This window comes from Neolamprologus brichardi, chromosome 18 (assembly GCF_056152115.1).
Source record: "Neolamprologus brichardi isolate AB-2024 chromosome 18, ASM5615211v1, whole genome shotgun sequence".
Classification (NCBI taxonomy): domain Eukaryota; kingdom Metazoa; phylum Chordata; class Actinopteri; order Cichliformes; family Cichlidae; genus Neolamprologus; species Neolamprologus brichardi.
The window spans coordinates 26,477,486-26,621,664 of record NC_142121.1 but is presented as its reverse complement, the minus strand read 5'-3'; the positions used below and the strand labels follow the sequence as shown (position 1 = coordinate 26,621,664).

General features: G+C 40.9%; 7 protein-coding genes across 14 annotated transcripts; 3 read left to right on the top strand and 4 right to left on the bottom strand.

Annotated features, from left to right (window-relative positions):
- The first annotated feature begins 3,085 nt into the window (after window positions 1-3,085).
- Window positions 3,086-10,687, top strand: dmbx1a (diencephalon/mesencephalon homeobox 1a). The gene is made up of 5 exons (XM_006786780.3): window positions 3,086-3,362; window positions 6,560-6,729; window positions 7,280-7,458; window positions 8,031-8,439; window positions 8,553-10,687. The coding sequence occupies exons 2-5, from the start codon at window positions 6,576-6,578 to the stop codon at window positions 8,990-8,992; spliced, it is 1,182 nt and encodes a 393-aa protein (XP_006786843.1). The 5' UTR covers window positions 3,086-3,362; window positions 6,560-6,575; the 3' UTR covers window positions 8,993-10,687.
- A 3,376-nt stretch (window positions 10,688-14,063) lies between these two features.
- On the bottom strand, window positions 14,064-19,934 carry nsun4 (NOP2/Sun RNA methyltransferase 4). The gene is made up of 8 exons (XM_006786779.3): window positions 19,798-19,934; window positions 18,345-18,564; window positions 17,948-18,095; window positions 17,706-17,860; window positions 17,427-17,587; window positions 17,178-17,302; window positions 16,890-17,022; window positions 14,064-16,759 (listed from the first exon to the last, which is right to left on the bottom strand). The coding sequence occupies exons 1-8, from the start codon at window positions 19,888-19,890 to the stop codon at window positions 16,616-16,618; spliced, it is 1,179 nt and encodes a 392-aa protein (XP_006786842.2). The 5' UTR covers window positions 19,891-19,934; the 3' UTR covers window positions 14,064-16,615.
- A 136-nt stretch (window positions 19,935-20,070) lies between these two features.
- Window positions 20,071-22,907, top strand: LOC102778385 (ubiquinol-cytochrome c reductase hinge protein). The gene is made up of 4 exons (XM_006786778.2): window positions 20,071-20,222; window positions 20,593-20,646; window positions 22,299-22,460; window positions 22,536-22,907. The coding sequence occupies exons 1-4, from the start codon at window positions 20,175-20,177 to the stop codon at window positions 22,566-22,568; spliced, it is 297 nt and encodes a 98-aa protein (XP_006786841.2). The 5' UTR covers window positions 20,071-20,174; the 3' UTR covers window positions 22,569-22,907.
- Window positions 22,908-23,366: 459 nt separating this feature from the next.
- pif1 (PIF1 5'-to-3' DNA helicase homolog (S. cerevisiae)) lies at window positions 23,367-32,739 on the bottom strand. 2 transcript variants are annotated; one of them, XM_006786777.3, is made up of 13 exons: window positions 32,685-32,739; window positions 31,896-32,457; window positions 31,606-31,729; window positions 31,315-31,440; window positions 30,375-30,528; window positions 29,763-29,877; window positions 28,616-28,722; window positions 28,257-28,396; window positions 27,566-27,672; window positions 27,388-27,475; window positions 27,099-27,244; window positions 23,927-24,118; window positions 23,367-23,606 (listed from the first exon to the last, which is right to left on the bottom strand). In XM_006786777.3, the coding sequence occupies exons 2-13, from the start codon at window positions 32,445-32,447 to the stop codon at window positions 23,559-23,561; spliced, it is 1,899 nt and encodes a 632-aa protein (XP_006786840.2). In that variant the 5' UTR covers window positions 32,448-32,457; window positions 32,685-32,739; the 3' UTR covers window positions 23,367-23,558. The 2 variants fall into 2 exon arrangements, with proteins under 2 accessions (XP_006786840.2, XP_087687814.1); XM_087831688.1 differs by lacking the exon at window positions 23,367-23,606 and having other exon boundaries at window positions 23,798-24,118.
- Window positions 32,740-63,542: 30,803 nt separating this feature from the next.
- ptger4c (prostaglandin E receptor 4 (subtype EP4) c) lies at window positions 63,543-65,286 on the top strand. The gene is made up of 2 exons (XM_006786776.3): window positions 63,543-64,397; window positions 64,526-65,286. Exons 1-2 carry the CDS (start codon window positions 63,543-63,545, stop codon window positions 65,117-65,119), a joined length of 1,449 nt encoding a protein of 482 aa, XP_006786839.2. The 3' UTR covers window positions 65,120-65,286.
- Window positions 65,287-66,360: 1,074 nt separating this feature from the next.
- On the bottom strand, window positions 66,361-87,602 carry artnb (artemin b). Its single transcript, XM_006786775.3, has 5 exons — window positions 87,531-87,602; window positions 86,596-86,926; window positions 74,893-74,954; window positions 68,710-68,920; window positions 66,361-68,387 (listed from the first exon to the last, which is right to left on the bottom strand). The coding sequence occupies exons 2-5, from the start codon at window positions 86,720-86,722 to the stop codon at window positions 67,888-67,890; spliced, it is 900 nt and encodes a 299-aa protein (XP_006786838.2). The 5' UTR covers window positions 86,723-86,926; window positions 87,531-87,602; the 3' UTR covers window positions 66,361-67,887.
- A 4,642-nt stretch (window positions 87,603-92,244) lies between these two features.
- On the bottom strand, window positions 92,245-140,545 carry st3gal3b (ST3 beta-galactoside alpha-2,3-sialyltransferase 3b). 7 transcript variants are annotated; one of them, XM_035906086.2, is made up of 13 exons: window positions 140,483-140,545; window positions 128,223-128,370; window positions 122,845-122,931; window positions 122,330-122,371; window positions 121,086-121,128; window positions 119,746-119,838; window positions 115,816-115,910; window positions 111,050-111,113; window positions 110,858-110,953; window positions 109,949-110,135; window positions 99,792-99,938; window positions 97,849-97,995; window positions 92,245-95,050 (listed from the first exon to the last, which is right to left on the bottom strand). In XM_035906086.2, the coding sequence occupies exons 2-13, from the start codon at window positions 128,329-128,331 to the stop codon at window positions 94,961-94,963; spliced, it is 1,200 nt and encodes a 399-aa protein (XP_035761979.1). In that variant the 5' UTR covers window positions 128,332-128,370; window positions 140,483-140,545; the 3' UTR covers window positions 92,245-94,960. The 7 variants fall into 7 exon arrangements, with proteins under 7 accessions (XP_035761979.1, XP_006786834.1, XP_006786833.1 ...); XM_006786771.3 differs by lacking the exon at window positions 140,483-140,545 and adding an exon at window positions 130,882-131,406; XM_006786770.3 differs by lacking the exon at window positions 140,483-140,545 and adding an exon at window positions 130,617-130,852.
- Window positions 140,546-144,179: the final 3,634 nt, after the last annotated feature.

Genomic DNA, 144,179 nt, shown 5'->3' with positions numbered 1-144,179 from the left:
TTCCTGAAAACTTCTACCTCCTCCGTGTGATCTCCTGTTCAACCCGAGAGCGCGTGAGATTTTTTTTCTCTCTCTCTCTCCAACATCTCTTGTTTTCTCTCTTTTTTTCTCCCCCTCTCCCATTCTCTGCCACTCTCCAGTTTCTTCCTCTCTTTCTTTTCAACACATAGGTGGATTAAGGCAGAGGGGCTTTTGTTTAGATAAAGCAAAGGATTAGGGAGAGATTTGCCCCCATAAAGTTGTGGGCTTGATGGGCCTTTTATCCCTGCATGTCCCTAAAGCTGTGTTGCCTCTGGATTAGGACTATACAATGGGGCCCCTTGTGCAGAGGGATCCGAGCCAGAGAGAGACAGAGAGAGGGAGAGAGCAGAGAAGGCAAGGAAAATAAATGAGACAGAGGGATTGAGACAAGGGAGGAAAAGAGGGCAATAAGAAAGAGAGATGGGGATGGACAGAGGAAAAAAGAGGGGGAATTATCCAGCTTTTAGAGGAAACTGACAGGTTGAAAACTTTTAGAGGAGGGATTTGCCGAGGAGATCCTGAGATCTTGTCACAAATAAAAGGGATTTCAGGAGGATTCAGAGGTGTGGTGCTGACAATAAACCGCAAAATTGTTGCTGTCTCTTTAAATTCATATATATCAATTTTTTTTAAAGATATATATTTATATATATATGGAAAGCAGCTCTTACTGTGGAAGTGCTCCTAATATTGTGTGTAAGAGGTGGCTCCTGGCAAATTGCTTTGTTATTCTTGTCAAAAAAAAAGGTCTCCCGCAAGAAGTCGGTTTTAAACTACACATCAAAATGATTAATTGCTCTGGGATGAACAGATGCTGAAATACCCTTGAATGGTGCAGGAGAGGCTGAGGCTTGCTGGATTGCACACCTAATGTATTCATGAAGTTGCAGAAACATCATTAAGAGTATTAATTAGCTGGCAGAAGTGAGCGCATTAAACATAGTTTTGTTCTTTGTCAAATAAAAAGCTCGATTTGTTAGTTATGCAAATAGGCTAAATATTATGTGATAAAGGTGGAGGGTAAAACCCGAAAAGAAAATCAATAACTCATCCTGAGCCATCCTGAGTTTTCTTTCTTTTTTTTTTCTCCATCTAAAATGAACATTTTCAAATTTGGCGTCGCTCATCGTGTGGAGGTCATTGTTCGCCCACCTCGCTTTCAGCGGTGCATGGCTGGATGCAGGGGTAAGGGGAGCTGTTTTATGGCGTTTAAGCCCCTCAGATGCGCTGGACAGCTCTAGCCGCTCTAAGGAGCTTTAGGTGGAGAGGCGCTGAGAAGAAACTCTTTCTCGCTTTAATTGCTTTAGAGACGGTCCTCACAAAGAGACAGTGGCCAGATTTACCTCCCGTTTAAGTTCTTATTTCCATTGGTTCACAAGTTAATCCTCTTTCTTTCTCAGACCTCGGAGAAAACCGGAGTGATAGGAGCCTACCAAGGAGACACAACCAGAGAGGCACACGAGCATTTATTTTTTATTTATTATTTTTTTTCAGGCGAGGGGAAAGAAAAAAAAAAAGACTTTGAAGAACACATAAAAAGGTTTTAGGTTGTTATAAAAAAGACTGAAAAAGGAAGATGACATAATAATAATAATAATAATAATAATAATAATAATACTTTTATTATTTGACAGATTTACAATTATTAATTTTATAACTTCTGAAACATACCACTATTTCTTTATTGTTAGGCTTTGTTTATAAACATCTAACGCCATTTTTGCTTTCAAATAAATAAATAAAAATACGCGTGGACCCTCACCTTTACCTTAATCTCTCTCTCTCTCTCTCTCTCTCTCTCTCTCTCTCTCTCACACACACACACACACACACACACACACACACACACACACGCACACACACACACACACGTTTAACTTTCAGATGACCCACGCAAACTTTTTCTGATACAGGCGCGCACACCGCTGGTTGCTCCTGTGAGTGACGCGCTCAGAGGCAAATGTGTTTTCTACGTGCCAGCACGCGTTAACATTAATATTCTTTATTCCGTGAAATCTTTTGTCTACAGTTCAGATTTGTTAGAGTAAAAAACATGGTCAGAGATTTTTTTAAAAAGGAAGAAATAAAAGCGTTATATTTCTTTTCCCAAAGAATCTCCCAACAAAATATGCAAGCTTTACATTAAAAGGATACTTTGCGCTGCCCTTAATTCGCTACCTAAACGGTTTTGCTCCGGGAGAAGAAATCTTCTCTGAAAACCCTTCAAGAAGAGAAGGGCATTATTGCCCTAATCCTCTTACCCGCAGTCATTTTAAGACAGGGGTTTTTGGAGGCTGAGATGGCGTCTTGTCTTTCCTATCCCATCCCAAATCCTTCCAGGCCGGGAGAGAGGCTAAAGGCAGCACCCTGGCATCTATTAGCCATCTCTCTAAAGTCTCTCTCTCCTCCACGGCATGGAGAAAAAGCCGAAAAGCAAACAAACTATGGGTCGGATGCTTGTGCTCTCTAAAACTAACGAAAGACAATCGGATTCGTGAACGAAGTGCAGACAATCTGTCTGAAGACAGATTTGAGGGGAAAAAAAATACTAAATATATTTCTTTTTTTCTCCATAGTTGTGTTTTCTGTATGCCTTATGAATTGTCATGGGAGAATAACTTTACTCACCGATTCAAGGTTTAAGCTTAATAAAATAAAATAAAAAAATAAAAAACAATTACTGTATTAAATTACACCTCAAATATTCGCAGAGTAATGTAATTCATACCACTCCATCACGATGGTAAAACAACATAGCCTACATTCCCGTAAAGTATCCAATATAAACCTTCACTTGTCATGTTTCAGGTTTGTTTATCAACTCCAGAATAAGAGGGGGGAAATGTGTCCACGGTCACGGGTGGATTTCAGCGGGCGTAATGTGCTTAAATTGATCATATTTGAAAAATAACTCCAGACGTCAGTGCACCGACACGCCACTAGACCCTCAGCTGTGTCGCTCCCTTAACTGGCAGCACCGAGAGCCAATAGAAAGCTCGTACGACCCCAGCGAGGCTCTACTTAAAATCCCAGCTCGGGGATCTCGCGCTCCAGCAGATGGCGGCTTCCCACTTGTGCGCGAGACGCAGAGAGAGCGAGAGAGAACGAGAGAGCAAGAGGAGCGCGAGCGGACGGGCTTTGAGCGAAGCAGCACGCGGGGAGGACTTTTTCCATTGAGCTGACTTGTCATCTCACTGGCGGACAAAAAGGACGGTAAAGAGGGCAAAAACTCACCCGACAGAGCCGCTAAAAGATCCGAAAAGAAGAGGAAGAGGAAACGGAGGAGCTTGGGTTCTTTCTGTTTGTGGAGGAGGTGACAACGAAGACTACCGGCGCAGGAGGTAAAAAACAAACAAACCTCAAAACAGAAAAAAGTCTTTAACTTCCTCTTATCTATCTAGTCGTGTCTGTCTATTTAGCTGTATATATATATATAAAGAAAAACAGCAGACTCCTACAGAGCAGCAGCGAGTCATATGAAGTTTATAATGTTTGTAAAGTTTGTATGAAACGAACTGCAGGTTATTAGATGCTGTTGTGCTATTAGCTATTTGCAAATTGCATGTTTATTTTTGCACTTGATGAAAATGAAAGCAGTGCTTTGGATGATTTTTTTTAAATTTTGTTTTAGTTATTTATTTTTGTAATCGTCTGAATGCGAACGAAAATACACCCCATACTATTCACATAAGAAAACAATTAACAGGATAACGTAGAAAAAAAATATGCGTACATATTTATTTGTGCGCAAAATTAATATAACCTCAAAATTAAAGGCCTCCTCATTTTTTTGACAGCGTCTCACTTATTGTCTTCTTTTACTTTTATGAACTCCACTGTAATTTTTCAAAAACAGTTTCTTAAAAAGAACAAAATAACAAAAGTTTCATTTCAGTGTGATTAAAATGGCTTAAAATATTAATTAAATGCTGACAATTAAATATATATAGACAGTGAAACACCTAAATTTAAATCTGGTCTGAACGTAACAAATATCATTCATAACAGCAGCTCAGGGAAAAATTACAGATGTTCCTCGCCCTCTGACAGTTTTACACTAGTGACACAGCAAAGAGCAGATTGTCAGGTCGACTAAGTCCCCGGAGGGCTGTTAGCAAATAACATTTTTCCTAATTTAGTCGGATCAAAGAGTTGCACTGTACATGCCAATTTACATAATGACGGTTTCATTATCGAAGCACTGAGAAAGGGCAGCCAGGAGGGCCCAGCGCCTGGAGCAACGAGAGACTTATGAATGACAATAACACCGCGGACACGGCTCACAGCGACGGGCTATTGTGCAGAATCTGATAGGGACAGGAGATACAGGCTATAACTAGTATTTTAAAGCTGGAAACAACGGGAAGTCGAGTATAAAGTAGAAGTTTACCTGCCCACTAAACACGGGAAAACAGTGAAAGCATGCAGATGAGCTCACGCTACGCTTATTTGCAGCTTTGGTGGATTAAAACCAATGACAGATGTGTTTTATTCTATCTCTGCAGGCATGCAGGTTAAAACAAATACAAACATGTACTTTCTGCTCTCACTCTGCTGGATGGTGATTCATTATTTATTTATTGTTTTTCTTAAATCTTTTGCGACTAGAGGCTTAATTTAATTTAATTTCAGAAGATGCAATGCAGAAAAAGGTAGCTGAGGAGAACCGAAGTCTGCCTGAACGCGCTCGCATGCACGCACGCGCACACGAGGGAGCTCCGCCGCAGAGCTAAGCGCTGGGTCCCACTGTACGTCCGTCCATGTCAGCGGTGATGATAAATGGAGGGCCTCGCAGTCGAAACCTATTTGCACTTCCATTAGACGGGGAGCCAAATGGGGATCAACATGCATATTTTTACCCGCGGAGCAGCCATACATCTCAGCCAAAATGTTGCCCCGGGGCGATGGGATAAGAGGCCGCCAGAGAAGGGAAGGGGAGGTGTGTGTGTGTGTGTGTGTGTGTGTGTGTGTGTGTGTGTGAAAGGGAAGGAGGGGGTACCCATTCAACTCAAATACTTGGGGGAGTAAAGTAAATGTTTAGCGAAGCACCTTCTGTCCCCGCGAATTAAACTATTCCCCACTGCCCTCTGATCACATTCATCAGCCGCCGGAGCCACTTAATAGGCTGGGAACGGGCACTGCGGGCGTCGCGCGCACACGCCAGAGCACGCACGCACACGGCACTAAAAAGCCAAGAGAGGAACAGAAAGAAACGCTTTACAACAACGGCAACCCGTGTGTGCTAAAACTGGCTCAACATCCTAAATTGTTTACATGTTATTATCAATAATAATAATAATGAGGAGAAACAGAAGTTACCTAACTGAAATTAAATGAATCACATGTTTATCATAGTCGCAATCAAATTAACAACAAAGTCATAAATTACTGTTATCCATCACAGCATTGAACAATTTAAACTCTTCACACTAACATGTACTGAGTTACTGGCCCCTTAATATTACTGCATATTCTGATTTGTTACACGAACAAGTCAAATTCATCTAGTTAAACAAAGCAGTTAAGAAATTAAATCACGCCCTTAAAGTTTTAATTGATGATATTATTTGAGTTCTCCGTTTAAGCGCAAGAACTTACAGCCACTTACAAAGCTGTCATCCAGCAGGAAGATTTATATCTTCTCCCTGTGGTCCCTCTGTTATAGTTATAATAACTGTTTGGGCCTCGGAGATAGCCCCTTCTGTCAGCCTCCTTGGTGCTAATACATATCTAATCGTGTCCTCAAGCGGTCTCATCTATGAAAATCTCGGTCGTGAAGGAGAACTACAAAATAGAGTTTTTGAAAATTGCTGCCTGGTGGACGATTTCCCTTCGACTAGTTTCCTGCCTTTAAAGCTGCAAGTGTTCAGGCTTGTAAGACTTATTATTAATAGCATAAGACGACCAGTAAATGACTACATTTGCTTTTAAATATGGGGACAAAAAAGAAAAATATAGCCTTGAAAATTAACATCACCTGACCGGATTATTTATGACTTAATACTACTACTAATAATAATAATCCTGCTATCTGGTTGCACCTTTTGCCACCGACACTCTTAACAAATCAGCTTGTATCATGTCCTAACACATTTCATGAGCGCGTTGATCTGTCAAAGCAACGTTTTCAGTGGGGATTTAGTTTCTCTTGAACACACAAACGCCGGGAATAAATTCATGAATAAGGCATCCGTCACGGTTCATTATGGCGAAGAGTGATAATTACCCCAATTAAAAGTCTTTTGTATAATTAATGGATTGAATAGAGCGGTAATTGGATGTTAATGGATAACACTTTAGTCTGAGTGAGAACATTAAAATCTATTGGCCCCTGAGTGCGTGGGCCTACTGTCACTTACTAATAAATACGCTGTGTGTGTGTGTGTGTCACAGTTCATCTGAACTGGATGTCTCTAAACCATTTGTTCTTCTAATAAAAAAAGGTTTTAGATCACGTGTTCAACAATGTTGCCTGCCAATCAGCAGTCACGCGCCCTCCCCTAACGCCAGATGCCCATCCTTCTCTTCCCTTCCGCAGGTAGCGACCTCTCACCATGCAGCACTACGGGGTGAACGGCTACTCTCTGCACGCCATGAACTCCCTCAGCGCCATGTACAACCTGCACCAGCAGGCCGCACAACAGGCGCAGCACGCGCCCGACTACCGGCCGTCCGTGCACGCGCTTACGTTGGCCGAGAGACTAGCTGGTAATTGAGTGCACGCTCACACACACAAGCAGGAGACAGTGTTTATAGAAACGAGCTTGAATTTGTTTGTTTTTTGTAAAAAGAAAAAAGGAAAAAAAAGTATACATAGAGCCAAAATTCGCGTCTGTGATTGTTCTCATGTTGGCGTGTTGTTTCTAGAATATTTTTAATTAGGTGTCAATATTCGCTTTCACGATTAATCATGTTACACCGTGAAGGGATATAGCTGGGATCAGACTAAATAAACTAAACTAAAAATAAAGTGAAATATGTGCTGTGGTAGGCCACAAAGACATTTAGTGACGTATTAGACTTTTTTTTATAATTAGCAATCACAAAAATATTTTTTTTCCTTTTTGGGAAAAGCAAAAGAAGAGAGTGGATAATATTAAAAACGTGTCTAAGCCCTCAAGCTTTTTTTAAGCAATAAGTAAATTAATTAAATTAACAAATAAGCTGCCCCAAGTATGAAAGTGCCACACAAGCCCACCCTGTTCAGTGAAATAAAACTTGCCGTGTGTTTTCTCTTCCAACGGCTGCACATTTCAAGACATCATCCTGGAGGCTCGCTACGGCTCTCAGCACCGCAAACAGCGCCGGAGCCGCACGGCCTTCACTGCGCAGCAGCTGGAAGCGCTGGAGAAGACTTTCCAGAAGACCCATTACCCGGATGTGGTGATGAGGGAGCGACTTGCCATGTGCACCAATTTGCCCGAGGCCCGCGTGCAGGTAGGCACGTCCGAAGAAGAAGAATAAAAATATAATATAAATGTATATTATTTTATATTAGTGTTGGGTTTATGACGTTAGAGATAGAGATTTTATAAAAGATGGGAGACAGTTTTAAGTAAAACAAACAAAACTTCTGTCTTCATTTCACAAAAACACAGCTTGAAACACTTCAATAAAAAACGTGATTAGCAGTGATAAAAACAGTATCTAAATGATATTTATAAGCAGTGTTATGGCTTTTGTAGATTGTGAAGTTTTGCATTATCATCCACAAAAGATTGTTCATCTGAACAACCTAAAAAAAGTGGTAAAAAACTGCCAGCTAATAAGCATAACATTTTTGAAGCTTGATTGTGAATTTAAAGCTTGGGCACTTGAGCATATTATCTTTTATTTTTCGATTTAACCCCCCCCCCCCCCCCCCCCCCCCCCAACAAGATCAAAATAAAGAACACAACAAATTAATAAAAACAAAAAACTTCTGGAACATAGAGGATCACTTATCACAATGCACTAAAGTCTCTACCCCAGTTTTCTATTAACGGTCTATAATAATCTTTATCCTCCAGGTTTGGTTCAAAAACCGCAGAGCAAAGTTTCGTAAGAAGCAGCGCAGCCTCCAGAAGGAGCAGCTTCAGAAGCAGAAGGAGGTGTCCGGGGAAGGAGGAAGCGAGAAGGAGGACATGCCTCCCTCCACCACTATCCTTTCTGATACCCAGCCTATTATTCCACCTTCATCCTCCTCCTCTTCCTCCTCATCCTCCCCGGAGACAGAGGGTCCTGTGGTTCGTCCTGTTCCGCTGGACATGGAGCTGAACGTCACGTCAGCAGAACATTCAGGCAGCGAGTCGGCAACAGAGGATAATGCCACCGATAAGGAGGACGAGAGCAAATCCCAGAAAGAGGAAATGAAGTGTGAAAGGGCAGTGACACCTGGGGACGACTCTCCAGCTTGTAAAAGACTCAGCCCTAAACCAGGTAAGAATACTAAGTACAAGTCCTTTTTATCCTTGGCAAACTTAATGCATTAAATCAGCTGACTACTAAAGAATATATGTAAAACTTTCTTAACCCTCCTTGTCCCTGTACAGATTCCCCCCTGGTCTCTCCGTCAGTGACACCTTCGTCCTCCAGCAGCAGCCTGGCCAGCACCGGTCCTCTCTCTCAGAGCCACTCTTACTCTTCGTCCCCCCTCAGTCTGTTTCGTCTGCAGGAGCAGTTCCGCCAGCACATGGCTGCCACCAACAACCTGGTGCACTACCCCGCTTTTGACCTCGCTGCCCCGTCTTCACTTCCCTACCTGGGAATGAATGTTAACATGCCCCCTGCGCCACTGGGCTCTCTGCCCTGCCAGTCCTACTATCAGTCCCTGTCCCATCATGCACAGCAGGTGTGGAACAGCCCGCTGCTGCAGGCATCAACTGCAGGCGGCCTCACCAGCCACAACAGCAAGACCACCAGCATTGAGAACCTGCGTCTGAGGGCCAAGCAGCACGCCGCCTCGCTGGGACTGGACACAATGTCTAACTGAGAATCAGAAGGGGTGAAAGATGGTGTAAACTAGGCCAGAGCTTGCACATTACCATACCCTACTGCGTGTCCGTGTGGCTGTGATAGCTCTTTAGGAAGCATACAAGAACTCCTCCAGCAGATGGGAACAGAACATACAGAGATGTTCGTAAATAAAACATGCCAAAATGCTTTGGACCTACAGATCTCCATTTAACATCTCTTCAAAACGCACCACATGTCGACCACCTGCCCGACTTCTCATAGCTTCTGTTGCAGCTCAGCATATCGTTGGAAACAGAAAACCCCCAAGATAATGGACAGCACTGCTGTAAGATGCAACACTCCATAAAATGAAAATACTTCCAACAGTCATGCAATGCTGGACCTTCCTAAATAAATGAAAAAGAATCATGAAAAATGGTGTGAACGGCTGGATGCGCTCACTTAAACAAAGCAAAACAAGAAAAATAACAATGCAAATAATGTTTACAAGAACAATGTGAATAAATGAGGCACTTTGGAAGGAATCACTCGTGCAGCAAAGAGACATTTCAGTGAAGCCGTGTGGTTATGTACATACCACGTAAAACACAACAGCACATAAATAAAAATAAACCCGAGTCATGTTGTCCTCAACACCATAATTAAAAGTGACTAATTCACCAGTTTAATAGCCACTAATATGCCACTTTGTACAGAGGCTGGCTTGATAATGAGAAAATGATTTCAGTGACTAAATTCTCAGAGGTTTTAATTACATTTTGCCCTGGGCTGAGGGAGCTGGGGCGAGCGCAATTACGAACACGCGTAACACTTAATGCAGCATTTTTAGATTCAAAGAGTCCGTATGCCAAAACTGTTGACTGAAGCAGACGCACGACTTTGCAATGACTTGTTCATCTTCTGTGAATACAGAACGATGGTAAACATATTAGGACTCGGTTAAATATCGTCTTGACTTGTATTATTCCCGCCTTAATAGTCTCTCGAGGAAACATGCAGCTTTTCATTGAAAGCCACACCGTCAGCACTTGATGAGAATCACACACGTCTCTGATGTTTTCCGTTAATGTGTTTTGGAAGATAATGTCTTCAAATTAAAAAAAAAAGCACATTATTTTAATATGTAAAATACAAAAAAAGTCTATCTATTAATGTTTACTGGTAAAGTAATTGTAAAGTTCCTATTATGTTGTATAATTAATAATAATGGACTCTGTCTCAGATAAAATTCCTTGTCAGATTGTAAGATTGTATTTACTGAGCCCACCGACAGCCCTGTCCACCCCCTCCTGTCTTGGTTGTCTGTTTAACACTCCTGGATTGAACTGATATTTAAAATTTTACGTTTTTTTTTCCTTCTTCGAGAATTAATTTAAAAGAAGAACCTGAGCACATTTAAATTTTCTGGAAAACTACCAACCTCCGTGTTTTTCAATCAATCCAGGTGTAAAAGCAAAAGAAGGAGAAGACATCTCAGTGAATAATCGACCTGAGTCCTCTGTGTTCTGCTGTCTCAACTCTATTTGAGTTCTGTTGTTGTTTCTAATGCTGTTCCCCGACTGTTTCTGTCAAACTACTTGGTCCGGTGCTAAATAGATATGTAAAGGTGGAGGAGAGCGACCGGACCATCAGCAGTGTTGTTTTCTTTGCTCCTCTCAATAATGTAGACTTGAACTTGTGTTGTTGTAAAATAACTTCAAATAAAAACATTGCCTGAAGATCTTTACAATGAAGACTTCTTGATTTTTGCTGAAGATTTAAACGGGATGGGTGTTCACGGACAAACCTTGACAAAAAAGTCATTAAACAGCACGAAGTTAAAGATACGACGAGCATATGATTGAGCTTTATATTTGTAATATTGTTACACCATTTTTCAGATAAGCAAAACATAAAACCTACTGACTGAGCGAAGGACCTTAAAGTCCTGCAATTAATATAAGCAAGTACATATTTAATATATCAGTTTAGTCTGAAGACATGGATGATGAGAAAAGAGAACGAGCAAAGCAAAGAAAAGACACGGGGACGATGAAAGAGCGGAGGGAAGGTCAAATTTAAAGAACACTAAAAATACAAATACATGAGAATTTGCAACAAGACAAAGGGTACAGGAGCAAAGAAAGAAACACGTAATCTGAAATATCTGGGAAATAAAAAGCAGCGTGGGGACACACGGCATCCCCAATGAATAAGCAGGCCATTATCCTGAAGAATGACAGCCTGGGGCGGTGATTATGCTGCTATTATATCTTTAACAGCATGGTTTGTCAAAACGCAGACCCCCACCCAACCATACTCTCTCTCTCTCTCTCTCTCTCTCTCTCACTCACACACACACACACACACACACACACACACACACACACACACACACACACACACACACACACACACACACACACACACACACACACACACACAGGGCAACTGGGCATCTCTGCCACATCCTCTAAAGCACGCCCTTGCTCCTCTCACAATAAACTTTACATGTGTTGTATGTGACATTGTTCTGCTCTTAAATGAATTGGCCTTGAATATATGTCCCTCTCAGTGTGTGTGTATACGTGTGTGTAAATAACTAATGCACCTCGGCTGCAGTTATGAACGACCGCTTCCCAAAATTTGGACAGATGGGGATAATGATCTCACCAGATTAGCAGCGTTAATGTGGGTGTAACACCTCACCCTAAACCTTGTTGTGTTTTATTACACCACATACACGCGCGTGTCCTCGGCCAAGGGCACGCTGATGTGTGACTGATATGTCTGCATCCAAAGTGAATGTCCTTGTTATCCAGAGGAGGAATCTGTCCAGGTACATGGCAGGATTTCCTCCCATGGGGCTTTGGACCAGAGAACATAACAATAGTCTTGTTCCAAATGTTCACTTTCCCCCCCCTTAACACCCATTCCTCCCCCAACACACACACACCCTGGGGGCTGAACAGGGATTGCTTGATTGTACTGCTGCAGGGTCAAGTGTGTTGAGCCCTTGATGCTGGATCAGGCGCTTCCATCTCTAACACTCAGGGCTTCACTGAGGCCATAGCCACTTATTTGTAGGCAGTTAAAGATGCTCATTTACTTTCCTTAAAGCAAGTGATGGCGATGTGTGTGCTGTGTGTGTATCTGTAAAAAAAATCCATCCAGTCTTGCAAACTTTTAGTTTGTAAAAAGCATGAAAATATGCTTCTGCTTCACACACACACACACACACACACACACACAGAGCCCCTCGGAGCAAGACCCCCACACAAAAATCACAGTGTACCATTCAATCAGTGCTTTTTCTCCCTCCTCTCCATGGTTCTCTCAAAGGTTTAAACCATGGCGAGAATGAAAACTGCCAGTGTTGGAAATCTCGGCCCATTGAGTAGGTGACAGGGTCTGCCAGAATATGATCCTAATCCTGTTTCCAGCATTCTTTTAGCCCAGTGGCATTGCCATTTCGCAGCATATTCTCTGAGCTGTCAGACCCGGGGAAATCCCTCTAATAGTGCATTGCCCAGATACACATCAAAGCGCTCCTGGAAACCACCAGCACGAACTTAAGGGAGAGGGAAGCACAAGTACAATCAGACTCACAGCTGCGCAGGGAAAAAAAGAAAAAAGGCTTCATCATTTAACTCGTACTTTCTGCCGAAAAGTTGAAACAATCGTTGCCACTTTCCCTAACACCTTTCACAGACATAAACAGAGGGAAATGGGTTACGTGGACAGAGAAACAAAGAAGAGAGTGATATCAAGAGGCAGACAACAGGTGGCTAAACTGTGTATCCAGGGCCACCCTCCTTTAGTTCCACTTCATCTTCCATTTTCTTCTTGTCCTTTTTCTCTTAAACACTCTGACTGCCATCTCGCCCCTTCCCGGGTAATCTTCTTAAAGAGAAGAAAACCCCCATTCTCCCTCTTCTTAATCTGGCTGCAGTCTAAACCTTGGGGTGCATTTCCAATGTGGGCGTCACTAAACCAAACGGGAGCTCTCCCAGCCACTTCACGGAGCATCGAGTCTGTCGACGGATGCTTAGATTACACAGTGAAAACACGTCTAGTATATGAACCTCATTTTATGAAAATAACTCACGGCCCAGGGTTAAATGGTACGGTGTCGGTATGGGCCTGTTGGATCAAACTGTAAGGTCCATGTGAAATATTTAAGCCACAGATTAGTGGCTCGTGATATGGATAAAACCTTTGCATGATAAACTCAACAGGTAACACAGTAGTTATAGTCACTGAAAACAGACCCCTGTACGTGTGTAGAAAATCCATCACAAATTCTTTTTATTATTTATTTTAAAAAGTATCTTTATTTACCACGTTGAAAACAAATAAAACAAGTACATTCAGTGTGTATAAAACCTTGTGTCTATTGGTGAGGTTTGCTTCACTGCTGTGGCTGTAGATCTACTGTTCCAGTGTAACCGTTGAGTAAATTAATTATTCAAAGTGGAAAACTCTGAAAATTAAAGAAAAAGGCAGGCCAACTGCTCTCAGTCCTTCTCCACCTCTCTCAAGTTTCTAACATTTCCACACAAGCATCAGAAAACACAACGTGCAAATGATCTTTTGATAAAATGTAAATAGACGACTGGAGGCCTGTAAATATGAGCGAGCTGTGGAGCTGAACAGTAAAGAGACGAGCAGCTGCACTCTGAAAATGAAGAAGAAAAAAACAAAACAAAAAACGCACACACACACACTCTATAGCATTTCTGTGCACTCTGTGGTTGAGAACAGCAGAGAGCACATCCTGCTGGGCTCAAGTCTACATTAATGTATCTGCAACAAAGACCCCGACTGCTGAGATCTTCTGCCCCGCTGCTAGCTGGGACACGAGTCTGAACTTCACCTCTGGGCTGGAATCTCCACAGCAGGAAGAGCAGCTTAACTACTACAACCTGCAACATTCCTCCATGTGCGTCTTTACCAAACAGACACCTTAAAGTTCACTTTGAACCACTGACGGCACAAACACCGATTTAACTATTAAAACAACCTGCTGTAGATGCTCAGTTTTAACATTCATTCCGAGCTCGCGAGGCACAAGGTGAAAACATCAAACCATTAGTGTTTTTGCAGGTTTATTAACAAAAAAATGTACTAGAAAACACAGCAGAAGCATGTGGGTGTGTAGTTAAATCCATAATATTCATCTTTCTAATACACAGCATGTCTCCCTAACACAGGCTTACACATAGGGACACAAACGCACAGCGCTTCATTGGCTAATTCAATAATAAAGCAGGCAGCCAGTTGAGTCCATAGACAGGCAGAATAGAGAGTAACTCATCTCTAACAGTCTGCCGTCTCCTGAGTGTTAAAACATGTAAATTTATGTAGGAGCCCATAGGAAACACATATTTACAATACGTTTAGGTAATCACAAGATATGCGAGGAGGCATTCGAGGCCCTGGGGACGAACGCAGTCAATACAAAAATAGTTTTTATGTGTCATTAATTCCCCCTGCATTCCCCGATACATCCCCCTTTTACCGCAGTAATACAGTAATCACTCACAATCGCACAGAAAATTATCTGCACTCATCTGTGGAATAAAAAAAAGCGGAGGGGCAAAACAGGGCGAGTCGTCCCATTTTAGCTCTCTGCTGCCTCTTTAATGTTCATCTGGGAGCCGCATGGCTGACGTCCATCCCGGCACGGGGATGGGAGTCAGCTCCGGAGCAGCTTAATGACAGTGGGATGTGGATGGTGGACTCGTTAAGAAACACGCACACACAGAGACACACACCTTTTTTCATGCTACATTGCCTGGGCCAGGACAACATAAAGGGTCATCGGCGGTGTGATGGGAAAAAAAAGAAAAAGAGGCACCTCTGCGCTCACATTAGGCTGTGATAAGAGGAAACATTTCACCTCTGAGTGATGCCGATGCAAAAACGGACTCAATCCAGCTATAGTAATGAAAGCTGCGCAGATTCAGATGTGAGAAGCCAAATGGTCAAAGAAGTCATTACCTGCCTTGTCATTATGCCCTCCTCTCACACAGCCATATATCGCATTATTAGGCAAAGCCATCAAACCTGATGAATAAGCAAAGAACAAGACAAGCCCATTTTCATTGCCGAGCTAAAGAGAGCAGGTAATTCTGATGGAAATTTGTGTTTTTTTCCCCCAAACCACAAACATCATCCCTGTGCAGCTGACAAAGTACAGCAAGACAAACACACATAGTGGAATTACAGTAGCATTTCCACATATAAACGCTCAGTGTCCTCTAGTGGACAAGGAAGATACAGGACACTTGTAATCTTGATCTACTGTTGACACCTAGAGGGCAAAAATTAAACAGCAACTCATAAATAGCTATACATGAGTGGAGGAGACCTTTAAAGAAAATGACACATCCTTCCTAATTGTAATCTTAATCCTTTGTCCATTGTTTTCTTGTAGTTATTGCCTGTAACTTACGATCACTATCAGACGAGCACCACTTAAATATTAACATTTTATCACACTCAAAATGTGATAAGAACGTGCAGATGTACAGTACTGACTAACAACTTATTGAATGACTATTTGACTTCTTCTCACACTGCCATATGCATATCCTGGTTGTGTGTCACATCTGCTCCAATGTTGTAATGTGGACATTTATGTGCTTTTTTGTGCAGAGGAGGTTTTTTTTTTTGTTTCCTGTTCTCATGCTGTCCTCCCATAGGTGCCCAGCATGAGTAGAGGTCTATTTTTTTCCTCTTGTACTTTTCCCATTGTTGTGTACTTTTTCAGTGTTTTCTCTGTAATGCTGCCGATCTCCAACTGCATTCCCATGTGATGTCTTTGTTGTGTGTGTAAGTCGGGGGGGTCCTATTCCTCTGCGGGGCAACCTGCATATGGCCAATAAAGCATTCATTCATTCATCTCTTTAATATGTCACAGTAGAAAAGATCTGTACAAAGAACACTCAGGTGCACAGTGTGCCCTCGGGTGAATTCTAGTGATAATGTAACTTTAAGTTACATTAATTTGAATGGTTTACTGATAAAAACCTAAACATCCACATCGTCAATAAGTTCAGTTTAATTATTCGTTTAACAGCAGTTTAGTGCTTCCGCATCAATCACGATGACCAGCATGAATGATGAGGACACTGAAGGGATGGGTCAATGCAGGCCAGACTTTAGGAAGTACTCCTCACGTCCCTTTGAAACTAAAAAGAGGTCATTCATCAGCTCGTGCAGCTAGTTTTAAAGCATAAGGACCCTTCTAGAAAGCTGCAAAAAAAAAGTGTTAGGATATTGTGCGCTCAGAGTCACCTGTCCTCATGTCTGGTGAATTCACTGATCCAAATCTGCACAGAGGAAAAATCTCTTTCCTGTTTGTCTCATGCTTTACCTGCACAATCTAAAACTGATATTATTTACATGTGCTGTGTAGCCTGCAAAGGTGACCCAGTGTTAAGGCTTAGTAATCATATAGGACTGAGAAAACAGAGGAAAAAGGAGAAACGTCTCTGAGAGTCATGGTTGGCTTAGAAGGCTTCAAAAAGCTCCAGAAAACAGTTATGATGAAAGCCCGGGTCCACCAGAAGCAGTTTGCAAATCCAGCTGACTCTGGCAGCAGAGTTGCTCAGTATTTGAAAGTCTCAGGCGAACTTGTGCAAGAGTCCACGTCCTACGTCAGCCTCTTTAGCTTGCACATGTAAATGGGTCCAAAGTTAGCTGCTACGTGCGGGATGACCATCTCGCCCAGGTGGAGGTCCGGAGCGAAGTGAAAGGTGTTCCCGAACATGCGCATCAGGGGCCTCAGATCCACAACCTGAATGTGATCGAGATATGAGAAAAAAAAAACGGGCAGTTATTCGAGGTCTGATTTCAGTTTCTGTGTGTTTTATATCTCCCACAACTTTGATGTGTTTCTTATTGATACAAAAAAGTGTCTCACTAACCTGTAGATGGATGCCATCTTTCTCTCGAGCTTGGTAGATAGCCTGTTCAACCACACTGAGGTTCTGGTTCTGTGAGAGCGTGCAGGTGGAGTAGAGGATCTCCCCACCAGGACAAGCGGCCTGGATTCCCGCTCTGCAGGAAACACAGAGGGTTCGATTTACATAACATCTAAATAAAAGTTCTCACTACAAGCTGTTATTTTGCGTAATTGTGCGCATATTTATATGAAACCATGCAAACTTTAACAGCCTCAAAGCCCATTTTGTTCACATTTCCTCCAAACTTACAGCAGCAGCTCCAGCTGTACCTGCGGGAGCCTGCGTCTCTCCCCAGTCCGACTCTTACTGAATATGTTGTTGTCGTCCTCCATGAGTGAATGTCTGTCTGTGGTGCAGGGAACGTCAACAAGGACCTGAATTTAGAGGGGAAAAAAAAAAGGAAAGGCTGAACAAAACTGAGAGTTTTTGAATAAAAACATAATGACAAAGAGCAAAACATGTGAAAAGGATGACTGTGACAATGTGGCACTGGCTTACTCTGTCAAAAGTGTTGCTTTCAATTTCCCCCCATTTGGTGCCATCGAAAGAGGTGATGCGCAGGTTCTCATTTGTCAAAAAATGCTTAGGAACATAGCTGTGGAGGACCTTCCTCAGTCGTAGTGTTCGAGACACTGAGCTGTCATTTATGCACAAAAACCCTTTGACATAAACACAAACAGGTGGACGGTTAACAGCAGAACAGCAAATAGAGAATATGTGATAAAGATCGGAGATTCAAAAAACTAACTGAAAAAGGGTAAAAGTACTTTGACTTACTGATGGCCTGGGTCTGAAGCAAAGCCAGGGTCTTGCCTCCTGGAGCAGCACAGAGGTCAAGCACGCTGTGACCTTCTTGAACATCCAGTGCAAGACAGGGCAGCAGAGATGCTGCATCCATCAGGTAGTAACCCAACAGGCCGTTCTTGTCTGGCCTGAAGAGGAGAAAAGAGAACTGAGGGTCGGACTGCACGCTGCTAGAAGATGCTGTTGTTAGCAGCAGGATAGGAAATATTGCTCACCTTGCAGGCTTGAATCGCGTTACATCGCCTCTCGGAAACACTAAACACTTGATGTTTGGGCTTAGAGATAGCTGCTCACCATCAACGTCAGAGCTCTTCGTGGAAACATCACTAGGTTCCTTGGATTTTTCCTCCAAGCAAGAAGGAACTGCAAATTATATTCCAGATGATATAAGTGACTTTTTAATAGTGTTAATTACTAAGATATTGACTTTTCCCAGTGAAATGTTTTAGTAAATAGTCTATTGAATGAATTTAAATCAAATCATTCACACTCCAGCGCTAGCTTCATAAAATTTTCTGAACTCTTCAGAGCATCAGAGATTGCCACAGCACAGCATTTCCTGCATCAGTAATAAGCAATAACCATAACTGTGACTGAGGCTAGCACACCTACCGTCTTTCTCTCTTTCACTGATGAAATCTACGCATCCCTGAGCTTTGAGCTCTGTCAGAACAGCGTTATAGGAGAAATTATTGAGCAGGGCTCCATATTTTCTCTCTGACAGCATGGCGAGTCGCACTGAGGGCCACAGCTGCCCCAGAGGGGTGCTATAGGTGGCGTCAAAGTGATGCACGGCCAATCTGGTGGGTGGGAACTTGGGACGTGTAGCAGCCTGTCAGAGAGCAAAGGAGGAGGACATTTAATATAAATGTTAATTCATTTTTATCCATGCTCTCTTTTTGCCAATTTCAATATAAAATTTAAATGCCCAGGAGAGTAGAAAGCTGGCTTTAATACATGTAAAATTAGAGTAGACCTATAATGTACATCTGTGTACAAATATATGTACCTGACCATTTTCAGAGGCAAGTTTTCTTTTTGTAAAGCCACTCAACACTGACCTATGAATCATTTCAGAACAAAAAGAGTCTCCTAACTCAAATGATGAACTAGGGTTGTGTCTATACATAAAAAACAACTTAACAAAGAACCAGTTTTAAATTGTATCTTTAGGCACTTTGTTACTACCAGGCTGTCACAAAACACATCATCTCTTCCAATTTCTTTAATTGAATGTAAAATGAATGTAAAAATGCCAAAGATAAAACAGTTTGATAGACATAAAACATCATTTCTGGACTGATTTGACCAAAGAAACTGGACAAATCGAGAAAAAAAAGGGGCTAAACCCCCCAAATTATCTACAATGTGAACAGTATCTGAAAGTCATGTTGGGTGTTGGGGATTTCGTCAAAATGGATGAAACTATAAACACAGAAATGTATGGTCAAATTTTAATCCACTTTGCAACACATCTAGGAAGTGTCTGACTGGCAACAGGATAATAAAAGTAAACCTGGATACAAAAACACAAAGTGAAACACTATTAGTCATGGATTGGGCCTCCCCAGAGCCCGGATTTCGACATTACTGAAACAGTGTGGGATCATCTTGACAGATAACTAAACAAAAGGCAGCCAACATCCAAAGACGAGCTCTGAATGTCCTTCAAGAAGCCCGAATAACTATTTCTGAAGATTACTTAAAGAAATGACAATAAGCTTGAATAAAGATTAGGATCTCAATCTCACTAATAAGAGAGTTCCTGCTGTGCTGAAGAATAAAGGTGGTCAAGGCAAATATTAACTTTCACGGTCTTTAGACCTGTACAACCTCTGTCTTTACCTTATATCAGAGTGAGAATACTTCATTAATCCCTAAGGAAATTATGTGGGTTACAGTTGCTCCAAGACAGTAACAGTAACAGACGAAACTATTTAAATAATACAATATGTTACAGAGTTTACCATTTTTTTCTTTTCCACTGTGTTTAGCAGCCACACGAGTGCTAAATGCAAATACTGTCTGGTATTATTAACGTCAGTTATTCCCGTTGAGCACGTACCCATTTCTCTTTCACTCGGTGTCGTCTGGGTGTCAAACATCTTAAATCTTTAACTTTTCTTAACAGCAGGCTGGTGTCCCAGAGCAGCGCCATCTTGCCGTGTCCCAGCTTTTTTTTCGTCCGACTTTGCGCTGACAGTTAAACAATGGTTCCGCACGTATTGAATATTTGAATGGGGTAGGGCCTTATATAAAATGGAGATCTGTTATTGGTTCACGTGGACATCAATAATTTCAGTCAACCAATAGGAAACGTTATCCGGTTATCCTTCTAGTAGTTTCCGGCGTGTGACCGACCTCGCGTCCTCGAACAGAAGTAGTGAAACCGAGGAGTTTCAGCTTTCTGAGTTTTATTTTGTAAAATTGTCAGACATAACCATGGTTTTCGAGAAAAAAATGCTCACACACGGGGACCCCGACGATGAGGTACCGAAAAATATCGTATTGTGTCTTTATAGACTGGTCTGTCTGTGTGTTTGACGAAGTTACCCAACTCTGCTGCTCAGTTTAGCGGTGTACCCTGCGAGTTTACTGACAGCTCCTTTTAAAATATAATTCTCGCCATTAAACGAGGCTGGCAGCTGACGGTGTTACCCTGAGAGACTGCTTATTTTAACTGTGACTGATTCAGTGCGTTTCATACGGCACAGTTTTATTAGGTGATTACAATATCTGGACATTCTCTAACGTAATTAATAAAAATGTACACAAAACGTAAAAAAAAGCCCTATAAATCTATAAGCTGTGCTGGGTTGTAACTGGATTTTAAAACATTGATATAAATGTCTCTGAATAGGAGGAAGATGCCCCTGCTGAGGAGGAGGAAGAAGAAGAGGAGGAAGAGTTGGTGGTAATTGTTTATTTATTAATACTTATTATAACAACATGTAGTCTGGTCACAAACAGCTTTTTATGTAGGACAAAAGGTTGAAAAAACCCTCATACGTGGATGGGTTACTATACAAAGTCTGACTGATTTATTGGCGGGCCAGTATTATCAGCCGATATTACCTATGTGTCTGTGTATTGGTATCAGCATTTCTATATAACGAATTATATATTTACAAAAGACAAACAAAAGAAACACCCTTCTTCTATGGTATAAGTGTTGATGAATATTTTGTCCGCCAGAGGGCACTCTGCAGCTTCCCTGCTTGCAAAACTTGTTTGATGCACAACAAACCCAATAACCAGCTGATCTGAACAGTATAAATAAGTTGATTAAAGAAAACAAAATGCCAGTAATGGATATTGGAGAAATCAGTTTGTTTTCTGTGTTTGAAAGGAAAAGAAATGTATCAAAATACCAGATTTTTACATCACTAGATATAGTATAGGTCTTAAAATCTTTACTGTAATGACCAAGGAGACTTGCATGTTTACTGGAAGAGCTAGGAATGGAACTATGGCTGTTGAGATGAGCATAGTGGTGCACAACAAGGTAAGTTTAGCGGCTTAGTGAGGGATCTCAAGCTTAAAATCAGAGTTTTATATTTTAGGAAATCAGCTCTCTGTGTACCTGGTAACTTACGCTGAAAACGTATAATCTAGTCTGGAGGTGATCTTCAGAGTTTTGAGTTAAAATCAGTTGGAAGTATTTTCACTGACTCATGTGCGTGTATTCATTTGGTGATGCAAAACATGTATAAATGTTTTATATTTTGTTTTAATCTGCTATTAAGTCTCTTTTGTACTGCTAGTATTGCACCTACTAGAACACAGAACACACAGCAGAATACCTGTTCAATCAATCAAATTAATTTCACTTTGATCTGCTAAAATAATAATGCAGTTTCCACATTAGGCTGTGGGACAGTAACCTTCAATGTTTAAATGGATCCAGTTTAAAATTTCTGAGCGCAGTCATGATGTTAGAGGTAAACGGCAACACTGAGAGCACCCAAGTGTTAAAATAATTAGCTTAAGAGGTTTGTTTTTATTGCTCTGTAGAGTAAATCACTTGATTAACATTTTTCTACAGAAATAATAAACAGCTTTCCATTGAATTTTTATAGATTTTAATAATGCTTCTGATGTAGGGGAACACTCATAGGGATCATTTTGAGTAATATGATGCTTCCTCAGCATGTCTTTTGTCCTGTCTTCCTTCTCTCACCTCAACCGGTCGCAGCAGATGGCCGCCTCTCCCTGACCTGCCTGAGGTTTCTTCCTGTTAAAAGGGAATTTTTCATTTCCACTGTTGCTAAAGTGCTTGCTCATAGCAGGGTCATATGATTGTTGGGATTTTCTCTGTATGTATTTATTGTAGGTCTACCTTACAATATGAAGCGCCTTGAAGCAACTGTTGTTGTGATTTGGCGCTATATAAATAAAATTGAATTGAATAAAACACCCCATTTTATTTGAGCACACAGGAAGCCTGGCTTATTAAACCTCTAACTTCATTATAAAATCACCTTCATGGTTTGAGAGTTGTGGTTTTCCTACCAGAGTTTTTGCCATCATTTTCCTGATGAATAGCATGGCTTCCTTTCTTTTTAGGACCCTCTAGAAGCGATAAGAGCCAAGTGTGAGGAGACTGAACACTGTGTGCACTACAAGGAGCGTCTGGAGCTCTGTGAAACCCGGGTCAGTTCAAGGTCCAACACTGTTGAAGAGTGTACAGAAGAACTCTTTGACTTCCTGCATGCGCGGGACCATTGTGTAAGTGCGCGCTAGACAAAGGAAAGATTATTCTCCTAGTGAAGATGCTCATTGTGCCACTTTCTGTCTCTACAGGTCGCACACAAGCTGTTCCACAATGTGAAATGACAACCCGTCCAGTAGACCCGATATAATTTCTGATAATGTAAAATAATCTACAAATGAAGCCTGTTGTTGTTCTCCTGAATTCCCTTGGACTACGTTCCTGACACCTGTTTGTATGCAGTGCATACCAATATAGCTGATAGCAGTATCGACATCAAGAGTCACTAATAACATATTGGAGCATACACTCTAAAAATTTGTGTAAAGAAGGGATTGGCTGTAATGAAAATGTGATGAGGTGGAATGTTAGAGCAAATATGCTGCTACAGTAATGGAAACGGCTCAGGTTTGGTCATGACTTCACTCTGCTGACCAGAAAATAAAGGTTGTCTTTGGATTCTACTTAGTCTGAGCTGCTTCTTTTCAGAGCATCTGCGTTCTCAGGAGGGCTCCATGACTGATGGTTTAATTAGTTTTATCCAGCCACCAACGCTAAATGGTCTCACTGATGTTTACGATGACACAAAATTGGTCTCTGGTTGACGGCATTTCTATTTAATGGCGCATGCACTGGAACACTTGTCCCAGGTTTGCAATTTTTGAAAAGCAGTTGAGGTAAAAGTTAATTAGATCAGAGCATTTTTTCTCTCCCCACAGCTTTAACACAGACATGGTTAATTCCCTTACATCATCCCAAACGGGTGGGAGAATGTAAGGAGTAGATGCTGCCACTCGGTGACTAAAGGCAGCTATAGATTTTATTTTCTCCTCGAGACCTCTAAAGCCAAGGAGCGTCATTGTTTTTCCTCCCTTAAATATTAATGACTGATAAAAAAAAATTCACACATAATTTGGCTAAAATTTTATTTGAATACATGTAAAAAAAAAAATAATTTAAAAAATAACCTCTGAAAAAAAGTATAGTGATGAGCAGATGGTGGCAGTGTGACTCCAAGTAGAGATTGAAGTCTCAAGAAAATAAGGTTAAATGGTGAAATAGCTCAATAACTCATGCACATAGTGCATATCATTAGAGTGGATTTAGAGCCAGCCTCACCATGCGTTTTCTTTATTGTTGCTGACAAAATCATCCATGGAGGCCTGCAGAGAAAAATGAGGACAAAGAAGATCATAAGTACAGCTGGTGAATGAGGTTTTTCATCCACAGCACTCCAGTGTAGTTTGATCCATCTCACCAACTAGGGAAAAAAGGAGCTTTCCAAAATATTACCTGAGAGATTTGGTCTCATTTTTTTCTGCTTAACATAAACTTAACATTGAAGTGAAACTGCAGAGCTTAACATTAAACCAATGCCAGGCAGCTACTTTTACTATAAATAAATGAAAATGAGAAACTGAAAAAAGAAAATGTGAGATACGAATAAACATTTTCTACAGGCTGAGGTAATATTTGCCCTCACCTGCATGAGCAACCTTTCCTTCCTCAGTTTTCTGTAGAAGAGGAGGACTTCTGGGTCTGCCCGGACCACGCGGGGGTCAAAATCCATGACCCTTAGACCCTCGAGGCTCCGAGCCCGAGACAGGGCCACGTAAGCCTGGCCACTCTCAAACACACGAGCCAAAGATATTTCCACACAGTCCAGCGTCATTCCCTTCAAAACAAAAGCATAAAACCATAACATGATAACCATCATTGTTACATAAAAACAACATGTACTAATGGAAGTCCAGTGTTTGAAAAACCCAAAAAGCTGACTACTCGATTCTAGGATTCAACTACAAACCCCAATTAGCAAATTGTTATGTTGCTGCTTAAAATGCAAATAAAAACACAATGTACCACTTAAAGAAAACATTAGCTCATTTTGAATCTAATGGCAGCGACAGCTCTTAAAACAAAAAACAAAGTTGGGACAGGGCCATGTTTGCCACGGTGAAGCATAGGGCTGTTCATATAACGATATATATCGGATGATGATATAAAAACATCTATCGTTTCATTTTACGCTATTGTTTGTTTTGTGGTGTCGCAAAATAAACTGTTTAAGGTAATATTTTTTCATCATTTTGATGAAACGACTCAAACGTTAGAACAGGCTTTTCCCCGCAGCACGCCATGTAATAAATACAAAGAAAACGGCGGCCATTACAACTTATGTCTAAAAATGTCTAGTTTAATGCATCGGTTAAAACACTCGACTCCAGCTACATGACACGCAGCTGGAAACACTTCACGCAAGTCGAGCTGCCCGAGATTCACAGAATTTACAGAAAATGTTACATTTTTGTGATTTATATCGTTATCGGACGATAGAATTCTTATATCGGGATATGAGATTTTGGTCATATCGCACAGCCCTAGTGTAGCGTCCACTCTTCTTTTAGCAACAGTCCATAAACATCTAAACACTGAGAAAACAAGCTGCTGGATTTTTGGAGAGAGAAAAGTATTATTATTATTATTATTATTATTATTATTATTATTATTGTATGTTTCTGACCTGATGTTCATCTGGCTGTTTCTTTTTAGTACCACTTTTCCAGCCTTTGTTGCCCCCATTTTTTGAGACATTTGCCGCCCCCATCAAATTCAGCATGAGCTAATATTTTTCACGACATTTAAACATCTGATGTGTATTTTTGTTTTGTTGTGAATAAAATCATTGCATTTTTAAATTTTACAAGATCCCAGCTTTTTGTTAGCTGGAGGGAAACAAACAAAGGATAATTGTTTAGTCTACAGTATAAGATTTGTGACAGGCCAGGAGCATCAACTTTCAGATTCACCTGACCAGCGTATACACCTCCAACCTGAAATTATAATTTATTCAGGTCACACTATGAGGACATTGGTATGGAATCTAATTTTTATATCCTTGTGCCCTGACGTGTCTGCTGTAGATCACCCGTTTGCACTCATTGGTCATTACCAATTAACCCAATTATCAAGAGATAACCCTTTTACCTTTAGATAGATTCTCAGATGGAGGTCAGGATATTGAGTGTGTCGGTGCAGCAGAGCGGAAGATTGGCAATTGTTGAGTTACAGCTTGTGGTTAGATTGGGCTTCTATAGCAATTTCCCCTCAAATAGAATTGTTGCACTTAATTTTCTCAGCCTGTTATACGATCATTATAAGATTTAAAATGGCCAGAGGGACTTTCTATGTGATATTGTTGTTTTTGTGCTTTCTAGGTGGCATTAGAACAGTGAGGAAGGGAGAAAACAAGAGAGAGGAGGAGGACAGATCCTGGTCTGGCCAACTCTTTAACAGAGAGCCAGTCAAGTAAATTTGTGTTAAAATCTCAGAAAATGAAGAGATAATTAAAAATAAATAAATTTAAAAAAAATTTGAAAAAACATCTTACATTTATAAAGATATTATTCTGGTATATTTTAAGATGTGAAAAGAAAAATTAGTGGTGTGTCCAACAAGCCAAAACAACTTGTTACTTTTACAATATGTTTGCTAATGTCAGCTATAGACAATAAAAAGCCTTTGAAATCAAGCTGTACATTCAGAACATGTTAAACAGAGGAACTCTACTTCGCTCATAGTGACAAACAGGAATCTGTGATTAACTGATTTTTAAATTGATCCAAATGTGAATAAATTTTTTTAATTTATTTAAAAAAATAAAAAATAAAGTCAGCAATTGTAGTGATTAGGTTATGTAGTCTTTACTGCATAGCCACTACTGTTCCATTTTTGTAACTGGTCCAAACTAATAAAGATAAAAGCAATAAAGATATTGGATGGAAAATATTTCCATGTAGTGGAACAGAGTAAATTAAATATTCATTGTATTCCATATATTCCTTTTTCTAATTTTTTATCCCACATTTTTAGTTTATCACACTGAACACTGACAAAGTGCAGCTTTTCAAAGTTGGTGACAGAGGGAAAAAGATGTTTAGCAGGTATAATGTTCACCATCGGCAAACCATGTGTCTAGATCAAGTTTAAAATAATATTTTTATAGTTACAAAAGGAGAGAAATATGTTTCCAGTAACAAGTGCAAACATGTCCAAAGAGGTTAAGGCAACTAACAGGCTCTGCTTGAATCCCTTGTACAAAATTTCAATACAATCCATTTTATAGCTGTTGCAAGGCGGTGGACCATTGAACATAATTTGGCATGCAAGATAATCCAAATATAAACATACTCAAACTTTCTTTTTAAAAAGAAAAATACAAAAATGACCATCTGCACCTCTGAAATTGCCTTCTGTCTTCATCTCACTCATGTTAACCAGGAGGCAAAGTGAATAATATGAACTAAGCTGAGCTTCAACAGGGATGCTGGAATTAGACCTAATCATGGCATTTTTTTTTGCTGTTTTTCTTTTACAACAAATGACATGCAAACCCCCGGAAAACATCCAAACTACACACAGAAAGACCCCAAGCAGGGCTGTAGATTAAAATGTTAGTGTGAGGCAACAGTGCACCACCGTGCTTCACAGTTTTGAACTAATTTTTAATTTGAACTTTTTAAATAATCATGTAAACAGTTTATCAAAGACAAACCCACATAAAACACTGGTGTCCCATGACAACACCAAACAACGTGCTCTACAAAGAAAATATAAGGTCATCATCGGGAAGTGAGCACCGAATGTTTACTGACCTGGCTCTTGTGGATGGAGATGGCCCAGGCCAATTTGAGTGGCAGCTGCTGTCGGCTCAGGTGGATCCCACCACCGGACTTAAACACCCAGCGCTCTGGCTTCAGCACCTCTGTGACGCCGCACAGGAAACGCACGCGTGGGAGTCCTGCGGAAACAAACAGCATTGGACAAGATGCCAAGGATGTAGACAAGTGTGTTTCCTACAAAAGTCAAACTAATATAAAATCCTCTCTTGCCATTGCTTACGTAGGATTTTTAACAAATATATTTTCACAATTAGATACGGACCATGTTTTCCAGACTCAAAATCAACCACGACACCTCGTGCTCCATTCACCAGACCTCGAGCAACATCCAAGTTCTTTGTCAGCATGACCTTAAAAATACAAGCAAGCAGTAAAGCAGGTGTTAAAAAGGGTTTGTGTAAAATAAAATAGTTTCTCTGGGAACACACACACACACACACCTGAGCTCCCACTTTGAGTTGGATCAGCCTGCCGACAGGACTGTGAGCATCTATAGTCTTGACCAGCACTGGGTCGCTGTCTAGTGCCTCAAACAGACGCGCTGACCCTAAGGAGCAGTGAGAGATTAATTCAACTGAAAACTAGTGGCACTTCTTAAAGGAATGTGGTAACAGACAGTAAATGTGATGGGGGAAATGAAAGGGAAGACCTTAAACATACATAAAAAAAATCTGGTGCTACTGTCGGCCAAATACACTCCAAAGTTTCCTGAATAGTTGTGTCCTTGAAAATACTGGTACACCACTACAGGAAATGACAAAATCAGCACCCTGTTGAGACTGAAAGCATCTGTTTGGGGTTTATCTTGGGTGAAACTGGGCTTTTGGGGAGGCACAAACATGTAAACACAACTTGCATGTATAGAAACAGCAGGAAAAAGAGTTTGAGCTTTTCACAAAGTTATGGTTTTTTGTTCAGACGATCAGAAATGTCTATGCCAGTTAATGAAACAGTTTGGAAAAATAAATAAATAAAACATTTCTCAAATTGCCAGGCAGGACAGACCACACTCTTGAGAGGAAATGGATTATAACAAAGTTGCCATGTGTTGTCCATTTTCAATTGGATCCAAGCCAAACAAAGTAACATGTGTTTCTTTTTTTTTGTGGGCAGAATCAGAAGAATTCAGACCTGGTAATTGCTGGAGTTTGTTCTCGTTGGTGAGATCAACGTCATCTTTGTGTGTGCACAGCCTGGTCGCTAGGATACCGTCCCTTTCAATCTGATGGTTGGCACTTTTGATCAGCTTGGCTGTGACTTCCTCCGTCACCCTGAATTGTGTTAATTGACAAAAAACAAACAAACCACAACCTTCCTTTAAAGATTTTCCTGCCCAATCAGAGCAATTCAAAAACCTTAACAGCCTCAAGGACATTTATAACATATACACGTACATAAGTGGAAACAACATGGTATACATGATGTAATACAATTTCAGGTGAGATTGCATTAGTTGAACAAAACAAAATGTGATAATGAAACAGGGTTACCTCCCCACCCTCAGTGCCTGCAGGAGGGAGATGAAGCTCTGGTCTGTTTGCCTCCGCACTTCCGTTAACTCCATATTGATCTGGATCACCTTACGCCAACTCCTGGCCTGAAGGGTCAGAAAGTGGAAAAGTTCATCTTCCCCAAAAATGCATTAATGCTCTCGAGGAAATACGCAGAACAGAATCTGGCTCGTGAACAGAATAGACGTGTTGAAAAATGCAACAACTCAGTGCAGTCTCAGCATCAGAAAAGTAAATTGCTCTTAAAAGTAAGCCAGTTTCTTTCCAAACTTCTGTTACTTTAAATAATAGACCTGGAACTAAGGGCCTAATCACTCTTAATTAAATGGATTTTGAATATTTTATTTGAAATTACAATGCAAGTTTATTTACATACAAATACTAGAATAAGCGCGTAAGGGGGTTAGACTTTTACAGCAACCTGTACTCTAAGAAAATTTAAGTCATGGCAATTTTATGATAATTTTGCAGAAAAAAAAACAACAATATTTCCTTATAGTGCATCACAAATACGCTGTACTTTTCAGGACACGGGCGTAGTGTGGAGTGGATTAGTCTTTTTACATCACATATGTGGATGTGCATAATGGATGTTCTATTATTGAAATGTCCTTTTATTTTAGCAAATTAAATGCAATATGGGCCATTTTCCATTAGCAACTTACAAGAAAAAAAAAAAAGTAAATACCATCAAAATTTGCAAGCGTATGTTTCCTTTCACAGTCACTGTTCAAACATAACTTTCAAAACGAGTGTACAGGAAAAGACTGTCTCTTATCCTGTAAAATACCTGGAAGTTAGGCACTATTTAAAATTACTTATGCAGTACTTAAAATGAATAACAGAATAATATGGGTTTCCTTTTCTATAAAACACCCAAAGTTATGCAACACTTCAAAAGTACTTGCACATTACATCCAATTATTTACACACACTTAAATTTAATAATGCTTTTTCCTGACTTGTTACCGTCGTATTCTAATGTGCCTACGTCTTTGCTTTATTTGTAGGTAAATATTTTTACATTGTCATTTAAAATAAAATACAGGGGGAAGTTAGACCCTTAGTTATAAGCTGTATTATAAAGCGTTACCTCAACTTCTAAGAGGCTCCACTATGATCTGACCTGAAAACAGAAGCTGGCTTTTTCTTTTCCCTTAGAAACTGGAGGCAGCTGAAGAAAGTCACCACAAACGATCAGCTGGATCCCTCCAAATGGCTCGGTAGACCTCCTCACCGACCTGCAAGATTTCAAAGAGTTTTGGCCAAGCATTTGTCTGTCAGACAAATGGCTTCAGATTTGACTCTAGAATACTTTGATTCAGAGAGGAGTTTGTGGTCGAATCAGTGACACCAGAGTGTCCACGTCCCGTGGCTCCAAACCAAGCTCAAATCAGCAAACCACCAGTTTTTATGATGTGTTTGTGCTGACATGCTGTGTTTGTTTTTCAGAGATTTCCTTAGTGTATTTAATTCTTGGTCCACATGTGTGCATTGTTTTAAGGCAATTTTTACAATACTGCTGATCTAATTTAAACTGACTTGTTACTGCCATCAAAATAAAGAAGTAAAATAATATTTAAAAAAAATAAAAGATCTTCTTGACTTCAGCTCTAACAAAACCAAACACTTGCTATGGACTATGCTAGTATGTACATTTACATTTTGGAATAAATTAACATTACAAAGTCATTTTAGATCTCAGTCCAGGTGCCCATCTTTGAATCACCATCCTCACCTAGCTACTGCCTCGAGCTTGTCAAAGAACTGAGCCTCCACCATGGAAATCTCATCAATGATAAGGTGTCGACAGCTAGTCCAGTGCTGGAGCACCCCAGGCCTCTGAGCCAGCTCGATGCACTGCTCCAGTGGGGCAGAGCCTGAGCCAATACCTAGAAAGAGCAACGATTCAGAGAATGGAAAGAAAGAAGATAGCCAGGAAGAACAAAAATGATTAACACCCTTGCAAATACTCAGCTCACATCCTACTGTATATTAAGATTTAATTAAAAAGGTCTGTTAAAAAGTGAAAAGATATCCGAGGAGCCCGCCTCAAAGATTTAAAGATTCATAAAGTGAAACGGGGCATCAAGCAGACATTAAAATGAGTCCAAGGATGTGGTTTTAATTAATTGAGTAAAGAAACAAAGAAGGGGCCAATTATAAGGACAGCTAAAATGAGTATCCATATTTATCAGTTATATCCACTAAAACCTGTAATTTTAAGCAGTCTGTACCTATATAACGTTTTTCTACATTTTCTATCCAATTTGAGCATTCAAAGTATTTTCTTGCCACACGCACAATAATCTGAGTGCTTTTTTGTTTGCTTAAGGCAAAGCACTTAACCTCACACTCCAATAGAAGCAAATCAGGGTTCAGCATCTTGCCCAAGGACAATTTAATACATTCAGGCTAGGGAGCCAAGGATCTTCAGACCTTCTGATTAGAAAAGGAGCTGCTCTAACAGTTGACTTCAAGAAAAGGATCAGCAGAATAATTATGTTTGTGCTTATAACCAATTTTCCCATTTCAGTTTTAGAACAAGCTTTAAAAAAAAAAAAAGATACCTGTAAATTGACCAATTATTTGTGTCATCTTGTTGATGCTGTGGGAAATAAATTGAGCTCCAGATAGTCCCAGTGATTATATTAACACACTTCAGATAATTGACTGACCAGCAAAGTTGTGTAACGTTGTCCCTCCGATGTGACACGCAGCCACTCCCGTGCTGGCTGTGGCAAAAGTGCTCTTTGGTGGAAGAGATCCCATGATTCTCTTGAGCAAGAAGGACTTCCCTGTACCTGAATACACAACCGAGCAATATTTACACCAAGCTGTGTTGATGAAAATGTCACAAGAGGGATTTTATAAGCAAGATGCAGCCTGTAATTTAGCAGAAGAGTCAGGCAAAACAAGTAGTGTCTCAGTGTCATCACTGTGAAGCTTTATCTTTGTGCACTTTTTACCTGCACTTCCGGTGAAAAAGACATTCTTGCCACTCAGCACTGCACTGAGAACAGCAGCCTGCTCTTTGTTAAGCTTGCGTGATGGTAAGGAGAGGATTGGCTTCTTACTCGGGTTGGCCTTTACCTGGGACAATGACAATATCTGCTGTCATCTTTGTTTAAGTGTAACCCACAGTGTGAACAGAGAGAATGTGTTCAGGACACCAGTGCCTCCTGTGGGAAACAGTCCTGCAGTTTGCTGTGAGGCAACCTGAATGTAAATGGGAGAGAGTGCTGTGTATACAACTCACTGGGCTGAAGTTACAGTCACTCCTGGAGCGTTTGACCTGCTGTCCTGTACCTGCAGCTGTCATCCTATTAGTGCGGTCCGTCAGTCCGTTAGGAGCCACTTTACTTCTCAGCTCATTGACTTTCTGGATGTCTTTTTGCTGCAGGGGGCTGATGGCCTCGAAGCTGCGGGGCAGGCCAGCCTTGAGCTTCTCTCGGTTGCTCAGAGGCTTGCTGCCCTTCCATGCCTGGTGTTTGATGCTCAGGGTTTTGAGAAAGAGGCTAAGCTGGTCAGTTGGACAGTTTGACATGAGGACCTGGATGTTTTCAGGGACCAGTTTCACGGTGCACTTCCCATCTCTGGCAAACTTGGTGAAAAGTTTGAACTCTTTCAGATGGTAGCTTTGGGGCACTTTGCCGTCGTGGACTCGCAGGATGATCTCCTGGTGCTCATTCCGGCCCAGAATTACTGAGGCTTTGCGGATGACCTTCCTCCGGGTGGCCTGTCCCGAGCTGTTGAGCTGCTCCACCGTCACAGTGCACTGAAGCTGTGCGCCGTCCTCTCCCGATAACATCACAGCGACTCTGAGCACAAAAACATACTTAACATGAATTAACAATAAAACTAACAACACTGTTGCTGCCAGAGTGCATGAATCTTACAAAGAGGAAACGCTACTATGGTTTAAGAAAGCCTGAATTCAAAAGCAGCCGTGCTTGTACTACTCAACCTAGACAAACAACAAAGCTGAATATGCGATGCGGGTTTAAATCAACCTCTTACCGCTGTTTTTAAATACATTTATACTAACCTTTGTGTGTCAGCTGCTCCTGCACTTCTGAACGCAAAACACCGATTTTCAAATTGTCGGTGCGTGAGATCAGCCAATAGCAAAGCGATGCTCCCGGCCAATCAGAGAGAGGAGATTTAACATTACAACCAATGGGAGATGAGAAATGACGCCCCCTTGCTTCCTGCAACCAATCAGTGAGCCCGTTGTCGTGACGTTGACTTTTGAGTGAAATACGCATGGCTATCCGGAAATTACTATGAAGGCAGGCAAATCCGACCGGTGAGATCTCAACAAAGCAGCTGTTCTCACTTTAAATTCAACAGAAAATACATTTAACAGATTGTTTTTGAGTCATTCGGAAGCATTTGTAGTCTACCTTATATACCTTTAAGTGCGCATGCGTCAACCAGTTGTTCCTGCTTTTTCTCTTCAACTTTTTTCTTACTTATTTCTTTGTCTTTTACTTTGACAAAGTAAGTCAGGGGGTGTTCGTCACATAATGATCTTAGGAATTAATGTATTCTGATCAATTCTGATTGAATATTATCTTCAATGTATAAATTCGTAAATATTGTTGTGATAAGACACGCTACAGTTAGCAAGAAACCACAAAGACAAAGTCCTGTGCAAAAGTCCTGAATCACACGTCGTTTCTTAATATTTTTATATTTTATATGTTACTAGGAAATGGGAACTAGGTGCAGAGATTAATGACTGAGTGAAATACACGTGGAAATACAGTATGTGGATATTGGCTGCCTTTTGTTCTGCTCTGTTAATCCTGTATTGCTTCAGTAATGTTGAGGTCTGGGGAGGCCGAGCCATGACTGATAGTGTCAAAGGTGTGTTTTTCTTTTCATGGATGAATCATTGGCAGTGTGTTTGGGATCACGGTCGTGCTGAAAAATGTAACTCTTGCTAATCACACACTTTCCAGATGATATTACACAGTGGATTAAAATATGGCCATACTTTTTGCGTTTATAATTCCATTGATTTTGACAAGATCATTAACACTGCTGGCTGAAATGCAGTCCCAAACGACAAAGCCTCCAGTGTCTTTTAAAGATGGATGTAGACACTCTCCTGACCTCCTCTGTCCATACTAACGGTGATTTGTTTCCTCAGTTCTCCTCAACACACTGCACAAGCAACAAAGTGTTTAAAGAAACAATTTAAAACTGTGTTGTTGTTGTTTTTTTTAAACTCAGTTGTCTGTAATGTGTAGAGGCAACACTGTTTCTACAAAGCCAGTTAGTAACTCATTACATTAAATTCTTTTAATAATCAGACTTATTTTTTTTTGGTAAAGTAATTCTAAAAAAGGGAAAATAAATGAAACAAACCAGTACTTGAATCTGGAAAAAGAAATGTCCTTCTCTTCTTTTGATTTCTTTTAGTCATTAATAGTATTTCTCTTGACATTATGACTATTGTGGAGGCAGATTTCTTTTCTCATGTATTAATCACATATTTAATCATATCACATTAGTTATAGTAATATCACTTTCTCACTTTACTATAGTAAGAGCACCAGTTTGCATGCATGTGGAATGTTAACACAGTGAGGATTATTAACTTATATGGAAGATAAAAAAACAACAACTATAAATAGCTGTGCATATAGAATAAATGTGGAGTAATGAGTCCGTGGCAGAGAATGAAGATATTCCCTTTGTGTGTTTAAATCTCAGTTTTACTCTTCAATCTTTTTGCTGCCAGTCTCGTTCTCTGTGCATCGGAGTTGCTTCCTTTGGAAACGGCCTTTTAAGAAATGTGAGTGAAAATGAAAAGTCAAAGCGGGATAGCAAGATGCAGTCCACTTGTGATTCATAAAATGACCTGCCTCCCCAGAGCCAGGACCTCAATGTTAATGAAGCAGTGTGGGATCATCTTGACGGTAAATGGAACAAAGGCAGCCAACATCCAAAGATAAGCTTTGAATGTCCTTTGAGAACCCTGCAGAACTATTCCAGAAGACTACTCAGAGAAATTACAATAAAGCTGCCCAAGCAAGTTCAGGCTGTGTTGAAGAATCGTAAAAACCCATTCTTTGCCGCTACTACTTTGTTTCCATGTGTGTTTGCACGTCTTTCAATAAATCACTGCACATTTTTCCCATTTTCCTTTGCTTCTGACTTTTAAAGGCTTACTTTAGTGAATAAAAAATGTCTTACTAAACATTTCACTTACACTTAGCTGTGATCATCCATATTGATGTGATTATGGTGCAAATTATCTTCTTTTTTTTTTTTTTACATTGCTTTATGTGACATCTAACTTTCATTGTCATGTCTTCAATGTTAGTTAACATATCAAAGATTTTATGAAGTATCTCAGTGTCATATTTGCATGAATAAATGGACTCAAACTCAAAACCCTGAAGACCAATGCAAGTTTATTAAAAGAGCTCAAACAGAGAATGAAATTACAGTGCAGAGGCCGAGCATCGGGACACCAGAGAGGAAGTCTGATTGAGATTGTATTGCTCTTATTTACTCGTACTTACCTTGTGCACTCTCAGGTGGGTGAGGCGGGAAGCAGTGACAGTGGACGGTAGACATGCAGGGAATTTCCAGGTAAGCGAGACAAACAGCAGCCATCGTAGTTTTTCAGGAAAGTCTTTACTTATTACATGAAACAGCCAAACCTTGAGAACGAGAAGGCAAAGTCAAATTATGGGAAATAGTGGAAGTTTCACCTGGCCTTTTGAATCTCAGTGTAATGAATAGATGTTAAGCAGCGGTGCTAGCTGGAGCTAGAGACAGCAGTAACATCACATAAGTCCAGGACAAAACCAGAACCGTACCCAAACTCCACCTGAGAGCAAAGAGAGAGAGAGTGGCAAAGTAGAAGGACGAGAAGGGCTTAGCCGAATGATGATATTCAAGACTTGATTTAAAGATGCAGTGTGTCTGCACACTCCCATAAAACTCTGATAACTCAGTTCAGACTCAATGAATTTCAAACAGAATGCCCTTATCCTTCTGTCAGGGAACATACTTTAAGGCAATATCAGGGCATCTGATCGCTTTAAGAAGTCAGACACTCAACCTTGACATGTATTTAAATATATGATCAATGTATTATTTAATTACTCTGCAGACAGGTACCATATATTCATCTTACATTGAATCCCTGTCTGTCTGGAACATTTTTAATTTTTTTTTTAATATATAAATACTCATTCATTTCACAAACAAACTAATAATGCAGCCTTTTTTCTGGGGTCACTATTTGCCCTTAACATTTATTCTGTTCGTCAATTCCATTTCACCCATTTTGTTTCAAACTTTTTATGGCATGATATTAAAAATCCAAATTTAATGTTGTTCCAGAGTGGAGAAAAAAAAGTAAAGCTTCTGGTCCTGACCAGAACACGTTCTTTTGATTTTAGCATGGCAAAATGATAGTCAGCCAGAGTTTCAACCTTAAGCTGTATAACGTCAGAGGAATTTTAGAGGCTCTGCAAGCAAAAGCAAACCACATTTAAAGTGCTGAACGTGTTTTACTGTAGAGCTCATTCTTTTGAGTGAGAGTGTTCCTGTTATGAAAAACAGCACGTTGTACATCAGGCTGCGCGCTCTTACAGTTCAGCCGCTTAACATTTACATTTAAAATGTAATCAGAGGTGTTGCATTCCCTTTGGGCAATGGACTCCATCTGCACTGGTGGTACATTTATAGTAAACACTGGCTTCTGATGTTTCTGCAGATACTATGGTGACCATAAGACATCACATGGCCCTGTTGAAAAAACAACAAGTTTTAAGACTTTGTATTCTAGACAAACAGAAAGCCGGCAGCATCAATACTGGTTTTCCAGCATTATGAGGAGATGGAAATATGCATTTCAGAAGAGGCTGTTTAAAAGCTTAAGTGCACATGCGATCATTTAAATGCATTTCGACCCATTTTCCCTCAGCAGTTGATGCATTAGAACACATTTTCATTAAAGGTGGCGGTCTGGGATCGGTCTGCTTTTATATAAAGAGATGGAACCCCAGGACATTATATGCAATTTTCATCTGACCTTTAACTTTCACCATTAGGTGGGCAAATGGTAATTGTAGGTGGCGCACATCTCCCACAATCCCATAATTCATTTACTGGTGGCGACCTGTGGGAAATGTGTTTGTATCAGATTATAAACCAAATAAAAGTGATTCATAAGATAAATGTGAGATTTTGCACTGACTTGTGGATGCCTGCATTACACTTGACATAATTTTTACATAATATTTAGGCTATTTCTTTCTAGGTTTCTTCTCTTCTTCCTTTTTGCCTTTGTGGCATTTCACCACAGTAGTAGAGAGCAGGCAGAAATAAACCTTACTTGTATGCTGTTAAAATAAAGAGCCCATCCACCCAAACATATGCCTGATGACACTTGATTGCGCCTTTTCACAATCCCACACTAAGTACATATAAATAATGTGTAGTTTCTCACCATTGTTGTATTTTTTATGTGGCTCTTTTGTTATTAATACTTTTTGTTAAGAGACAGAATATTAAAAACAACCTGTACACCAACTGTGACACACAGTGAGCGAAGCTCTCCACGTTATGTTTGTTTTCACTTCCACAGACAGAGAATGTCAAAAGGCTCCAGTGAGAGAAAATAACCAATTACTAAAAACATTTAGGCAAGTTTGTTTAGTGCTTTATTAGGTACATCTTCATCATTAACACAAATATATAATCAGCCAATCACATGAAAGCAACTCATTGTATTTAGGCATGGTCTAGATCGCCTTCTGAAGTTTACGCTGAGCATCAGAATGGGGGAAGAAAGGTAACTTAGGTGACTGCGATATGGTTGTTGGTGCCAGACTGGCTGTGTCAGTCTGACATGGCGGACCGTGTGGAGAGAAGAGAGCAGACCCAAGTGCAGGCAGTGACGGCAGAGTAGCTGTGAGTGAGTTTATTTATAGTGAAAGACAAAATGCAAACAAAAGCAGATCATGGTAGGCACTTAAACTAACAAAATAACATGAGGAATGTAGAAAACATTACCCAAAAAACCCTGAGCACCAGGAGTGAGACGTTTGAGACATGAGCACCAAGGAGGCAACGATGAACAGACAATCTGACGGGGAGCAAAGGAGAGCACACACTATATATACACAGAGGATAATGAGGAAACAGCCAACAGGTGGGGAACACAGCTGCAACTGATCAGACAAGACGAGACCAAAGGGAAGCAAAACTGAAAACTTTAACAAAGGACACAGAACTATCAAAGTGAAACAGGAAACACACGAGCGTAGAGACAGCGATGACCGAGCGAACATTACGCACAGAGACAAGAGTAACTCAACATGAAACGTGGAACACTGGGAAGGTAAGGTAACAAAACCTAAGGACTAGAACTAAGAATATAACATAAACAGAAAACAATAATGAGAATCAAAACCATGAATAACAATAATCAAGGAATATCACCACAAACACAAAACACTGGGTCACAGATCCAGTGCTGTGACAGGCTCGTCTTTGGATTTTGGAGATTGCTCCTCTGCTGGGATTTTACCGCACGGCTATCTTTTGGGTTTACAGAAAATGGTCTGCGCTAAAATGTCAGAGTTTAAAGGAGAATGACCACCAAATAACCACTTGTTACAACTAAGTTACGCAGACGAGCATCTCTGTATGCATATCAAACCTCGAAGCAGACATGCTGCAGAGGCAGAGGACCACAATAGGTCCCACTCCTGTCAGCTGAAGAACAGGAAACTATAATTTCACACAGACTCACCTAAATAGAAGACTAGATTAAATATAGTCTGGTTTGATGAGTCTCAATTTTTTCTACAACTTTCAGGTGGTGTGGGGTCAGAATTTGGTCTAAACAACATAAAAGCATTGATCCATCCTGCCTTGTATCAGCGCTTCGGGCTGGTGGTGGTGGAGTAATGACATGGGCAATACTTTCTTGGCACACGTTGGGTCCCTTAGCACCAACTGAACATCGTTTCATTTACCACAGCCTTCCTGAGTATTGCCACTGATCATGTCCATGCCTTTGTGACCGTGGTGTACCCGATGGCTGCTTCCAGCAGGATAACGCACCATGTCACAAAGCTCAGATCATCTCAAACTGGTTTCTTGAACATGACCATAAGTTCACTGCACTCAAATGGCCTTCACAGTCTCCTAATCTCAATCAAATTTGTTTGATTAATGTTTCCAGCATCTTGTTGAATTTATGACATTAAGAATTAAGGCAGCTCTGAAAGCAATTGAGGGTCTCACAGAAGGGATTTTAGTGGTCCCTGTCATGCTGTACCTGAGAAAGTGTCCGAGGAGAGTATACTGAAAGGAAAACAGATTATCTCTGTATCTTTTGTACACACAGTTTACTGCTTTTTGAAAGTGCATAAAGCTAATGGAGAAAATTCAGTTCAATTGAGTTGTATTTATGTGGCGCTGTCGCGGTGAGAGTGACAGGTACCGATTTCCTCTGGTTTATTTAAGAAAAGAAAATTAGCAGGTTTTATGCTGCATTTATTTGAATTTGGCAAAAGGGGGTTGGTACAAACTAAAGTGATAACAAATTATTGTTAAATGTAAATATGATAAATGGAGTTTATTTTTGGAGAGAAGTCTGGAGACCATTGTGAGTTATGCCAGTAATGGAATTAATATTTCTCACGAACACTAGGGCACCAAAAATCGGAAAACAATTCAAAAATAATTTTTTGTGTGAAAGAGACCGGGTTATAGATAAACAGAGAAATCCCACCACATAAAAAGCAACTGAAGCAGAAATATTAAAACATCCTACTGCTGTCAGTCAGTGTTGAAATCAAAAAGTAAAGTCTTGTTGCACCACTTTTCTAAAAGGTCTGTCATGATATCTGTGCTTGAGCCAGCTGGCCTTTCATCCTAACATCTCACTTATTATATAAGAGTCACGCTTCTTCTAATTTCCTTGTCGGAAAGTTAGTTGATATGAAGCATAGATGGTGTACGCATAAACTTGGTTTCTGGGGAGTGGTCCTCATTAGAGTCAAAAAGGATGATAAAGAAGGGTATGCTTCAGGGATGGCCTACCTTGTGAGTGACATGTTGATGCCCTTTGAGTTTGCAGTTGGTCCAAGGCTTCAACTCAAGGGTCACATCACAGCTATGTCCATCTTTTAAGAAACAGGCAAAAGTAAAAGCAGCTGTTGAACGGGCGCTTTTACTCAGCTTTTCTTAGCTTAACTACAAACATGATGATGTAAATTATTGCTCAAGGTGGTCATGAACATATGACCACAAATGTTGGTCCCAAACAACACCATTCACGTTCATATCTGTAGCCAATTTGGATTCACCAATTAACCTAACCCCACCAACTGAATGTGGCAGGAAAAGGGGGGAACACACAGACTCAACACAGAAAGGCTCTGGTCAGCTGGTGGAGTTGAACTCAAGACCTTCTTGCTGTGAGGCAACACTGCTAACCTCCCCAAGTTAGAAACCACTGGGAAAAAATTAATCTAATGCAAGGAAGCTCCACCCTCCCCTATATGGTCTGAGCAGATGCTTAAGTCCATTTAAAGCATCTCCAGCCTCTTTTGTTTAAAGCAAACAAATAGCAGACAGGTAACTCAAGAAAAGAGAAAAAAAGTAAGGCGAGTTATAAATCATTGGCAAAACAATGCAAACTAAATGTGCGCACCATCATTTACAACACAGTGTAATGTCATATTCTATACTAAAACAAACTAATCACCTTAATTAAAGCAACTGTTTACGCTGTAAGTTTGGCAAATGCAAAACCTAAATATGAAAAATTAGGTGGGGCAGTAAAATCTAAACTCTGGATCCGTCACATACTGAATGCTGTGCCTTCGTAAACTGATAAGGTCATCAGACTTTCGCCTGCAGACCTCGCTGTGTGTGCGGCGACTTTAAATGTTCAGACAGAGATACGGTCAGGAGGGAGCGAGCGAGAAAGAGACCGCTCAGACTTAATTAAGTTAAAGAAATAATCTCCATGGCTCCATCTTCAAACGTGTTTGAAAAAAACAGAAAAAACATGCACTGCAGCAAAATTGATGTTTTAAAACAGTTTTTTAAAAAATATATTGATCACTTATTTGATAAAGTGTTTAAAAACGGCTCTGAGCTAACCATCACCATGGAAACATAACCCATAGGGGATAATGGCTGTTCATTAAATCTGGCAATTTAGGTTTACTGAGCTGAACAAAGATTTGTGGGGCCCCGAGTTTATAGAAGGTTAAAATAAATCCATTTTAATCGCCATATTAAAAAGGCAGACCTACATATTTTTCCACTGTTCATGCATAATGTTATGAATAAATTGCAGAAACTACTCACTTGTCTTGTTCTGTACATTTGAGACTGATGGTGGTGACATCACATGTTCAGCAGTCAGTGAAGTGCCACAGGTGCTGGCAGAGATTTGACAGTCTGTCAGGGTTAATGAGACCCCCAAGTTTGCAGGCTTTTTTCTACAAGAGAGGCAGAAAACTAAATGGTGAACAATTGTGAGACGTCTGAAAGCAATGTGGGGAAAACATTACCAAGCTGTTGTCTCTGCTTTCACCCTCTGTGGTTTGTGTGGTTTTCACAGTTAACGTCTTCTAATTAGTGGAGTTTGGCAGCTTTTGTGGTAAAGATCATGACACTGCATGGCGGTGACAAATAAGCTAGTCATTTCTATCAATTAATCAGTTCGCCTCTGGCACCACATCTTTGCCTCGCTGTGGTTACTGACTCACTTGTTTTAACAGATGGGTTAAACAGCTGTTAATTGCCTTTGAAAGTTCATGTTCACTCTTTGCTGTTGGGAAGATTTTATGATGTGGCCATAACTGAAACAATAACGCTAAACTGTTCTGCTAAATATTTTTATAGGAGCAAAGATGTTTAGGTGGCCTGAATCAAGTCAGATTGAATTTACATGATTTCCTATGGTGATATTAAAAGCAAGTTATATTTGGGATGAAAAATTAAATGTCAGTCTGCTGAATATGATCAAAATTGACTGTGATAATACTTATATACATCCATCTTCTGCCAATTATTCTTGGTCGCAGTACGTCCACCCATGCCCAGCTCCTTTCACCATTGGCATTTCCAGATTGGATTGGAGTCCAGTCCCTCTCCGGGCGGATGGTTCCAGAACTCAAGCCATGTATTGAAATTAACCTGACGATATCTGGCTCGTTTCTGTCAACCTCACACACTAACTCAGGCTCCTTCCCCACCATAGAAGTGGTGTTCCTTATTGCATGAGCTCCTTGACACCTGCCTGACAAACATTGCACCAGACCCATACGGCGTCTCCTGCAGGTGGTGAACCCACAAGGGGCCCATGTTGTCCCTTCAGGCTGATCACGACCAGGCCCCATGAGCTAAGCCCTGGTATTTGTAACTCTTTCTTTGTCTGGCCCCTCACCCAGCACAAGTTTGCCTTTGGACCCTACAAGGATCAAAAGACCCTGAAAGAAGAAGCCCATGTTGTCTCCCAGTAATCACAGTGGAATCATTAAAAATACAATTGAATGTGATGCTCATAAAATAAATAAAGGCATTTATTCAGAAATGTATGAGAAATAGATATTGTATGGGCTCATCTAAATAGTTAGTCTTTGAAGGTGGTGGGTGTGAGTGATCAGCTGTTCTTCTAGTTGATTTTCACCAAAGTTGTTCTCAAACTGTCGAGAAAAAGAACTACCAGCACATACTGCAGAATTTGAATTACTGGTATCTGCACTCCAAGGTTCATTACATGACTTAAATGTTCCCATTTCATTTGTTTTGCTGCACACCTGCAAACGTCAAAACTACTTCCCCTCATTGCATCTGTTTTTGGTGATCTAATCTTAAAGAGATGATCCTTGCAACATTACTGATGCCAGTAGACATCTGAAACAAACCCAAGCCTGCATTGCACATCCAGTAATCCTGAATACATCTATAACACAAGACTGCAGGTCTACCTCGACACAGATGGTCTCTGATGCAGCTTTGGCAGTACACACATGCTTATTTTAAAGAAACCCTTAAAGTAGTTTAAACCAATCACCCTGCTGGATGCACCCAGTTCCCAGGGCGTTATGTCTATTAACAATATTAATTCTCTGAGACAGCTGACTTCCTCCTGCAGTGCCATGCTTCTTTTCTTGACACCTTATCACTTTCTCTAGATCCACAAAGACACAGTGAAGCGACTTCTGATCTTCTCCAAGCTTCTCCATCAACACTCTCAAAGCAAACACCACATCTGTAGTGCTCTTTCTCAGCATGGAAGCCATATTGCTGCTCACTGATCATGACCGCTCTCCTTGACACAGCTTCAACAACTCTTTCTCATATCTTCCTGGTATGGCTCATCAGCTTTATCCCTCTGTAGTTACTACAGGCGGCAACATCAACCCTGTTCTTGAAAATCTGTATCAATGCACTTCTTCTCCATTCCTCAGGTATCCTCACACTCTCCAGAATTGTGTTAAACAATATAAACAATCGTCCACTGCCTTATCTCCAAACATTTTCGTACCTCCACAGGTATGTCATCAGGACTAACTGCTTTTCTACTCTTCATCCTCTTCTTAGTTGCCCTCACCTTCTCCTCACTAATCCTCTGCACTTCCTGATTCAATAACTGTCCTTCACACATCCATCCGCCTCCCAATCTCAGTCTCTCTTATTTTTCTTCATTCATCTTCATGTCATCTGTTTTTAGAATTAGTAATTCAGGTACTTCCTTAGTGTTTACTCTCTTACCCGCTTAATGGAAACTGGAATTATTGTGCTGTGTTATGTACATTTTGGGAAATACACTTATTTGTTTTCATAGATAAGAAGATCAATACAACTCTGTCTGCAAATGAAATTAAGCTGAAGGCAGTCAGGTTGAAGTCATGGAAGCCATGAATCTCTTAGCTCATGAGACTGATTTTTTATGATGTTTCTGTGGCTTGGGATGCCATTTAAATGATATAAAAATAAAGTAATGGAGGCTATAGCGAATCTAGGCTGAGAGGACGGTGTCGGTGCTCAAACTCAGGAAGCTAGACTACCTTAATTCTTTTAGAACCCTCTTCTGCATTCATATTGATCGTTCCTTCTGGAAACTCAAAGACGAAAGAAGACGTGGCAGGCCTAGAAACTATCAAAACTATCTACACTCGTTGGAAGTCATGTCCTTAAGAAATAGTAAGCAGTGCATCAAACCCTGACACAGGACACATGCGCCACAGACCCTTCAGTTTATCAATCTAGTATTCACTGAAGCCTAATCAGAGATGGTCTCAGTGGAAAGGTAGCTGTCAATCAGGAAACCATTCTTAAGTAAGGGAAACAGAGAGAAAAGGCTGAAGTGTACCAAATTACACAAGAACTGGACTAAAAATCAGTGGCAACAGGTCTGATGGAGTGATAAATTCAAATTTGAAAATTCTGGTTAAAATTATGGACAGAGGAGGTCAACAAAGACGTACAGCAGTGAGCGTCTACAGCTGTCTGCAAAACACGGTGCATCTCCATCCCCTCTTATGTTTACCACCCAGGCTGTCATCTGACAGCGAGGAAAGCTACCGTTCATCCCAGCAGGAACGCAGCTTACTATACAGTCTGGACTCTACACGTGCCCCGGTGGGTGTTTTTATTAAAATTATGCAAAGTAATACTTGCTCAGTTGCTAACATGTCTCATATAAGTCTCATACCCTGGTTACATAATCAACCTCTGAAGTTCCTGTCAAAAAGTAGAGCAACTTTGGAAGTCCACTGGTTTTGTTGACCATTGTGAATTCTTCAAAGAGCTCCTTCGCTCTTAAAATGAGGCAGTCAAAAAGGCTAGATCCTTATATTTCTATAATCTTATGAACTGTCATAAGATTAATCCCAGGGTATTATTTGATACTATAAACCACATTGTTTCTCTTCAACATCAGCATGCCGCACTACTTTCTGATGACGACTGTGTCATATTTCTCAATCGCTGTGTAAATAAGGCGATGAACCTAAGATCGAAAATCTCCGCTCATATAAAGTCGCTCACCTTATGAAGATGGTCCTCAGTGCACTGAGTCATTTATTTCTTCTTCACCAATTTCACTTAATGACTTAACTTCAGTAATATTGAAGTGCTCCTTAGACAAATTACTTCCTTCTGTCCTATCTGGGAGTTTCGTCAGCATTGGTCCTTTATTGCCGTCTATCATTAACATCTCACTGAGGCAATGTTGTTTTCCATCCTATTTTAAACATGCTGAGGTAACTCCCCTACTAAAGAAAACTAATCTTAAACCCAGCGCAAGTAATAATTATCACCCTATTTAAAAATTGCTAGTAAATTATTAGAAAAAAATGGTAGAAAATCACTTCAGATCTTTATTATGCAAATGACTGATTTTTTTTTACCTCTTTCAGTCTGACTTTCAAAAGCAGCACGCCACTGAGACCACTCTCTTGAAGGTCTATAATGATCTGTTAATGGCTTTTCATGCAGGACATTGTTCTGTAATTATTTTACTTGATCTTAGTGCAGCTTTTGATACCACTGACCATAAAATCTTACTTAATAGACATAAGGTTTTGACTGTTTTTTCTGTGTCTGTGTCAGACTAGTTTTCTTTTTACTTATCTGATAGGATCTTCTCACTAACCTATGGGGTTCCACAAGGTTCAATCTTGGGGCCATTATTACTTTCTTTCTACATGCTTCCTTAAGCTGACATTATTTAATTTTTTAAAAACATTTCTTATATTTTTTAGGCTGATGACTTTCAGCTGTATATGTGTTTTCAACCCAGTATCACAGCAAAATGTGCAATAGACACGCCAATCTACCATGTTAATTTCACGCTTTTTGCCTCTCCATAACTCTTCGATAAAGTTTCCCAGCATTATCAATTGCCTTGGTTCTCTGTCACTGAATGTAAAGCCTTATGCAATAAATATTGGTGTCATTCTTGACTCTGAAATCAAATTAGTTAGTTATGCCCTATTAAATGTGTCTATTAAACATTAAAGACTTTTAACTTTCTTTAATTTTTAATTTTCTGTTGCCTCGACAACTGTAATTTTCTTTATTTATGAAGCTGCCACTCAGCCTTGTACCAATACGAGATGCCACATCTTCCCTGTAGAAGATTCTTTTTTTATTTTAAGTAAAGAATTATTTAAACATTCTTTTATTTGTTTTATAAGTAATATGGGTGCAGAAGCCCTCTCATATAACCTGGTGCCTGTCCGTGAAAAGCTCTCCAAGTCAGTAAAAGAATCTTGCACTCTGAAATAAACCAGAAGCCAATGTAGCTGCATCAAGATTGGAGTTACATGTCAAAACGTGGAGGATTTTGCAGCAGCATTTTAAACAACCTGCAACCGTTCTAGGGAGGTCTTGCTAAGATGTATATAGTGCATTGCAGTAATTCAATTGTGACAAAACAAAAGCATGAATAATAATTTACAGTTCAGAATGTGACAAAATGGAGTTTAATGGAGCAATATTTTTTAGATGATGAAAACAGGAATGAACAACAGACTTGACATGTGCATCCAAAGTAAAACCAGAATCAAAGGTTATACCATTGTGTCTAACAGAGGTTTATGCCAAAAACAAGATGTCCAAGTGTCTCCTTTATCCCAGACATGCATTTTTCTGGTGCAATGACAATTATTTCAGTCCTGCGTAGATGGCACCAGATTATTTTTCTCAAAATCTGACCTCTAAACTAATTCCAGACCCCTTACATCTGACTACTCACTGCTTTCCACTGCTTTGAGAGATAGGGATCAGAGAACAGGCACAACGGCAGGCTATAAGAGAATTAGCTAACACTGCTGAGAGGACCAGTCACTGGCTATGGTTAAAAAGGGCTGACATCCCTTGGGCAGCTAAGGCAGTCAGCTAACTGCGAGAGAAAATAAAATATTCCGCTCTTCTCCCCTTTTCTGGGAGGCAGGTGGGAGGTGGAGCGTACAGCCTGATCCGGCGGGAAGGTGTGGGAAGCCAGATCAGGAGCCCCCCTTCCGGCTCTGTTTTCTGCTCTCCCCTATCTTGTCCCTTTTGTCTTACTTCTCTTTATCACCTTTTCTATCCCTCTGAAGAAGTGAGGTTCCATAAATGCTAAAGAGGTATTATTTCTCAGTTGCAGTGAATAGATAGGAGAAAATAAACTGTAGAAAACTAAACAGAAGAAAGAAGAAGAGAAATAAGAATTTAACATAAACCAGTGACACTCTCCAGGGCCTGATCAACCCTGGCAGGGCCTCCTTGGATGAGGGTGTCTAGTGATAATGGCTGAAACACCCGATGAATCCAAGGTCCACCACTGACGACGTGTCCCAAATCCTAATATGATAATCTAGATGAGATCTAGATTGAGGCGATGGTACCACTGCGCCACCCAATATCAAGATAAGTTATCTAGATGAATAATGCCATGTTTCTGTTACGAAATGTTCCTCTCACGTCTTTCCAGTGGAGTGTTTTGTATGGCCACAAACACACACACATTCACCTTAACACAGACACACAATTCAAAGTTCAAATTTTATAGCCTGCAACTGTTGACTGTGTGGTTTCAGTTCTGACATCCCACACACTGTCCACGCAACTTCACTAAATGTAACATGTTTGTGTATTTCTGTGTGTGTGTGTGTGTGTGTGTGTGTGTGTGTGTGTGTGTGTGTGTGTGTGTGTGTGTGTGTGTGTGTGTGTATTGTCGGTATTGTCTTTGCATTACATCGCTCTCCTATTTCAGGAATTAATGTTGGTATCCTGGATCATCAAATCATCTTTTTTCTTTCCACACAATGAGAGCTGACGTGACTGTTTCATGTTGTTATCACTGCTATCACAGTGATATGAAATCCAATACTGGGCCATCATGAGTCAAGTTTTATTAAGTTTTCTCCTTCAGCTCATCAAAAGTTTGTCTATAATAAGATATGCATTGTGTGAAAGTGATACTTATAATGATATTGACACTAAATGGTTCAGCGCTGTAGATTGCAGGGGTAATATTTAATATTATTTGAATACTTTTACTGAAGATAAGACAAGGAGATTTATTTGCTAATAACCTTAATGATTACCGCTCTAACGAGGCCTCAGCAATCAGTGGATGGTCTTCACTGTCAATAGGAACCAAGCAATTTGCTTGGTTCCTATTCAAAATCCTTATTTATTAATCTTGTTTTGCAATAATTCAGAAAAAGGAACAAGGATGCCAAGCAATAGTTTTACTGGAGAATTTAATGACAGACAAAAAAAAGAAGACATTCTTCCGTAGCTGAAGAGCACAGTTTGGTAATTTACATGAAAAATGTAATCGATACACAAGATGTAGTGAACGAGATAGCACTACATCTTGATATTCAAGAGGAATTAAAAATACACTTAACACATTATAGCAATACATTTTGTGGCAAAATCTTATAGAGCAGGTGATATTGCTTTTTTTCTACCTGCAAATGTGACAGTGAAGGTTTAGATAGTTTACAAAGTCATAAACAGACAGTAACCCTATAGCAATTACGTGACAAGTTACTGGAATCGTTTAGCATACAGATGAAGAACAAAACTAGTGGATGAACTTTGCTGATGATGGATGGAGTGCAGCAGAGGGGGCTGTTCCAGAGCTGAGCCCCCTGGAGACCGGCTGATACACCAAGGAGAATATTAAAGAGGAGACCAGACGCAAAGAAGCTAAGCTGGGCTGGAAGCTGTTAGCACTACTGAAGCAGTATAACCTGATGTTGAGTGAACGACTTAAATATGCAGCTGGCTGATAAGCCGAGGGAGAGCAGGTGTGCTAGCCAGAGATCCAGTCGAAGCCGGTTGCATGACCTCATAGGTGTAGTAAGACTTACCCGCTCACACACCAGACCTCAGGGAAGAGAGACAAAGGAACTGTTGGAGGATAAGTGAGGAAAGGGGGAGAAAAACGAAGGAAAGGCAGAAGTATCAGGGGACGAGGGACCATGATGGCTGTGTTTTGGGTATGATGGTACATACACACACTCAGAAGGTGAAAACAATAGTAGTAACACCACTGAAGCTGTTAAAGAACTGAACATTTCAGTGTGGCGTTGCTCACAGTGAAGCTGCACAAACACGAGCTGAACAAAACCAGGATATTAATAAGACTAAAGGCCATCTGACGCATTGTGTAAATTAGAGAACTTTGGAGTTACGAGGCGGTGTGGTTTATAACCCGGGAGACAAAATTATGCAGCCTTTCATCGTGCTCTTGGCTGCAGTCCCTTTCTCCTGGATAGAGCTCTGCAGACACAGATGACACGTTGGCAGTGTCAAAACTTATCGAAAAATCGTTAATGGGTACTGCTTAGGTGTAGGTTTGTGCTATTCTTGGTTTCACATTGGTCATAAGTGTTAAAAAACAAAAACAAAAAAAACCTTTCACTGCAGCCATTTTTTCCCCACAATTGTTCCTCTTTGCGGTGAACTCACTGCAGTTTCATTCGGCAATCACACAAACTTTGTTGTCACTCAGTCAACATTTGACCCCTGAATAGCATAATTTCCAGTGCTCTTTGGTGGACTTCATGCAAGTGAATCTTTCCACAATCGTTTGCTTTCAACAGCCAGAGAGTTACAGAAAGGGTGGTGTTTGCTTATTCTGAATACAGTACGACATTGTGAAAGCAAGTATGTCACAAAACGGCTGTGTGCAAGCAGGAGAACGCAAACTCACCAAAAGGGGAGCTTGACTCAAAAATGCAGCTTTATTTGCTGAACAGAAGTAAAGGTGATACAAAACAATGCAAATTAAACTGGGAAAAACTAATACACCAGGAAACACAGGGAGAACCACACACAGCTATGAGGGAGGACACGACACTGACAAAAAGAAACACAGGGCTTAAATACACTGAGGGATAACAAGGGCAATGAGACACAGAAGGAGAGCACAGCTGGGAGTAATTAGACTGAACGAGACAAGGGAAGCAAGACTAGAAACACTGACATGGGACAAAGACCTTCAAAGTAAAACCGGAAACACACTGAGTGAACTCAAGACATGTAAACCTAACAGACTGCGGAGACAGAACATAGGGACCTGAAACATGGGACAGAAAGGCACACTAGACACAACAAAGGGAAGCCATCACACAAAACCTAAGAACTACACCCTTGACAACCATAACTAAAACCTAGGGAAATGACAATAATCAAAACAGTACAACCAAGGAACATAAACCATAATATAAAAATACAAGAACTCAAAATACTGGTTCATAAAGACCCAGAACCGTGACAAAGTACATGAATGCAGCATCCTCTGTTTCTGAGTAAGATCAACTCCTTGCGTGTTCAGTCTATTTATAACACACTTAAAGGTGTTTTCACATCTTTCAGCTGGTAAAATTAGCTTTAGTCATCGTTTTCATAAGGCAAAGCTAGCAGTCAATAACAGATGCAAACTTGGTAACCTACCTAGTTAGCATTTACTGTTCAGCTACTTTTATAAATTATAGTCCAAAAATAGTTTTATTGTAACAACTGTTATAAATGACTTCACCTCAACTCAATGACACCTTGCAGTCATTGAGTTGATAATGAACTCCTCTGTATGCCAAAGTATTCTAGAGTCAAATGTGAGGCCACCTGTCTGACAGCTAGAGCTTGACCCAGACTAGGTTATGCAAAAGGACACTGATCCCAAGCACACCTATAAATCTACAACAAAATGTCTGAAAAAGAAAAGAATCAAGATGTTCCAGTGTGAACATCAGACGTAAGACCTTAAGAGAGCCTCAGTGAACTGCAGCCATGCTGTAAAGAAGACTGGGCAGCAAGGTCAGAAAATTATTACCTCAAGTTATTGATGAGGAACATGGAATACATTGTTTTTCACAGGTCTCCACTGAGTCCTGTGAAAGCTTTCCTTTTAACATGACTGTATGTGGTCATCTTTTCTCATTTTATAGTCCATTACTATAGTTTACTGTTGGTGATACATAGTTCCCTGAAATCTTGCATGCCAGTGACGAGGTCTACCGAGCCATTTGAAGGTATCCAGCTTCCTTCAGCTGGCTCCAGTTTCCAAGGGAAAGGAAAAAGCCAGCTTCTGCTTTCTGGTCAGACCATCATGGAACTGCTTAGTAGTTTACAATGGAACCGGCTTACAATTTCAATATTAAATGCATTTCGTTATGTAGGTGAAATTAAAACTGGACGTAAAATCTGTGATTTCTATGTGCTTTAAACTGGTTACTTTTTCCGATGTACTATATGCTGAGAGTCTGGTCCACATATTAGTCATTACTGCACCTTGCTTTTTTTCAAAACTGTCTATTCTGTTCACAAGTCAGGTTCTGTTCTGCGTATTTCCTTGAGAGCATTAATAGATGTTTGGCCAACTTATCCACTTTCAGACCCTTCAGGCCAGGAGTTGGCGTAAGGTGATCCCGATCAATATGGAGTTAACGGAAGTGCAGAGGGAAACAGACCAGAACTTCCTCTCCCTCCTGCAGGCAGTGAGGGTGGGGAGGTAACCCTGTTTCATTATCACATTTTGTTTTGTTCAAATAATGTAATTGCACCTGAAATGGTATTACATTACATATACTAAGTGGTTTCTACTTATGTACATATGTTATAAATGTCCTTGTAGCTGTTAGGAGCACTGCAGGTCTGTTTTTCTTCCAAACAGCTTTGGGATTGCTCTGATTGGCCAGGAAACTTGTTAAAGGAAAAGTCAGTTACCACAATTCAGGGTGACACTCTGTGTCATGGTCCACTCAGGGTTCAGACCTCAACCTGATTTAAATTCTGTGGTGGGACATTAAGAGAACAACCCAATCATAGTGCAAGGTCCAAGCCTTGATTACATATGGGGAAGGTTGCATCAGGAAGGCCATCTGACGTAAACTCTTCTTAAATCGAACATGTGAATCATCAAAAATAAGATTTTCATACTCGATTGATCGGAGTCCAGGCTAATGATGACTGCTTCCAGTGCTGTTGGCCAACAAGGTATCAGTGGGAACTGCTGCTATTGTCTGAAGACAAAGGAAGAGGAAAGGGTGAAAGCGTGTTTGGAGACAGTGAGAAAAAAGAAAAGACGGCAGTCTGGAGGTGAGAGTTGGGACTATGACTCATAGAGAGCTGGCTGATATGATGGAGAAAAGGAAGGTAGATATATTGTGTGCAGGAGACTAGATGGAAGAAAAGCAAGGCCAGGAGCATTAGAAGTGGATTCAACTATCATGGTGTAAGTAGGAAAGGGAACAGAGGTGACGAGAGGGTGTTAAGTGGGTAGAGAGGTGAGAAATGCAGATGGACAGATGGTAGTGGACTTTGGAAAAAGGTTGGAAATGGCTGTAAAGAACATATATTTCAAGAAGAGGAAGGAACACAAGGTGACATAAGAGTGGAGGAAGCTGCACACAGGTGGACTACCTCTCATGGAGAAGGTGCAGTCTCAAAGAGATATGAGGCTGCAGGGTGGCATTGAGGAAGAATAATATTAGGCAGTATCAAATGTCTGTTGGATGAACTGGCAAATAAAGAAGAAGAAGCAAGAGAAAACACATGCAAGGTTATGCAGAGTTCAGGGAGCAGTTGAGACAGACTCTGGGTGGTAGGGAAGAGTTACCAGATGACTGGGAAAGTACCAAAAGGTGTTTGGTATGTCTACTGGACAGAGGAAAGAGGGCAAGGAGACTTTATGTCGGAATGAGCAAGTACAGGAAACGAAGAGGTTAGCAAAGAAAAAGTGGGATAGTCAGAATGATGAAGAAAGTAGACAGGAGTGCTGGGAGGCTAGGTCTACATCAAAGAGAGAGGTGGCAAGACTAAAGGAAAAGTCTTACAGTAAATTGTGAGGTTGTGTGTTTGGACTGTAAGGAAGGAGTAAAGGGTTGATTATATCAATTGGCTAGACAGAGAGACTGGAAAGGATGTGCAGCAGATTAGGGTGATTAAGGATGGAGATGGAAATGTGCTAATGAGTGGAGGGAGTGGGTTGAAGATGGAAGGAGGATTTTGAGGTGGGATTAAATCAGAGATCTGCTTTCAGTCCCTTCTTGTTTCCAAAGTTGATAGATAGCCAGACGGATGAGGTCAGGCAGGAGTCTTTGTGGACAATGATGTTGCAGATGACTTTGTGATCTGTAGTGAGAGTAGCAGGTGGAAGCGAGCCTGGAGAGATGGAGGTGTGCTCTAAAGAGAAGAGGAATGAAAGTCAGTAAAAGCGAAATAGAATATACGAGTGTGAATGAGAGGGAGACGGGTGAAAAGGTGACTAAGCAAGTACCAAAATGTGTCAACCGTTCAAAGCAACAGACAAGAAACAAGAGAGGTGAAAAAAGATAACAGCAAAGTTAACATTTACAAGATGGTAGTGAGACTTGCTGTGATTATAAGGTTATATTGCTTTAATAGTCTAACAGCTTCCAGCTTCAGTTTAGCTTCTTTGGAGCTCCTCTCCTAATATTCTCCTTGCTGGTCTCCAGTGGACTCTAACAGTCCCCTCTGGTGCACTCCATCCATCATCAGCACAGTTCTCTGTTACACATTCCCGCTAGTTCTGTTTTTCCTCTCTACGCTAAACAATTCCAATAATTTGTCACTTAAACGTGTAATATGTATAGTGTATTTTTATTTCCTCTTGAATAACAGTAAATAGTGTTATGTTATGAAATTCGCTGTGTATCAGTGAATTTTCATGTCACTAATCAAACCCTGCTCCTCAGTTTACAAGCTAGGGAACTTCACCTGTAAAAATAATGACTGCAATCCTTTTTCTTTTTTCTGAACTACTGCAAAACAAGATTCACAGACGAGGATTTTGAAGAGAAACCAAACAAAACGCAGAGCCGGAAGCCAGAACAGAGACTTCTTCTGTATTCACAGTGAAGACTATTCACTGAGCACTGAGGCATCATTAGTGTAGTAATAATCAGTTTTTATAATTTTGTATTTTCCTTTTTTTTTTTTTTAGTTTGAGGTTTTTATTGCTCATATTTCAGTGTAGTTTCAGTTTTTCACCTTTTAAAACCAGTTGACTCCCAGTCTTGACATTTAAAGTGTGCATGTGTTTGTGTGTGTGTGTACTATGTTTACATATCTTTGTGGGGACCAACTGCCCTTATGGGGACAAAATGCCTGTCCCAATGAGTTTGAAGGAATTTTTGAGACTCAAAATGCGGTTTTAGTGTCAGGGTTACAATTAGGTTATGGTTAGGTTTAGGCTAAGGGTTAGGGTTAGGCATTCATTTTTGATAGTTAGGGTAAGGGTAAGTGGTTAGGGAAAGTATTATGCCAATTAGACGTCCCGACTAAGATATGAAAACATGACTGTGTGTGTGTGTCCTCGCAGTGAGGAGAGAATTTTTTTTCCCGTGTTGTAAGTTTTAAATCATAAGCTACACAAAGGACAGTAAACTGAACTGAAAGGACAAAGAGGACAGATTCTTAATGGGAACATTACAACATGGAGGATTAGAAAATAGGTACATTAGAAGGAGCTCAGGTTGAGTGGTTTGGAGACAAAGTTAGAAAGACATCACTGAGATGGTTTGGACGTGTGCAGAGGATGGACAAAAAATGTTAAATATGGAGCTGCCAGGCATGAGTAAAAGAGGAAGACATCAGAGGAGACTCATGGCTGTAATGAAGAAGGACACTTAGAGGGTAACAGAGTAGAATGCTGTATGAATAAAGATGGTCTGCTGTTGCGACCCCCAAAGGAAGCAGTGAAAAGAAGAAAAACAAGAAGATTTATCCTGTGTGTAAACCAGAACATCTAATTTCACAGCAGTGTTTCAAACTCAGCAGATGCAGGCCACATCAGAAATAACAATAAGCTGAAGTTAAACACTCCCATTGCTGTACATACGCATTCACACAAACACATACCCACAAGGGTGTGTTGATTCCACACAACTGCAATCCCACACAAAAATGAAAATGCAAATCACACCTACCTGCAACCATACACCACAAACATTACACACTCTGTTATTTAGACACTTGGCACACGTCTTGTTATTAGTGAGCAGTATGCTCATGTTGGTGGTAGTATTAGTGCTAGCTCACATGATGAAAATGTGTAATATTCTGCTGCCACCTGATGCATGAGACCAAGACACAGTATGGAAGACCATTAATGCTGACGGCTGCATTGTCATTATCTCCACTGAGAGGGGTGTAAAAGAGAGAGGGGGTCTTCTACATTAGGACCATAATAAGGAATTTTCTTCAGGCGCAAACAGTGCAAACACTCAAGGGGGACAACCACTAGAATTTATAGGGAAATGTTAATCTTGTTATTCATTATATATTTTAGTTTTTAGTGTAAAAAGCTACCTAACTCGTAAACCCTTTTAAAATATCAGCCCTCCTACACACACACACACACACATGATGTGTGTGTATATATATATATATGTGTGTGTGTATATATATATATATATATATATATATATATATATATATATATATATATATATATATATATATATATATATATATATAATACACACATATATATATGTATATATATATATATATATATATATATATATATATATATATATATATATATATATATATATATACATATACGTATGTATATACAGTGGGGCAAAAAAGTATTTAGTCAGCCACCGATTGTGCAAGTTCCCCCACTTAAAATGATGACAGAGGTCAGTAATTTGCACCAGAGGTACACTTCAACTGTGAGAGACAGAATGTGAAAAAAAAATCCATGAATTCACATGGTAGGATTTGTAAATAATTTATTCGTAAATCAGGGTGGAAAATAAGTATTTGGTCACCTCAAACAAGGAAAATCCCTGGCTCTCACAGACCTGTAACGTCTTCTGTAAGAAGCTTTTCTGTCCCCCACTCGTTACCTGTATGAATGGCACCTGTTTGACCTCATCATCTGTATAAAAGACACCTGTCCACAGCCTCAACCAGTCAGACTCCAAACTCCGCCATGGCCAAGACCAAAGAGCTTTCGAAGGACACCAGGAAAAGAATTGTAGACCTGCACCAGACTGGAAAGAGTGAATCTACAATAGGCAAGCAGCTTGGTGTGAAAAAATCAACTGTGGGAGCAATCATCAGAAAATGGAAGACATACAAGACCACTGATAATCTCCCTCGATCTGGGGCTCCACGCAAGATCTCATCCCGTGGGGTCAAAATGATCATGAGAACAGTGAGCAAAGATCCCAGAACCACACGGGGGGACCTGGTGAATGACCTGCAGAGAGCTGGGACCAAAGTAACAAAGGTCACCATCAGTAACACACTACAACGGCAGGGAATCAAATCCCGCAGTGCCAGACGTGTTCCGCTGCTGAAGCCAGTGCATGTCCAGGCCCGTCTGAAGTTTGCCAGAGAGCACATGGATGATACAGCAGAGGATTGGGAGAATGTCATGTGGTCAGATGAAACCAAAGTAGAACTTTTTGGTATAAACTCAACTCGTCGTGTTTGGAGGAAGAAGAATACTGAGTTGCATCCCAAGAACACCATACCTACTGTGAAGCATGGGGGTGGAAACATCATGCTATGGGGCTGTTTTTCTGCCAAGGGGACAGGACGACTGATCCGTGTTAAGGACAGAATGAATGGGGCCAAGTATCGTGAGATTTTGAGCCAAAACCTCCTTCCATCAGTGAGAACTTTGAAGATGAAACGAGGCTGGGTCTTCCGACATGACAATGATCCAAAACACCGCCCGGGCAACAAAGGAGTGGCTCCGTAAGAAGCATTTGAAAGTCCTGGAGTGGCCTAGCCAGTCTCCAGACCTCAACCCCATAGAAAATCTGTGGCGGGAGTTGAAAGTCCGTGTTGCTCGGCGACAGCCCCAAAACATCACTGCTCTTGAGAAGATCTGCATGGAGGAATGGGCCAAAATACCAGCTACTGTGTGTGCAAACCTGGTAAAGACCTATAGTAAACGTTTGACCTCTGTTATTGCCAACAAAGGTTATGTTACAAAGTATTGAGTTGTATTTTTGTTATTGACCAAATACTTATTTTCCACCCTGATTTACGAATAAATTATTTACAAATCCTACCATGTGAATTCATGGATTTTTTTTTCACATTCTGTCTCTCACAGTTGAAGTGTACCTCTGGTGCAAATTACTGACCTCTGTCATCATTTTAAGTGGGGGAACTTGCACAATCGGTGGCTGACTAAATACTTTTTTGCCCCACTGTATACATATATGTATACGTGTATAGATATATAGATTTATATGTATATATATCTCACCACCAACACCTCTATCTCAGGATCTCAAGCAGATTTGGAGCATATTCAGAGAGGATGGCAGATGAATTTCCCACTTGACTGTGCTATGATCTCCAGGCTCCTCAAATATGAAAACAGCTCACAGATGGAAATGTGTGGGACACACAAACACCGTATACACATAAACAAACTTGACTGAGGCACATATGTAGCAGGGCATGTGTGGGATGTTAGTGCTGAAAAATATGAAACACTGACATTGAGCTTTGGTTTGTTCTTACATGTGTGTGTGTGAGTGTGCATTTGAAATGCTCGAAGGACAGATGTGCATGGCCTTTGGAGTTTACCACAACCGCAGTGTACAAGAAAACAACACTGTAGCTTTATAAAACGCAGATGATTTTTGGTCATTAATTAGAATCCCTTTGTAATGCAGAAATGAAAAAGCTAGTTTTAAGACTAAAAAAAAATAGTTTTCTCCAGAGGTTAAAGGCATTGCCAGAAAAAAAAAAGACTTAATTGGCATACAGGGACAAAGAAAGAGCTCCAAATAGGGGAAGCTTAGGTTTACAGACATTAAATGAGCCTCAGCCTCCCTGGTGGAAGCATCGTGGCAGGCTGCAGCAGAGCAAAGAGTTTTGATTGGATATCTGTGCAGAGAGGCACCAGTTGTGGGAAAAGAAAAATAAGATAAAGGAACATGATGACATAACGGCAGCACAATACCACTGGCAGCGCTGAACTGGGAGACATCAGCATCCAGTTATAGCAGTGGAGTGCACGTCACGAACACGGTGACATCACCACTTTCATTCGATCACTTTTCCCACAAAGGAGACATGTCGTCAGAGTGGGGTTAAATTAAGGGGGCGTCTTTATTTCTTTTTCTGTGCACACTTTGTTCTTTGGGGGTTTCTGCAGAGATAAAGCACTTTTTGCTTTTGCCACATTAAGTTTTGCTTGTTCATTCGAGGCAAATTTCACCTGAGGGGGAAAAAATAAATAGAAAAGCTAATAGGAACTATTAAACCTCCAGGGCATCCACGTACATGACGGTGAAAAGTCTGTCCTACATTTCTTTTAAAGGGAATACTGAAATAATGTATAAACAAGATTAAATCTCATCTATGACTAACTGCAGGTCTGTCTTATAAAAGCAACAATGATGAGAAGCGCTGGCATTCTGTGGGTGGGTTTGTCTTAGTCCTTTTACACAAAGATAAAGCGACAAAGGAGACAGAATGTAGAGACTTGATAACTCTTTTGTGTCTTGCATGCACATACGTTGACAAATAAACTGAAATCTGAATCGCTGTGGCTTCCATAACTTGTGTGCAAGGTGCAACTCTTTGTCCTACCACCTGTACATGATGGGAAGTTTGTAGGAATTTTGCCAAATGACCTTTGCTGAAGCACCCCCAAAATGAATCAAAGCATCCCCAAATATTTCTTACTTTTTCTGACAATATTTGCTGTTTGTGTGACACACTACTAAAAATATAAAAACCATACAGTACTTGTTTGAGATGCAATATTTTAACAACAAAAGTATAGATACCATAGATGTTCCAGCTCGCCTCTCCCCTGCTCTGGCTCTAGCTCCCTTTCTGCCAGAGCGATGGTGCCTGAGACGCAGCGGAGCGGAGGTGTGAGTGCCTGGCTTAAAACAGGACATGTTAGCTTACCCTTCAGTTACTCTTTATATAGTTAGGTAGTAGTCACACCATGTTTCTTTTTAGCTGAAAAACATTACACCCAGGTAACCTGCAGTGTTGAAAACGTGTTTTTCGACAATGTTTGCTACCCTACAATCTGTCCTGCTCTGTAGTAAAATTTGCGACATTTGACCGTCCTGTTGCTCCCATTGAAATATATACAGCCTATTTAAAATCTAAAACTTAAAATTGTCCGTAGCCTACTGTTGTTACCACTGTCCTGTTTGAAATGGAATGAGAGAAGCTATTTATTTTGTCATATGTGCCGATATTAAACCCAAGTATAAACCAGCGTCTCCTGGTGTTAGTCAGGAATTACTAATTGGGATTCAGGCGTGTAGTACACACTGAGGAATAGAGATAGGGATTAATAATAACTAATGATTAAATACAGAACGGTCTATAAACACACAGTGAATGAACAAAAGGAGAGTCGAGAAGAAACATTCAATGCATCATGAGTAGCCCCCAGCAGCCTTGACCTACTGCAGGATCCTAAGGGAAGATTAAGGGTCACCTGATCCAGTCCTAGCCAAATGTTTTATCAAAAAGGAAAGTTTAAAGCCTAATATTAAAAGTAGGGAGGGTGTCTCGGCACACTCTGAATGGTGTTAATTTGAAACTGTCTAATAATTAGACTAATTTTAGTGATATTGCACAAATGCACGAAAGCATAATTGTTTAAAATGCACATTGAAGGAAAGATCCTGGTCAAAATTAATGACTCCAAGATTTGTCACAGTGTAATTGGAGGCCAAGGAAATGCCATCCAGAGGAGGGGTCTGGTTAGACACCATCTAATGCTTTGCATTGCACTTGGTGATGTAAGGCTTTGAATGCAGCTGCTCGGCCGTGGAAACCCATTCCACAATGCTCTTGATCTGATCTAAAGCCCACATGAATTTTGGAGGCCTGCTATTGTTCCCAATCACATCCACTTTATCATTATACCACTAACAGCTGAATGTGGAATATTTAGTAATGAGGAAATTTCATGACTGTACTTGTCGCACAGGTGGCATCGTATCATGCTCTCCAAGCTCCTGAGAGCGACCCATTCTGTTGCAAATGTTTGTAGAAGCAATCTGCATGCCTGGGTGCTTGATATCATACATCTGTGGCCATGAAAGTGATTAGAAAATGTGAAATCAATCATTTGGATGAGCGAGTGATTACTTTTGCTAATATAGTGTAACGTTAGAACTGAAAACAGGACACAACAGCTAGTCCACCAATTTGTAAAAGCTTACCAGATGAACTCATGTGCTCAGCTGAAGTTGCTTTACACGTTCCCCTGTGAACAGGTGGTATCACATTATCTTGCCAGCAGTTAAGCCAGTATGACAACATTCATTTTGTTTGCAAAGGCATCACATGCTGATCAATAGCCAGCTTCTATATTGATCCTGTGTTGAAGACAGAAACAACTCCTGGGACTTTTTTTTTTAAATGTAACAACCATTAAGAATCTTCTAAAGCTCTGTGTTATTCCACAGTGAGAACTGAAGTGCCCTCTAAAAGTCATTAACGCCATTTAACCAACTGTTGTTTGCCACACCTGCAATGGCCAACCTTCCCTTTCAGCCAGCGTAATGGATTTGCTCAACAGGATCTCAGCGTCCTTCAGTACTGCTTATGACCTTTAAGGACAATTGATTAGTGGGTCTGAGAAGTGATTAAAGCCCTGTAGTTTCAATGGGGGATCGTCCGGCATGTATTGGGTGAGAATAACGACACAGACAAAAGCGTTAAACCCATGTGTGCTCAGTCGAAGGGAGAAAGAGTATACTATTGTGTGAGCATCAGAGCTGCTGATCTCTGAAGGCGTTTGGTTATTACAGCAGAAAGGGACGCTTCAAACCCACAATCGAACACACACCCAGGAGGCCTCTGTCCCTGACGGCGGGACAGGAATCCACTTACACCGACAGAGACGGAGAGTCTGTGCAACAGCGCACCGCCAGACAAATCTTACTACTATTGTGTATGATGAATTCTTTCATTTCCACCGATTAGATTATCTCTCTGTTTCCGCTCTGTGTGTTTATGTATGTTTGTGCGTGTGTATAAAGCAGTATTGTGTGGAAAATCAAACATTAAAATCGATTGTAATATTGAGATATATGTATCTGAGTACTTCCGTTTTTTTCAGGGATAACATTGTGCTTTCCATTTCACATTAGTAAATAATTCTACTTCTGACTTTATATAAAAATGTCAGAAATGATTAACAGCATATAAGTTTGACAATCAGCAGGGAAACATCAACAACGCTCTCCACCGTTATCAGTGTTTATCATTAGAACTAAAGCAAAGACGTCAGCAGAACGACTTGTCACTGTGTGGTTAGTTTGTGAATCACCACCTCGATAAGACGATAAGAGATTCGTTCTCGACAACTGCAGCAAACGTGCACTGTTTTTTGAGCTCCATTTAGTTTGCTCTACCAGTCTGTGCGCAATTAACTCCCAATTAGCAAGGGAGCGGCTCCTCATCACTGAGCCTGTGGGCTGACGTACCAGTACAGTCTGACTCCTAGACTGCTCTGGTTCAATCCAAACGCTTTGAAAAAAATATGAATGGATTAAAGACTAAACAACATTTAGAGAAGTAGTAAATGATTCATTATGATGACTTCTGAAATTATAATTTCACCTACAGGCTAATTCCTCTCGACATTTAGTCGATCTTAGTGGAATGACTAATCCGATGTATGGAGGTTATAAAAGAAATGTATAGGAGAGAGAAAGGAGGCGATCGAGCTTGCGACGAGGCTGATAGCAATCTCACAGCTCACTGAACGTCAACTTAAAATTCAGTTTTAATACACACTCCCCCATCTTTGTTTGCCGCAAGTCAGATATTTATCTAAATAAGTAAATAGATTCATAAATAAATACATTTAGTTAAGCAAGTGCAACTTCCTGTAAATGAAACTGGGTGAGGTTTGATAAATTGGTGGGCAACCGTGTACTATGTTGACTCGTAGTCAGGTCTTCAGTAAGATGTTTGGACTGTGCAAATGGTGCCAAAAAGTGATTGTAAACTGTTATAAATGACCTTTTGGCCTCTAATGTGTCAAATATGTGCCAAACATATCTCTCGTGAATGGCATCCAATCATTTTCAGCCCGAAAGAACATTCCACTTTTTGTGGCTTTTATATATCCATTATTTGTGCAGGTAAAAAAGTCTCATTGACATTAAAAGTGTCTTTTTTCAAAAACCGCACCAAACACAACATCACTTTTATATAAAGATATTATAGCCAGAAAGGACTGGATTGATCATTATAGAATACAGAGTAGGCAAAATGACGCAGAGTCATGAAGATTTTTGCAAAACAGTCTTGACTTACAAACAAAAGCAAAAGTGTAAGACATAAAAATCACAGACAATCATTTCTTGGAACAACACCTGAAACGTCTTGTACAGTGGATGATTTCTTTTAAACTGAATGAAGCGTGGGCTACAAAAGACCCAAGGACTCTAAACAAGGAATTCAAAAGGACCCCTCATTATGCAAACTCTTAAAACGGTTCGCTTATCTGTTTGGGCTGATTCACTTGACAAGCATCACCATCATCACAAGAATATCTCCATTTTTATTTCTGGTTTCCCATTATGTCATATTTTGGTGTTGAGCTCAACCTTACTCAGACGGTTTTGCCTCGGAGAGGGACACATTCATGCGACAATACACCCCGAGGTCACCACAGATTAACATTAGTGGCTGTAGAGCCATCAATTTAGCTAACAGCAACATGGACCGCTTGTTCCCTCGAGTCCTCATCAACAGAGACATGTGCACCTCCATGCTCGTTTGATTGATTGCCCTTTTCGCTGGAATGTGTGGATTTCATTTGATAGCACCGTGCTCGATTTTGACATCAGATTACACCAAAAAAAAAAAGACATCCGATGTCGAATGCGTCTTAAAGAGGTGGGTGTATTTTTATAGTTTGTGAAGGAAGGGTAGCTGTCTTCAAACTACAAAAAACAAAATAACAACAAACAAACAAAATCCGTTTCTCTTTGGAAGGTCATGGATTGCATCTCAATCGGACAGTCACCAATAACCAATAGCCTGCTGAAGGTTGACTTCGGTGGGGAGTGGTGCCAGTTGCTGGGGAGGCGCTGACCTTGGTGCTGAAGTTTAGTTTTTGCTGATCTCCACCTTTATATGTGGACCATATAGATAAAGAGGATACTGTTGCAAACGGCACGTCAGTGAGCCATAATCCGGAGCATTCTCACATGATGTGAGTCTCAGAAAGCCTCCTTATGAAATCGGTGAGAATCAGTGAGAGCTTGTATTTTTATTGTGAAGATTTGTGATCATGATTTAAAAATTTCAGGTAAAATAAGTTATTAAAAACAGATTAACCTTTTGCTCTACGTGGCTGTAGAGATATATAAATGTAGCCTATTTAATGCGGTTATTATGGCGTACACTTTGTAAGTCCGTCCAAAAATTAGACAAAAGGAGTTTAATCACTAAACGATACCAGCTATTGTCATTTGGCTGGCGGCTTTAGTGAGCTGAGACTGATGGTGTTTTACTTGTGGGGTTAATAAGGCCATCGGGGGAAAGACGCATGATTGTACTTTGGCTGGAGACGTGAGATCCTCGGAAACCTGCGCGCTTCCAGCCCGCACGTCACTGTCCTGACATCAGCACAGAGCTTAAATACCAGCAAAAACAGGCACACCTGTTGTGGTTATGCCTGGATCCAAACATAGTGCTGGAACACAACATACGTTTCACTGCTGTGTGCTTTATGCGTTTATGAGCACAAGATTCCACGCAATGTGATTTTTTTTCCTCTTCATTTTTTTGGAGAAGCACTTTGTGTTTTCAGAGTGACTTTTCTGAAGGTCACTGAAAGTCCTTCGTGCTTTAATCTTCGTGCATTGTTACTGCTTTTTTGTTTTGTTTAATAATGATCAATCACACTGCCGCGTTTGAAGAACTGGACACAAACGTTTCTGAGCCGTCTCCGCTTCTCTCGCTTAACCAGAGCACTTTCCCTGCGCTTCGGCTCGAGTACAGGTCTCTGATCATTTCAGCCACCATGTTCGCCGTGGGCGTCCTGGGAAACCTCATCGCCATAGTGGTGCTGTGTGTCTCCAAAAAAGAACAGAAGGAAACCACTTTCTACACGCTGGTCTGCGGTATGGCCATCACGGACCTGTTGGGGACGTGCTTCACGAGCCCGGTGGTAATCGCCACGTACGTGTCTAGCCGGTGGCCAGGGGGAGCGCTGCTCTGCCACTTCTTTTCCTTTTCCATGCTTTTCTTCGGCTCCGCCGGCATGTCCATATTGTGCGCTATGGCTGTGGAGCGATACTTGGCCATAAATCACGCGTATTTTTACTCCCAGCACATAGACCGAACCATGGCGCGGTTTGCGCTCCTGGTCACCTACCTGGCGAACATCGTGCTGTGTATTATGCCCAGTTTTGGATTCGGACAGCACGTTAGCCAAATCCCCGGGACTTGGTGCTTTCTCGACTGGAGAGCAATGGATCCGCTGGGAGCTTGCTACTCGTTTCTGTACGGCGGCGTGATGATTATATTGATCGCAGTGACTGTTTTGTGTAACTTGGCGGTGTGCAGGACGTTGGTGGGCATGAACCAGAGGACAGGAATAGTCAGGACTGAGCTGTGTGAGCAGGGATGCTCCCGTCGACGCTTCCCTCGGCTGCCTTCGGTCACTTCTGCGGCAGAGATCCAAATGTTCTGGCTTATGATCTTGATGACCATCGTATTCCTGGTCTGCTCTATCCCATTAGTGGTAAGGACAACAGACTATTTGTTTCTATTTGTTCTCTTATGTCTGCACCCAGTGCACATTCGGTTACTGGTCTTAGCTTTATTTGATATCATAACTCAGATATCTTCTGTCATTCTTTTGTCTCACAGGTGCGAATCTTTGTTAACCAACTATATGGCCCAGCTTACATTTCTGCCGGGATGAAGCCCGACTATCGCAGCGACCTGTTGGCAGTCCGCTTCGCCTCGTTCAATCCCATATTAGACCCCTGGGTGTACATATTGTGTCGCAAAAACCTGCTATTGAAGGGCTGCGAGAAGCTAAAGAGAACAGTTAACAGGGTCAGGGATGGAGGCGGCGACAACATCGGCTGGGCAGAGGGTCAAAACTCTCCACAGTCTTTAAACAGCACCGATACCAGTTACGCTTCCATACGCACACCCAGCTACAGAAACGACCGGGACCACCACGGACCCATCCAGAATAAATCTTTTACAGACTTTGCCCTGAGACAAGCGTGGGAGTACGACACGGCCCGGGTCAGCTTTCACCCGTTCAGCGTCGAATCGACCGCGATCCTCGGCTGTGATGACGAGGTGGAGGGTAACTCCAAACAGGAGGTAGCCAAGGCATCTCCAGGGCGCAGCGTAACGCCGCTGCTTCCTGCGCACATAAGGAGAATGGACATCGTTACCTGCACGTTCAGCACACCGAGCTCCTGTGAGTCTGCGAAGTGTCTCTGAGTGAAGTTCACGAACTCCCGACAGCAGTTTTCAAGCACCTCGGCCAAACCGGGGAAGATCTCCGAACTGTGACTTAATCACGTTTGATGGGTTTAATCCGCCAAGTGTCACATCGTGTAAAATAATATCCAGTAACAACTGCAGCAGAAATCAGCACGTCACCATTAACAGCAGGTAACAGTTTTCATATGGTATAACGTGAGCTGAAAACTAGCAAAGTGCTTCAGGTTTGATCCACGTGATCCAACGCAGCAGTTCAACAGTAGATTGAGAACTGAAATGGATCTGAAGAACCACGTCAGTTCCAAAGAATCACAGAGACCAAACATTTACTTCTTCATGCTGCTTAACCTAAAAAAAAAAAGTTTAGCCAGAACAGTATATGGTAGATTTTTTTTTTAAATGAAAGAAATTTCCAAACTTGGAAATTTAAATATATTCATACCCCGTGGGTACAAATAAAGTGCGTGTCATTGTCATTTCATGGGTTTAAAACTCTTTAAATATGCAGCGCCCTTACATGTGTTGTTACACTACATTTCTTTTAGGTGGTGTAATTTATTTAGTTATTTATTTTTTCTACATGCTGCCAACTCGCTCAGTGCCATGTAACAGTGCTTCACGATGCAGGTATGGAGGACCACGAATGTCTCTCGTGTTTTGATAACTGCTGTTGTAAAAAGCAAATGTGATCAAATCTTATTTTAAAATAAAGAAGAAGAAAAAAACACTGTTCCCCTCACCTGTGTGAGCTCAGGTGCTTACTGGATGTGTTATTTGGTCTGTGCAGATAAATAAAGGCAGCGAAATCACCGGTTTTACCTGTTCTGCTGAATAAAGAACAATAAGTTTTTAAAGCAGACATCACCAGCTGGCAGCAGACAGGTGGCAGGACAGCAAGTTCCTCTCGCGTCAAAACGAGCATTGCAGTTCGCTTTAGATTCTAGTCCAGCAGGTGGCGCTACAGGATAATTCATCAGCAAATTAAGTTGTTGTGGCGTTAGTTGCACAGATAACTGGACAGAATAGTCTGAATAATAGGTGTACTAACATGATGTATATTATAAAAAAAACTTTATTTCCTTAGAGGATAATAACATACAAAAATAAAGGAAGCTTTATAATCATCATAATAACAATAATAATAATATTAATAATAATAATAATAATAATAAGGACAGTGCGACATAGTGAGAGTATGAATGAGAACTAAAAATCACCTTCAAGGTCTTGTCGTCTAGATTAGGGATGCACGAGTTCTAAAATTCTGGGTCGGTAACAATTTAACTGATAGCTGGTAAAAAAAATAAAATAAAATTCAAACAAAGTTATTGCATTATAAAACATGACTTTCAGTTCATATCTGAGAGCATTTAGTCAGGACAAATTGCTGGGACTGATAGGACACAAAACATGGCCACTGGTAAATATGTTAGTTGGTCAAAGGCTGATATCAGTCATCAAGGCTGGGGTTACTCTGAGGACACATCAAGAAACTGTCTGAAGTTGAGTGTTTGGCTCACTGGGATTAGTTGTTCATATAATAACTTCAGTATTTAGTGTTTAAAACTGAGCATCCACCAATGTAACAGCAAAGGAAAACCATATTTGATCCTCTTCACTACACACTGTACATACAATGCAGTATGTATTAAAGTTTAAATGACTATTTCCAGCACAAAGGTGACCACAAACACAGATATCTCACCAGACTCAATTATGTTAGATGCTCTCAAAGTAAACAACATTCAATATTTATCAGTTCTTCCACATTGTTTCAATGTTGGTCCATTTTTGCCCAAAATCTGTTAGTCTGGGATGAAAAGTAAATAAGAATTTGACCTCTTGGATATTGTTTTGCTCAATAGAAAAAAAAATATCAATAACCAGATTTTAGAAATCCAATCTACTTCTGCCTAGAAGAAACTGTTTAGCCAAAGTTTGACTTTCTGCGCTGGGTAAGTGTGAAAATCAGCATCTGGAAAAGAAGAAAAAGTTGTACTGTATGCGAGCACAAGTAACTGTCGACATGAAAAGTGAATCTTGGCAATAAATAGATATTATCTACAACAGAGTTCATAAAAACAGCTCTCATATGAAGCCATAATAAATAAATAATAATTTATCCAAAATAAATATACTTTACTTTTATACAGTAATACATGAAGATGCATGGCATCCATCTGGCTGAGTTCACCTGAACATAGAGAAGACACAATGTAATGTCCCTGTCTGTGTGCGGGAAGAGAACGAATCTTGTGGAAACACCTGTTCTCACCGAGCATGAATGGTCTGAATGGAAACAAAGCGTCCTTTAACTGTAAATTTCCTTTACATCGCTTGAGCTTCAGCCTTCAGGTCTCGCCCATATGAAATCAAACACATGAAGAAGGTCTCTGTGTATAATAACCAGGCTTTAGTATCCTGCATTAATTACCGGTTATTCAGTTAAAAATAATTCACCCTTTAATGAGGGAACAGTATCCAGACTGGGGTTCCCTAATGACCTCACCCTCAGTCTCTTGATTTTGACCTTGGCCCTTAATGTCCAGCTGCAGCCAGCCCACTTCCTTCTCAGCAGGAAATGTATCAGGGAGGCAAACAAGTGGCCTCTTTTTCTTCTTCTTTTCTGTTTCTGTGTGAGACAGTGCCCCCATATGGCCAAATCCTAAACATGGGGCCTCACACACACACAGACACATACACTATCCAGCCAGAGGCTCTTCAGCGTTATTCATCCTGGGCACTTATCTGTTTGTACTCATCATTCAGCCCATGCACATGCAGCTGGCGGCAGAGAGCGATTGGATGGTTCTCCACGTGGTCTTGGCATCCATGAACGATACTGGCTCGTAGCGGTCGGGGCGGCAGCAGGGGTGGCTGCTGACCTTGCGGGCGGTGCGTCGAGGCAGCGAGCCATTCTCCAGCAGTGCTTTCAGTGCTAGGTCATAGTTTGTTCTTTCGGCCTGGCAGGAGCCTACACAGAACTTAAAAAGGACGATTTCATCCGAATCAAATCCCAGTCCTAGATCCCGAACCCTCATCTCTTTCTTCTCCACACGGCAGTGCCTGCTGCTCTGCTTCGGGTGTCCGTTTCTCCCCTTACCCTTTCTGTTCCCTGTTTCTGTCTCTTCTTCCTTTTCTTTCTTCTTCTTCTTTTTCTTCGATGATCCCTTGGGCTGAGGTTCTGTGGGATCAGAGGAGCGTGGTGATCGTCCTACCCAGCGACTGCTGGGATGGTCATCCACCTCATCCATTACAAAAGGGTCTGAAAGAGAAGGAAAGAAAGGAAATGGTAGGCTGGGAGTGAACACCAGTTTACAGAATTATGAGCAGTGGGGTATATTTCTTAAGTAATCTACAATCTCACGTCTGCATTTTAATATAAAATGACTTCACGTGTAAGTGTATTCAAAAGCCTGAGACACAAAGCAGGCTCAGACCTCTCTCAACCATCTTTCCATTCTAGTACTGCTCAGTCAAGCTTATGTGCTATGACTTATATAGTAAATGGACTGCACATGTATATATAGAGAGAGCTTTTTAGCGTTATCAGTCACTCAAAAACACTTTCCCAAGAGCTTCAGTACCATAAAGAGGGTGCCAAGTAGAGTAAGGGTCACTGTCTTCTTTCTGTTCCTTGTCCTCCACCATTTCAGGCAGCGTCACAGGAAGCTGCCTCTCCTCCTGGTTTCCCAGCAGGCCCACAGTGTGGCCTGAGTCTGATCCCACACCAGCACCACCTTTCATATGAGCTCCTTCCACCAGAGGCAGCAAAGCAATGAGCACCCACAGCAGCACCTAAGAAGACAGAGTATGTCAGCTGGTTCTTATTGGATATATATTCTCTTTCTAACACATAAAAAGATTTCCCTAAAATGTGTTATGTATAGTTAATAAAGTCCTCCGCTCTGGTCAGCTGGTTGTTGTGTTTGCAGCACTGCCAACAGGGAAAATTCAGAGTGCCCTCTGGTGGACAAACTATGCAAGGTGAACCCTCATAACATGGTTGAAGGTTCTTCTTCCAGCTGTTATTTACAGTTTAATTTTCATTTGTCAGTCAATATAAATACCGATACCAATAGATTGATAATAATATGAACTTACAGACAATTCGGCTCTAATTGTCAGTACCCTGAGTACCTCTGAAAGTAAACATCCCATACATTCTCCATAGGGATTTTGAGCCAGAATGTTGAGACTATCCAAAGCAGACCGAAACAATGACTGTGCTCCTGTAAACCACGAATCTGTTTTATCAACCTTATTTAAAAAAAAAAAAAACATTTTTAATGGTGATGGCGTGGAAAAGAACTACTCTACCCACAATCATAAGCGGAAAAAGTGACATCTCTGCTTGTGGAAGCCGCTGTTACCGTGGAAACGTTTAAACCAGGTGTGGAGAACTACTGCAGGTTTTAGATCTCACCCTGGGTCAACACACCTGAATCAAACGATTAGTTCATTACCAGGCCTCTGGAGAATTTCAAGACATATTGAGGAGGTAATGAAGCCATTTAAATCAGCTGTGTTGGATCAAGGACACATCTAAAACCTGCAGGACACCGGCCTTTGAGACCTGGAGTTTCCCCACCCCTGGTTTAAACCGTGTGAACATCAGGTCATGCAAAACTTCAGAAACAGCTGAGTGGTGATTTTTTTTTAATAAGGATCAAAACACTGTATAATTTAGATATGTAGGCTGTACACCATCTATCTTAACCAAATCCCACAGTTTTTCCATTAACATTGAAAATTCTCCCACCCTTCCCTCCCCTCAGGTTAAGAGTTTGGGTGTCATACTTGATAATACTCTTTCATTCCAGTCTCACATTAATTACATAAGCCGGTCTGCATACTTCCATTTACGTAATATTAACCGACTCCGTCCCTTCCTTACTCCCCATGCTGCTGCCATCCTTGTCCATAGTCTTATTACGTCCCGTATTGATTACTGTAATTCCCTCCTATTTGGTCTCCCTAAAAGGTCCCTTCATAAACTCCAACTTCTTCAAAATTCTGCAGCTCGGGTCATAACTAGCTCATATTACTCCAGTTCTTCAGCAGCTTCACTGGTTGCCCGTAGAAGCCAGGGTAAATTTTAAAATCTTACTTCTTACATACAAGTGTATCCATAAATCTGCTCCTTCATATTTGTGTGACCTGCTCCATATCACCACTGTTTCCCGCCTTCTCAGATCATCATCTGCTATTCATCTTACCATTCCATCCTCACACCTTATCACTATGGGAAACAGAGCTTTCAGTCGCTCTGCTCCTCGGCTCTGAACTCTCTTCCTCCTGCACTAAGAAATATTGACTCCCTTTCCGTATTTAAGACACAGCTCAAAACACATCTGTTTAAACTGGCTTATTCGCTTTAATGCTGATTTTATCTGTTGTCAAGCTCTGTTTTGTAATTTTAACTTATCTTATGTATTTTATGACTACTGTTCCTTTTATTAATTGTGTTTTTTGTAAGGTGACCTTGGGTTTCTGAAAGGCGCCCTCAAATAAAATGCATTATTATTATTATTATTATTATTATTATTATTATTATTATTATTATTATTATTACTTTACTACACACACACACGCACTACAAACTTCAGCACTATTATTACACAACACTGAAATGAAAAGAAGAAGGTTGGAAATGGTTGGAAATCTAAGCTTGTGAGCTTAGATTTACAATGCATTGTGGGATGAGTAGTTCTTTTACTATTATGATTATGTAAATCTTGCACCTCTGTCTTACTTATTTATTTATTAATTTAAATAAATAAGTAAATAATAAATAAATAAAAATGAAATAATTTTATGGTCATAAGCCACAATGGAGCTGGTTGGCATGCATCTATCTATCTATCTATCTATCTATCTATCTATCTATCTATCTATCTATCTATCTATCTATCTATCTATCTATCTATCTATCTATCTATCTATCTATCTATCTATCTATCTATTCAATTCAATTCAATTCAATTTTATTTATATAGCGCCAAATCACAACAAATGTCGCCTCAAGGCGCTTCATAGATACAGAGAAAAGCCCAACAATCATATGACCCCCTATGAGCAAGCACTTTGGCGACAGTGGGAAGGAAAAACTCCCTTTTAACAGGAAGAAACCTCCGGCAGAACCAGGCTCAGGGAGGGGCGGCCATCTGCTGCGACCGGTTGGGGTGAGAGAAGGAAGACAGGATAAAAGACATGCTGTGGAAGAGAGACAGAGATTAATAACAGATACGATTCAATACAGAGAGGTCTGTTAACACATAGTGAGTGAGAAAGGTGACTGGAAAGGAAAAACTCAATGCATCATGGGAATCCCCCGGCAGCCTACATCTATTGCAGCATAACTAAGGGAGGATTCAGGGTCACCTGGTCCAGCCCTAACTATATGCTTTAGCAAAAAGGAAAGTTTTAAGCCTAATCTTAAAAGTAGAGATAGTGTCTGTCTCCCGAATCCAAACTGGAAGCTGGTTCCGCAGAAGAGGGGCCTGAAAACTGAAGGCTCTCCCTCCCATTCTACTTTTAAATACTCTAGGAACAACAAGTAGGCCTGCAGAGCGGGAGCGAAGTGCTCTAATAGGGTGATATGGTACTACAAGGTCATTAAGATAAGATGGGGCCTGATTATTTAAGACCTTGTATGTGAGGAGCAGGATTTTGAATTCAATTCTGGATTTAACAGGAAGCCAATGAAGGGAAGCCAAAACAGGAGAAATATGCTCTCTCTTTCTAGTCCCTGTCAGTACTCTTGCTGCAGCATTTTGGATTAACTGAAGGCTTTTCAGTGAGTTTTTTGGACATCCTGATAATAATGAATTGCAGTAGTCCAGCCTGGAAGTAATAAATGCATGAACTAGTTTTTCAGCGTCACTCTGAGACAGGATATTTCTAATTTTAGAGATGTTGCGCAAATGGAAGAACGCAGTCTTACATATTTGTTTAATATGTGCGTTGAAGGACATATCCTGGTCAAAAATGACTCCAAGGTTCCTCACAGTGTTACTGGAGGCCAAGGTAATGCCATCCAGAGTAAGAATCTGGTTAGATACCATATTTCTAAGCTTTTCAGCGCCGAGTACAATGACCTCAGTTTTATCTGAGTTAAGAAGCAGAAAGTTAGTGGCCATCCAAGTCTTTATGTCTTTGAGACATTCCTGCAGTTTAACTAATTGGTGTGTGTTATCTGGCTTCATGGACAGATAGAGCTGGGTGTCATCTGCATAGCAGTGAAAATGTATGCTATGTCTTCTAATGATGCTGCCTAGGGGAAGCATGTATAATGTAAACAGAATTGGTCCTAGCACTGAACCCTGTGGAACTCCATAATTAACCTCAGTGTGTGAAGAGGACTCTCCATTTACATGCACAAATTGGAGTCTATTAGATAGATATGATACAAACCACTGCAGTGCAATATCTGTAATACCTACAGCATGTTCTAATCGCTCTAATAGGATATTATGGTCAACAGTATCGAATGCTGCACTAAGGTCAAGAAGGACAAGCACAGAGATGAGTCCACTGTCAGAGGCCATAAGAAGATCATTTGTAACCTTCACTAAAGCTGTTTCTGTGCTGTGATGAACTCTGAAACCTGACTGAAACTCTTCAAATAAACCATTCCTCTGCAGATGATCTGTTAGCTGTTTGACAACTACTCTTTCAAGGATTTTTGATATGAAAGGAAGGTTGGAGATTGGCCTATAATTAGCTAAGACTGCTGGGTCTAGAGATGGCTTTTTGAGTAAAGGTTTAACTGCAGCCACCTTGAAGGCCTGTGGTACATAGCCGATTATTAGAGATAGGTTGATCATATATAAGATCGAAGAATTAATCAATGGCAGGACTTCTTTGAGCAGTTTTGTAGGAATGGGGTCTAAAAGACACGTTGATGGTTTGGAGGAAGTAATTATTGAAGTTAACTCAGAAAGATTAATTGGAGAAAAAGAGTCTAATTTAACATCAATGGTACTAAGAGTAGCTGTAGATAATATTACATCTGTGGGATGATTATTGGTAATTTTTTCTCTAATGATAAAAATTTTATTTGTGAAGAAGTTCATGAAGTCATCACTAGTTAACGTTAAAGGGATGGTTGGCTCAAAAGAGCTCTGACTTTTTGTCAGCCTGGCTACAGTGCTGAAGAGAAACCTGGGGTTGTTCTTATTTTCTTCAATCAGTGATGAGTAGTAAGCTGTTCTGGCTTTGCGGAGGGCTTTCTTATAAAGCAACAAACTATTTCTCCAGGCTAAATGATGATCCTCTAAATTTGTGACACGCCATTTCCTCTCCAGATTACGAGTCATCTGCTTTAGGCTACGTGTTTGAGAATTATACCACGGGGTCAGGTACTTCTGATTAGAGACCTTAGTTTTCACTGGAGCTACAGTATCTAGAGTCGTACGTAGTGAGGAGGTGAAATTATTAACAAGATAATCGACCTCTGTTGGGGTAGCGTTCAGATAGCTGCTCTGCTCTGTGTTGGTACAGGGCATTGACGATGATAACAGTGGCTGGATTATAAACCAATTGAGTCTAACAACAGATTAAATGCCATGTTGAGGCTGTCATTTTTAGCATCAACATGGATGTTAAAATCACCCACAATAATTATTTTATCTGAGCTCAGAACTAAATCAGATATAAAGTCTGAGAAATCAGACAGAAACTCTGTGTAAGGCCCAGGTGGACGATAGATGATAACAAGTAAGACTGGTTTCTGAGTTTCACAGCTGGGGTGGACAATGCTAAGCATCAGGCTTTCAAATGAATTAACAGTCTGTCTTGGTCTTTCATTAATTAATAGACTGGTGTGAAAAATTGCTGCCACACCGCCCCCTCGACCTGTGCTTCGAGATTTCTGGTAGTTAGAATGACTCGGGGGTGTTGATTCATTTAAACTAACATAATCATCCTGCTGCAACCAGGTTTCTGTAAGGCAGAGTAAATCAATTTGTTGATCAATTATTAAGTCATGTACTAACATGCATCTATCTATCTATCTATCTATCTATCTATCTATCTATCTATCTATCTATCTATCTATCTATCTATCTATCTATCTATCTATCTATCTATCTATCTATCTATCTATCTATCTATCTATAACAGTTCTTTAATGTAGATTGTATAAGACATATTAAGACATATTAAGGTAAGTAGAGTAGTTCTAAGGTTTCTAAGGTAGCAAGTTTTCAGAGAAGTGTAATTACAAACAAATATTAGTTAACACCAGAGGAATAATTTGCCTAACCACAAAACTCAGCTGATGGGGAGCTTTACAGATATAAAACTGATAAAGATAATAAGATTCTACTCAGAAGAGCTTCTAAAACACACAGGTTTTTAATAAGCCCCGCAAAAGAGCTGCAGCAGCACTTTGTCTCAAGCCTGTTTCATCTTCAGTGATACTTAAGTCAAATAACTCTGCTTTATTTCCGCCTTGGATCAAGCTCCGTCCGCTGGCTTATCATTTAGCACCGAAAGCTTCGGTGCTGACAGGGCTTCATGAAAAGCTCATTTCTGAGTCTGGCGGGGATGGATTTTATTAACAATTTATACACACACATAACTCTTGCTCTGGTTTATAGTGGTCTGCACAGTCGAGTCGAAAACTTATAAGGTGAGCTTATATGCACAGAGGAGGATTTCATTTAAGTGAGTGTGAAAAAGATGGAGAACAGAAAGGAGGTGAAGAGAAAAACAGGCAGAAGTTGAAGGAGAGGTAAGTATGAGTGTGCTTGCTGCAGACAAACCTTGCCCTTTGCAGAAGTAACGTCTTGTCTATCCGCCCTCCGAATCCTCCATCTGGTCCCACCTGGAAAGAAAGAGAGGGACAGAGGAATTTAAGAACAAGAACAAGGCTTCAACTTTCCTCCTCCTAGAACTCCTTTGAAAAGGATAACATAAACTAAAGGGACAACATGCGGGCGATATGGTGTGTATACATTCACAATTGTCCAGATACTGTAAAAGAAAACAGGCCCATGGGCCCCTGAGCAAGCCGACATGTCACATAAATCACGTCCTCAGTACATGAGGACAATGTTTTGGTTGCTGCTTCAGTAAGAGACTAGTGTATGCTGCCAGTTACTGTGGCTAGTGTTGGCTTGTCTGTTCATACATCCATGCAAACAACCCCAGTCCGGCAACAAAAGCCAGTATCTGCAATTTACTTGTCAAAGGCATTCTTTAGGGTTATTCCTGTGGCAGAGGTACAAGCAGGGGGAACCAGGCATGGCAAGAGCACTTCACGGAGGTCCCAGACAAAAACCACAGAGATGCAGGACAGGTGATAAGAAGTGTCACGGATGCAGATGTTTATATATAGTACGTGCTGTGTGGAGGATTGTGCTGGCTGCGGAGCGCCTGCAACATGAGGTCATCAGGTTAAACTGTGGCCTCCCAAAAGGGGAACTCAAAGAAGATCAGACTATCACAAAGTTGTAGGTGTTTCTTCTTTATATTGCTTTAGTACTTAAGAAAAACATCTTTAAAATGCTCAACATATGCAGCCGGACACCAAAACAGTGGCTCACACTGCTTGGAAGCTTTAAAGATAACCAGTTCACAGGTTAAGTGAATAATTTGATTGGCTGGTGTTTGGACTGGGAACATGCATGTATGAACTATAAAATCTATATATATATATACACCTCAGCTGCCACTCTGAAAGTCCAGTGGAGCATCTTGGAATCAATTTCTTTGTCCAAATATTAGACCAGAACCCAAATATATCGTGAGCGTTGATTGAGATTGAGTGTTTATCCTTGATCTCAGAAACAGCCATCAACAACACTGTGTAATCACAAGGTCCATTAGTAGCCATTCTGGAGCGTTTGATCATATTACAGGATCTTCGTCAGCAGGTGCCCATTTATCAAGGAATTGTTTATGTTCAAATTTCAGGAACATTTTGTCCACATTAGATAAATGATGATGGATGGAAAAACAAGGAGCTATATTAATTAGCATAAAAAATGCGGGTATGATTGATTTTTGATTACTTTTCAATTAATATTGAGGTTGGATTGAGATTTATGAGTTTTCCAAGGCTAGTGTTAAAAACATGAGGTAATTGGGGTTAGAAATATGAGGTAATCTGGGTTAGAAATGTGATGTAATCTGGGTTAGAAATGTGATGTAATCTGGGTTAAAAACATGAGGTAATCAATGTTAAAAAAATATGATGTAATCAAGGTTAAAAACATGAGGTAATCAAGGTTAAAAACATGAGGTAATCAAGGTTAAAAACATGAGGTAATCAAGGTTAAATACATGATGTATTTAAGATTAAATACATGAGGTAATCAGGTGATTCTTAGTCTACAAGATGCCAAATCAGTGATTTTTATTTAAAAACCTAAAGACCAAACTTTCCTTTCACTTTTCACTTTCATTTAGTCTTTGCCTTCTTTGTCTCTTTTGTATTTCTGCTTAAATTCATTTTTTCGCTTTGTGACTATTTGTAAATGAAATTTCCCCGCTTGCCTGCTAATAAATGAATTACTTCAGCGTGCTTGACTTGTTTAAATGTGACACGAACATGTTTTTTTCTGAAACAGCACTCTGCCCACAATTACCTCCAACATCTTTGAAACCACATCTATCATCTCCGAGAGGCTTTGTGTAACTTTGGCACTGAACTACATACAGCAACACTGCACGCCCACTGTAGCGTATTCCAGCGTGTACCGTTCACGTCTCTATAGATCTCGCCGATATGCAGCGCACCATGTTTATTTAACAGTCACAAAGAAGTTCTGTCTGTGCAGTGAGATGGAAGACTGACAAAAGGTTATGGATCACAGGTCCTGATAAGACCTGTTGGTGCATTTATGCAATCCTGCTTGTTCCAGCTGTGGTGATCCAGTCCAGGCAAAGTGAGGTTACACACACTGAGGGTTGGGCGAGGGAACAAGAGGACATTGAGAGACAAACTGATCGTAACTCAGCCAGAAAAACAGACGCCGCCGCTGCAACATAAAGCCAAAGCGTTCCAACTCCTGGGCTCTGTATCTCCGACTGTCTCTGAGCTGATTAAGAAACTAACAGCAGTGTGAAGTGGGACACGGGGCTGCAGATCCTCACCGAGTCTCTGGAGAGGTGCCATTCTCAACCCCTAATGCCACAGCTGGGAGTGTTTAGCCCTTTTTAGATCAATGAGCTGGGAGTCTACATGGGCCTGTCTGCTGGTTCATTTCACGCCGGCTCTGTGGAGCTGTTTACAGCCCGACGCCTCCAGGCTTTTCAGAGATGGGAGGAGGAGTTGAGGGGTGGAGAGAGGGGGAAATAAGAAAGAGCACACCACTGAAGGTCCTGAAGAGCTGCAGACTGACACAAGCTTGCTGATATATACAGTATATGTGTGTGTGTGTGTTTAGACAGCTAAGCATATGTTTCTTCCTTGTTTGGCTGATTAAAGGCTTTGGTTTGTCCATCAGCCTGCATGTCTGCAGCAAAGAGTTCTTGTCACCTTCCATTTACGTTGTTGCTCCTCAGCGGTGCGGTTGTTGTTCACAGTTAGTTAAGTGGGCAACCTCTCCAGAAGCGAGAGCAACCCACGAAGACAGAGCCAGTTAATACTCGCGGAGCTTACAGGACTGGAGTGCATAGCTACTCCAAATGGTGTTTAAGTGCTTGCACAGGGTGGATGCAGACTGTGTTCAGGGAATATTTATTTGAGATATAAGAAAAGACACCAGCTTCTAGAAAAGAGGACCCCAATGTAAAACTAACATCAGTTAACTGGACAGAATGCATGCTGAACTGAAGCAGGGAAAAATTTGGGATAATTTGGGCCTTCATCTTATGAGCACCAAAACATACAAACCACAAAAGTCATGCAACACAGAAACATGCTTTTCTATTATATAAGAGGTCAATATGGGATTCGTTTAGGGGAACACAGCATCTAAAATTTGTTTTTTTTAAAAAGCAACTGTATAAGTTTAGTCAGTAAAATGTCTCTCTTTAGATTTCACTTTTCTGTCTGAAAGATAAAAGTTAATATAATATATATTATAAGATAATAAAACCCAAAGAATCCTTTAGGCCCCCTTCATCCTCATTTAAACATATTGTGCAGAATCTGCTGTTCTACTTGCTGAGTCATAATCAGCCTCATTAGTGACATACCTCACACATCTGTCACACATTTGTCTCAAACACTCTTTTTTCCCTGAACTTTTTCTGCAGCTATACTGTACAATTGTAAGGCCGTATAAATATTACATTGATTTCCCGTCTATTACTCACCAAGATGTTTTTCTGGTCAGTGATCTGTGGGTTCACTGTATACTATTACAGACCTGAGCGTTACTCACAGAGCCTCCATAAACCTCTCACTATTGTGAAGAAGAAAAAAAAGCTCCAAGCTCTCTGGTGTTTAGTCTCCCCACAAAACCCAAACGCCGATAATAACTTCCTATTAGAGTCGCTCTCTTTTCTGCTGTGTGAACGCCGGTAAAATGTTCTGACCTCCAGCTTTAACCTGTCACTACCACGGTGCCTGATTGCAGGAGCGAGGAGAAAAACAAGAGTACAGTAAATCACCGCTGGCTCAATAAAAGACACCTGTAAGAGGAGAAAGAGGCTGAACACCAGGAGAGCCGCCTGATCACTACCAGACACCAAGAAATCTGGGGAGGTCCCCTCGAAAAGGTAGCATAATATCAGCTTGTGCCCCAAAGCTCCACAGATATATGCATCTAACCAGCGTGAACTTTACTTTAATCTTGCTTGTAACATGCTGTTGACAGGATTTTCAGTTTTTTTTCATTAATCTGTACAAAACAAAACACTCCAGGGTGTTAAACAGTAAAAACTTGTGTCTTCTGGGACAAATTTGTAATTTGGGGCTACGGCTTAAACTCAGACATTAACGTGCCATTCTCCTGACTCTCACCCTCTACCCTTTGTTTCTCATTTTCACCCTTCTTATTAAAAGTTCATGCACATTAAATGTATTTTGCTCTTGATAAGTGTCCTTTCTTCCCCTTTACGACTAAACCAATTTCACTCTTCAGCGGTTAACGACAGCATGTTTAAACTATGTGAGGGGGCCATGAAGTCAAAAGGAGAAAAGGCTAGGAGGAGGAGGAAGAGGAGGAGTAGCGATAAGGAGAATGAGATAATAATGAACAAACGAGTAAGGAGAATTAAAAATAGACAATGGGTTACTTTCCAGGGGAAAGAAAAATGAGAAAAAGATAATTGAACCACTGAATGGGAGAGGTCTGAAAGGAAAGATAAGCGCGAACACAAGGAAGGCAAGGGAATGACAAAATGAGAGTGCAGAAAGGGAGCGCAGACTGAAGCCCGGTCAGCCTGTAATCCCATAATCCCTGGCAGGCAGGCAGGATGTAATTGCTCGTTAGTGCCAGTTTCCACTCCTTGGCCTGTCACTGCTGGAAAACCACAGAACGGCGCTAAAATGAGAAACAGATAGCAGGTCCCATGCCTCGGTTCAGATAGGTCCCCCCAAAACACACACATGTGTGCACGTACAGTCTCTCCGCCTGTTGGTCTTTTCTTGTAATCCTTTCCCTGCCACAGAAACACGAACTATTTTTGTTAATTTTTCACAGTTCCCACACACGCACACATACTTGAGGCCGGGATAATCAGAGGTGTAGACACCGCAGTGCCTGGAAGAGGATGGTGAGGAGTGAATCCGTATGACCTCACCCCCTGTCTGCATCTTTATAACTGAGCGACAACATCTGAGCCCGTAGGTGTCTGACAGTCTTTCACACAGGTAACAGCTTTCAGATATGGGTGGTACAGTTGTTTAGCACCGTCACTTCACAGCTAGAAGATCCTGGGTTTGAATCTGCAGGTTGGAGTTTGTATGTTCTCCCTGTGCCTGCTTCCTCCAGCACATTTTGGGTTAATTTATGATTCTAAATTGGCTGCATGTGTGACTGCGAGTGTGAATGTTTGTCTCTCCGTGGTAGCCCTTCAGCAGACGGGCAACCTGTACCAGGGTGTACTCTGCATTACACTCTGGGATAGGTTCCAGCTCTCTGCAACCCTGAGCTGGACAAACAGAAGAAAATGGACGGTTTAGAGTCTATTGTTATTTAATGAAATGATTTGATATACTTAAAAAGAGTAGCCTTTGGTGTATGTATGATTTCTGCAGCCGCAGCGACCAATCGGCTGCTATAGACAGCTTCTAATTTCAGTCCACCAGTAATTTTCTTTGATAGTTGATAGGCCTGCTTCCTACATTCATCACGTGGACAGAAGTCTTATCACATTATGTGTAAACAGGCAGCTGTTTGCTTACATATTTGCCACATGAACTTAAGAGATACTGCTAGAATGAGCTTTAATCTGGATCGAAAAGTAAAGAACAGAAAGAAAATGCTTTACTCGAGCAGTTAAACACCACAACCTGGACCTCATTAGACGTACCTATTGGAGTTAAACTTATTGACTGCCTAATAGTAAACTTGAGTGATAAGTGATTTACTTCACTGACCCTGCAGCTTTCTCTGAAGCGAGGAAAAAAAAAGTGTTTAATAGTTTCTTGGTGGGATAAGTGGGATGAAGCACTTTTCATGGGGAGCAATGTGTTTGAAGTGGAACAGTTCTAGATTAACGCCCTCACACATTTAGGGTCAGGTTGCCAGAAAGAGTTACGGCAGACTGTCAAAGTGCTGGGATCGTTGGGTCACAACAAGCACGGTAAAATGCATTTTTCTGCGGGTCATAAAAGTGTCATCCACGACCAGCGCGCTCACCTTGAGTGACAGCCCTGATGGCTTTATTGCAACTGAGTTAGAGAGAACGCTGTCGTCATTTGAATGGCCAAAGCCACCTGACTCCACGAATGGAAACATGTTCTCAATGAAGCAGAAAGCTGAGGCTGTAACAGAGCCAACGGAGAGGAAATTATCAGACGTATTGTATGACTAAGCAAGTAAAAATGTAAAGTGACCACATTGCAGCGGTGTGAAATTTCAGAAATGCAAAACAGACTCTTCCATTTGTTCTTACATGTCTTGCATGCCTTATATAGACCTTACCAATTACACCCTCTTTGAGAAATTCGTCATACAATGGACGTTTGATGTTTCTGTTGATTGTATGTTTGCATAAATCTGTCAGTTACATTTCATTATGAAGGGAAAAAAGCACATTGATTTTTTAAACTGTTTTAAAGCCTCCAAGAGCCAGAAGTACAGTAATGCCTACTGATGTGTTAGGAAAAAGTAGAAAGATTTGGTTTAACAAAAAAACAACAAAAAACTCCAAATAATTTTATTATGTATCATCAGTGTTTGCAGATATCTGTATGTGCTGCAAAAAGGCTCTGAGATATGAGGTTTTGATCCATTATCATCTGCTGCTGCACATGTCTATGAATTATGGCGAATGTTGTCACATCCTACACTACTCAATATTTTTGTAGTGAAAAGGGATCAGACGTCAGCATGTGATGTGTAAAGGGTTCATTCGCAGTGACAAACCTTCAGAAAATGATCTGAAGGTTCGATAGTTCAGCTAAGCAACAGAGAGGTTATTTTAGCTTTGTTAAGCTAACCGCGCTCAATAAAGCTTTTCATTTGCAAGTGGCGGGAACATGTCCAGCATTCACTCTTACTTTAGTTCAGTTTTGTTCTCATCATCTGAAGGAAATGTCTGCTACTTTAGAAGCTAACTGTTTCAATGAATTCACCCTCTAGTTGCTAACTTTGCAGGACACAAACACAACTGAATTAATGCTAATGTTTCTCCAAATCTTTTGAATATCGGGGCAACTGCTTTGTCGCTCACACAACTGGTTTCCCAATCAGCCCAAAATAATCAATAACAGAGTAATTCAAAATCTATGTGATTTTTTCTGATAGCTTGTGTTTGACACTGCTTGTATCTGTTGCTAAATTTTAAATGTTAAAGTGGCGAATACCTTGCTAAAATTAGCAGGAGAGCTAGAAAAACACCAGCTTTCAGTAGGTTTCCGGTATAATGAGCATATAAACCTTCTAGATTTTTCCACATCAGCTGGAATTTAGTACCACCGCCTCTAGACAAGATTAAGTGTGCAGGGTCACTGGAAAGTTTAGCTATAGCGTAGTTATCGCTAATTATCCACACAGAAACCCACAATGCATCAGACCTGTAAGCATCTCGTGACCCGATCAGGTAAATTAGACGGGACACCACCTTTCTCTGCGCACCGCCTGCTTTCCCATGAGTTAAAGACAGCAACAGCTGATGCGACACATCTGTGTCCTCACCGTCTCGCTTCGCTTCACTTTGCTTCTCACTAAAGCTGCTTCCCAGTGTCCCTGACCCTAATAACCCAAATTCCTGCCTGATTAAGTTGGTTTTAAAAGGAAGCCACACAGAGAGCCGTTGGTTGAGCCTCACCTTAAATGGGAACACATTTTAGCTATGCTGGAGCGATGATCGGAGGATAGGATTTCACTTTCCGGTGTTTGTGAGGACGGCAGCGCTTAAAAGGCCGCAGAAAGGACAGCGGGGGAGAACAGAGAGGGATGGACAGGAATAGATAGAAAACACACATGCACACGCACACATGCATTTGTCATAAACTCCCCCCCCCCCCCCCTGCCAAAACACTGTAAAGCTTATATTTCCAGGAAAAACTGGCAGTGCAAATCACACACACATGCACACACCCACACTGAAATTTCTTCTCCCACAATCCCCCCCCCCTCCTGCACCCTTGCAACCTTTTCTTGTTCCAATCTCATGTTGTTATTTCTTCAAATTAAGCCCACACTGTGCCTGAGAATAGCTCTCAGAAAAGTGGTTATAAGTGACACACACTCCCTCTCTTTCTCTCTCTCTCTCTCTCTCACACACACACACATGCATGTGCGCGCGCACGCACACACACACACACACACACACACACACACACACACACACGGGTCATTATTAGTGTGACTTGGGTCTGGTTGAACCAGCGCTCTCCAAAGTGTTTCCGTGTCACCCTCTCCCACCCCAGACAGGCTGGCTCTAATGACCTGGCCTGATAGTTCAAAGCGGCCCTCAGACGCTATGATTAATGAATCTGACCTGCTAATTTCAGAAGAATACAGCTTATTGTATCAAAAAGCGCTCTCAGAGACACAAACATGGCGCTGGGCTAGTTAACATTCTTCAGTATTCGGAGAAAAAGTTGTTTTAAGAGGAAGATTTTACGATAAGCACAAAGGTTAAGCTTTATGTTTCATCAGCGGCTCCAAACGTATTAACTTTTGCTTTGTTCTAAATATTTTAAAGTGTTTGAACTTGAAAAAAAAAAGCCAAAGTGCTCGACAACAAGAAAACAATCCAAGATCACAGAAAGGAGTAATTCCCCCTGTGTAGTTACACGAGATTGTCCAGCGCTACAAAAGCAGGGACATAGAAAACAGAAGTAGCATGGGAAGCATTTGTCTGAAGGAATACATCTAACAAATTGAAATTCCTTTATGTCAGATCATGCCTCCTTCAATTTGCCCTGAAGGAATCACTGTGGTTCGCTGCGTACTCTAAGCACTTCCAGATTGAAGTTGCCCTGTGGCACCTCACGTTGCATAATCAATCTCTCTCCCTGCGCTCTCTCCATTAGTGCTGGGACAAAACAGCCAGAGTAACGTTACACACACCGGAGCAGAGGCGCAGACGAAGACAAGCCTCCCTGCGCAGAGCACGCATCCATCTTTTACTGACGGATGTCCATTAATCTGTAAAGATTGTGGTCTGGTGTATTGCTTGAATGTTGCACTGCATCAGTATTGCTGTGAAATGAATCATATGCTTTAATCTGAAGTCAGTCAGATTAATGTGCTCAGTGAACAATGAGTAGGTTTCACTGTTTGTGATGGAAATCAGGCTTTATCTGCTTTTTAATCTCTCGTGTTGTCAATATGACTAATCCAGGAAATATACAGCCACACATTATCAGACGATTAGGCATAAAAGGTATTTGGTCATAGTTTAATTACTTTGCGATCACGTTTCTTTTTAAATTCCCACGACAGACGTACAACGTGAGTTCTTATTTGGAGACACTTTTTAACCTTCGACTTGAAGGCATACGAAAAATTCTGATCATCTGATAGGTCAGTGGCTTGGTGAGTAAACTTTACTGACTAATTATTAATATTATCATTCTGTTAATTTTCACCAAATCGATCATTAATTTGATAACAAACAGTGTTACGTCATCCTCATGATGCCATTCTGAAGGTTAAACAAGAGTGTCAGTTTTCTATCAGTCGTTCTAATCTGAGCAGCTCGATTTAAAGCACACATGCTGTAATGAAAGATTTATTTTCAAACAAAATGAACCTATGAGAAGCAGGATGTTCAGAATAACCTCTGTGCTCTGATGGATGCTGTTCTAATGATCAATATTTAATAAATATTATTTATTTGGACTGAATTGTCGAGTTCTCATCTGCTTTAAAGCTCGCTTTAAAGTTAACAGGTTTTGCCTGGTGAGACAGATGTGTGATGTTAAAAATTGTCAGTATGATCGGTTTATAAGATTTATGGTTACTTTGTTCAAAGTCCCCCCCTAAAACAACTCTGCTCCAAACTTTGTGGGACTTTTTGGGTTTTTGTTTTTATCCTCCAGAAGTGACTGAATGTTCCCCCTACCTTCTGCTGTTTTCCTCACTTCATTCCCCTTGATTGTCAGCAGAAGCAGAGGTTATGTTTTTTTTGGCAAATCTGAGAGATGCAATCTTGCTTTAAAGAAAAAAAAGATATGAGTGTTTTTATCCTCAATATGTCCCAGAATATTAAATTAAACACACCGCGTAATAACTGAGGTATCAGGCCCTGCGGATGAAGGCTTAGTGAGTAATAAAACCAGAGGGGAAGACAAATAGTGTCACAGCGGATCCAAGTCTATCAACGAGGATGCTTTTATTTAAATTAACTCGTGTTTTAGTTTTGATTATAAGTGTTTAAGTGGCTCCTCTGCGACCCCGGCTGGCGTCAGATTAAGAAAGAGTTAACACCGTAACACCAACAAACGGCACGCTAACTCTTGCAAAGCCACATGCCAGTTAAAACAAGCCAGACCACACATCAGCGGGCTGCTGGAAAAGAGAGCATGCCGGCCGGCTGTACCTGACCCTCAGCGGGGCCACTGACCCCCGTGACCTTTGACTGGAGGAAGTGAAAGCTGTGGCAGCGTGACGGGCGAGTGTGAGATGCCTGAAGCCGAGGCCATACCCTCAGGTTCCTCCTGAGAACAAACTGGAGATTTTAAAACAATCCAGAGTAAAGTAAAAACAAGGCCGCTTCAATGGCATGACAAGTTTTCACAGGCTTTACAGAAATTGAGTGGGCGACGCCTGCTGGGGACGTGCGACATGTCTCAGGTGATGCCAAAGCGCCTGGACACACAGAGATTCATCGAGTGCTGAGAAAAATCGAGAAAACACTGCTGACTCTCTCAGTGGCTCTGAACATCAGAGGCCTGCCTCCCTCCAAATGGGCCTCATCAGTGTGTGTGAGCGTGTGTGAGAGAGACATTGTATGTATATGACTGTGTGAGTCACAGGGTCATTGAGTCAGAGTGTAAGCATGAAAGTTCATGTACAAATGTGTGAGTCAGTTAGCCATAATCACGTTTTTGAGCAGACAAATCTTGACATTTCAGGAGGGAAATCACCGGATGCTGAAAGTCTGAATGCAAGGAACGAGAAGAATACAGATTAAAGTTGAAGTAGATCCCGAAACAGCAACACAGCGGTAAAGCCAGAGTGATCAACACAAAATACCCTGAATGTCACAACACCTGAAGCTTAAAGACTTCATCTGGCCATGATCCCCTCAAAGCCTCTGGAAAGGAGGAGAACACACGCAGCTGTATGTCTCTCTCTCTGTTTCTCTCTCTGTACGTGTGTAATCGGCACTTTGATATTTAGATTTTTAGCCCACCACAGAAGGGATCACACTGGAGGACTTCTGACTGCCACTGTCCTCTCTTTGAGAATACATACACACCTATAAAACCACAGTACCTTTGATTTATATTTTTCCGCAGTTCCGAGGCCCCCCTTCCCCTTCTGGCACCTTGTAAACACTTCTGACTATAACTCATATAACTTAACTTTATAAGCACCACAGGAACAAACACATCCACTACCCTCCTACGAGACTGCGTTTCATTAATGCCCTCCCAATAAACAGTGAATGAATCCCAGCTCTGAATCCAGGTCACAGTGATCCTAAGAGTCAGAGGAGTCCAAAGCAGCTGGCAGGTGCGTGCGGGGAGGTTTGAGAGCGGCTGAAGTGAAAGCAAATCAAACATCAAACGATCATTTCAGTGTTGTCACAGCAAACACGAAGACAAGAGGCCCCGGTCTGCTTTTACAGCAAGCATAAAGATATTAGCACCATCACTCTAAACCGCTGTGACAAAGTCTTAAATCACTTTTCCAGCAACTTTGCATGGACCCTGAATGGCGCCTTACCAGCTGTCCTGCGCGCGTCCTGCTCCGCACCGCAGAGGACAGGGAAGCCGCTTCTTCTTCTTCTCCTTTTTCCGCGCTGGGTGCAGCAGCTCATGTTTTTGGCAATCCATACGCTACGATGCGTCATGTTTTGTAACGTGCTGTCACGGCTTGCAAATGTTCAGAGCAGACCGTCTGCTCCGGTGCTGAAGCAGACATAAAGAATCCATCTAAAAACGTCTCAGCTTCAAGGCAAGAAGCGCCTCCTCCTCCTCCTTTATGTGGGGCCAAAAATGCTTTTTTTTTTCTATGGCCGGAGTCCTGTCACGGCTTCTTGTAGAGTCTCAGCACCCTGAACAAGAACAGAGACAGTGGATGGTAAATACACAGTAATAACCAGTGAGTTAAGTTAGTTCATTGTGTTTTATTTGGCTCTCAAGTCTGATTGAACTATGGAATTAAATATAACCAAAGGATGGGGCAGTTTCCCATCTTTTTGTTAGATTATTATTATTTTGTTACTCTGTATTATTTGTGATGAAAAAAACACCTTTTTTAAACTTCAAGATATTTGTTTCTACAAGCCCTCTCAAAAATATCTGAAGTTGTCTAAAGGAAACGATATTCTGGTCTGAAATACGAGACCGAATGACTTGTCAAGAAAGACATTTTGCAGGCGGTTACATCTACCCAGGACGAAGAAAATAAAACTCTACAGCTAACTGGTGTTGGCAGGTTACTGCCTATATAAAATCTAATTAGCGGGGAGTTTGTTTGCGGTGACACAAACAATTCAACGCGGAGAAAGAGAAAGCGAGGAGAGTCGGTCAAACATTCAGAAGTGCAAGAAATGTTTGCCCTCAATCTGCTTCTTGTACTACGTCTCCGCTGACACGTCAAACCAGCGTTTAATGAAAAGAAGCCAGTTTTTCCAGGCATGACTCTCCGCTTCTTACCTCTAGTAACCTGTTCGGTCTTGTCTCCAAACAGCTCTTATGGTTAATGACTATATAAGTTTTCAAAGCACGATTTGCGTCTCTTTTACGACAAAACGTCCGAGAATAGACTGTGCGGTCACGGTTTGGTTAAAAAAATCACATGGAAAGCCCTTTTGTCTTCTTTTTGTGGATCTGTTGGCTTGATTGATTTGATTTGATTTGAAATTTGAAGTTCAAACGGAGAAAACCTCTCCTCTGTCGGTCAAAATATCTGACTTCAAAATAAAAAGAAAAAAAGTCCATGCGTCACGCCTTTACGCAGCGTCTCCAAAAAGCGCATATCTTGTTTTTTCTCTTGGTAAAAGCTCTTCTACTCTGGACTCAGGTATCCATTTATCAGAGCTGTGTCCTCTCCACAAATGTACTACGCGGCTACTTTACAATGTCTACAATAGGCTGCTGGACTGGAGGCTATGCGTAAAAACAGCGCGCCGCTCCCCCTGTCAGAGACTTTGTGAAACTGGAGCGCAGTGGCGGCTGCACAAAGTGCTCTGAGTTTTGTTCCTCATCTGCATGGCTCAGATGTCTTTTTGTTCCTGCGCTGGGAGCAGGGAGGGAGGGAGGGAGGGAGACTGGGGGAGACTGTCATATGGGATGGTCACGGAGCGTTTCTGGAAAACTGTTCCAGTGGAAGATTCTTGGCCTTCATTGTTTACACACCGGGACTGATAAATGTCGAGAGTTTCAGTATATCCCACGTGAATGCGCACACTGAGACATGCATAGGTGAGTTGTGATCCATTTGGGACCCCAAATGACGGTCGGCCCGAAAGATGTTGGCCCTGCACTATTTCTGCATCCCTTGTTGGGTCCTTTCCCTGACCCTTTGTGCCTCTGTAGTCTTCTGTCATTTTTCCATGCACACATGCACCCACGGGACGTCATTATGTACACGCACTCACTCATGCCCTCAGATGTTAAATGTCCCACCCTGGCCTGGGCTTGTTATTTGAAGGATGGGCAAAAGGACTGAGTGTGACAGTCCCCAGACCCCTGATCACTGCAATCCAAACCAAGCACCTTTCCCACTCCTTCTCCATCCTATAGGGTTTATTCCATTCTTCTCTGTTACCCCACTCCACCCACCCACCCACATTCACACGAAAAGGCCCTCAAGCAGAGGCACTCCCTGCAGGGCAAACACTGAGGCCCGCCGAGCACAAAGACTGGGTAAATAGCTGTCCTCTGCAGGCCCACTCTGCTGAGGCAGAGACAAATGCAGGGAGGTTCCCTGGTCTATGCCACAGTACTATTAATAGTAGCAACCAACAAGGCAACAAAGCGCACAGCTGAGGTGCCTGACATGCAGGAATGTACCATCAGATAAGAAAGATGAGCTCAGCAACAGCAGGAGAAAAGGTAGACCCGCCAGGATCATAAAATTCTGGAATATTTGGGACTTACTGATGAATCAAAGATGTCAAAACAAGCGTTTAGGGATGTCAAAACTGAACTTTGTTTGATTCCTTCAATATGCCTGAAGCAGTTTTCACACATGTCATCTCTATCTGCCAAATAATGTAAGTTTCCCTCCTTGGTTGAGCCAGGCACCACTTCCAACGAGGCAGCAAGCAGGTGGCAGTTTGAGCAGAGGGCACGACAAATCCAAGTGTGTCTAACGAGTGTGTCCACATCATCCATCACTGTGAGCCATGGCGATGAACTTGTTCAGTATTGTTAAAGGGAATTACAGCATGACACTGTTTGTACACCTACAGTTAAACCCCATGCAAGCAAAACACACACATTTCCAGGCCATACAAACACAAACACACACGCAGGCACTGGATTACTGCAGACCTCCTCCTTCTCCTCCTGTCTGGCAAGCCATAACGTGGCCACTGTTGTGGTTTTAATGGAATTTTTCATTTCCTATGTAACAGTATAAAACTGAATTTACGAGGACGATATTTTTCTTTTATATCAAAATGCTTCTGTTGTGTCAAGTGAACCCAGAACATTTGCTGACCAAACATGCAGTCCCGTCCTTTAGGGATGAGCTGCTGGGTCCACTCACATTCAGGACCAGATGTGCCAAGCCAAAAAGTGATTGCATGTATTTCAACTACCGCAAATGGCTTGTTGACCTATAATTTCAAGCCATTTTGAGCAAGAAAGATCATTCCGATTATAAGGTAACAGCTGGAATAAATTTTTGGCGACATCAATTTTATATACCCTTTATTTATGCAGGTAAAATAAGTGTCATTGACATTAAAATGTCTTTTTTTTAAGAGAGATCTGGCCAAGAGGGAAGCAGAAATTGCAACTAACAGTTCTATTGAGGTATTGGACTGGATTGATTGTAATGTAGGTTATAGAGATACTTGCAAAACAGGTCATTTTATATATTTTATATATAATCCCTTCTTAATTCCTGTTGACTGCAGTCTACTTAGCAATATAAGCAAAGGTATTACACACAGAAAACACAGAGAAGCATTGGAAATCACTTTTTGGGAGACAGAGGGGAGAGAGAAGAGTGCTGTCATGTGACTCCGAGTATATTTTTGTATTCTCTCCAACGTTTCTCTGGTCTCTTCTGGAGGCACAGGTCACTGCCCCTGTCGCCCATTTGTCATTTCTTCATCCAAAAGGTGACTCTCTTTTCTTGGGCCTCTTCCCACTTTTAAATTTGTTTTCACTTTTCAAGTGGGAACTCCTCTCTTCCAATACACTGACTTTAAAGCCCCCCAGGCCACACCTGCGAGAGAGTGAGAGCACAATGAAGCTCCGAGAGCAGCAAAACAGCGGACTGCACAGCACCCCGTTTCCACATTAGCTCAACAAGTGTACACACGGCGCTGATGAATCTCCAGTAATTACCGCCTCAGCCGAGCATTTCAAAGCTGCATTCCTGCAGGCGTCCTCCAGATTTGTTGTATCATTGTTCATACAAACAAATCATAAAGCAAAGCGTCGGCATGTGGCTTGATTGGGGCTGCTATTACGTGGATGGATGGACGGAGCGTGCGCAGAGTAAACAGCGGTGAAACTTCACAGTGTCAGTGGCTTCAGTTCTATCTCCCGGAGGCACAGCTGAAGGGATGAGCTAAGGAATCAAATCAATAGTCAAACGTCTATGCACACAAGGTTTTGTTTACTGCTTTGGATAATCAAGAATCGGGCCAGGAAATACTACTAATAATATATATTTATTTTCCTCTGGGAATAAAATATGCATTAAAATATATACATATATATCTTTCCATCCATAATCCAATACGTACCAACTTTCAGCTGATGATCTAGAATGAGCCACAGCAGAGGACAAGTTCAGATGCCGACGGGAAAGGAAGACACATCCATCTGCATTACAGGAGCATGACAGGCCCTGTAGGTGTGTCCGATCCACAGACAAAGGTAAACGACACTGTGTGGGACGCAGTGCGGAGAAGGGAATGTTCATCTCAGCTGACCCGGCATTAGCTAAACAGAGCAGGGGAAGAGAGAAACGGGTGTCTGAATGGGTGTTTTCACCCTCTCCAACTTTCTTTTTTTCTTTTTACGAGGAGTTTCAATTTCAGGCTCGGAGGTCGTGGCCTCTCTGTTCCAAGCCTTCAGAGAGGAGGTGGGGCCAGGGGGAACCTGTCGCTCAGAATAAAAAGTCCGTCGGCTGAAGAGGTGCAGGCCTGCTCATACCCCTGTCTGCCGGACCAGCGAAAGCAACCTCCTCCAGCCAGCCGGGTCGGCCAGCTGCCTCGGGGAGATCCCAGGTGGCAAATATTCCCCTTGCTGCAGGGAGGGAGAGAGCACGCGATCCCACCCTTGTGGACGTCTGGAAATTTGTCGAGTCAGGGTAGCTCGGGTTCTGCGGTTGCGGTGACCAGTGAGACGTGACTTATTTGTGTGTGTGTGTGTGTGTGTGTAAGGGGGAAGGGGGGAGGGCAAGTTTCTGGCACCCCATTAACAGCAGGATGGGATGGGACGCTGTGGAGGCGCTTTAAGGGCCCTCGGCGTCTTGTCTTCCTTCACCTCACAGCTGTGGTTTATGATCACTTTTGCAGGGAAGTGAAAGTTTGTGTGCGGCAGCTGAATAGTACCGTGTATTCATTGTGTGTCTCAAATGAGTCCCTCATGACTTCCAGTGAAATTTGATCCCTGTTAGCAATGAGCAGGTGAAGAGGGAGAAGTGAACAGCGCAGCAGAGCACAAAATGGGAAACGAGTAACAGAGGGAGCGAGATAAACACACAAGAGAAAAAGGAGAGTGAATTAGAGAGGAAGCCTGGTCGCTGGAGGATTGAAAAATGATTTCCCCTGGCTCTGCAGGTTGGAGATACAGAGCACAGATCAGCGGAGGAAATCCCCTTCTCCGCACTGCTCCATCCCATCCCTCCTTCATCTCCACTGGGTTTCCTGCACTCTGTATCCCCTGAAACGGGAGGAGGTAGACGGTGTTCCAACCTGCTGCACATTTCATGAGGACTGCTCCACTATCAGCATGCCAGACTAAGACACCGAGGGCCACACCGCAGACATATTTGAGCCCAGAGCTGGCACTTTGTGATAAAAGCTAGATTAAAAGCAGAAGGTGGACTAACCACATCAAATTAATTTCCTGCACAAACAATCAGTTTGGACACTCATGCATGTCTCCAATAAGGCCATTTACAATAAAATGAAAAGACCACACGCACAAAGTTCCATTACAAACCTTTTTATTAGGTAACAGAAAGCCTTTTGTAACTCTGTGTCTGTGTGTGTGTGTATATGTATATAAAAAAGAATTAACACGTTCAATCACTTTGACCTTCTGTTGATGCTTCAAAATAAAAGATTTATAAATACCACGAACAACAAAAGCAAATACATTCTGCTTTATTTTGAACAGATTAGAAGAAAAGAAAAAAGGCGATTTGGACGTAACACATGTGAACTTATCCAGCATTCGTTTAAAAATAAAAATTAAAAACCTAAAAAGTAAGACAGAAATGGGCTCCTTTCCAATTAAGGATCTGCTTAGACTCATAGCCTTGAAGACTATACTGGTAGTTTTCTGTGTTTTAGGGTTCAAACAGCAAATATTTGATTTTTTTTTTAAAATCATAGTTTTCAAATGATTTAACGCAAGTAGACATCTTGTTTATTAAAGTACAATATATACATCATTTCCCCCTAAAACACAAAACCCAAAACAGTATAGGGCTTCAACTTTACCTTGGATTGTATACAATGTACATACAGTACATACATGAAGTGGACCGGTCCCAAACCCCAGGAATGAGACCCGTCCTGACCCAGAGCTGGAGCTGCGCCTACATACTGGAATCAGCTGCCTTTGTTCTCTTTCACAGCAGTCACACTCCTCGCTACAGCTTCCAGGTGATGAGGTGTAAGGCACTGACAGCGCCTCATGATAGTGCAATGCTCAGATGTTCCCTGTACCTTTTGCTCTCAGAAAAAAGGCCCAAACAGGGCCCAGTTTTCCAAAAAAAGAAAAAAAAAGTATCCATTTTCAAACCCAGGAGAACCATTCCGAAAGGGACTGTGCATGACATGACGATGCATGACCCTGGCAGCGTGTGGAAACTAATGAGCATGAAGGAAACAAAAAGAGCAATGCATCGCGCACGCGTGTGTGTGTGTATACAATCTACACTTCCAATAGAAGAGTTAAAAAGACAGAAAACTGGAGAAAACCCTATTCACAAAAAAAGTAAAATAAACCCTGCTTTGGTAAAGCAGTTTTCAAAATGCACCATCACTATATAAAGCTGATTATCGCATTCATATAATATGATGAACATATGCATCTTCTCGCGCTCCCTCACTGTTTGAAGGAGATTGTGTGTGTGTGTGTGTGTGTGTGTTTGTGAGAGATCACGAATATGTTCAATGTTAAAATACAGAGAAGCCTGCAACAGGATCTCCATGTGAGAAGTGCAAAGGCCTCAGCAGCACATTAATTTCAAACTGAAGGTGGCATTTATCACCTGTGGAATATATTTTTTCCTTTCTTTCTTAACGCCCGCCATCACAGAAGGTCACATGTGTTGTGTTAACAAACGCTGCATAAAACAAAGAAAATGAAGAGGTGCAGACATTTAACACCCATCCAGTTTCAAGCAGACTCAGTCGCACGGTTACTTCTGCCACAAGTCTAGATAATGCTGCAGTCTCTGGGGAAGCACATGGTGCTGAAGTTTAAAGCACAAATGCAAACTTTTGTTTAGAACAGAAAGCAGGCCTGCCTGTGACCAAAACACTGGGACTTTGGAACAAAATAAATAAACAAAAAACACTAATATATATTCCACAATCCAAGAGTTCACCATTTAGTGAAGAACAAAACCTCTGCAGCAACAGGAGAATGGAAAAGGGATGTCATAAAACACCCCGGATCACTTTATGTCTCTGACATGAACAAAGATAGGATTAAGTAAGAGGAGACTGCAGTGTCTTACTTTCTCTCTTACAGGTGGTCAACTTTAAAAACTACAAAAGATAGCATCTTTATTGAAAAAAAGAAGATGTAGAGTTTTAAAATACCTCACATAAACTTCAATTTTAAATACCTCAAAGAGCTTCAGTCTTCATTAGTATTTAGCTTTTTGGTGGCTTCTTACCTGATGCAAACAGCATGGGGAGCCGCAAGCTTATATTAGTGTGTCAAAGCAACACCAGTCTTTGTGACAGGTGGGGGGTGTCAGGGATCATCTGGTGGAGCAAGTGTTAGTTTTTAAGTCAGGACAGAGTGGGAAAAAAATGAATGAATGAAGTAGTGACAGACGAGGATCAGGGCAGCTGCTGCAGCTTTTTAAAAAGCACAGTAAAAATTAGTTTTGATATTTACAATGAGGAACAAGAATACATTCAGGCAGCAGAAGGAGAGGGGGGTCGCCTCTTCTCTCTACGAGGTACATTTGGCACTGCTAATATTCAACCCATCCCCACACATTCTAATACAGTCCTTCTCCATCCCTTTGTCTTTTGTCTTCACCAGACTGACCGGAACGTTAAGCTAAACTCTGACTTCTGTGGGTCATAAAGTGTCACCTCTGCTCTTACTGTTCATTCATGTAATACTCGGGGCTTTGAAGTGGTAAACACTGCAGTGTGGGGCCGGCGGAGCGTTCCTGCAAATGTCTTTTGATAAGACGCAAAACTACGCAGATCCAGTGCTCCCCCCATGCTCGTTTCCCCCCCGCTTCAATCAGCAGGAGTCTTTGGTTCAGAAGGCACATGTGTGTGCGCGTCTCTCCACAGAATCCCTCCTGCATTTTATTCTTTTTTTTAAATATCCTTTGATATAAAAACCCCGGCAGTGTGCAGGCCACCCGGACTCCAGGGGTTTTTTTTTCCTTCTTCAAAAAGTCAATCCATTTCCCAGCTTCCTGCTAGTAGTCTTTTGGGAATGGCGGAGGGAGACTGTGGGTGGGTGTAAACTTAGATACCATTGGTCAGATCTTTGATGACGTTTGCCTTCACCAGCTTACGAAGGAACTCCTTTTCCTTGGATATGTTGTGTGTCCATGACTGCAGGATAATCAAAGGAAAGGACATATTCAGAAAGATACAACATCACAGATGAAGCACGAGGATAAGTGGTGGGAGGAGGCATATTAAACAGCACATTTTCCAACAGCGCCAGACAAAACTGTATGTTAAGTTTAGGGTTACTATATCCCCAGTGTCTATACATGTGGGTGTTCAAGTGTACAACAATGGAGCATGTGTTAAGCCATGGTGGTCAGTCTTCTGTCCTGCTGTGCTATAAGAATTCAGTCCAGTGGGATAGTTAGGGATAAAAGGAGAAGGAATATATAGAGAAAGGAGGCACAGGGTAGAGGAAGAGACCTGTGAGAGAGAATGGAAAAAAATGGAGAGCGTCAAGACTCTCTTATAAGGTCTGGCTGTGTGTCTGTCTGGGTCAAGCCTCCTACAATTACATGATGGGAAATGCCACAGCCTGAAAGAACAATAACCTGCAGTTTTTGCAGAAGTCAACAGCTAAATTACAACGACATTTAAAATACAATAACAACAATAACGACCTGCTGGCAACCACTGGTTGGGAGAGAAAAGTGTGTATTCCGCGACTAGTTGGCAAATATTTACTTAAGGTTATGTGCAATCGCTATCATTAAAAAGGTCCACGATGAAAAGCTCCTTCCAGCTGCTTTGGTCGCTAGCAGATTTGGTTGCCAGTAATTTGTGAATATTTGCAGACAAGTTGGTGTTTTTCATGTAAACTACTCACAGAGGTAGCGAAACTGAAAAGTGCACCTTGTGGGGTCGTCATCTAATATGTAATCCAGCATGTAAGCACTCGAGACAGTTTGCTCTATTTGCTTTTAGCTTCCACTCTGGCTGGTTTTATGGTGTTTCATTAGCTTTAATGACGATCCGCTGTGGTGACCCCTATAGGAAGCAGCTAAAAGACGAGGAGGAGCAGGGTAGAAATAAACCCCAATGCCTTCTCAGCTTCACTAAAGGTCTGTCCGTATCCACTTTGCACACGGGACAGACAGGGCAACATATGTATTGGTTGCAATCATGTCTTTGGGTAACTTCCAAATAATAACTGTAAGACTTTATTCCTCTTTGACTTCTTTCTTTAGTGAAACTCCACATGACAAAAATGTTAAAGTTGCGACCATAAAATCAAAACTGGAAGATGAGCAGAAAGATGCCAACGGCTCCACAGCCTTAGGTCATCATTCTCTGTGGGTTTTCACAGTCATTTCATCAACTATTGATCCAGTCAGTTTAAATTAGATTATTTCCAAGCACAGCTTTGAGATGACAAAAATGAGGATGCATAGATAGACATGTATTGTGGATCTTAATCCTCCACCCAGACAGTTAAAGAACAGGCCTAAGAATAGCTGGAGGGTTTACCAGTTGTGCGGTTCCAGAAAAATCAAAACCTCAGGCGCTGGTTAAGCTTTCCAAACAACAGAGATAAAAAAAATGAAAGGCTAAAAACATTAACATTAATTAGCCACGTGTGGCTGATGATGACAATGCTGATGAAGATGATGACAATAAATGCCAAAGGTTTACTGGGAGTTTAGACAAAGGTTATCATCATACTGAGCTCATGGTTTACACATGTCAGCGCAGGGGTGACATCTCGGATTCAGCTCGGTTTCAGTGTAAACACAGAGATCCAGACGTGATGGAGCAGAGAGAGCTCCGTCACGAGGACGTTTAGAAAACGATCGTTTAAGTGACTGATGAAAGACCGTTCCCACTTCAATCTAAAAATTTAGTTTGACGATTTTCATTTTTCATCTTTCGTGAATTTATGTTTTAATTTATCAAGAAGTTTCAACAATCTTTCATTTTGTTTATGGTTTAATATACGTACGCGTTTGTTTCCCTTTTCTCTGGTACTAATCTGTGCTCTTCATCTTTCATGAAAGCAGCTCTGACTTAATTTTCCAAGTCAAATGGGACATAAAGTTACAGACAGGTGACAAATTAAGAAGAGTGCCTGAGCCCTTAAACCTCAGTATCGAGGTGGCCGGATGTGGCTGGCATGCTTTTCCTCTTTGAAGCATCACTCCATAACAAGCTGTTTAGTGATTTCATCTCATCTTACAATGTAGCATTTCCTGATTCTGATGGGCGTAGTCTACATCCATCTGAAGGGCACGAGGGGTCACTGAATGGTTTAAAAAGTATTGAAATACTGTGTATTGCATGCTATGGCATTTACACATCTTAGCTATAGAAGATATTGGATCAGTGAAGGGATATTTTTTGGAAAGTTAATCCTTTCACAAAACATCCAGAGACTTGGAGCTGATGGCGCAGTTATCAGACACAAAATGTTCCTGACACCTCTGCAGCTTTAACAGTCCCTTGTAATCTTAAATATTTGTAGAACAACCATTAGCCAACTGCAAAGAGCTGTTTAGCACTCCGGAGCACCTCCAAGCATTTTTTTCCCCATAAGCTCATAACGGCTATAATTTTGGCTTTAAAGAAAAAAAAAAATGGGAGAAGTTGAACCCCAAAAGAATTCTTGGACTAATATTACCATAAGTCCAAACAGTGACTGCTTTGTAGTGAATGTATTTTGGCTGTAGGCCAGTTCACGTCCCCCTCGCACTCCTTCACAGGAGTGGTGGTCCCTCCTAATCAAAGTCTACAGTTGTTACTTTGGTTATTCTACTGTGGCCAAAGGGTAAGGAGCAGCTAGAATATATTGTTCTCATTAGGAATGAGCCCGTGTCGTTCCGCATTTCATTTAAAGAAATCTTAAAGAGTGCCTCCAATGCTGGATTACCCTGTAGTGAAATAAGTGCTGATGTGCGAACGCTCACCTCTTTAATGGCGGACATCTTGACAGACTCGTAGTAGTGCAGAGGTGCGTAGGGCTTGTTCATGTCATAACCAAAACCAGCCACCGCCACCTCGTCGCAGTTGTGCAGTGCCATTGTTATAGCAACAGTCCCCAAAGTTGGAATGTTCTGTGGCAGAAACACAGGTGTGGGCAACACACACGCACACACACACGCACACACTTTAGTAAAATGAAAAACAGGTATGACAAAAGAAAATCTACCCAGTTATTATTGTAATTTTCTCATTGTATCTGACACAGATGTATTCTACCACTCTCGTATCTGCTCCCCTCCCTCCCTCTTCGGTACTTCTGTCTTTGTTCTACTTCACTGCTGCTAACTGACTCTGAACACTTGGTGATTAACTATTACCTTTGAGATGTGATGCCTGTAGACCCCTGCTACGGCACGCTGATCTACAAGGTTGAAGCTGTGCTTCCTAACCGCCCTGGGGTGCCAGAGATCTGGGATTTGGGGGGGTAAGTAAAAGGGCCTCTGTGTGTGTTTGATTGTGTGTGAGGATGTTGCAGAACAACAGAGTGTGTGTGTGTGTGTGGGGGGGGGGGGGGGGATGCAGGGTGCAGAAGAAAGCAGAGGGAGGGAGGCCCTATTTAAATCATTACCCTGATTTGCAGCCCTCAGGGTAGGTGGAGCTGAACCAGCAGCTGGCCAACCCCCCACTGCATGTTCTAATAAGAGATTATTTTACACACATGCAGCCACACACACTCAACATAAACACCAGTATAACAAATAGTCCTCCTCATTAATTTCCATGTACATAAACATACACTGTGATGGTCAGAAGAGAAACGGTAAAGTGTTTCTAGGGAAAGAATGTGCCAAATCATACAACTCTGCAGCCAGACAGCCCTGCAAACACCCAGACACAAACACAAACGTGCACACAGATCATCATGCACTCGCTCTCTTACGCACAAACACACACACACACACACACACACACACACATATATAATGTGATGCCCACATGTTCAACACATGTTGCAGAGCTGAGTTCATGCAGGGGTGTTCTTGGTGGCCCCCAGAGGGTGGTGTTAGGGTGATACACTCCTCATGTCCCCTCCAATTCCCCCTATCCTCGCCAAGTGTACACAGACACATACACACACACTGTCTGCATACACACTATATACACTTGCACACCAGTATTTAATTTCAAACAGTCTGATGTTTAGTTTGTAATTTTTCTGCTCTGCAATCGATTTGATAGCCACCAATTTAAATTTCATCACTTTACTTCTTAAACAAAATATTCTCTGGTTAAAGGGATGACACGGCAGCAGAATTCACCCTGGCTCCGGGTTACAGCCAGTATTCACTTGTTTTTAATGTACCGAAGTAAAATGCAGTGAAAGATCGGAACGCTTTAAATCCATGGCTCCCTAATCGCAGCTCCTGTTCCAAGAATGAACTCTGCTCATAACCTACAGCAAAATAAGCCCCTAAATGGCTCCAGAATCAGCAGATTATATAACATGTGTATATTTTCTTCAATTAGTTATTTAAAGAAAAAAGAAAAAAGAAAAAGACTCTTGTGTAAGCAGGGCGCAGACGAGTGGGGCTGTAATTATTCTGCATTTCATTTGGAAACACAGTCCAATCCCCTCCCCATTCTTTCTGGATATTGAGCTCTCATTCTCTTACAAAAACAGATGAACGTCTCATCCATGCATACAAAGTCAATATCTGATGTAGCCTACGTAACTGGCCGACGCCGTTGCCAGCATTTATCCTTGTCTGGACTGCACAGTTACATTTCAAGGGGGGTGCACGTCAGGTTACACCACTGAACACAGTACATGTTTGTTTTTTTTGTTGTTGTTTTTTTAGAAGGGTGTGCAGTTACAACATACCTACAGTGAAGGTTTAAAACAAAAGTAAATTCCACTGTTACTTACTCCTTTGCCCATGAGGCCATTGTTGAATGGCAGGCCAATGAACTGGAAGGCAGCCTCCTGGATGAAGTAGGGGTTGAGGATTCTCATCTCTGTCGGCTCCCGAGGCACAGACTGAGCCACCGACTTCCAAAAGCCATCTGTGCCCCTCTGAAAAGTTAAAAGATGGAGGACAGCAGAAGAAGGTCAGTTTGTGTATGGTAAAGAATTGATTTTACACTGTCAGATTAGAGACATGTCACAGAGGCACAAATGGGTAAAAACAAAAAACAACAACAAAAGGTTTCAATTGATGGCATTGGTGATAGCCAACTAAAATTGACCAACCAAACATCAACAAAAGATTATCCTCCTTAAACAAAGAAGCAAACCAGAAGCCAGGCTCTGTCTACCACTGATTGGGGAAATTACTTCTGGACCTTTAATGAATGAAGGGGAGGTTGGGGGTTGCCATTTGCAGGACACCAGCAATTTTGACCCATCAGAAGGAAAGTCTAGCAGTTTGTGAGGGATGCAGTTGCCCTAGAGTGGTAACGAGAGGCTGCACTAAAGTCCTCATCAAAGTTTTAGAAGATGTAGATAAGACAACAGTGCGACACACAGTTGAACCTTTAAGGCTTTAGTGCCATTTTCCTTCCGAGAAAGAAATACTTCATAATCCAAGTGAACACCAAATAAGGAGAATGATTATAGGTGCTGATAATAGTGCTGCCGTGTTAATATGCACCGACTCTGGAGCAAAACTGCTCCATTACCGTGCGGGGACTTTCTGTTTCCTACAATTTTCTCAGGCTTCTGGAAATATCAATATCAGTGAAAAAATTGATTTTGACAAAAAATCTTTTGTAGACCCACTTTTGTCTGAAGCCAGACACCCTGCTGGGAACCTATCCATACTCAACATCTGTGGGTAAATATTGCATTAGAAAGAAAATCACAAAATCACACCTTGACCCGAGGGTGTTCCGAGAGACCTCGGGTCGTTTTACACAAGGCCATCTTCATCAGTCGCTAGCACAACCCGTCAGACATGCTAGTAACACCACCTGAATAAAATTATGCAACTCTAATGAAAGGCACTTGCCCAACTTAGTCTTTCCAGAACAGCCGACGGATATTAGTAAACTGAGACACAGACAAAAAGCTCCCCCTTGGAGAAGTTTATACATAATGCAAGTGAATCCTGAGTCGAAACTAGCTCCCTTTACTGCATTCAATTCAAATGTTACACTAAATTAACAAGTAACAAATTAACAGTGCGTGATTGACTTGTCTCCTAAGATCCATGAAACCAATGTGAATCACCTGTTCAAACAGTCAAACACTCGCCTGGCTGCCTTTGATACAGCGATGTGTGTATGTGTGTGTGTTTGTGTGTTGGCAGAGGCAGTAGCAACAAGTCTGATGGCTTTGTGGGTTCAACAGTGGCGGCTCTTTTTGAACGCAGGCCCAGCTCTGTGCCCTCGGCAAGCCGCGACAGGAACAGCAGCTCATCTCTCCTGTCAACACAGCTTGTGTTTGCCAGAAATCTATTTAGCCGAGCTGTTTGGATGTGTGCAGGTCTGTGTATGCTGAATAAAGAACGATGCATTTTTTTCTTTATTCTAGGAAGGAGAGCAGCTAATGACACAACACACACACACACACACACACACAAAAATGTCACAGGGTGGGGATCTCTTTGAAGATCAGACAAGTACAGGTGGTTTTGAGAAATGTATGAGCAATTAGTATGTAAGGATTTGGGATTGTTAGGAAGGATGGGAACAGTGGGTATGTTTACGAGTTCAGGAATGTGGGAAGCTGCTCACAACCCTGTTTTCCAAAACGCTGTAACACTTTGTAACATGTAAACAAAAAACAGACAGCAATGATTTACTTGATCCCAAACTTTGAGGAAAGATATGGTGGATTTCAAAATGCTGTGAAAACTTGGTGAGCAAATGGTTTAGAAAAAAACAACAAAACAAAACATAAAACTACAAATGTTTTAGTGATCATAAAAAATATTCAGAGAATTCAGTGGCATTCCTGTGCACAAGAACAAGACTGAAAACAAGTCATGAATGGCTGTGACGTTCAGCCTCAGGCTGCACTGCATTAAAACCAGACAGTTCTGTACAGAGTCAACACACAGGCTCAGGAACACATCACAGGAGTAGGAAATAAATGTTAAAACACAAAAAGAAAATTATTAATTCCACAGACTTCCTTGTACATGAGAGATAATTTAAGGTGGATTAAGGAGGAGTGGAAAACTGATCTATTTTTATGGCCAACTTGCGCTTCTACAGAGGCACCATTAGGGCTTGAACATTATATACAGTTTACCAAACCACATCCTGCATGTACTACATTAATATGGCTTTGTAGCAAAAGAATCTTGGTGCTTAACTAGCTAGCGTGCAGTAAACACCTGCCACCCACTGGAAACATTTGGTACATTACAAATGAAACATGTGCGAGAAGGACGACAAACCGCTGAGCAGAATGAGAAAGAACTTCACTTTCAAACAATAAGCCCTGTTTTGGACGTTTCATTGAAGGTTAAACACACAGCAATGAACAATGAACATCAAAATGACATAAGATAGGTATCCAGTAAATAAAGAGTAAAAGAAACGGCTTTAAAGCAGCACTGAAAAGGCTGCACTTCCAGCGATGAGTAGCGTACAATCTGTACTTAAAGCTCCTACAAATAGCCTTAAGGGAACAGGATGTGGCTCCCACTGTGGACTAACTGCTAACCTCTGTGTGAGCACGCATTTGTTTCTCAAAACAAAGCGCTGTAACTTTGCCCTAGACACGATAGGAAGCTACAGAAAGAGTCTTTCACACCACTTGCTAATGACGGACGCACACATGCTCAAAGGTGAACACACGTGTACTGCATCGGCTGGCTGGGCTGTCACTGAGCTGTGTTCAAAGAGGAAATGACTGTTTCCGTTCTCCTGTGACAGCTTTATGGTTAAATTGGTTTAGATTATTAGATTTAAGTGTGTGCACAAGGCGGTGCGCTCCAATAAAGCACCTGTTAAAACAAACCTGAACTGGGCGAGTTAATTATTTGCAATGCAAGGAGATAGATCCTAGAGGGGGTCAACGTTACTTAGTTACAAAAACTTAAAAATCAGCTTAGTGCCAGTCAACCGTGTTGAGGAAAAGATGATACAACTCCTTGCCGTCTTGTCAGAAGGTGGATCTCAAAGCATAACGAGCCTGAACTGAGCGCAGATGAGCAGAAATGATGAGTTCACAGATTCAACAATTCTCCAAATAACAGGAACAGCAAGCTTATACTTGCTTATACATCTACATCAAAGCACGGCATACAGCTCGGGCTGGCTTAACCTCAAACTCTCAATTACACACATTTGTCCACTACAGCCAACATTCACGGCATTTCTTGAGAGCTAATTATAAACATTGTTTACCACACAGTGCAGAGAGCTGGAAATGCAGTTCTAAATGTATGCACTGTGTGAGACAATCCCCAGCACTATATCAATGCAGTGATGTTGCGATAATATCTGTGCAATACTGATTTTTCTGTGCCGAGGATGAAGAGGATGTACCAACAGAGCAGTAATGCTGTTGAGATTAGAAATGGACTATTATTGATTCCTCGGCAACCACAAACAAAAGCATGTACGATTAAAGTAGATGGCAGAGTACAGGTAACTTGTCAGCTTGAGCTGAAGCCTTACAAAAGCTAAGTGTATTTGTTTTGTGATTTCAAAGCTGCTAGAAAAATCACAATTACATAAACCATTAAAGAAGAAAAAAAAAGGGAGCTTGAATCAGAGGATTAAAGCGTGCCACAGGATGAGGAGAAGTCCTACTGTAAGCCTAAAGATGGAAAGGATCAAACAAATGGAAAAAGTGAAGCAAAAAGGAATGTTACTGTTGTCATTAACAACAGAGCTAAACATCTCGAAAAAGGTAACTAAGATCATGTGCTGGTGAGATACCTAAATTAGACTGTCCATAAACATAATGGTATGTATCCTGTGTCCTTGCATAAAAAGGCTCAAATAAGCAACAGCTTTGGTTTAGAGCCTTGCATTGAGAGTTTTTAGCGTGCTTTGGTTTCATTGTGGCTTCCAGCACAAACCAAAACTGAACTCACCTTAAAACTAAAGTGGTCCGCTGTGTTAAGTGAAACAACCAGCTCAGTTTATAGCTTCTGGAGGTCCGAGTAAAAAGTGCAGACACACGGAACAACAATGAAATATGAGGGAAAAAGGGAAAAAGGTTTCACATTTGCAGGGTTACTACAAGTGGCTTTAAATGCCTTCAGCGTAAACCATCTGCCACAAGCAGTGAAACCAAACAATCTCGTCACCAGAAGCAGTTTTCAGTTTCAGCCTACATGTGACTACTCTTCAGATTGATCTCAGAGTATTGCTTCAATAGCAACGAATGGCTTTACTTCCCTGATTGACATCCGTAACACTTTTTTGGAGTTTTTCAATCCTGTAAACTTACTGAGCGAGAATGTGGTTGCGTTTGATGTTTGTGCCGTGGAGCTGCACGGCTCAGACGAGGTGGACCGAATTTCCGGAGGGCCGACTTAAAGCAATTTTGAAAACGTAACGGCAGCCCCAAACTGCGAACAATCACAATTACAGCTGCCTGGAGGTCATTAGCACTGTGTACATGTCAGGTCTCTGAGTTTACAAGTGGTAGTGTCTTACCACTTAAGTGCTCCTCTGAAGAGGAGCCATTTGTGCAAGAATGTCTGAATGGAGAGAGGTAGCAGTAAAACCTGGAGGTGCGCAGCAGGGGATTAAAGTTACTAAAGGTCTACTTATAATATTCCCCCTCTTTGTTTTTAGGAGGGAATCTGAAGCGGTCCCCGATTTGTGTTTTTTGTTTTCTTGACACATACCACAACCTCTCCTCCCACTGAGGTCACAGTGATTGATCAATTCCTGGTCTCTCTGAGATTACTCGGTATGGGAAGCACAAATCTCCAAACTTTCACGATTGCAAAGATGAAAATCGTGCCAATGCTTCACAACACTACAACCTTTAAAACCAGCAGGTGCAGCAAAGTCTCTGGGAAATAACAGGTGACATGTTGAAAGATCACAAGCAGTGTCATTATAAATATATACATTGGTGACCTTTTGACAATTCATAGGTCGCCTTAAACTCTCATAAATACATCATTAATCAACATCCACTCTATTGGAACACAGCACCAAAGGAACCCAGTGTACAGGTCCCAGTGTAAATCGCAGCAGGCTATGTAGGTGAAGCACTTCTGAAACACAACACTCGTGGCAATCAGTGACATCCGGACACCACGTTAGTCACTTGGTTCACGTTCAGAATCCATGTTTACAAGTATGTAAATGTTTATGAATGCATGTATGCATGCAACTGGGGGATTCTCCACAGATGTTTGGGCTTAAAAGAAGAGCCATATACCTTCCTGCAGTTCATCCACAGTGAAAGGGTTGCAATAAACTTTTTTGGGATAAAATGACAAGTATGTAAACCCAAAAATCTGGGCACCACACGGGGTGACAGCTCACTGGCTCATACCAGTATTCCAGCCATCGGGAATTTACATTTCAATTTCTCAATAATGTGGAGACCCTTGCCATTCTAGAGACTCGATTTTTTAGCTACACTCGATTTTTTTGGCATTACCAAAAGACAGAAATATTGGCTACACTCTAGTATTTTGTTACTTTGGAATAAGAACCCCTGGCGGCATTTCTATTAAAGGAGAAGTACTTTCTTCGACAAATTGTCTGCATCCATCATTTATCTCTCTGCCCTGCAGCCAGCAGCGAAAGCTCCTGTAAACAAACAGGAGAGATAGAACACCGACACTCCACCTTCAAACCCTGTGTTTACCACCGGCTGTATATCTTTCACTGGATCTGTTTAAAAATATCCCCACATATACAAACACATGCAGGCTGTGTGTGCATGAACTGTGAGTGCACACTGTGCATGAAGGAAAAAAAAAAATTGCAAATTAGACCCAGGAGAGAAAAAAAAACCTATATCAGCAATCGTGGAAATCGCGTTTGAGCACATGTGTAAACAGCATGTAATGTGGCAATCAACCAGCCTGTTGCCGTTGTGGGGTCCAATTTTAAGGCAGAGTGAGAAAGTTAGCTTGTAATCAGGTAGACAATGAGGGATAAGGGAAATTGGAAGCTTTGTGATGCTTTGGGACTGTGTATGTATTAAAAAGGACAGGCACAATTAGGAAGAAGGATTAGATGTGATCACGACCGGATTTCTTTGCGTGCGTCTGCGTGTTTGTGGAAGTGTCCGAAACTCTAAATAACAGATTGGGAAACTGTCTTGCTAATTTGTATTCTGGCCAGCTTTCCAAGACTGCACTCTAGGCTCATGAAAATCTGCAATAAATGAAGGATAGTCCGGCACATTTACCACCGGCTAGATGAGTCATTCGGAACTGCGCAAGTGTGTACCACCCACTAACCTTTCAGAAAAAAAAAAATTACACTTGCTTTCATAACCACAGAAGGCAAGTAAAAAAGGTTTTTCATCCCTTCCAGCTCCAAGTATGCAGGTTACACAAAGAAATTCCCGGCTGTAAAAGCTCCCGAAGGACAACTGTCCAGAGTTACATTATGTTACCCTCTAGCACGAACAAAATGGATCGAGTAAAGGGGTGCAAGGGGGGGGGGCTTGCTGCTACTTGATGAGGATTTCCTGCAAATAGTTCTTCACCATAAGTATGATTGTTTTATTCCATTAAATACCTGTTTGTGTGGTAAGAAGTAAAGAAAAATGGTTTTAAAATAATGAGCACGCATATATTTTAAAAAATTCATTATTACAATTATTTTTTTTAGGAACGTTTTTTCTGAGATCACAGAAGGTGAAATCAAACGTGCAGATAAAAACATCTTGGTGTTTACTCTGCATTTTTCCCTGCTGCTAGTGAATGAGATACAATGAAGACGGATATCAGTCTTTTGACGGGTTTCTTTCATGTTGCTGCCAAGGCAGAAAATCCAACAGCAAACAGATATTGCTCTCCTAGTAACACAAGCAGCTTCATGCTTCACTAAAGGTATATGCTGCATCTTCTTACCAAATAGTTTAATGTGAGCAAACAAATTAAATGCCTGTGTGATGCATTTTTAAATAAGCACATAAAAGCTTGCTGCAGACAGTTCATTTATCATTTAAACCAACGTGACGTGCTACTTATTATACACAACTTTCGAAACTAGTGTCAAATGAAAGCATTCCCTAAACACATCGGCTTACAGTCATAACAACACCTACCACCACTGAGACTCTACCGGGGAGCAACGGTCAGCACTAATGAGGAAGGCAGCCCATTTAACATCTGGACTGAAGCAGTTTAAACCGACAAGATTGCACAACTGACCGACTCTGCTATTCTAGGACTGTAGACTCTTAGCAACAAGCCTGAACAGTTAGAGGGGCTTTTTTTGGGATTGTAATTCTAGTTAATGGATTACTTTTACACTGAAAGAGTTTCAGAAGCACAAGCTGCCAAAATAAAAATGGAGCAAACTGTCTAGAATGGCAGTACAGATGAATTGCATTCGATTTCCTGCCATATAAATAGCGTGTCCCATCATGTTCCTGTTTTCTGGAGGTCAAACATGGGTGTCTGCACATGTGTCAGTTTTATTCTGCCATGCTGTCATCGAGCCTCAAAACAGAAGACACTGATGATGTTTCTGTTTCCTGATAATTAATACGAGTTGCATTCCTCCTTCCTCAGCAGATCAAAGAGGACTGAGTCAGACGCCGGGGGCCAGATCAATTATCCAGGCAGCCATTTTCACTGTCCTCTCCATCTGACACGCCACAAAAATCTGGGCACTATCAAAGGCTGAAGACGCCATAAGCCAGCCAGAAAGCAGTTTTATTTTGTTTTACTTTACCGTCAACTTCCACTACTCACTCTCCTTTCCTCAGCTGTTAACCCTTTACTCCATTTGACATTATCCTTTCCACCTATTCATTTTCTTTTGTCCTTTAACCAAAATTCACACTACTACTTTGTTTCAGTTTGTTATGCCATACCCTAACTGTATTGTCCATTCCCACCCACCCACCCTTATTCTGTTTTTTTCCCACTTGTGACTTTCTATTTTGACAAAAGCCGCCTTATAAAAATTCCAGCTGGGATACGGTCTCTGAAATTCACTCGGCTGTGTCAGAAAATAAAGCAGGTTTCCCAAATCCTGTGTTTTCTGATGAGACTTTTTTCCAAAACAAAACAACAAAAATAAATAATTTGATTATTCTGACTGCTTAAAAATACACTCCCTGAGTTTTTTTTAATAAAATTACATATGTGAGTTTTACAACACCGACATTAACAACAACAAAAAACCAAAACCCACACAAACAAACATCTGCTTTAAATTCAACACTCCTCCCCACGCAGGAGACCTCTGTGTGCACCTTTGCACCACTTCCTGTGTTCACAGTTTTTTGATTGCTCACTGGAAATCCCAATATGACCACCTGCATGTGCTCTTTTTAGATTTTACCACAGGCTAAACAAAGATCAACTTCTGTGTCAAACCGATGCAGCTTTCATGTCGAGGATGATCACTGGAGCCAGACACTAAAGCTACGACCTGAACACCAAACTGTAGTTTAGAGAAAGCACACAGAGTCCAAACCCAAAAGGTCAGTAGTGTGACCAGAAGCATGCTAACCACTCACACCTCTGTATGTCTGTCCTTTCTCACAAATCCATTTAAATTTTACTTATACAGCGCCAAAATCTCAACAACAGTCGTCTCAAGACGCTTTGTATTGTAAGGTAAAGACCCTACAATAAAAGAGAGAGAACCCCCAAAGTGAGACCAGGCAGGGAGACACGATAAAAGGCACACTGTGGAAGAAAGCCATGGATTAATAATAACTAATGACTATTTCCAAAGTGGTGTATAAACACCACTTTGGAAATTCCAAGTGGAAGTGTTGCTGTTTTGACAACTGAAATTTCAGTGTGCATGCAAGTGGCCAGGGAGCGATTCAAACCTAGGAAGAGTGCTCGAAGTGATGCAACGGTGCACAGAATGGCCTTGAAGGGGAAATCGTCCAAATTTAAAATCAAGTCAAGTTATTGCCCTTTATGGGTGAATTTGTGACCTCCCCTCACAGAAGGAGGGAGGATGGTTTTGCTTAACACTGCATATGTGGAGCTTTATAGAAGCACTCAGCAATAATGTAAATTCATAAAGATATAAAACATGCTACAACTTTAAAAAAAAAAAAAAAAAAGGGGGGGGGGGGGGGAGAGAAAAGAAAGGGAGGATCTAGTATGTTCCCTTAAATACTTTGAGGCAGGCCCTTTGTCCTTAAGCTAAGTGGATTCAAAATAATCCCAGTCAAGGATATATTATAGACTGCTCAACAAGAACAGAATGAAAGTGCCAAGAGAGCTTTTTTTCTAACAAAAGGACAAAACGAGAAAAGGAGGCATTAAAAGACAGCCATGTTCGGTAATACTTTCATAGATAACGTAGACACAATTGGGCCATTCAGTCTGACCCTGTGAGATTAATAGGGCAACTCATAACCTGTCAATTACCTGTGCCAATACTAATATTCCATGGGACATGCGATAGGCTTGTTACATGGCAAAGCAAAGGGAAAAAATAAGGTCATTTTTCCTTGAATGTCCTTTCCACATTAAGCATTTAAATCATCTAAAACATTCCCAATATTAATTTAGTATATGGCATAGTTATGTGTATTCTTATTTATGCTTTTACAAAGTGGTTTAGATTTCCACAGAAGGTAATCAGGAGGATGTGATTATAGATTATACTGCTCTGATATAGATGTTCAAAGGAGGACAAAATTGTTGCGCAATAATTCAGCTGAGTGCTGATCAAACCAACAAATACAGAGTGAGGAAAGCAAATGCTGAAATAAATGAAAGAAAATGTAAGCGAATGCAAGCATAAGTAGGAATCTTGTTCTATAAAAACTGCTTGCATTTTGGATCCATTTATATTTTAATACTCAAGTAGTTCAAATATCTTCCAGGTTTTGTGTTTGTAAGTTCAAGATTTCAACCTTCATTCATTGGAAGAAAAAACAAAACAAACAAACAAAACCACCAAAAAACAAAACAACCCGCCCCTCAAATATGTCCTTACCATTTTCTCCTTGTAGACCATTTGTCTGAGCCACTTGAAATCAAGTGGTTTGAAAGCAGATAGAACAAAAAGTGAGTCTTGTTCGTAGTTTTCTGGGTTCTGGATCGCACCCTCTGGATATGTAATCCTTATGGTGGTTTTGGTTCCTACATCTTTTCCATAACCTTTTACTAGAGCTTCATTCAACCTGTCAATGCAAGAAAGACAAAGGGTGGAATCAGGAATTTAGGAAAAATATAGTGAAAAGCACAGGATTATTATTTTCGATATTTAGATAAAACAGCACGTCTGCAAACAGAAAGACAAAGCACACTGGAAATCCAGCTTGCAACCTCATCACAAGAGCTAACATCTGACAACATCTGGGTAAGCCACAGTCATTCTGGAAACAAGTGGAATGTTAAGTTCAACCTGAGCTTTCAGACACAGTCACTAAAGGTAACAGTACATCCTGTTTTATTTTGGAGTTTCCCGTTTTCATCTTTAGCTCGTTTAGCTGAATAGTGGGCTGCTGTGCTCGCCTGTGGGCTGATGCGAGTTCACAGTCCGCTCCACTCCAGGGAATGCCCGTCTGCCTGCAGTGAGCTCTGATGTCAGGTGGAGGCAGTGTATAAAGTATGCATAACAAAAGGTCATAACAAAGTATGTTACCGAGTCCCCCCCAAATAACAAAAAACAGAGCAGAGACTTCTCGATATTCCACAATACCGATTCCCAGCTCACTGAAGCAACCATGCATTCCTATTTGGTCATGTGTTGATGATGCAGAAGACATATTTTCTTCCCTTCAACTAAAAATTCAAGCTGTCCAAAAAAACAAAAAAAAAAACAAAAAACCCCACCTTCACACTATTTAACTTATACAGAACACTGCTGTTATACAGAATCCCTTTTATTTTGGTATCTTACCTGACCACCACATCGTATTCGTCTATTCGGGACCCCAGAGACTTGTTGGACAAGATCCCACCATTACCCACGACAATGCATCGTTTACAGCTGAGACTGGAAGGCAGGACAGCCAGACATTAGTCATATTAAGAAGAAACAAGGAAGCAAAAAGAGACTTCATGCTGACGCTGACGAGTAGGGTGCAGGTACCTGTCAAGCTCCTCTCCCAGCCCGTAATTTTTTGTTATAGTCAAAATGCTGTCTATTATTCTCTCTGCAGAGAAAGAAGAAAACAAAGCAGGATTTTAAAGACAGGACAGAACCTCCATACTACAATAAATCCCCATTAAAAATTCATCCACGAGTACATTAAATGCAAAATGTGGGTGAAATTCATTGCCAAGCTTATAATTTTTACCTCGGCAGTGAATGATGCTCCAAGTATCAAACATTAAAATACTCCATCTACTAATCTGACACTAGAAATGGAGCTCTGTCATCAGAGTCAGTCACTTTAAGCGCTCAGAACGTCCTTTTAGCTCCAAAGACGAGTTGATGTTCTCAAATAATAAAAATGACATATTGGAAATCACACTTTTAAAGGCCAAACAGACTGCCAAAGATTTCAACATACCACCCGAGATATAACAATCTAGGTGGTCTTCAAACAGGAAGAGAGAACACCACCCTCCGTTTATTCACTCATAGATAAGGAGTGACCAGTGAACCTCAGGAATAGTGGTGATGGGGATTACAGGGGGGGAAGCTGTTGTATTCTGGAGAGGAGTGAATCTGAGAGAAACAGCCATACGGAGTTAAGGATGGTATGCGTGTGTATGTAAAAACTCTGCCATAAAAGCACTCAGAGTGGAATGCTGTTTTCAAACAATCACATTCTCCTGGTTAAGTGGCCGGTGTTGTACTCGTCTCCTTGCATGGCTAGCACCACTCTGATCACAGGTTGAGAAACGGCGATGTTTAGCCATAGCATGCATTCCTGCCATGTTCTACGGGCTATTGTGCTGGAGTCATAGCTCCAGCATTAGATCTTGCATGCATTTCTTCCTCCTGACCATTTTTAGACCTCTTATATTTATAACTCATCTTCTTCAACATCCCAAATGTGCAGATTCCATTAGAGTTGCACCTATTTTTGTTCCATCTTACATTTGCAGGAATTTGTAACTACGTGGATTTAACAGCTGTGATAAAAAAAAAAAAAAGTCCTCAATTCGCATCTTCATCGTTTAATTTAATAAAAAATTTTTAAAAGAAACACAAAAAGTCTGTCATTATTTTATAGCATTCTATTTCATTTATTATATTCATAATGCAGCACACCGTCTGCCTTTACTCTCACTCTTGTTGTTTTTCTTGGCCTCTTTTTGCAGACTGAGCGTTTAGACTGGGGCCTCAAACCAGGTTGTAAGACATATTATAGTCCATCCACCCTGTCTAACAATCCTAATGATTAACCTAGTGAAGAGAGGCGAGCAGAGCCACAGCTTATTGTTTGGATGTGGTGTCAATGTCTGGCGTCAAGTATCACCCTGAGCCGCATAAACACAAGGCCGAGGACCACACCTGGATCCGAGCGGGTGAAAAGTGAAAAATCACAATGGGTAGTGTGCTCTTTCAGAGGACAACATGGAAGCTAATTGCTCTAAGTACCTGCGGTAAACCCTTTCAGCAAAGCATGTCTTGTGGTAGTGCCAAAAGACAAATTGCTGCAAGTGCAGACATTAGTCCAATGTGGAACTCTTGAAATGTTAAAAATCTTTACTGGCAACACCGGCGAATAGCAGAAGCATCACATAACACATAAACACAGACACTTTGCTGGAAAGAGTGGAGACTAAACACTACAACAAATCCTGTGATGAAAGAAAGATGATCGCAAAAAAAGAACAAAACAAAACAAAAAAAAAGGCCAAAAATTTATCTCAAGTACAAAGATAAAGTATCACTACCCTTGATAAATTAGTTAACAACTGTGAAAAAAAAAAAAGAAGAAAAAAAACTGCTAATGACTGCAAATGTGAGATGTGTTCTTTGGCACCAGCTCACAGTCTGGCTGCCTTAATTGTGCTTCCTCCTAACTAAGTGTAAAGTTGCATAACGGTCGGTGTGATTTCATTTGGTGGACATGCTGAGAATGAAAACAGCACCAATAGTGCAGGGACATCACTCCTTTACTTGTAAAACTGTGGAGCTGCCTGATGAGGACACAGTTTTTAAATAGTCTGCTGCAGCTTTCTAACCCTGGATCAGTATTTGCAAAGATAGATTAGCTTCTCTGATCATTTGTACACCAAACTGGATGACGATACAGTTTTCAGGTGTTAGGAAAAAGTTCATCCCTACACACATACACAAAAAAAAAGTTAATGTCCCAAACTACATATAACAGCTGGAAACAAGCATGGATACATACAGAAGCAACTAACAACAAATCACATCCTTTCCTCCCAACAGGTTCTCCAAAAATAGCACTGCAAGGAATTTATAAACTTATGGTTCAACACCCTCACACCACAAAATTCCTCCAGTCTATTAACAGTTTAAAAAGAAGTCCACTTTAGACTGCAGAAATAAGATATTTAAAAAGATTTTCATTTAAAATTTAAATTAATCCTGAATTTTGAGCGATCACTGGCAGTGCAGCTTTATTCCCCCCGGAAACCAAATCAGGGCAGCTTAACGTTTATTCTTCCTTCTTCAGGCTATAGCTGATGTGTCCCAAAGATACTTCTTGGCAGAATAAAAAGTAAAAATAAAACTCCCACCCACCAGCGCTACTCCGTGGTCTCAATTTGGAATCCTTTGTGGAGTTCTATTCAAGATCCACACGTATCATCTCTCCACATGAGTACCACTAAAAGGGAAACCCCACTGCCATCACAGTCCGTGGAGAAAACAGAAACCAGGTGTAACACTCACACAGGGAGCGCTCTATTGATAGCTGTGGCTGTGTGTGTACATGAGTACACGTTCAATTGACGGTGGAGAACTTGCCAGAGCACAAAGGTAACATTCCCTTTACCTTCTGCTTGTAAGTATTGGAAAATGTGACAGAGCACGCCAGTGAAGACAGATTAATGTTATCTCTTAGGTTCCCATGGTACTGTGTACTTGTTCGATATCTGAAGTGCTGGAGTGTGTTAAGGTCAGTTAACAAGTGCAAACACTTTGTGCGGACATGCTAACGTTGGAGTGTTAGAAGACATCAGATTTTCCGGTCCCAAGATAGAGTTCATCCAGCAAATAAATGTAAATCACTTGAAAGGTTACGACAAACACAGAAGTCTGCGGAGGTTGGACTGACTGCCTGAGAATACTTAAAAAAATAAAAAAATAAAAAATCTATCATATCTTTATGAATGTTATACCGTGAGAGCATTACCAGTATTACCATGTTATGCTTCGCTGGCTGTGAAGGCAGTAAAGCAAGTATTCTTTAATTTTAGGCTATAGGTACTAGACTTTCCCAGCTGTCACCTAGGGATAGCAACCATTCAGTCACATTTACACCTACAGAAAATTTAGAATCACCAGTTAAAGTAATAACCAAGTCTGTGGACTGTTACCTAGAGTGCTGGGAGAGAACCTATGTAGGTAGAGTCAAATTTTGGATTTGATTGGCAATTCCATAACTACAGCTTGGTGAGTGCAGTTTTGACAGTCTCTCCACCTCCGGCAATGGCTCAGGAGGTAGAGCTTGCCATCTGTCAATCGGAAGGTTGTTGGTTTCCTTCACTCCAGTCTGCATGTCAAAGTATCCTTGGGCATTATGTTAAAGTTGTCCCTGATGCATCCATCAGAGAGACAGGTTGGCATAGAAAAAAAAAAAAAAACTGCCTGTGATTGGGCGAAAGAGGCTTGTAGTAAAAGACTTTCGAGTGCTTCAAATAGAAAAGCACTTTATGCGTGCCAGTCTATTTATAGGGGCTTAGTCTCAAATTAACTGTCCATCTACATCTGCAAGTTAGAAGACTTGCTTCCAAAAAGACTTTAATCACTCAAAGTGATAAAAAGTGACCAGTTACATATTTTTTCACCTTCAAGAGAAAGAAGACTGTGTTGTTGGAGATTAGCTTTAACTAAACAAAAGGTTGATATGAGACCCCCCCCCCCCCCAAAATAATATCTGTCAGTTTCTTGTGTCTATTGTAAATGAACTTCTGCAACCCTTTCCAATCTTAACAGAAACTCATCTTGGGAATTTGTAAACACTCTCTGCTTGCATTATTATTTGGAGACTATAATTATTAATAATTATCCATTTTTCAAAAATAATATGCAACAAACAAACATGCAAAGGAAAAATACATTATTTCCATATTATATATATATTATGTCCAAAATACAAACTTTGCAATAATGGTAAAAAGAAATTCTTTAAGTCACAGAGAAATAATGAGCCTTATTTTTCTTAGATCTTAGATTTTCTCAACAACTCATACAAAACAAACCAAGTGGAAATTCAGTCTGAACTGTTAAAATAACTTCTTAGGAGACATTTTGAAATTGTTGGTTGGTATGTACTGACTGTAGCCAAGTACAAACAGTATGAGGAGCCAAGTGATAAAACCCCGATAAATAAAGAATGTCATTGCTTCTACTGAACAAAATAAAATATTGGCAAGCCAGAATATGATGTTGATTAATACTGAAAACACGCAAAGCTTGTTGGCTCATATCTGAGATACCAGGCACTACAGGCACAAAACTGCACTACATCAGGCATCAATCTCCCACACAGCCTCTAAACGTAACAGTGGCAAACGAACACATGCTCAGTCTTACTTTAAATGGGCACTCCACCAATCTTTATGGCTTAAGCTTGGTGTCTAATTTAAAGAGGGGGGGGGAAACATGTGAAAATAGCTGTCCTGTGTGCCCCAGAACATATAATTACTATAATCCACAGTAAATATACACACTAGTGGAGGGTCAACTGTGATGAATGGCTTTACCTTGCGTTTTAAAGCCGAATGGAGGTAAGTAGTTGTTGACTTTTGATAGCCGTTTGAAGTTTCGATCAAGAAACATTGGCGCCAATTTCGTAAACCTGTAAGAGAGAGGAAACAAAAGTGGAGATGGTTCTCATTAGCCAAGATACAGAAGATAAAAACACCAATGCTGTAATATCCAGTATTCTTAGTATAACAGCTCCTGTTACAAACTTTCAACAATTACTTATTGTGTGCTGAATCTACCAATATTTCCGTCGCTCTATGCGACTTTTTATGTCCCATCATCATTAAGCCTAGCATCCCCACACCCCCTCCCCACACCCTGTAAAAGCTTCCTAAAATGAGCAAAGCCTCCACACACCTTAGCACAACAGCTCAAATCTAAGCAGGTGATAGAAATTAAGAGGTTGCAGTGCATAACCAGTCAACATAACCTCTCCTCCAGGGCCTAAATCACATCTGACACATGATGTTGTCTGAAACAACACTCATGTCACAATGTTTTTTTCCTCTAACGATCTGAAGCAAGACTGAATTAGAGTGGAGGATGTTGTTCTCAACGAAGAGACTTCAGGGGTTGATAAAAAAAAATTGTTTTACCCAAGACAGAATACACAGTTGAAATGGTTAGAACAAAATGTCAGTCCCATTAGAAAACAAATTAGGCTTGATAGTCAAAAACACCCCAGTGGCCAATGTTTTTAATGGCCCACGACCCGCTACTTCCACCATCGCCTCTTCCTTATCCTGTGTGGCTATAGAAGTGTGCGTGTGTGTCTCTCTTTGATTAACTGCAGCTCCGATATCAAAAAGGAGTCATTTCCTCTTAGTAACGCCTGTGACCCTAGCGCTGGGTTATGTGCCATTTCTGCAAGTGTAGCTTCGGGATGGATGTGTGTTTTTATAACCCGCTGTCAAGCACGAGGGATGCAAGGCAAGAGGAAAAAGGAGCAAGGAGCCGTTCGTGTCGTTTCTCTTCTGATGTTTACATGGATGGAGCTCTATGGATGTGCTGTTCTTTAACAAGCTGCCTAACATTTTGTGTCAAACTTAAAAGCATCGTGACACCCCTACAGAAAAGACAAAGTTAAGGAGATTTATCAAACTGGTGTACATCTTTAGTTAATTTCTAAAGAAATACAGAGATTACATTACAGAGTGCTTATTGCACCTCTTCCCCAGAACTAGACCACCAGCAATATAAGTGTTGCACTGTGCTGATGCACCTGTCCAATAAACACACAAAGCTATAAATTATTCCTCCTGCAGCCGACAAACAGCATTCAAACTATGGAAGCATGAAAACACTCACAAGCTCAATCACACCTCTGTTTCTCAGCAGGACCTTTGAATACTTGTTCCCATAACATAACACTGCCACTGGTTGACAAGAAATATGTGAGACACAATGACCAAACATGGCTGACATTATTGGGAGACCTTCCGGTTAAGCTTCAGCCTCTTCCAAGCAAGGTAATCATTCTTTGAAATCCTCATTATTCTCCAGCGAGCGACTAGAGGTAGTTATGTATGGCTCTCTCTCCACCTTGACTCACCTCGCCTGACAGGGGCATGCACACTTAGAGACTTGTGTCCAGGCAAAACAAATGGAGATTCATTAAACCTGGGCCTTCTGAGGCCACATGGGGATATAAATAACACGGGACCATTACAAGTCAGTGAGCCCTGACCAACAGTCAGTCACTGACATCCTGACCAAGCAGAGAGACAGGGGGCTGCTAGTTGTTAAATAAGTAGTGAGGGCTCCCAAAAACAGCCAACAGGCAGGGATGCATTGTGCTCATTTCCTTTGCTGGGTCCATCTCTCACAGGCAATATTTTCATAACCGTGCCACTTCGAGTTCACTGCCAACACTTGATTTAGGGCTCTAATACAAACAGTTTGGGGGGAAAGGAGAGGGTGAGGGGAGGGGCGTAAAATAAATTGGAGACTGTAGGGCAAGGAGCTTCAGAAGAAGACAAACATGGAGGAAGCAGATGATGATTAGATGGAGACCCATAGGACCTCACTGCTAGAGGTTAAGTAGGTTTTCTTTAACTGTCGAACTGTCGTCCACACCAATTCACACAAACTGTTAACGAGAATATTTTAATGGTAAACGTACAAAGCAGGCAGAAATAAAGAACGCTAACAGATAAGATGTTAAACAGCCGACTTCCCTTCCACACAGGAGACAATAAATCACGACCAAACAAACACACACAGCACAACTGTGTACATTTGGCTGCACACTTACACTTATTTATACAAATGAGCATACAGACAAACTTATACTAAGTGCAGCATTAATTGTGCTTATTGACCTGTGAGAGACTGGGTTGAAGGTGGTAGTAATCAGTGGGCTCCCAGGGGTTTTCTGTGTTGAACAGAACTTTGATCCGACACGTGCGGCTGATGAGAGGAAGTCATTACCAGGGAGGACATTGTTAAATCATAGCCTCTCATATAGGTAGAGGGCAGTGGCACAAAGTGCTTTGTCCATCTTATTAAAAAAAAAAAGAGTTACAATTTATAGCCCACAGGGCAGCTGATTGTGTTATTTAGAGCATTTGGAGCCACTGTAGGTCATATACCTTTAATAGACTCAATTAAATACTACTACTTTTAATTTAAAAGAAAAAGAAAAAAGAAAAGAAAAAAATGGCACGGCAGAGTAACAAGATACTACGACTGTTAAGTATGGGAATTGAGAGCTAGTCCCAAATTGTTCAGTCTAGTAGAATGGCATGCCTCTGGGTGTCAACACTGGTGTGTCACCTACTGCAAAACCATGAAGTCAAACTTGTACAAACCTTCACAGTGGCTGCCCATGATTGTCAGGGATCACAATAGATTGCACCTATGTGTCACTACCATTTCCATTTTTTTTCCACTCCAATCTCTTAACTAAGGAAAAAAACATACCACAAAAAATTAATAAAATGAATCCATGTATGGAGACGTTGATCTCTGGAGACCATCTCAGCGGTCACTGGGCGACCGACGGGGCCCACCTTGAACATGTTGCTAACACTCTCCCATCTAAAGCCAATTTGCAATCACAATTTAACATGCATGTTTTTGTACTGTGGTAAGAAAGCCTGTGCGCCTGGAGGAAACCCCACACAGAGACAGAGAGAACATTTAGACTTCAAACAGAAAAGTCCCAAATGGCCAGAGGGTTCAAACCTACAAACTTCTTGCAGTGGTAACCACTCTACCACCACACGCAAACAAGCAGGATTCAATGCTGAACAGGTAGATTAGGAGGAGGTTCAATATATTCCTTTGCCCAATAGCTAGGTCAAGTAGTTACTTTAGTGTCACAGCCTATTATTTAGCAACATGAAAACTACCCTTGCACAAGAACGCTAAAAGGACAACGTCCAATAGACTGAGCTGAAACGGACGACAAAGTGGAGACAGTGAAAAAACAAAAGAACCAATGACATCAAGAGGACTATTGGGGATTGTATAGACTGTGTAGGCTGGGTATTAGAGACCCCTTGATGAGTCAAGACAGGAAGCTGGTTGGTGGCGTTCACAGAACGCCTCTAAGGCTCTTTAACACGATAGGGAAGTGATGCGAGACCTTCTACTCAGGCGACAAAAGTTCTTTTGTGTAATGGGGGATCACAAGGACACAGTTGAGGTTTTGTGGTGGGGAGAAGATGATAGAAACATGATTGAAACTGGGGGAGACTGGATTGGAATGTAGGGGCTTCTCTGTTACTGACTCAAAACCCTTAAGGCCTAGTTGGCTTGAGGAGTGACATCATGCAAGTTTGTATGCTTGAGTAAAAGCTTTTCTCTTGCTGACATCCAGTTAACATTATCTGTGCGTAAAGATCTTGATTTTGCATTAAAAGTTAGTTCTTCACATGCACAAAAAAAAAAAAAAAAAGAAAAAAAAAAAAGAAATGTCTCACTTAGGATAGATGGTGGCCATCTTAGCTGCTGCATATCCTGGCTTGCACACTCCTTCGCTGAGGTTGCCGTACTTATATTCTAACTCCTGCGATCTGTACATTAAAAAGAAGAAAGCGAGAACTTAATTAGACACATCATGATAACTGATTGCCAATTAAAATGACAAATTCAAAGCTTCAAAAACTTTGTTTGACAAACAATCTGCAGGAGAGATGGGGCTGTGGAATTAGCTGGGAACTCGGCAACAAGTCAGCATATCACCTGTGTGTGTGGCAAGACGAAGCAGAGAAGCCTTGTTTAAATAATCATGCTGGCAGTGGTAAAGCTTGAACCTCCCGATTACTACCAGGATCATTAATAATGTGATGTATGCCATGATTCTACTTCAAATAAACAACGGGAAAAGAGAGGGGGGCCCGTGTCTTTGCACTATGTGAGGTCCAAAAATCAAAGTTGGCCGGAGAAACTGTTTGACTGGGGCCTTCTTGCACATAATCTGAAGCTCATCTATGCTAACAGACTTTATTTCAATCCTCTTCAATCACTTGCAGTAGAGTGGAATTAAAATCTCTGGGGTATTTCCATCAGTTTGCCTACCCCGCATTAAGATATGACCCAAGTCACCAAACTAATTCTGAGCTACAAGATGAATTGCAATAAAGTAAAGAAAGCGGCTGCATTACATGAAGTGAACCCGTGTGAATTCCACTTTAAAGCATGTGCTGACATTGTGGTTGCAGTGGATGTGGACTGTGATGGCAGCATCTCATTCATTCCTGTGCGGTAACGTAGGGCCAGAGAAAAGGACCTTGCCATGGTGGTTTAGAGCCAATGTGTCAAACCAATTCAGGGAATTATACACACATCAACAAACACAGTGACACAATGACAGCTGCATAATGATCTATTGTAACATGTTCTTACTCTGACAAACCACAGCCAGTCTAAACACAAAACACTAACTGACCTACATCTCAATTCACACTCGTTTCAAAAGTTATTACTCAGACCACCTATCGTATCTGTGCTCGTGTCACCATCTGTGTTTCCTACACTGTGTGTTTATTTAAAAAGAGGAGGGGGGAGGGGGAAAGAAATAAGGCTAGATTAATTGGCCAAACGTTTACATTTTCATGTTTCGTGTTTTCCCATTGATCAAGCCTGACTGCAGTATTCTGTGATAACAGATGTAAAACACCGCTGAATTAATGGAGTCAAAGTCTAAAAGGGAATTCGGTTTTGGGAATCCATCATGTGTAATGTGGCAAACGATGATGGAGAATAGCTAAATGTGTTATAATAGATGACATAAGTGTTTACTAGAAAGAGATGTACTCACAATTTTGTGTCCAGCTGCAGCAGAAAGCCCTGCTTATCATACACTGGGGACAGAGATGGAAAAAGAAAGGGAAATTATCCATCACCACAAGAGCCCACAAACCACTTTGATTTGAGAAAAAACACAATAAGAAAACAGAACAACAACAAAGGTATGGCATCTTAATGTAGTCATCCAGCTATTCAACTAACAGCTCAGCAGCTGTAGTTGTAAACAACCTGTGCGGCTTTCACGGGGGAAACAATATGGCAGATGTAAACAAAAGCATTAGGATCAAGGATTTGTGACAAACAAGCAAGGTTAGGGAGAAGCCAGCCAAAACAATCTGTTGAGTTTAAAATAAAAGTTAGAAAAACAAGTCAGAGATCACCTATGGGCAACCAAAGGGACAGCCAGTAGGTGCCTAGTGAAGCGTTGAGGTAGAAAAGAGAGAGAGAGAGCACAGAAAACCAGGAGGAACATATTTAAGGTGAAATGGGAGCTTTGTTTCCATTGCAGGCCGACTCTTTGCAATAAAGCTGACTGGCTCTGCAAAATACTTGCTATGATCATTTCTGGCCAAAAACATAAATAAATAAATAAAAATCTGTAACTACATTAGCATGGAGGAAATTAGGAATAGTGGAGCATTACGCCTGCAGTTGTGGATCTTGTCAAAGAGAAGCTGGAGAATAAAAGAAAATAAAGATAAAGAAAAAGGGTAATGGGAATGTCTGACGGTTTGAAAGGGAAGGATCCAAGCACTGCCCAGGAGGAAGGGAACTTAGCCTTAGCAGCCAAGATGGGTGACACATCTGTAGAATAGCAGCCAGAGGGCAGAGTCAAAGCAACTTAGTGGTTTAACTTAACCTGCAGTAAGTAAATCTTACGTCTTCTAACCCTTTACTGTATAATCCACCAAAATTCATGCAGACCGTTTCACTGCTGTTTGTTACCAAACTGAGACAACAGAGGGCAGTGTTGTATTGTCCTTCATAAGAGAATGATGGCTGAGCACATGTTCATTTCCCCTGCAGTTGTTATGAGTGTTTCATCAATTTAGCAAAGATACTTCTAAAATCAAAGTACTTTTTTCGTTAGGAATAGATCAGACTGGAAAAAGCAAACAAAGCTCTCTGACTTCTTTGAAAATGCCACGCGTTTCCCAACCTAACAGGGCTGTTGGTTCCCAGGGTTTTCTTTAAAATGGTGTCTGGGACAACAATGATGGGTAAAAGTTTGGGCTGGTGGGGCTGCAGCTGTACCTGAGCCTACTATTTGTCCCACGTTGTTGTCCATTTCCAACTCTGAAACAGAAAAGGCTCAGTTAGCACCTTTTGAAGTCATTCTGTCATGGCAGCATTGGACTTGAAAATAAAGCCAAGTGGAAATGTCAGGAGTTACGGAGTAAGAAAGAGGAGAGGTTAGTGGCTTTAATCCCAGTGGGCTGAATTATGACTGTGAATTCCAATCTTTATTCAAAAGACAGAAAGCCCAGTGAAGTAGAAAATTAAAAGCAAGACTCCATTGTGGTTATATGACTGTTTGGACACTGGAACATTGAGAGTATGATGAATGAATAAGCGCAAACAGTTTAAAACCGTTTTGAGACATAAAAAAGGGTTATGGAAAGCGATGTGAAGTTAGCAGATATTTATATTTAAACCCCTCATCAACTCAACCATTAAGAACAAAAAAAAGAAAAAAAAAGAGAGAAATAGAAAAAAAATGCTTCATAACTGTAACCCAGTATATGTGGGCACAGTCCCAGTGCCTCTACCTGCAATTCTTTTCACTTCAGCACCTTTAGTCTGGGCTCTACTGTGGGCTCTAGTCTGGGCTAGAGTTGGCTCTTCTGCATCTTTGTCTGTAAACAAAAGGGGTTAAACTGAAATAAGATCATGAGGATAAAGCTGTGAAGGCAACTATTAACCAAACAACCAATATACAAGGTCCTAAATATATATTAATAAATGCTTTTACTTCAGCAAAAAAGACAACAGTGGCCACAAACAAGAACAGATGCGCACAAACAAGAGGCAGCGACAGAAATGAAAGGAAACGGAAATATAACCCGATCCTTCAGTAGTGGCTTACACAGAATATAGATAAGAATATAAATAGGTTTTAAGGAAGTTTACTTTAAAGACAGGGCTTGCAATATTGATAAGCCTGCAGTGAAGATCACTTTGACTTTAATTTGTATTTTAATATACTTTCACATTTCTTCCTCTTACAGAAAAGTGATTTCAATTTGTTTGGCAGATCAGATAAAGTCTGAGGACCTTTAACAAGGTTTTCAACCAAACAGACGTAAACTGCTGCGCAGAAATGTTTTCTTTTACAAAACAGGCGGTATGCAAAACCGAGCTGCTGCCTTTCACGACTGTTCAGACTCGCCAATTAGTGAATTTCAGGCTCTGTTCCGGCTGAAACTGTATAGGTGTATCACTATAGCGCCGAGACAAGAGAAGTTGATCTCTGAGGCTGAAAATCAAGCTGGGGATATTTAGAGCATGCTCTTTGAGCTGCTGTTGAGCTCAATGTTAATGAAGCACTCAGAGTGACAGAGAGGATCCCATTTTAAAATAAATATACTGGACTGCCTTTTGCCATCTGAACTGCCACGTTCACCTCTCTTCTCCATTCTGATGCTCAGTTTGAATTCTTCTTGACCACATCTACTACATGTGTAGTGATTCATTTTATATTGAACAGGTGAGTGCATGGGTTTACAGATTTGTGAGCAAAGTTTAAAGAAATTCTTATAAATGCCTCGGACAAACAAGAGGGTTAAATTCAAGACCACATTTTCAATTCATCTAATGGAGTTTGGGCTTTAAGTAATCTGGATTAAAAGCTGTGGCATGTTGGCTACCGCAATTACAGAGAAATTGTTAGCAGCTCAGTTGGTGCTGTACACATTCTTTTCTCACCCTACAGACGTTAATTTCAAGTGTGATTTAGCACCCTAAAGTAGTGTTCTTGTTACTAGCAAGAAACCCAATAATAAGTGACCCTGCTGTTGGTAAGCTTGAAAACAAAGTTGGCTGTAAGTAGATTGTCCATAAAATTGAGATAAGTTTAGCATGAACACTCTTAGAGGGACAGTCTCTTTTGAATTCCTGTTAGAAACCAGGTGGACAACTGAGTGTAAAATGTCATGCTGACCCTCTGCAGTCTGCATACTGACTACGTTAGGGATGGGCGCTTACTCCCATGTATATAGTAGCAGCTTCTTTGTTTTCTCAAGTGCCATTAAGACTACTCAGCCACTGCTATGTCAGTGAACGTGTCCACCATCTCATTCATTACAGACCACATGACAGATAAGTGGCAATGTGCGAGACTGGTTTGGTAGTGTGCAGTATAGGATTTCTACAGGGGACTGATGTCTCTGTTCAGACGGTCAGTACAATGCCTGCCGATGGTATCCACAGAAATGCACTGTGGAGTGGTTGGAACTTGGATGTGTTAGTGATAGCCGTGCTCTTCCTTCTGAGGTCTACAGACCTGTGTCTATCCCGGGACAGGATGGGTAAAAATACCTGAGAGAATGAACATTTTCTAGCACTCAGCTGTGGTGAGTGCAGTGTACTTTGCGGTAGTCTGTAAGGGGAGCGGCATCAGAGCTGGTGGCTTAAGCAGACTACACAAAGTGATTAGCAGAGCTGGCTCTGTGATTGGCTGCAAACTGGACACTTTGGGGGCTGTGGTGAAGAAGGGGTCATTGAATAACCTGTTATCCATCAGGGATAATCTGGGTACCCTCTGTGCCATTTTCTGGACAGGCAGTAATGTACCTCCTCTAAGAGACTAAATCAACCCCACTACTGCAAGAACAGATACAGGAATTCAAACAGAGGACACAAACTTTTGGATTTCTACAGAGCGCCACAATTACAAGCATAACAAGGTGATAAATATGGTTACTGGCTCTGCTGCAGACCTAACCTGCTCTGATGAAGGTGACGCTCAAGTAAACAGATCCACGTGTACAAAACTACCACCTAATGAACTATTTTGTGAACATAAGTATTACTTGCAAGCCTTTGTGCAGTTATTGAATATTACAAATTTATGGGAGCAGCTTTATTATTTTACTTTGTAATCGCTAGATGTGCTATCAATGCCATTTTACTCTTTTATAACCTTTAATACAAATTCCCAAGATAGAACACGCAAGCCTTGCGCTTCCTGACATATGCAAAACAAAGAGTTTAGAAATAGGCCTGCTGTTTGATATGGGTTTTTTTTTTTTGTTGTTGTTCTTTACCTTGTCTGGAATTGGAACTGGAAAACAATACAGCTAAAATGCTTGCACATTATTATGTAACAGAACACATAGGTATAAATAGCAGTTAGACCTCACTATCTCTTGCCATTAGGGCTGTGACACTGACAGTCTTAACAGAAAACCTTTTCATTTCCTTCCTGGTTTCAGATAGACCGCAGCACTTTTCCAGTCTTACTGATCACACAAAGCACACAACATATATTCATAGTCCTTTTTAATATGTTTATTAAGCCTTTAATGTTTCTGTATTCTTCTAATATACGAATAACATTTCTAATATTTCTCAGATTGTATTTGTGTCCTGGTTTGTCAAATGTGCTGCTCTCTTTGCCAATCCACCCTTCTGCTTGTGGTTGCCTATATGCTACAAAACAGAGCCTTTTTTTTTTTATATTTTTGCATGCATAACTAGGTAGAACAGCTCTGTGCTGACTTACTAAGTTAAATACACCATTATGTGACCACTTAGGGACCGTGCATGCTTGGATAAGTGAAACCAGACAAGGAAAATCTTTCCCTGCTTTATGAACCTCAATTCCCAGTACAGGCCCCACCACAGCTGAAGAAGCGTGTTAAAATACTGACTAGAAACGATCTCACAATAGAATCACATGAGCTGACATACAGAGAAATTGAATGCAATGATCACACACCCATGTTCAAAACCAGTCTTCACTTTGATTTCAAATTCCCACGGTCAAAACAGCGGAGGCAAACTGGTAAAAGAACTGATTCTTAATAAATGTAAACAAATGTAACCAATAAAATTTCCCAGTATTTCACAGCTGAAATCCCAAAAAGAGTGCACAGCAATGCCACAAATGAGTGAATGCATGACAGTACAAAAAACAAACAAAAAAAATGATGGTATTAATGATGTTTATAATCAAGTCTCCATATAACACTTGCCCCTGGAGCACTAAGTCCTGCACTGTAAGACAATAATGGTGAAGAGAGAGATCACTCTTGCGACAGCACAGCTTAGCTGACCAGGCCAGAGGGCGGGAGGGACAAGCCACATGTTCTTCTTTCCCCTTTGACCTTCTTTAAGCCAAACATCTGGTATCACAGCACTACGGAAAGCCAATATTTCCCCTTGCAATCTTCTTTTGGTGTGCCGCTGAAGTGTGTTCACTCTCTTCACATCATGCACCCTTATACGTAACCTATTAGAAGACACTGCTGCTGTACAATTTCAAACCTACAAAGGTAACTGTACAAAGCTGAACGCCTTTGTATTTCACACTTAAAGATGATGAAGGCTCATGTTGAATTTCAAGAAAATGTGAGATGTTGCAACAGAACACAAGAGCCTGGTTAAAAAAGAGGAAGAAAAAAAGCACTGTGACAACCAGGACCATTGACTGATCACGTGATCTGTCAGTAATGCAACATAAGAGAGATGAGTTTTTTACTTTTATTTAAAGTTATTACTTTAAAGTCATATTTGGACTCAGGGAGTTAGCCACCGTCACATGGCAACTAGACAAACTTAAAAAAAGAAAAGCAGAGGTGCCAAACAAGGTTCAGACCATTAAAAAAAAAACAAAAAAAACAAAAAAAGGTTGTATCATCAATGATTCACGGACAAGACATTGATAGTGAGAGTGCTGAGTGATCCAAGAACAAACAAGGCCGAGTTAAAACAATGAGGACAAGGCAAGAAATTAGGTCATAATGTATGAAAAATGTGAACAGAATCTATGCGTGGCTTCATACTGAAACACTTTCCTTTTGGAATCAGTATAAAAACAAATTTAGCTGCATGGCTAAAAACATGGCACAAATGTCAGGGGAAAAGCTGATGCCCTTTTTGTTACTCACCATTTCTTTAGGAGGGCAATTCTGGGGAATGGTGATAAGTTTAAAAAAAAAAAAATGAAGGAAATAAAAAGATTATTCTCTCACTTCTGCTACAGGGTTTTTAAGCAGTTTGCTGCACTGCAGTTAGTTAATGGGATCAATTGAGGTAAACAGTTTTATCTTGATAGGAATAAAAGCAGAGTGCATCAGTTAATAGCTTGTAATGATAAAGAGCTGCAAACTAACTGAAAAAAAAACTTACACTTGTGGTTTCTGTGTCAAAACACTGCTCCCTGACAAACCTTTCTTCAGTAAACTTCCAACTTTCTAACAGAAATCTTCTAGCACCCTCTGCTGGACACAAACAGCTGTGTTTTGGAGAGGCCAGGGGCTTTAACAAGTTGGTTGTTAAGCACTTAGCCAAAGAGAAATGAGTTTTCATCATTACTTCTCTAAATAAATATAATTCAATTTACAAATACCTACTCATGACCAACACCCAGCAGGTGTGCTCTCTGTCTACATTATTATGTGCTAATTTTAACTAACTAATTTTCAGTTTCAGTGGCAGGTGCAGTCGTACTGTGAAACTAACTGCCAGCCTCATGTCAAAAGCGTAAAAGAAAATGGGTGAGGTCACTTTTTAAACTGTAGTCCAGGTGGAGGCAGCTAATTTCCATTTCTGAGACAATCCACATGGGTGTGTCCACTGCTTTTATACTTGATGTAGAAGCAGATCTAATTAAAATGTCCCCTCCACATTCAGTGCTCCTCTGAAGTAAATGAAAAACTAACTTTCACATCACAAACACACAAGTTTTGAGATATAAACACAAAACTTGGCCTTCTGGCCTATCAAATAAATAAGAAAAACAAAAACAAAAAAATAAGCGTGCAACTAGCTGACAGTGAGCGCAGAGAAGCAGACAGAAAAACAGATTTAAAAAAAGACTTGCTCTCTCTAAAAACAGATAAAACATGCAATGTTTCAAACAGCTACGACAGATGGACGATGAGGTGATGGAATAAATGTTAGTCATACTGGAGATGTCACTTACGAGACTTCTGTCCCCACATGGGTAGATGCAGCTTCCCGGAGGAGTAGTAAATAAAGCCCAGGACCAGCATGGGGCACAGGATGAACAGCAGCTTGTGTGCAGGCTTCATTGTCTTCAGTCATTCACATGGCACTATTCAGGTCATCACCTGGAATCACAGGAGGAGAGTGGGACATTTTATTTACACATCTGTAAAGACTAAAGCAATCTGTCAGCAGCACAAGAAAAAAAAACCAAACTGATACAAACAAAACACGGTGATTAGAGGAGGGGGAAAATGAGTCATAGCAAAAGATCGGCTGGCAAGAAAGATAAGAAGAAAAGAGGGTAAAAGTGTTTTTTTAGGTCAAATGTGTGGGATGAAAGGTAGTTTTATCAAGACAGATCTTAGATTTCTCATTTAACTCTACAGAGGTGCGATTGTTGATCTCTTCCCTTGGTTACAACAGGAAAATAAAAGTCACTAAAAATAAGACAAAAAAACATTGATTTGATTCGTGCAGGGAACCTTGACAAGAATTCCAAATGCAAGAAGTTACAATAACTGAGAGGCATAAAAAGTCATTTTGTTTTTTAGCACGTCTTTAAGACATGAGGACAGCAATACTGAAATGTATCAGCATGTGCTGCTAAAGGCCTCACTCCAGCAAACTTTTTTCTATAGTTTAACAGGAAACCCCACGCCCTGTGTTCATGGTTTGACACCTGCAGAGCGCTCATAATCTGGGCTCTCTGTTTAAAACGAGCAAAAACTAAGTTACTGCTGTATTTAGTCACCGTTATAGCTCAGTTAACCTCGATCTACTTGCCTCAGGCAAACAAACGTAAATCAACATGCCATAATGCAGTAAATTATGCAGTCTAGAGGTTACCTGGCAGAAGACAAAACAACCCTGTCAGTGATCTGTGTGACCTTGTCCCTGATTGGAACAAACTGCTTAATACAGGTCTGTTGTCTACAGACTCTTTCAACCCGACACCATTGGAGATTTTAGTTCGGTCTTTGGGTGCCTAGAAAAGCGCTATATAAATGCAATCCATTATTTAAAAAATATATAAATTAAAAAATTAAAATATGAGGAGACCCTGCTGAAAAAGCATGTTGCAGAAATTCTCAGATCTGACATGCTTCAAAATATTGATATCGAATATCAAGTGGACTGTCTCTGATCCTGGAAATTGAAGGCAAACTGCAGAGAAGGGCTCAGCAGCTTTAGCACAGGGAGGTGTCGAAGCACAGCTGAGCACAGATAAGAGTAATGCCTCTGCCTGATACTTTAACAAAAAAACAAACAAAAAAAAAAAAAAGATAATAATATGCATGAGCCAACAGATGTTGTCCTCTATATTTAAAACGCAAGCACCAACCTGCGCAGTTGTTGACACTGCGCTGACCATCTCACGTAAAAATGAACTTATTCATCCAGTTTTGTTGCTGCCTGCAATCTGTGAAAAGTTTGCCCAATAGACAGTTAGGCAGACACACTGCTCGGTTGGTGCCTTTAACTGCAGACTCGCAAACAAAACGCAAGACACCTAATTATAAAAGAAATTTTTTTAAACATAATAAAAATAAAGAGTAGGTAGGTAGGCCTAAAAGGGTAACCGCTGCAGCAGAAACGAACCCGAGGCGGTTGGAAGGTATCACAGGGTAAAAGTCTAGAAGCAACAGTCGCTCACCTCACCTCACCTCACTGCTCGTTTCATACACACGGTTCCTAAAGTGTTGTATCAAAGGCCACATTTAAGGTCAGGTCTCTATATTCAGGTGTAAGTCACGTTATTCGCCTACCTTCAGCTGAGACCGCAGGGAGGTCCTTGGCTAGCAAGAACAAACATAACGGAACTTTCAGTGGTCAAAAGTTGTGTCCCAGTTTTTCATAAAACGACCGTTTTAACAGGGGTTTGCCTTAGTAAAGTCCGCTTATCCTGACGTCGTCGTAGCAAATGATTACCTAGATATTTACTGAGAGAGAGTGAGAGAGACAGAGAGAGAGAGCTGTGGAAAAGACGATAGATGACATGAACGGCTAGCTATTGTAGCCTCGGCTAGCCACTCGTTAGGCTAACAACGCTGCGTTGGCACAGGGGGAGTTTTGCCTTCATCCCGTCGGTAGGCCTACAGTTTAGCGCGGCGCTGCTCGAGACATTTTTGAGGTACAACAGCGAGCTTGGTGAAACGGTCCACGGAGGCAGTACGAATAAAAAGGCTCATAACAACAGCGAGTATACCAGAGCCCGCAGTACAATACTGCGATTATACAGCTGTTGGTGGTAGAATGAGAGTACCGGTTTGGCTGAATTACCCACCGCGATCACAGCCGAATAAAGAAAACACGGTTTAGCCACGTCTCATTGCCATTCCCAGCGGACTGTTATAAATTTAGTCTTTACCTTTTCTGTTTCCTTCCGAGTCCCCCCGTGAGAAACAGTACCGCTCTTAGAATAAACAGAGGTTTGGCCGATAAAATGACAGTGTTCTCCCTCCTCTCCAAGCCATCTTGATAAAATCTGCGAAAGTCAGTGGATCAGTAAGCAGAAGACGAACGGCTCGAGTCTCTCTGTCTGTGTGTGTGTGTGTGTGTGGCTGCTGAGACAGGAGAGCTCCCTGCCTCCCCGGGCTCTAGTGTGCATCAAGAGTGACCAAAGAAAAACGCACTCCCTCCATCAACATGATGATGATGATGATCAGCAGCGGCTTGCTTGTCCACAGCAACACAGTTTGCCTGCAACGGTCACATGAGGCTTTCAGTGGATTACGATGCCCCCTCGTCCTGTTTTAGTAGGGCCAGGATGAATGCACCTTTTCATGTGGATCTTCACGTGGTGCTTCTCTTTGCTTTTCTGCTGTTGTAGTACTGTTGTAGCTGGGTTTGCATCAATAGCTCACATATACAGGAGCCGTCCTTGTTCTGCAGCGGTAATAGAGATCCTGTAACGTACAGAGCATGTTGTCCTGCCTGTCCTGTTAGTGTAATGCTATGTGCTTGGCCAGCACAGCTTTAATTGGGGAGTATGTTTTGATCCCACAGTTGGGAGGATTAGTATTAGTTGACTTGAAGCCATTTTTGTTTTCCCTTTAGGAGGATTTTGTAGGAAGCCTTTGAGGAGAACACTCTCCTTCAGTCAATCCTGTCTCACTCGATTAGACATAGATAATGAGACGATCAGTTGTATGGGCAGAAATCTGTGCCATCAGAAACTGATGAAACTTTGAATAAGTTAAATTCGAATTTGAATTGCTCGGATTGAATCTGAATTGTAACTTAAATAAATGCTTTAAAAAACTGAATATGAATTATCCTAATTTGAAATTCAATTTATTGGTTGGAAAATGATCGTCACTAAATTGAAATTGAATTTTATATTTTGAAAATTAATTAATTTGCTTTGAAACCGTATTTTATCCTTTAAAAGTTTAGCTCTAGAATAATTTGAGATTTACTTCTCACCATTCAATTTCAGTTCCGAAATTCAGTTTTTGGGGACTTACATCCGGTTCCGGTTCAAGAGTAATTGAGCGCAGATTAATAGAACTACGTTTTACTAGCGGACCGAAAGTGTTACTGATGGGAATCCACAGCATCTTGAGCTGAATTAAGACCAGAAGACATTCATCATGTCGAATCACCAACGGATAAACTCAGGTTGGTAATAAATGTATAAAATGTATAAGAACAAGCGTCATGTTAACAAATGATAGCCGTACAGTAACCTTTAAAGCAGGGGTGTCAAACTCAAATACACAGTGGGCCAAAATTCAAAACTGGAACAAAGTCGCGGGCTAACATTAATATTTATTGAAAAAAAAAATCTTCCTCCAGATATAAGAATGAATCTTTTCTTATGGACTCAAATAAGTTTTGCTGGAAAACTGAATATGGAACAAGCAAAGCTTAATACTAAACAATATATATATTAGCTGTATAATACCAGTAGGCCAGCTCTAATAGTAATTTGGTATGGCTTCGCGGGCCAAATGTAATTAGGCTGCGGGCCAAATTTGGCCCGCGGGCCAGAGTTTGACACCTATGCTTTAAAGGATAAAATACAGTTTCAAAGCAAATTAATTCATTTTCAAAATATAAAATTCAATTTCAATTTAGTGATGATCATTTTCCAACCAATAAATTGAATTTCAAATTAGGATAATTCATATTCAGTTTTTTAAACCATTTATTTAAGTTACAATTCAGATTCAATCCGAGAAATTCAAATTCGAATTTAACTTATTCAAATTCAGTTTCTGATGGCACAGATTTCTGCCCATAAAGTTGTTTTGACAGCAGGTGTCTAAATTTTGAAACTTAATTTTATCATCTGTGTGATTTGCCTGGTTTGTGGAAGTATTTTTCTTTAGATGCCTTTGTTTTCGCAAGCACCCACATGGTCAGTGAGGGGGCACCACTTCCACTAGTAAACAGTCATCCAGAGTGTGACATGTGCACCCATACCCACTGGTACATAAAAAAGAAAAAAAATGTCTTTGTACTTATGCAACATTTTGTCCCTTGATGCACTGTGCAACAGCAAATTAGTTGCTATGCTTTAAAGCCCCCAGTTCACCTCAAGACCTCACCACTATTTCTCACTTTCCGAGCACTAAAATAAGAAATACGTTTTGAAACAGGCAGACAAATTCAAAGAAAAAAAATGTTTACCAAACATCAAGGACCTGAGCTAGTCTATATGAAGGAAAAATAGGAAATAGTCAAAGGAGCTTGCAAAGAAAAGCGTCTGGACTTCTTTAAGTTGCTTGAAGATGTATCACCTCTCATCCGAGAAGCTTCTTCAGTTCTAAGGTCAAATAGTGGGGAGTCCCAGATTTAAACCTAGTGGGAGAATATCCCCCCACGGAGGGACAAAAGAACCCCCTGATGAATCTCTAATCACATGAGCCAAGGTGTTAAAATGGGTGTGGGTCCCAATCAGCCAGGGTTTCGGGTGAGCTCATTGTGAAACCTGGCCCCACCTTATCATGCGAATTCCTGAGGTCAGATGGCCCAGGATGTGAGTGGGCGTTCAGGGGTCCTTTTGTCCCTCGGTGAGGGGATATTCTCCCACCTGGTTTAAATCTGGGACTCCCCACCATTTGACCTTAGAACTGAAGAAGCTTCTCGGATGAGAGGTGAAACGTCTTCAAGCAACTTAAAGAAGTCCAGACGCTTTTCTTTGCAAGCTCCTTTGACTACGATGACCTGGATGACTGAGAACCTTCACAGACAAAAATAGGAAATACTTCCTTTTAAAACTACACATATTACATTCATCACTTCAGTGTTCGTAAAGAGGAGGTAATAATATGCAAAGGTAACCCACCCATTGTGTCAACTTCAACCAGTTTTTAAAAAAGAAGAAGATTGCACTGTATTGTGCAAGTCTTGGACCGCCCTAGATTTCTTCATATTTTCCTTACAAGAAGCGAGACTATCCAGTAACTGTTTGATCTTGAGCGTTAACATTTAGATTTCTGAATTTGTGATTTGTGTTAAGCCACTTAACACTGACCAAACTGCATGCATTAAAAAGGCACCTAACCCAGGGGATGAACATGTGTTGTGTCTACACATAAAAGACAACTTAGCACAAAGCTAATTTTAAACTTTATCTTCAGGCCCTTTGTTACTAGCTACAGGCATAAATTAGTATTTTTGCAACAACAACAATGCAATTCCCAAGGCTATTAAAAAACTACTAACAAAAAACAAAACGAATAAGCAAAATCTTAAGTCAAGTCCTTGAAATAGAAAAGACAAATCAGCAAAGACCTGATGCAGGACCAGAGAGATATATCTAGAGATATATCTAGAGATATATATAGCATTTGAAATGCAAACTATCATCAGTATGTATGGGAGAGGTTGGTTGAGAGGTACAACTTGGTGTCTTTTTTTTTTGTTTTAGATTACATTTTTACACTCCGACCCTTAAACCGCACAGAGTATGGAGCTGAGAATTAAAAGTAAAACTGTCGGGAGCAGGTTGTGCTCCAACTTCGGGCGGTACCTTACCAGAACTACAGAATGAAGATCACAACACTGCATTACCGCAGATATGTGTGTAATGTGTTACACTTGCTTCTAATCTGCTGCCAATTTTTTTTTTACTAACTGCAATTACACAGAACACACCAGAAATGCCTGTTAAATTAATTTCACTTGTATCTGCTGGCATACCAAAGCTATTTTCACATCTCCTTTATTAGGCTGTGAGACTGTAAGCTTTAATGTTTAAATGAAACCAGTTTACTGTCACCTTAAAAATAAACGGCAGCTCTGAGAGCGCACTCAGTGATTAAACTAAACTTGAATTAAACTGCATCTACAGTTCACCAAATTCAGAGAATTAAAAAAAAAAGGTAGTATTAATTGTGTGTCCTTTTTGCAAAAATTTGTTATTTATTTTAGATTTTTAATCATCGTGTCTGATAAAGTCTCTGGAGTAGGGGGCGATGATGACAATAATTCTGTGGAAGAAGAGTCATATGAACTGTGAAACTTCCTTTTCAGATGAGTCAAATGCTGCTAACACCATGCCTTATATCAAAAGGAAACTCTGGGTTAACTTGGACAGCTGATTCATGTAACTGCTTATACCAACTATATATGTTGGGATAAGTGAATCCAGATAGCAGAAAGGTATTTTGGTTGAACTTGCTTTGTAGTATAGGGATCGGATCTGAGCTCTATCCTTAACATAAAATGGTTTGTCTTTAAATGGTTGAGTTACTCTACATGGTGTAAGTATGATTGATTATGAGATAACGACACACTTTAGATTTAGTTCTCACGGGTTTCTGAAGGTTATTGACTGCTGTTCAATACTTTTCAGTCCAGTCCTTGTACCTGACACTTTTTCAGAATATTTTTTGCTTGAGCCACTTAATACTGACTTAATACTTCAGTATTCAAACATAAAAAGGCATCGAACTCAAGTTAAGCTGTTTATCATTTGGTCTCATTGCTTTAGTTAAATCTACAAAAGGCCAAATATAAAGTCTGACAAGCATAAAATGCTGTATTTGCACTAACAAAGAGCTATTAGCTGAAAGTGTGGCATATCATAGCATGGTGTGTGGTGTCCTTAAAAAATCTGAAGAAAGTGGACAGTGGAGAAAAGAAGCAATGTGAGGCCTAACTTATCCACAGCAGATGAACAGTATCTGAAAGTTAACACCTTAAGAAATAAGAAAAAAATCCAGCAGATACAAAATAGTTTTAGTGGAAGGGTTGCTGTCAAGGATGATCTGATATCGTCGTGTTGGTGTTGTTCCCAGATCATCATGAAAATGTTGTTCCAGGTTCAACATTGCAATAATATGCAAAGGTAACCCATTGCAAAGGTAATCACATTGTTGTGACGTTATTCTTTTGCGCGCCAAGCCATTCGTGCATTTATGAAATTCCAATGTTGCAAGGACAATATCAGTTCTGCTTACCGTTTATTAAAGGGTCAGGGTTAGGGTCCGTTGATCGGCGGACAGAGGCGGTTTCTCGCAGCTTAAGTACAGTTTTTTGTTTTACAGCGGTTTTTCCCGAAGTCGAAAAAGTATGACGTCACAACATTCTGATTGGTCACTTGCAATGTTGATCCTGGAACAACATTTAGTATGATGATCTGGGAACAACACCAACACGACAATATCAGATTGTGCGGCTGTCAAGGAGCCATTCTTAAGGATGGGAAATGCAGAGAAAGGGGTGAGGTATGCTGAACTACACAAGAACTGGAATGAAAGATCAGAGAAAAACAAAGGTCTGGGAAGATTAATCTAAAAATTGAAATGTTTTGTTTCAAATCTTCAATATGTAAGTAGGAGGACAGGAGAGGGGTATAGCAGTGAGACTGCACAGCCATCTGTAAAACACAGTGGAGGCTGTGTTATGGTTTGGGGCTGAATTTCAGTCAGTAGTGTTGGAGATCTTGTTAAAATTAATAAAATGCAGAAAAGCACCATCAGATTTTGATTCACCATTGAGTACTCTTTGAAAACCATCTAATTGGCAACAGCTTCATTTTTCAGAATGACAATGCTCCAGCACACACTGCCAGTGCAGTAATAACATTCATGGATAGAAAAAACACACAATGGATCCCTATCAGTCCCGGATTGGCCTCCCCAGAGCCGGACTCAACATTATTGAAGCTATGTAGATCATGTTGACAGAGAACAGAACAAAAGGCAGCCAACATCCAAAGAAGAGCTTTGAATGTTCTCGAAGAAGCCTGGAGAACGCTTCCTGAAGTCTACTTAAAGAAACAAGAAGAAAGCTGCCTAAGAGAGTTCAAGCTATGAGGGTTTTTACCTTATATATGCATGTTTGCATGCGTCTTTATAATTCACTGCACCTGTTTCCTAGCTAAATGTAAAGAAAAGATAAATTGCTCAAGACTTTTCCACAGTACTGCATACTTAGCATATAAATAAGTAAATAAAATTTCTCAGTTCCAACAGTTGATATGTCGATTTTGCATTAAATTCAAGTGAACACAACAAACTTGCAAATTGTGGATTCCTGGACATAGACCCGTATCATCCTCTGCATCAGCATGGCCCCTGTAGACTTTGTATGCTGTATGCTTTCAATCCCCGCTAGACTTTTACCCCATCACATAGCTGCTTACAGCAGATTATGTTGCAGTAAATCCATAGTCCTGTCCTTCACACCTGCTCAGGTTACTCACTTTATTCAGTTTTCTTTGTGCTTCTTGCTTCTTATTTATGACACGACATTCACATGGTCTCATTTCCTACATAACCAGTTGTTGGGCTGAGAGCCAAGTTAGGAGGCAGGAGGCAGCAGTCTTCCGTTTTTTGCCCAGCAAAGAGTGTGGCAGAGTAGCACACCGATCTATTAATATTGAATCAAGCAGGAAATAGAATCTGCTCACCCACTGTTCTCCATCTGGGGTCAGGAGATTAGTAGGAGCCAGGAGGAAAAGAACACGAGCAAACTCACGCACGCACACACTTACCCTATTGAGAATCACAAGCCTTTTCAAGAGCTGGTGTGGGATTCCCTTATGAGTTGGCACGTGAGTCATTCATTGCTATGGTCTTGCAAGAAGGAAGAATTAAGAATTTGTCTGATCTCTAACCACATCTGTGTAGTGCACCATTATTTATTCGTCTGGCTTACTGAAGGGAAAATGTACCATTTCTCCTATACAGTTCTGTTCTGTCTATCCCAAGTTCAGTCCCTGAGATGAAAGCACGTGGAAATTAATTTGACCATTTGGGGGTTGTGGTTTAGCAATTTTACAGCTGTGGTTTCCCTCCTTTTCTACTGATACACTCCACTGCTCTGATGAATTATTTTCAGAGTTGCAAACAAGAACATATCAGAGCCTTGACTGACTATTTAGTCATGTTAACAGAAATACACGTGCTGGTGAAAATGCAATCCTACTCCCTGCTTCTTAATTGCCTTCTATTAGCAGTGAAACCATCCGGTTACAGATATTTAAGTCTTCTCTCCACAGTGCAGACTGTTTCTGTTGTGCATAAGCTCACACGTTTGCCTAACCAAGGAGCTTTTATTGTATTCTTTTAACAATAAAGTTGTTTTTTTTACAACATAGTACCTTAGATCAGCTTGTATTTCAGTTTTTCTCAGTTACTTTGGCATGTTTCTTGCTCAGCTCTGATTGTGCATTCCCCAAAAGATGCAGCCGTAGTCTAGCAGCAGAAGGCTTCAACTCATCCAGAATAATTTATTCAGGTTTCACAATCTCACAACTAAATGACAGCAGCAACCTGGCCAGGGTGTACCCCGCCTTTTGTCCTATGACAGCTGGATGAGGCTCCAGTACTCCTGCAAACCTAAATTAGATAGACAATTGAGGAAGTAGATGGAACTAAAGGGATTTTTCCTTGATATCTTCCTAAAACCACGAGCCCTCACCTGGCTTCATCAGGTGAGGGCCTCAAGCTTGCACTGGAACAGTTCGCAGCCGAGTGTGAAGCAGCGGGAATGAGGATCAGCACCTCCAAATCTGAGGCCATGGTTCTCAGCCGGAAAAGGGTGGAGTGCCCACTCCGGGTCGGGGATGAGTTCCTGCCCCAAGTGGAGGAGTTCAAGTATCTCGGGGTCTTGTTCGCGAGTGATGGGAGAAGGGAGCTGGAGATCGACAGACGGATTGGGGCTGCAGCTGCAGTAATGCAGACGCTGCACCGGTCCGTCGTGGTGAAGAGGGAGCTGAGTGTAAAAGCGAAGCTCTCAATTTACCGGTCGATCTACGTCCCTACCCTCACCTATGGCCACGAGCTGTGGGTAGTGACCAAAAGAACGAGATCGCGGATACAAGCGGCAGAAATGAGCTTCCTCCGAAGGGTGGCTGGCCTCTCCCTTAGAGATAGGATGACAAGTTCGGCCATCCGGGAGGGGCTCAGAGTAGAGCCGCTGCTGCTCCACATCAAAAGGAGCCAGCTGAGGTGGTTTGGGCATCTGACAAGGATGCCCCCTGGGCGCCTCCTGGGTGAGGTGTTCCAGGCATGTCCCTCCGGGATGAGGCCCCGCGGCAGACCCAGGACACGCTGGAGAGATTATATCTCTCGGCTGGCCTGGGAACGCCTTGGTGTTCCCCCGGAGAAGCTGGAGGAGGTGGCTGGGGAGAGGGAGGTCTGGGCCTTTTTGCTGCCCCCGTGACCCAGCCTCGGATAAAGCGGAGGAAGATGGATGGATGGATGGATCTTCCTAAAACTGGGCGGATCTGCAAGTATGCCTTGGCCATCCAGTTATACGGGTTTTATGTTGCGGTAATTATGTTGCAAAGTTTACAGGTAAATGTGACTCACTGCAGTTTACAAACCTAATAACGCGTGCTCCTGTTGCAACCTCGAACAGTCGGTATCCACAACGTAATCTATCTCTCTCTCTCTTCTTTTTTGCCTTAATTGTCAGCTATGCACATGACCAAATGTACTATGCAAATGCAATGCTATTAACAGAAGTATTTTTTGTTTTAGATATGTCAAAAAGTATCAATTTGAATGAATTAATTGTGGAACAGGATTATTAACATCCTTTCTATGTCTGTTTTCATCACAAATCTGAGTTAAAATAATACACGACTACAGCCAAAGTGAACGGTGGGCAAAATTAATACTTCAGTGTTCTGTCATGTGAATCATCGGACCACTTCCTTATTTGCTGATTTGCTGACAGATATCTTACATTTACTACAGCAGCATTTCTTTATCATTTTGAAAAAATGACATGTACTGTTGAACTTGCACTTAAGATGTGGTTAAGCATCTTTATGGTGACAGAAATAGTTTCACTGGTTCCGCTCACTTAAGACCAAACTATTAAAAATAACAACCTGCAATTTTTACTGGCCTTTATCACCATCAAAACGAATAAGGATCTGTAATTAATCTAAATTAATTAATTAATTATTAATTTGGATGTGGACAAATATATCAACAAAGGACTGAGTATTGGCTAGATAAATTATGGGGAAAAAAATCACACACAATTTCATAATAATACAAAATAAAGAATGTAGAACAATTTTAAACATGAAAGTCTTTGTCACAAAAATTGAAGCAAATACTATTTTCATCCAAATTTCATGCTGACACACTAAAGCAGAAATGTCAGTAGATAGCCTGAACAGAACACGATTCTTGTGTCTCCAGATGCAACTGACTGAGAAAAGTTTTCTTTTAGTTTTTGAGATATTCATATTCAAACCTCAAATTTTCAAGAGAGGAACAAAATGCTGTGGGTATGGGTTCTGATGGACCATAAAAAAAAAAGAAGAAAGATCATGTCTAGGGAATTGATTCTGGAAATTAATTATTCAGACGTTAAAATTCATATCACACTGCGATTAATTCAGTGTTTGGTGTAATATGTTTAACTTTTGGCTCCTGTCACAGTTCAAATCAATTTGGAAACATCCCTATTAAAGTATAACCTAGATCTCAGAGTGCTTATAAATAGTTTTATCTCTCACAGAAGTTTAAATCAATTGTAAGAGTAACACTGTAAAAGTTTTACGGTCTTAAGCGCATGTTTATGTGTATGGGGTCAATTTGGCATAATAAAAAGGAATTGTTATGGCGACATACTCACACAAATACAGAAACAATATCCCGATGGAGGACATAATTTTGTGAATGAATAGATTATTAATGTATCACTTACAGAACTGTTCTTGGCTTTTTAAAGTTGTGTAACACATAGGGGGGAAAATCTGATTAATGCATCTGAGTTTTATAAACTTAAATTAAAGGTAGAAAGAAACATCACCTTTTCAGCTGCTGCCGTCAAGTCCTTTAGCCAGAGTATTAAAACTAGACAAGAACTAAGAACTAAGAACAGATGAATCACGGAGGTATCCCCCCCCCGCCCCCAAAAAAAGGACCATATTGATTTGGAGACTTCCTTTTTAGGTCACTGTAAACAGTAGTTAATCAGTAACTGAATTAACGGGAAGAATAAGACTCTAGAAATCCAATAAAATACTGGCAGTACATTGTGGCTGGGCTCTGTACCCAGCTGTTAATTAATTACAAGGTTGGAATTCATTATTTCATACAATACAGTAAAATAATGTTTGGGGACTGGATGAAGCAGGAACTGATAAAAACAGAGGGAGATATTTGGTGCGACCTTTGTACTAGATGTTAACAAACATGGCACAAGCATGTTTAAATAAGATCCTGTTGTGACATATATTTCATGGAATTTGGATCCTTTGTACAATTATAAACAGCAGGATTTAATGAACAAGAAGCCATAAAACAGTAACTGTGAGTTATTTTAAGGTTTTATATTTGAGGACATAAAATAAATCTTGTCCTTAACAGGTTTTAAAATGAAATAACTACAACCTGAGATGATCTACAGTGCATAAAATATTCAATTTTATCATTTACTTAACAAAAATAAAGCCAAAGTGCTGCTAATCAAAATACACTTGATTTATTAATCAACAGCAAGTGTGAAAAGCAAAGGTTTTTTTTTAGTTTGCTGGCCCGGAGCATTCAGGTGTGTCTTGATAATGAGGAAGGACATCAGCTCCAAGGTTAGATCGTGCAATATTCAGACAAATTGCCAAAAACCCAAGAGCTACATCTCAGTCTCTGCAGGCCTCGGTTAGCATGTTAAATGTTAGAGCTCATGACAGTACATTAAGAGAAAGACCGAACAAGTACAGGTTGCTTAGAGAAAGTCTCTTCTCTCTAAAAAGAACCTGGCAGCATGGCTTAACTTTGAAAATTTACATCAGAGCAAACTACAAGACTTCTGGAACAATGTCATCTGGATAGATGAGACCAAACTGCAGATATTTCTCCATAATGCGCATAACGCCTCATTTGGCTACAAGAAAAGGGGTGATTGGGGTAAAGGGATTGCCCTTTTTTGCAGCCACTGGACCTGAGTATCTTATAGTATTATATTGTTATGTTATATTCTTTTGTGAGGCCAACTGTCCGACAGCTAAAGACCCAAACTGGGTCAACAGGGCAATGATCCCAAGCACAGCAGCGAATCTAGAACAGAATGGCTGAAAAGGAGAAGAATCAACATGTTACAATGGCCCAGTCAAAAATCCAGACCAATGACTGTAAAAACATATTATATTATACGTATCATTCATATATTATTGAAAGTCATTGGTCCAGACTTTAACATGACTGAAATGCTATGGAAGAAAGAAGTCTAATTCAGACTATGGCAATTAATGTTCCCAAGGCGTACATGTGAAACTGGGATTATTGTAGAGGGCCACACCAATAAGCTTATAATACAATACAATACAATACAACTTTATTTGTATAGCACATTTAAAACCAGAGGTAGCCAAAGTGCTTTACAAAATCCAGTAAAACAGTAGCAAAGTACAAAAGCAGATAAGCTAGCGAGTGGGAGGCATTGATTAACCAAGCATACAAGAACGCAGATAAGCAAGTAAGATTTAAAGATAAAATCGATAAAACAATAAAAGCAAAAGAGAGGAAAAGAGGAGGGCGAGAAAGTACACTTAAAAGGCATGTTGTCACGGCTGGCGGGGTGAGCCGTGTGGTGTGGAGGAAACGGAGGACCCAAAATGCAGACAGCCGATATGATGATAAGAGTGAGGGTTTAATTTACAGTGTACAAATAACAGAACTGAGGGCAGGACAGAACATAAACCTAAACTGGGTGAGCTAAATAACAAACCGGATCATACAAATGGGGTGGGAGGCAGAGAGACACAGACGAGGAACAGACACCATGAAACACAGACGAGCCGACAACGAACACAGACCGACACCCACTATAAATACACACACCAGGTAATCAGGAAATGGCACACAGGAGGGGACACAGCTGGAACTAATGGACATAACGAGACACAACCCTACAAAGTAAAACAGGAAACACACAGACTGTTTTACATAACAACACGAGGACATGAACAGAGCACCGAGGGAGACGCAGGTAGGGAAGATAAACACAACCAAACACCAACAACCAATACAAGATCAGAAATAAACTAGAAAATACTAATAACAAACTCAAAGCGCTGGGTCACCGACCCAGGACCATGACACATGTTCTAGGAGGCCAGGAAGACTAAGCTAAAAAGGTGGGTTTTCAATCGAGACTTGAGGGTCTGGATCGAGTCAGACGCACGAATAGTATGAAGGAGGTTATTCCAGAGGTTAGGTGCGACTGAAGCGAAGGCACTGTCACCTCTGGTTTTCAGCCGTGACCTAGGTTGCACCAAGAGCAATTTGTCAGACGATCTCAGTGTTCTACTGGGAGTAAACACGCTAAGGAGATCAATAAGGTAGCAAGGTGCGATATTATTTATGATTTTATAGGTAAGCAGCAGGATTTTGAAATCAATGCCGTATTTAATTGGAAGCCAGGGGATAAAATTATAAAATTAATCACTGAATCATTGAACTTTTTTTTTTTTTTGGGGCAACAAGCATTTACTTTTAAGTACATATATACACCATTAAGATAGAATTTACTCAGCATGGATGTCCAGAGCTGGGGGCTCAAACTCAGAATGTTGGCATGTGTATGCACTGTGCATACACAAGATTGCTCAGGTGATTAGGGGATTGATCTGTCATGTGATAAAGTGACTCGGACAAAGTAGACCCTTGGAGAAACCACTATGCTGCAGTTTGCTGCATAGTGACGAGGCACCAACTGGAAGAAGAATGAAACAGAAAAACTGCTGTAGAGGATCACAGTAACAGCATATAATCTCAATATGATTTAATATCTGTAATAAAGCCAAAATAACAAGAACCATAAACAATTTGACACAGTATACTTGAAAACCATTTAAAAATATTTAGTATTGGAAGTCAAAATTAACCCATGGCTCCCTGTTTTGTTCTCTAGCAGCTTCGTTCACAAAACTAGTTGTCAGATAGACAGGCACTTTCACATCCTGTAATGGGACTTACACATGCTTACATACATATGAAATCTAGACTTTCTGTCTCTGGTATCCTCCTATCCCCACCCCCTGTTTCTGAGTACACAACCACATACGTGATATTTCTGGTCCCCTGCTCTGCAGCTGCAGAAATGCAGCTAAGCTTTTTCTGTGAGGGAGTTTGAAAAAAATATGAAATTACAACATTGGGCACGTTGTGGCAAGGACTGAACATGATGTACTTGTAAGACAGGACCTGATCGGATCATGTTTTGCTTGGCATTGTTTCAGTTCAGAAATTTGGAGCATTATGGCACGTAGGCTTCTCACAGAAAAGTTCCTAAATGTTAAAACAGAGCATCAGTGGTAAAGAAATGTGTCATGGTTGTTGCTGCCAGACAGGTTGGTCTGAAGATTTCAGGTACTGCTGATGTACTGGGAGTTTCCCCACACTAACACCTCTATGGTTCAGTGAGTGGCCGTGAATGAAAATGCATCGTTGATGCCACAGATCACTTGTTACAACCAAGGTTTGCAGAAAAGCATCTCTGAATGCAC

Bases quoted from the DNA above. Each gene is read 5' to 3' on its own strand.
- st3gal3b (XM_035906086.2), bottom strand. From the start codon at position 128,331: ATGAAGCCTGCACACAAGCTGCTGTTCATCCTGTGCCCCATGCTGGTC. The intron at 122,932-128,222 runs GTAAGTGACATC...TTTTGTTTACAG, and splicing joins CATGTGGGGACAGAAGTCTC to ACAAAGATGCAGAAGAGCCA. The intron at 115,911-119,745 runs GTGAGACATTTC...TCTCTCTTACAG, and splicing joins ATGGCCACCATCTATCCTAA to GTTTACGAAATTGGCGCCAA.
- pif1 (XM_087831688.1), bottom strand. From the start codon at position 32,447: ATGTTATCGGGAGAGGACGGCGCACAGCTTCAGTGCACTGTGACGGTG. The intron at 31,441-31,605 runs GTAAAAAGTGCA...TTGTGTATTCAG, and splicing joins CTTTTTCACCGGAAGTGCAG to GTACAGGGAAGTCCTTCTTG. The intron at 29,878-30,374 runs GTGAGGATGGTG...GAAATCTTGCAG, and splicing joins AAGCTCGAGGCAGTAGCTAG to GTCGGTGAGGAGGTCTACCG.
- ptger4c (XM_006786776.3), top strand. From the start codon at position 63,543: ATGATCAATCACACTGCCGCGTTTGAAGAACTGGACACAAACGTTTCT. The intron at 64,398-64,525 runs GTAAGGACAACA...TTTGTCTCACAG, and splicing joins TCTGCTCTATCCCATTAGTG to GTGCGAATCTTTGTTAACCA.
- dmbx1a (XM_006786780.3), top strand. From the start codon at position 6,576: ATGCAGCACTACGGGGTGAACGGCTACTCTCTGCACGCCATGAACTCC. The intron at 7,459-8,030 runs GTAGGCACGTCC...TTTATCCTCCAG, and splicing joins TGCCCGAGGCCCGCGTGCAG to GTTTGGTTCAAAAACCGCAG. The intron at 8,440-8,552 runs GTAAGAATACTA...GTCCCTGTACAG, and splicing joins AAGACTCAGCCCTAAACCAG to ATTCCCCCCTGGTCTCTCCG.
- artnb (XM_006786775.3), bottom strand. From the start codon at position 86,722: ATGACGCATCGTAGCGTATGGATTGCCAAAAACATGAGCTGCTGCACC. The intron at 68,921-74,892 runs GTTTGTCTGCAG...CTGTCTTCTTAG, and splicing joins TTACTTCTGCAAAGGGCAAG to GTGCTGCTGTGGGTGCTCAT. The intron at 68,388-68,709 runs GTACTGAAGCTC...CTTCTCTTTCAG, and splicing joins TACTTGGCACCCTCTTTATG to ACCCTTTTGTAATGGATGAG.
- nsun4 (XM_006786779.3), bottom strand. From the start codon at position 19,890: ATGGCGCTGCTCTGGGACACCAGCCTGCTGTTAAGAAAAGTTAAAGAT. The intron at 17,303-17,426 runs GTAAGCCAGTGC...CTCTAAATTCAG, and splicing joins AAAGCAACACTTTTGACAGA to GTCCTTGTTGACGTTCCCTG. The intron at 16,760-16,889 runs GTTAGTGAGACA...GATCACATTCAG, and splicing joins AAGATGGCATCCATCTACAG to GTTGTGGATCTGAGGCCCCT.
- LOC102778385 (XM_006786778.2), top strand. From the start codon at position 20,175: ATGGTTTTCGAGAAAAAAATGCTCACACACGGGGACCCCGACGATGAG. The intron at 20,223-20,592 runs GTACCGAAAAAT...GTCTCTGAATAG, and splicing joins ACGGGGACCCCGACGATGAG to GAGGAAGATGCCCCTGCTGA. The intron at 22,461-22,535 runs GTAAGTGCGCGC...CTGTCTCTACAG, and splicing joins TGCATGCGCGGGACCATTGT to GTCGCACACAAGCTGTTCCA.